Source organism: Coffea arabica, chromosome 10c (genome assembly GCF_036785885.1).
Source record: "Coffea arabica cultivar ET-39 chromosome 10c, Coffea Arabica ET-39 HiFi, whole genome shotgun sequence".
NCBI classification, from domain to species: domain Eukaryota; kingdom Viridiplantae; phylum Streptophyta; class Magnoliopsida; order Gentianales; family Rubiaceae; genus Coffea; species Coffea arabica.
The window spans coordinates 9245151-9387994 of record NC_092329.1 but is presented as its reverse complement, the minus strand read 5'-3'; the positions used below and the strand labels follow the sequence as shown (position 1 = coordinate 9387994).

General features: G+C 35.0%; 11 protein-coding genes, 2 long non-coding RNA genes and 2 pseudogenes across 24 annotated transcripts; 8 read left to right on the top strand and 7 right to left on the bottom strand.

Annotated features, from left to right (window-relative positions):
• Positions 1-2817: 2817 nt before the first annotated feature.
• On the top strand, positions 2818-5718 carry LOC113714719 (probable protein phosphatase 2C 2). 2 transcript variants are annotated; one of them, XM_072068337.1, is made up of 6 exons: positions 2818-2995; positions 3118-3688; positions 3938-4111; positions 4694-4864; positions 4983-5162; positions 5296-5718. In XM_072068337.1, exons 2-6 carry the CDS (start codon positions 3131-3133, stop codon positions 5440-5442), a joined length of 1230 nt encoding a protein of 409 aa, XP_071924438.1. In that variant the 5' UTR covers positions 2818-2995; positions 3118-3130; the 3' UTR covers positions 5443-5718. The 2 variants fall into 2 exon arrangements, with proteins under 2 accessions (XP_071924438.1, XP_027094540.1); XM_027238739.2 differs by having other exon boundaries at positions 2819-3688.
• A 12414-nt stretch (positions 5719-18132) lies between these two features.
• Positions 18133-22437, top strand: LOC113714717 (uncharacterized). Its single transcript, XM_027238737.2, has 2 exons — positions 18133-19328; positions 22079-22437. The coding sequence occupies exons 1-2, from the start codon at positions 18450-18452 to the stop codon at positions 22208-22210; spliced, it is 1011 nt and encodes a 336-aa protein (XP_027094538.1). The 5' UTR covers positions 18133-18449; the 3' UTR covers positions 22211-22437.
• Positions 22438-24456: 2019 nt separating this feature from the next.
• LOC113713878 (aldehyde oxidase GLOX-like) lies at positions 24457-25561 on the bottom strand (annotated as a pseudogene).
• Positions 25562-36893: 11332 nt separating this feature from the next.
• LOC113714716 (protein RDM1-like) lies at positions 36894-41112 on the bottom strand. Of its 4 annotated transcripts, none has more exons than XM_027238735.2 (4): positions 40982-41112; positions 40757-40810; positions 38075-38224; positions 36894-37429 (listed from the first exon to the last, which is right to left on the bottom strand). In XM_027238735.2, the coding sequence occupies exons 3-4, from the start codon at positions 38214-38216 to the stop codon at positions 37047-37049; spliced, it is 525 nt and encodes a 174-aa protein (XP_027094536.1). In that variant the 5' UTR covers positions 38217-38224; positions 40757-40810; positions 40982-41112; the 3' UTR covers positions 36894-37046. The 4 variants fall into 4 exon arrangements, with proteins under 4 accessions (XP_027094536.1, XP_027094537.1, XP_071924329.1 ...); XM_027238736.2 differs by having other exon boundaries at positions 40757-40817; positions 40982-41100; XM_072068228.1 differs by lacking the exon at positions 40757-40810 and having other exon boundaries at positions 40982-41100.
• An 8449-nt stretch (positions 41113-49561) lies between these two features.
• Positions 49562-51970, bottom strand: LOC113714715 (uncharacterized). Its single transcript, XM_027238734.2, has 5 exons — positions 51799-51970; positions 50824-50895; positions 50521-50598; positions 50230-50420; positions 49562-49865 (listed from the first exon to the last, which is right to left on the bottom strand). The coding sequence occupies exons 1-5, from the start codon at positions 51833-51835 to the stop codon at positions 49767-49769; spliced, it is 477 nt and encodes a 158-aa protein (XP_027094535.1). The 5' UTR covers positions 51836-51970; the 3' UTR covers positions 49562-49766.
• Positions 51971-54653: 2683 nt separating this feature from the next.
• LOC113714713 (protein CLT2, chloroplastic) lies at positions 54654-60987 on the top strand. The gene is made up of 10 exons (XM_027238733.2): positions 54654-55223; positions 55626-55771; positions 56216-56253; positions 56566-56681; positions 57522-57621; positions 57699-57734; positions 57827-57877; positions 58648-58771; positions 60308-60433; positions 60538-60987. Exons 1-10 carry the CDS (start codon positions 54766-54768, stop codon positions 60693-60695), a joined length of 1353 nt encoding a protein of 450 aa, XP_027094534.1. The 5' UTR covers positions 54654-54765; the 3' UTR covers positions 60696-60987.
• Positions 60988-69206: 8219 nt separating this feature from the next.
• LOC113714712 (calcineurin B-like protein 4) lies at positions 69207-72420 on the top strand (annotated as a pseudogene).
• A 4811-nt stretch (positions 72421-77231) lies between these two features.
• On the bottom strand, positions 77232-80457 carry LOC113714711 (uncharacterized). Its single transcript, XM_027238732.2, has 8 exons — positions 80236-80457; positions 80034-80121; positions 79595-79774; positions 79232-79417; positions 78829-78999; positions 78588-78742; positions 78339-78465; positions 77232-77553 (listed from the first exon to the last, which is right to left on the bottom strand). Exons 1-8 carry the CDS (start codon positions 80280-80282, stop codon positions 77542-77544), a joined length of 966 nt encoding a protein of 321 aa, XP_027094533.1. The 5' UTR covers positions 80283-80457; the 3' UTR covers positions 77232-77541.
• A 1289-nt stretch (positions 80458-81746) lies between these two features.
• On the top strand, positions 81747-108653 carry LOC113714710 (protein SABRE). Its single transcript, XM_072069667.1, has 23 exons — positions 81747-82321; positions 84607-84718; positions 86091-86351; positions 87505-87755; positions 88937-89156; positions 90131-90301; positions 90408-90485; positions 93217-93465; positions 94294-96399; positions 96865-98728; positions 99132-99226; positions 100082-100438; positions 100583-100701; positions 101108-101354; positions 102006-102230; positions 103500-103639; positions 105566-105638; positions 105931-106032; positions 106121-106303; positions 106502-106843; positions 106924-107091; positions 107307-107688; positions 108048-108653. The coding sequence occupies exons 1-23, from the start codon at positions 82251-82253 to the stop codon at positions 108155-108157; spliced, it is 7926 nt and encodes a 2641-aa protein (XP_071925768.1). The 5' UTR covers positions 81747-82250; the 3' UTR covers positions 108158-108653.
• A 1491-nt stretch (positions 108654-110144) lies between these two features.
• LOC140015706 (GATA transcription factor 19-like) lies at positions 110145-115545 on the bottom strand. 6 transcript variants are annotated; one of them, XM_072068482.1, is made up of 11 exons: positions 115405-115545; positions 114982-115310; positions 113818-113904; positions 113599-113732; positions 112863-112976; positions 112629-112743; positions 111525-111584; positions 111188-111256; positions 111045-111107; positions 110620-110700; positions 110145-110541 (listed from the first exon to the last, which is right to left on the bottom strand). In XM_072068482.1, the coding sequence occupies exons 2-11, from the start codon at positions 115306-115308 to the stop codon at positions 110473-110475; spliced, it is 1119 nt and encodes a 372-aa protein (XP_071924583.1). In that variant the 5' UTR covers positions 115309-115310; positions 115405-115545; the 3' UTR covers positions 110145-110472. The 6 variants fall into 6 exon arrangements, 5 of the variants coding, with proteins under 5 accessions (XP_071924583.1, XP_071924584.1, XP_071924586.1 ...); XM_072068483.1 differs by having other exon boundaries at positions 114982-115321; positions 115405-115542; XR_011822327.1 differs by lacking the exon at positions 115405-115545 and having other exon boundaries at positions 111220-111256; positions 114982-115398.
• A 1300-nt stretch (positions 115546-116845) lies between these two features.
• Positions 116846-121054, bottom strand: LOC113714708 (GATA transcription factor 25). Its single transcript, XM_027238725.2, has 7 exons — positions 120350-121054; positions 119704-119787; positions 119490-119623; positions 118390-118494; positions 118068-118173; positions 117515-117562; positions 116846-117390 (listed from the first exon to the last, which is right to left on the bottom strand). Exons 1-7 carry the CDS (start codon positions 120686-120688, stop codon positions 117286-117288), a joined length of 921 nt encoding a protein of 306 aa, XP_027094526.2. The 5' UTR covers positions 120689-121054; the 3' UTR covers positions 116846-117285.
• A 2454-nt stretch (positions 121055-123508) lies between these two features.
• Positions 123509-125498, top strand: LOC140015612 (UDP-glycosyltransferase 91C1-like). The gene has a single exon (XM_072068307.1). The coding sequence runs from the start codon at positions 123626-123628 to the stop codon at positions 125072-125074; it is 1449 nt and encodes a 482-aa protein (XP_071924408.1). The 5' UTR covers positions 123509-123625; the 3' UTR covers positions 125075-125498.
• Positions 125499-129788: 4290 nt separating this feature from the next.
• On the bottom strand, positions 129789-132026 carry LOC140016240 (uncharacterized). Of its 2 annotated transcripts, none has more exons than XR_011822579.1 (4): positions 131826-132026; positions 130846-131597; positions 130246-130753; positions 129789-130186 (listed from the first exon to the last, which is right to left on the bottom strand). It is a non-coding gene; the product is annotated as an uncharacterized lncRNA (long non-coding RNA). The 2 variants fall into 2 exon arrangements; XR_011822580.1 differs by having other exon boundaries at positions 129789-130169.
• Positions 132027-132790: 764 nt separating this feature from the next.
• LOC140015588 (UDP-glycosyltransferase 91C1-like) lies at positions 132791-134690 on the top strand. Its single transcript, XM_072068280.1, has one exon. It carries the CDS (start codon positions 133099-133101, stop codon positions 134539-134541), a length of 1443 nt encoding a protein of 480 aa, XP_071924381.1. The 5' UTR covers positions 132791-133098; the 3' UTR covers positions 134542-134690.
• A 1222-nt stretch (positions 134691-135912) lies between these two features.
• Positions 135913-141048, top strand: LOC140016039 (uncharacterized). Of its 2 annotated transcripts, XR_011822367.1 has the most exons (3): positions 135913-136436; positions 136562-136629; positions 138504-141048. It is a non-coding gene; the product is annotated as an uncharacterized lncRNA (long non-coding RNA). The 2 variants fall into 2 exon arrangements; XR_011822366.1 differs by lacking the exon at positions 135913-136436 and having other exon boundaries at positions 136447-136629.
• The last annotated feature ends 1796 nt before the right edge of the window (positions 141049-142844 follow it).

Here is a 142844-nt window from a genome sequence, read left to right as displayed (position 1 = left end):
ATATATCATGAGTCCAAGATTTACTCCGGAAAGAAAGAAAGAGTTGGACGGCTTCAGTCTTCAGATAATAATTTGAGGCAAGCAAGCAATTTTGACCGAAACCATGACTATCTTTCTTTTTTGTTTAAGTTAAGGCACACAATTTGACACGTTAGCTTGAACCGTAAAGTGGCTCCCGCGATTTGACGCAATATATTTGTACGTCGCGTCTAGATGTTTTCGGCTCGCCTCGTGCGCTGGCAAGATTGACGTGTCATTTATATTTATCTGCTGCCCCTTCTAGAGTTTCTGAGTTCTGTTCATGGTTTCAGACATAACAATTTTCTTGAAATTATGCATACAATTCGAATTCCTGAGTTCTAGAACCTATTTTCTACAAAAAAACTGCTGCTGGCAAACCTTAATAAGACAAATGGAGGTCGTAACCATCTTGCTTATTCAGTACTATAAGGATTTCTTTTTTGAGGCTGGCTAAGCTAATTAAATAAAGATTAAGTAGCTAGCTTCTATGAATAGACATGCATGTAATCAAGGTTTTTGTTTTTGTTTTTGGTAAAATATGCTTTACCTCCTGTTGTATAGCAATTTTTCACATAATCCTCTATAATTTTAAATATTATATATAACCCTATTGTAATTTAAATTAAAGTATCAAAATGACGAAATGACCACTCGTAACGAAATCTATGAAAATGTCGAAATTACCCTTGTTTAAAAACTAAAATGGTTGAAGTAATCAAAATATATAAACATAATATGCATGACAGTTTAACTCCATATGATTTTATGTTTTACCATATAACTTCCTTATGATTTAGTGTTTTATCATATAACTCCCTTATAAATTTCAAAATATATACATAACTCTCATGTGGTTAATAAATAATTTTCAACTTTACATAGGGTTATTTTTTATATTTTTGTTATCTCCGTCACAGAATGCAAATTCCGTCACTGTGACACTTTAATTTAAATCATGAGAGAGTTATGTATAGTTTTTAAAATTATAGAGGGTCGTGTGCAAAAGCACTAAATCACAAAGGAGCAAAGTGTAATTTGCCTTTTTTTTTTTAAGACCAAAAGGTTTTACCACTTAAGATGATTTCTTTGGTTCAAAATAGTCACCCTAATTAGCTTTTATAATAGGTTAAATAAACCTTCCTTAAGTTAGCAAATTAAAGAAAAGGAGCTTGTACTTCTGAAACCACCCTCCATAAAATGATAAATCACCCTTTTTGGAATTTAGTAAATGAATTTCAAGGGCAATGATAGATTGCATATCTTTTTTTCTTTTTGGGGTAGGAAGAGTACATGTGTAAAATTAAACCTTGGGGATTATTAAAATGTCATTTATTTACCAAAGAATTAAGGAAGAATCCACTTGAAATTTTCAATGTTTCTCTATTGGTCAAAGTTGGACTTATATAGTGCCACTTGATCTATTGATCTCAATTCTGCAAAATGTTTGTTTAACAACAGCCAAAAAGAACTTTCGTTTTGCAAGATTTTGCTTAGATGCACAAGAAACAGATCAGAAGTAAATCCAACTTTGCAAAGTTTTATATCTCTCTCGAAAATATATAAAGCTGGACATGACTTAATATGGCCATCTAGAGAACACAATTCCAAATACTAGAGTGTTTAATTGTGCAACGGATCTTCTGTCCCATACCCCTTGCTACTCTCTGTCCCATTTTTTATAATATTGCTATTTTTCCTTCATAAACATCATGTTTTAATTCTTTTTTGTGCCCTTAAGATCCAATAACTATCAATGAAGTAAAAAAATAAATACAACAGTTTCAAAAAAGTAATATATAATAGAAAATTAAAAATATAACAGAAAATTCATAAAAAATCTGATTTTGCATGCATTTTGATTTTTTGAATTTGTTAAATTTTATATATTACTTAATTAATAGTTATTGGATCTTAAGAATACAAAAAAGAATTAAAACATCCTATTTATGAAGGTAAAATAGCAATATAATAAAAAATAGGACAGAGAGTGACACAGAGTGTGGGACAGAAGATCGGTTGCGGTTTAATTGTGCTAGCACAAATTATTTATGTTGGTTTTCATTCCCCACCACAAGTTGCACGCAACAAACCTGTCAACCTTGAGCTGTAAATTAACCATTTTCATCATGTACTTTACTTTATGATCAGGTCTCAATTCCAATCTAATCTAGTGATTAAGATTGAGACCTCAAACTGTAGAGTTTTTAGATTTTAATTCTCATCCCTTCTTCACTTTTTAGATTCCACTCTTCCCTGCCAAAAAAAAAAAATTCCCAATTTCCATTATCCTCTATTGACAAATTAATAGCTTGTTTTGATCTGAAACAGCAGCGGGCCGTCAAAAATGTGCTTGATCAAAAAAAAGACTCTTGTTATAAACGGCCAATCCAAGCTATAAACTTCCCAAGATTGCGAAATAAAAAAAAAAAAAAGGACTCATTCTCAAGCATTTATGATAAAATCAATGTTCCAGAGAGTAAAGACATTTTCAAGGCAGGTTATTTCTCTCTGGAAATCAAATATACTTGCTTGGCTTTTACCAAAGGTATCTGCACAATTAAGAAGTGCAAAAAATAGTAGTAGAAAGGACCATTTCCCTGGCGTTGAAGGTTTCCCAAAACAATACTACAATAATAAGACATTGCGTATGCTTACGTTGAACTCATCAACAACCATAGAATATTTCACCTCCAATTTATCCACCCTTTGACTCGTTAACCAGAAGGTTGCTGAGGGCATAAGATCTTGTCTCTTTCATATTTGACCCGTTAAAACCATATCATTAGTTCATTACCATAAATCAAATCATTGTTCTTTGCCGCCTTCCTATATAACACGTCTCCCTGGCCAATTCCCACATTCATTTTCGTTCTTGCATTATTTCTTTCATTCATTCATCATCAACGACAAAAACAAGGAAAACTACCACGTCTGCTGATTAATCATTTCATCGATCGACTTCATCAATTTTGTGGTACGAGTTTTGCAAAGATTGTATGAATAGCAAAATCCCAATTGGAAAATGATAGAATTATGTGAATTTGTTCTACGAGTTTCAGTAATCTCTCTAGGTTTAATCTTCCTCCGACGCCTCAGGAAAAGCATTTGCATGGCCATGGCCATAACCTCGGCTGCAGCATCAAAACAATCTTCTTCTGGCACTCCTCCAGCAACATGGCTCAGCTCATTCTTCGTCGAAAAAGGGGCATCTTTCAAGCAATTTGGAGGCTCAAAGAGACAGAAGATCATCGGTAACAATATTAAGGATCAAGAACTTGATCGAAAAAAGAAATCTAGCGATCATGGTCCGCATCAATTGGCTGTACCAGAAATCAATAAGCCAATTCATGAAGCATGCGAAGAGTATCTCTCCCCCAGTGAAAATCATGGTTCGGTGACCTTGGAAGATCCAGCTGTTGTGAAAAGTAGTGCTATTAAGAACCCCTTCGAGAAAAAGCAATCTACAATATTAAAGAAGAGGCCTGCACAGCTCATTGTACCGGCATATTGCCCGGCTTCAGATTTCGGTCAAGTAGGGAAAATTTTGGAGAGGAAGGAATTTCAGACGGAAGGAAAAGGTTTTGCCATGGCTAGTAAGAAAGGAAGGAGAGAAATAATGGAAGATGGGCATGGTGTCATGCTAGATATTTCAGGCAACCCTAAACAAGTAAGTTCATGATCCATTTTCGTTAACATATTGAATATCTTCTACTGCATACAAATGTGCAGTACTTTTACGCTACCCAAAAAAAATGCATTTTTTTTTTCTGCTTAAAAAAGACACTTTTCTTTAACATTTTCTCAGGCAAAGTTAGATTCAATTTTTCAATAAGGATTGTTTTTATAATAATATAACCGAGATATGATGTTCTTATAGCTCACAATTTTTTAATGAGATGATCTTTTCTTGTTTTAGGCATTTTTTGTGGTGATTGATGGGCATGGAGGCCGAGCTGCTGCTGATTTTGTAGCTGAAAATCTCGGAAGGAACATAATGAATGAGATACAGTTGTTGGGAAATGATGGAAACAGGATTGAAGCAGCAGTACGCAAAGGTTACTCGGTCACGGATGAGCAATTCCTTAATCGGGTAGACTACCATTACTTCTAAACAAAGGCATTTAAACTTGATCAACCTTATATAATTGGTTTGACTTTTTGTCTACACGTATTCTCACATGCAAGTGCCTGCAGACTTCAATTATTTTACTTTCCCATGCATCTTTATGAAGGAGAAAACAGGAATGTGGTACTGATAGCAACTCGTTGCCACGTTTCTTTTCCAAATTAACTTTGCAGATTTATGACTCTTTGACTATTTCCTTCTCCCTCTTTCTTTTATCTTCTACTGTTAGAAGTTAGAACTACCAATTTTGTTTTCTTCGATGTCAAGTTGCCTTATGCTATACAATGCAAGTATTTTGGCTGCTGGCCAGACTATTTAAATCAAGATTACCAACAAATTTTTTATTTTACTGAATTTAATACAAGGGTTCAACATAATATTGTACATTAGTTTGTTGTGCTCGACACTCATCCTTAACTAATGTTTTTGTTATATACTATCACCAAATTACATTGTGCGAATTGGTCTTACCAAATAATTTAGTAATTTCTTATTGGATTTAAATAAAGTTGCTCAATCAGACATTATTGCTTGAATTGGTTGCAGAAGGTGAATGGTGGAGCTTGTGCAGCTAGCGTCCTGGTCAAGGATGGAGAACTGCACGTAGCAAATGTAGGCGATTGTAAAGTAATCCTTAGTAGAAAAGGAGTAGCTACTGCATTGACTAAAGATCATCGCCTCACCAGGGAGGATGAGCGTATTCGCATCGAAAAATCGGTAAGTAAATTAACTATATTGACCAATTTCTTGTTTCCAATTAGCTTGATTCAAACCCAAATCCCATCGTATAAGTTAACTTGATGTTAAGCATGTATCCCATTGGTCAAATTTGCAGGGTGGTCTTTTGCATTGTCGAAATGGTGTTTGGAGAGTGAATGGAACCCTTGCAGTTTCCAGGGCATTTGGTGACCTTTACTTGAAAGATCATGTCATTTCTGAACCGGATATTTTGCAACTTCCTTTAACTTATGACTGTGATTTTCTGATCGTGGCTTCTGATGGATTGTGGGATAAGGTATACACCTGATCAAGCCCCTGTTGCACTGGTTTTCTGTCATTTTTCTTTCAACTTTTCCCATATTTAATTAGCCATTATTATTAGTAATGATCATAAACTGAACGATTATTCTTTTTAATTGAAACTTCAGGTAGGTGATCAGGAGGCAGTTGATGTAGTATCAAGTAAGAAGGATTCATTGGAGTCCTGCAAGGAGCTTATAGCTATGTCTACCAGCCGAGGTGGTGTGGATGATATAACAGTGATGGTGATTAACCTTCAAAAGTTTGTAAATTAGTGGCAGGAAACTCTAGTTAATCTCAAGCGCAGTATGCAGTAGGCCATATGTAGAAACAGAAATTTTATTCATCATCCCCATGTAATTAATTTTGTCCTTCTTGATGCCATCCTAAAGAAGGCGAGGATGATAAGTAAAAACTTCATCTTGTCATGTTTCCGTCATGAATAGAGGGTAAATGTATAGCCATGGCAAAAAAGGTTGCAAATTGCAGCCTTTAAATTAGCTTGTAGTATCTTTTGATCCTTATGAAGAATTCATGTTCTTTAGACAGCAGTCAAACTTCAAATTCCAGTCTTTCTTGTGGAAATAGTAAGCCCTTTTGGTTTTACCATTGGCTTTGCAACAAATCTTGTTCTTCCTGATATGTCAAAAACATGTAGGGGTAGCATGCTCTAGAAAATAACCAAGTTTGAAGGATAAGGGTCTTAATGGTTGCCTTTCCAACCTTTCTCATCCAAATAATAGTAATCATTCCACTAATAGCCTGCAAATAGGGTCTCGTGCATGTCTGTTTTGTAGATTAAAATGTAGGTTACCACTTGAATCTACGATTTGTATATTAACATTGTACCTGTTTGAAAAGAAAATGTTATATACAATATTAAAAAATATGTTGAAATTAAAAGTACAAGAAATTAATTAATTGACAATAGTTTTGACCATATCATTACAATGCATATGCAATGTTTTTGCAAAATGACCTTCACATGACAATTTTTGCATAGCTCATAGAACATATTTTCTATATTAATGCTCTGAATGTAAGCAAATATTTGAAAATATTTAACCTAGTAAGAATGAAAGAAAATATAGGTTATAATTATGAATTGAAAATTTTGTTCAGTAATTATTTAAAGTGGAATAAATTTACCGTAGGCATGATTTTGAATTTAGGTGCCATCGAAGTTTTTGTAGGTGGGATTCATCCATGGTGAAACTATGATGGGTAGTGTTTTTTTTTCTTGCTGGATTTGGTTTTTGTGGATGACAAATGAAAATAAAATGGGTTAGCAATCTTCAATTTTTGCGAATAATTATGAAAGTAAGATATGTCATATAAGTAGAATTGTGGGAATTATGAAAATTGTAATTCAATTGGGCTCCTCAATTTTCAATATATGATTTTCGTTGTGGTGAATTTCTTATTACTATTAGTTGTGTGATCAAGTGTCAGACATGATTTGTAATTTGCAAAGATTTGTAGGGGACGTGATATGTAGGGATGGTTATTACCCGTTAGTTAAGGGATAAAGATTATTAAATTAAAAAAAAATCTAAAATGTAGTAAAAATAAAGTATAAGACGTGGTTTGTGATTTGCAAACGTGATTTGTAGTTGTGTTTATTACCCGTTAATTAAAATATAAAGATTACTAAATTAAAAAAATATATAAAATTGTCATTAAAAAGGATTTGAATTTCTAATGCTTTTGGAAGCTCCTCATCAAAAACCTGCCCTCTAATACATATAGATATAGATATATATTGCAACCATATAGATACAAATAGATTTGAAGAATAAGATATTATAGATTTGAATAGTCAAGAAAATAATACACTGTGAAACTCAAAAAATATTTAAAAGATAAAGCATTTATAGTCCCATGATAATTTATGTATACTTCTAACTACACCACTTGCTTTCTTCTATATTTGCTAATGAATTGGTTTAAACTCAAATGTTAATATGAGATCTGACGAGATAAATTTAAAGAATCTTGATCTGATAATCTTAAAAAACTTAGATCAATAAAAAAAAATATAAAACTAACAAAACTCTCACTAAAAATGTCTACGACAGAATAAGAGAAAACGTTTACCAAAATTCTTAAGGCAGAAGAAACTCTGACTAGAGAATTCTAAGAGAAACTTTATCATAAGTGAAACTTATGCAGAGAGAGAATTTATTATAAATCCAAAAACTACAGAAAGAAGACATGGGAGGGAGGGAAGAAGATGCTTTGTTTGCAAGGCAAGAAAAAGTCAAGGAGCAAGAGAAGAATTTAGGTTTAGAGAGTTTCAAAAAATAATTAAAGAGATAATCAAGAAATAGAGACAATTGAGGATTAGATAATGATTAGGAGGCTTGATTGGATTAGGTAATCAGCAAGACAATCAAGGGACTTGATTAGGATTGATTTCAAACACTCCCCTCAAGTTGAAGATTTCAAATATCCAACCTGCTCACTAAATATTGAAATGCATTATAACCAATCTCCTTCATAAACAGATCGATTGATTGTAAATTGCAACTTGATTGTAAAATGTAAACAGCAAAGGCTTAGTATTATTTTAGAGCTATTGTCAGGCTGCAGCCTTTAATGAGGTGTGCCATTTTGGAAAGTGGTACTAGTTCATGCTGTAGACTTAAATGTGGCGTGCCATTTTGGAAAAATGATACTTGATGTGAATGATTCATTTGGACCAACATGGCCGATTGACCTGGAAATGCTTTAAAAGACTAATTTCACCCCTATCTTCAATCAATATTCCCTTCATCTCTAAATTCTTCAGTCTCAACACGCAGGCCCTATCTCATGATAGTCACCCTCGCTTGCTCTACTTATTTGGCCATTGCACCACCTGCAAATGAATCCCTTCCCTTAATCTTAGGGATGTAAATGAGATGATTTGAGTTGAGCTTTTGACTTATAACTTTGACTCGTTAAATTTTCGAATTTAACTCCAGCTCGACTCATTTATTTAATTAGTTGAGAATTGTATTTGAATTCAATTCGCTAAAATTATCTTGAGTTTGAACCTGAGGTTGAGCTAAAACTCGACTCACATTCGTTAAAATTATTCTGAATTTGAACTTCAAAACTTTTACTGGCTCTAGCCCCTTCACCTTCCTCTTCATAGTTCCTACTCCAAGACAAGCCAGTCTCAAACCGCCTTTCTTTCCTCCATCATTAACATATAGCTCCACCAACCTTTTTTTTCACCTTCGGATTTACCCACCTTTTACATCAAGTTATTTTATATCAAAAAAAAAACTAGAAACTTATTTGGTTTGGACTTCCCTTCAAAAATAAGTTTGTGATTCAAGGCTTTTAATTAAGAATAATGTTAAAACTAGCGGCTAAAGGTAAGGAATGAGAGGGTTGTTTAGTTTCAAGTGCTCAGCCGTGTTTTTTGAATTTTGACCACAATAGAGTGATTGAGGACAGAGGAATGACTTGAAGATCGAGATACCGTGTACTCCATAAATTGGTCTGAATGCCGACATCTGTTGGATGTTGTTCGATATTGGCCTATCTATCAGCATTCGTGCAATTTTTGTCGTTCGCTTGCGTAACGAAGCAGCTTATTCGGTGGCAGTAACTAGTGTTTTGAAAATAGGATCAAATTGGTCGGTTCAACAAATTGAACTGACAGTAACTTCCCCTTACAATTAGTGTTTTGAAAACAGGATCAAACTATTTTTATACCTGTTCGTTGAACGGGAATTGTCGAAAAAAAATAAACTATTTAGTTAATTTTATAAAAATATCGATATAAAATACAAATTTAATGTATAATTTATTATAACTTGTCTTAAGTATATTACTATGTGCGCATTGTAATATAAAGTATTCTTATAATATAAATTTGAAAATCTAATTCAGTGAATAATAATTCAAAAATGGAAAAAATAGCATTCAAAAACCTGAAAATAAATAAAAGGTGCAGTAAATAGTATAAAATAATATTCTACTCTTCATAAACTTATTTTGTTTTTCTTCTGTTTGAACATTCTCCTCGATTTGTCCGTGCAACTCAGCATTTATTCATTTTCCATTATCACTGTATGATAGCAAAGCAGGATTTAATTAGCCACACTATTTATGGTATTTGATGTATTAAAGTGGGTAATAATTTTATAGTAAATTGTATTTGTAGACTTAATTGACTATATATTATGCCCACGACAATCTTGTTGCGTTGACCCTTGAACACCAACATACATAAATTTCGCAAAAGAAACCAAAATTAATTTTCCCCTTTGAGTTCATGATCACTCAAAAGGCATAGGCCAAATGCTTATAATATGAATATTTAACAGCGGTATCAGACATAGCAAAAAAAATTCAACTAAAGAACTAACAGTAATAATAGCTAAAGACACAAATTTCGTGAAGAAATATCTTAGTCAATTGATTATTAAAAATTTAAGAACAACATGGGACGTAATCAACAATAGCATTTACTTCCATAAAATTCTTACATTTGAAGATGAACATTTAAAAAAAAAAAAAGAATCTTTTGGCTCACTGAAAACAATTTCATTACAAAAATTCTGGACAACAAAACCCATGAAAAAAATGGCACTTGATTAAAAAATATTTACGAAAAACAAACGTAATTTTTGAAAAAAAAATGGCAATCCATGCAAAACCTCGTTAGTCAAGGAAGTTGTTCGTCTACCGAAACAACAACTATTTATTTAGTTTTTACTTAGCATAGTTGCATCCTTTTTAAACTTTTCATTCATCTTGTAAACTTGAATCTTTCAGCAATTGTTTGTTCTCATTTTTTTGACATGTTTATAAAATGAAAATTATAATGCATTCGAAACGGCCCAATAGGATTCCGTTTTAGTTAATGTCATAAGATTGATCTTCGCATTAATCAGTCAAAAGAAAGACTCCAAAGCTATCCACAGAACGGGTGCACCCATTGCAATGTACTGACGCGTGCATGACTGTAATTCGATGCATGTGACCAATTAAAGAAATTCAATGGAAATTCCATTTGACAATTTTTCAATGGATCTTGCTCGTTTTGTCATGTTCTACTTACAAAGAGCAAGTGGCATAATTTTATCACTCAATTATTTAGAGTTATCTACTTGGGACAGTAAAAAAATTATTTTACCCAAAGTGGTCTTTGAACCAATTAAAATATATAACATTAAATCAATTACATTTTGGGACTGAAAACGTGCATGTTAAATCAATTTCTATGTCTTCATACAAAACAAACAGAAAATAAAACAAAAATAAAATTCAAGATACGTTACTAAACTCTTACAATTGAAGATCAATATGCCTTTTATTAAAAAAATATGTATTGAAAGAAGATGTACCTGATAATCAAGAGGAGTGGAAACTCAAAATCGATACTTTAATGTACCAACCGTTTGCACTGAAAATACCTAACCATGAATTTGATGCTTGAAATCAATATATTAGAGGTTATATGTAGTGTAGGTATAAGAAATAAGAATTGATAAGGATATAAAGAGATATTGATAAGAACATTAAAAGTAAGTTTATCTTGATTTAAGCTGCTTAAAGTACATAACTTTGGGTAGAAAATAAGAATCATATAATATTAAGAATTCTTATAGGAAATAAAACCACAATCGTCCAAATAACTTTTTTTTTTTTGAAGAAAAGATGATTTATTAATTGAAATTAGTTACTTTTCTATTTCTTGTAGTTGTAACAATTCTTATCGAACTAAGAATTGATATATCTTAGTATGATTGATATATCTTATCGGACTAACAATTCTTATCGGACAAACAGTTCTTATCGGACTAAGAATTCATATATCTTATCGGACCAATCATATAATATAGGAAATAAGAATTGATATAAATCCAAACAAAAAGGAGCAAGCCACGTAGGAAACTACTTGCCGTCTCGTTAAACCACGTAGGAAAGAAAAAACATGAAACGATAAGAATGAGGATACGATTTTATATATATATATATATATATATATATATATATATATATATATATATATGATTGGTCAGTTGGACTAATTGAACTGTAAATCGAGCAGGATTCTAATCCAGTTCTATGTTTAATCTAAGAAGTCAAATGGACCTGTGAGACTTGATCAAAAACAAGTTGAACCGATCAAAATCGATGAAAAATCGACCTTTCCTTTTTCATATATTAATTTTATCCAAATAATTTAATATTAAAAATTTGACAATCATTGAACTAGGTTTGAACCAGACAAATTGATTAAACCGTGAATCTGTAGTTCATCTGATTCACTTGCCGGTCAAGGTTTCCCAACATCGCTTAGGGTTGTAGATGAAACTAAGAGGGAGAGTTAACAGTAAAATTTTAAATTCCTTACAATAGTTTGTTTAAAGAGAGCTGGCCAAATCCCACAATATGTATGTATGTATGCATCTTCTGATGTGCAGAAATCAGTAATCCAGCTTCCATACAAGAAGTCGTGTATTTGTCGCAGTAGTTTAATTTAGGCATGTTAAGCCTTGAAAGAAGTTCACTCTTCTTTGTTTTGATACTTGTCCAATTGTCAAAATCTAACAACGGCCCAAACCCTAATAAATGAACTTTTTCGAGCTCCTAACCTGCTTTGCGTTTGATTGGGCCTTCCCTCTTATCTTGACCAAATTGCCACTCACTTTCCTGTTTGATCCTCTCTTCCCTCTTTTTTCTTGGCAAAAAATTCCTTCTCCCTCTTTCTCCTCAAAACAAGAGTTACCTATCCCATTCAATTAGCGCTTTCCACGCATAAACAGAGAGATCTGATGATTCTGGTCTGGAACATAGAGTTGCCACATGCAGTGTCTTGGTCGCCACCAAGAAATTACACATCGATGAGTTTTTTGGGTCCCAAAAAATACGGATCAGTCGTCATTGCACCACTAAAATGTGTTAAACGATATGGGGCAATTTGCATGTTGTCAACATTTGCGGTGATAAGTTTCGTTACCCTTAAAAACCTACAAATACAAAATTATAGATTAATCTTATATACACTGATACTGACACTACTGACAGTGTATAGATTTTCATTATTAAAGGCACGATACATAATTCAAATTTGAATTTAAAATTCAAATTTTACGTATAGATGATGCGCGTTCACTCGTAATAGAATATACCCCCTCCCTTTTTTTATAACTGACGTTTAAGGTTTTGCACACCAATTAAGAAAAGTTTTTCATTGCTTAAAATCTGTACACTACTTTCCTTTTGTACCCTCATTAATTACTAGGGTTGTTACAAAGAGAGAAGCAATAATTACTAGGAGCAGTAATTAAGAACCCTGTATCGGAAAAGAGAGATAAAAGGGTAAAATTGTGAAAAAATAATTAATACTGTATGGGGATAATAAAACGACAGATAAAAGTATACTAGAACAAATTTCTTAAACGTCAGTTATAAAAAAAAGGGAGGGAGTATATTTCAGTATATATAAGATTTAGTCATTTTATATAAGACTTTATCACAACCGTGCCCTAAAAAAAAAAAAGACTGTATTACTGGGGTAAAGTGCAATTAACCTCGATATGGGTTACAAGTTGCAGGACTAAAGATATATGGTGCAATCACCTAATCGAATTAATTTTGGTACATTTAAGTCTTACCTACTTCAGACATTCTCTTTAAACAGCACAACTGATTTCATGGTTGACAATAACTAATAGACTTTCCTGCCACTAAATCTAGATAGGATTAGGCAGCTTAATTTGCATTTAATTAGGTCATTTATTAAGAGGCACGGTAGTGAGATTCTGACCAAGCTGCCTGGGACAGAAATTTATTAATGTAACGTAAAAGTTAGACTAAAACTAAAAAAGTAGACGAGCTACTTTTAGATCTAAAATAGCAGGCATCCGACGCCACTGAAACTCTAAAACTGAGGCTATCCGAAATTTTTTACGTCTTAATTAATGGTAGTCAGGTAATGAAGCCCACTTAATTTCCACTTAATTTGTTTTCTTTTTTCTTTTCTCGTAATAGATTAATTAATTGTGTCACTTTTACTTAAATAAATAAATATATGTGTTCCTCATTTGATCATCACCCTTGAGCAAGTCAAGTTTGGAATAGAGCATCTTGGTTTGCCTTGTACTACTAATGACATTGGCTATTGTCCATAGCACAACTTAGGTTTGTGTTCTGCAGCGAATCACTATAAACTGCTGTCTGGTCTGATCAGATGGTGGTTCAGTTTCTCAACTGTTATAAACTGTCGTCTGATCTGATCAGATGGTGATTCAGTCTCCCAACTGTTAGAAAATGTATTCGAGTGTCCAATTTGGATTTTGAAATTAGATAATCTTTCCTTCCTCATAAAAATCTACAAAAAGAGAAAGGAATCTGTGCTAACTTGTAAGTTCTTGGTAAAAGCTTGATAAATGAACCGTAGCACCTAGATTATAACTAACCTCTTGAATGTTGTTGCTAAAGAACTTGAGCAAGGGCCCTGAACCCCAAGTCAGGCTCGAGGGATAAATTTTTAGCAGATAAATCTTTCAAACAAAGTATATAAAATGAAATGCACAGTTGGATGTTGAAACAAATGTGAGAGATAGTTTTAGTGAGAGATCTACAATTGCAACTTTTGGATACCATTCCTTCAATATATCCTTCAAAAGGGATCATCGAATTTTTTTTTTTTTTTTTATAATTGTCCCCATTACTTTCACTAAAATCTCCATAGATATGTAGGGGGGGGGGGGGGACTCTACACTTGAAGGAAATTATCCGAACATTGAATTACATTTTTACTAACAAAATGGGGATGAATATATTGTTTTTTCCACATTATTGATGTAAAAACAAAAAAAAAATGCGATAAAGTTTTAACTTTTCTAATGTCTTAAACACAAAATTAGATTTTTTTTTTTTTGGATTGGGAATTATACAACAATAACAGTTGAAATTGATATATTTAGAATAACATTTGAACATTGTTAAAAACTCACCATTATTCCTCTTCAAATTTTGTACACGTAAATTTACTGTTATAATATCACTTCACCTCAAATAACATCTCCCTCCATTGGTGTCCTTCATTGACTAACTATGCTAGGAAACTACACATGATAAGAGAAAAACATGCCCGAACTCATCAATGGCATAGTATCCATCAATCAAGCCGAAACAGAAGTGAGGACTTTTTGGCAGAAATTCGAACACTTAGCCTACAATGAAGACGCAGCAGCCTTGGGGGAGTTGCTTTGCTCCATTTTGGTTTAACACACTAATTTCCTTCTAAGCTATGTGTTATCCTTTTCTGCCCACTTCATCTACTACTCATCCCAGACAAGCTAGCTTCTCTGCCTCTGAACCTGTAACATTTTCCTGTGGGCCAAGAAATGGATATGTCTTTTTCCTTGGTTGCCTGCCTTGCGCAAATTCAAAGACGGCAACTAAATTTGGGTGGGTGGAGTAGGAAATGGGGATACCATTTTTGCGCTTTGCAAGTTTCACGTATTCAGTAGATAAACCATTGGAATGTGGAAGTCAAAACATTGGTGAGAATTACAATCACCCCAAGAAAGTGAGAGACAAAAATAATAGCTGAAAGAAGCAAGTGGTGAGGCTAAATCCACGCCTTTTATAATCAAATTGACCAAAAAGCCCGTTGCATCTATCGGGTTTGGTAGAAAATTTTTCAATAAAAATTAGCCTTTTTTTTTTTTGGTGAAAATAGATGATGCTAATTTAGATTTAAAATTTACATAATTATGAGTGGTCTTAAAATTTCAAACATTTATTTTCATTCACTTTGATGGCATTTATTTTTTCCTCTTATTTCGTGGAGTGAATGTTTCTATCTCTTTTTATCATGTAAGAGGAGATGAGAGATTTTTTTTTTTAAGAAAAAAATATTGTGTTAAGAAAATATTTTTACCTTTTTGGTATGTTGCACTTCAAAATTGATTGAAATATAATTTTAGAAAACGCTAGCGGATCAATAATTAGGATGCTGGTATCAAAAAATTTCAATTAATTAAAATTTATAACTAATTTTTTAAACATCTTTAAATTGTTGTACGAAAGACAAGAAGGTTTTGTATTGAAAAAGGTTCCTATCAAATTCCTATGGACCTTATTATGATTTTAACGTTAGGAGTGTGGATTTAAACTGAAGGGGTGTAGATTTAACTGCATCCAAAAAGGAAACCGCCATTAGATTTTGTGGACTTTATTTTATTAATTGTTCGTGGAATTTCTGCAGATTACTTTGTGCTTTTGTAGGTTCTACATTTTCAATGGACAAACCATTGGAATCTGAAAGTCACAATATTGGTGGGAATTGCAGTCCCTCCAAGAAAGTGAGAGACAAAAATAGTTGGACGTTATATCCACGGACTCTTTTTCATACTCCCTCCGTCCTACTTTGATAGTCATGTTTTCCTTTTTTGCTGTGACATGTAATTGTGGAAGTGGACTCACTTCTAAAAATAAACCAGGCTATATTAAGACAATTAAATTTAGTTATATATATGTATATATTTGAAAATATATATATATATATATATATATATATATTGTGTAAACCCTCCTCATGACTGCATTGGGCGTTGGCTAATTCGGGGTCAAGCACTATCAGATCCTTTCAAAGTTGGGTTCCGCAACATTATTTTCTTCGTTCACAAGACTCGAATTATGGAGCTTGTATAAAAGGTATCAAACTTCTTGCCGCTTGACCATACACTTGTTAGTAATTTAATTATATTATAAATTACAGTATTGTTATAATACGTACGAATAAATTATAGACATGCAGAACATGAGAAAGAAAAACCAAAAAAAAAAGAAAAAAATGGAAGCAAAACAATCAGAAAAACTAAATAACTTTGACTAAATATTATATATATTGATAATGCATACGTTGTCATCGTTAGATTCATGACAAATATGCAAAAGTCGAATTTCAAATCCAAATTTTGTATAATTATTATTCATCCGGCGCTGACGGTAGAAAAGATATGCTTTGTTCACAGAAAGTAAAAATGCTTGTGATGTGAAAATATGGTCTATTGCAATACATCACGAAATACAACAATCAAACAATATAAGTTCACATACTGCTATACAATTAAATTGAACATGAGAATTTTACTGCTCACATATTTTTTGAATGAACTAAAGTGAGTAACATACATGTTTTTTCATTCTACTTTTCAGTTATAGTAGAGGAAAAAAAAAATAATCTGCATGTAATAAGAATGAAAATCATCTATAGAGCATGATGCATAATAACATTGTGTAATCTTTTACAACTTAGAAATTTTGCTTTTGAACTATTCCTAATCATATTAATTTAGTTCTATACATTTTAATTCGAAGGTCTAACATAAATTGCTTTACATGACATTCCAAATTTGAACCTTACCAATTACAATCCATGATTGTCTTCACCAATTATAGAATGGCATCCAATGCTTTATTCTGCTCACTCATAATTTATTCATCTCTTCTTCGTTGCTTTATTTTCCTTCATATCTATCTAGTAAGCAAAGTAATTCACATAAAATTTGAAAATCTAATACGTAACAGATTTAATATTTAGAAATTATGTTATGTTTATTTTTGTGCTTCAAACACACAATAGTTAAATGATTAGAAAGAAGACCAATGTGATTATCTTTAACATGAAGTGAAATTTTTACAAGTATTTACACAGTTTAAATATCTAATAATTTTTACTTATTTATATGATATCAAGGCTAATTATCCTCAACGGTTGCACCAATAACTCTTGGACTAGGTGCCCGTGCTGGTGTATTTTGTGCGATTTGGTCTTCTTGTTGTATTTGTTTACATCATACTATTCTATTGGATGTATGTTAAATATTTCGTTTCTTTTAATCACTTTTGTCATGAGCGTAACAATGTAATATAATTGTACACTAAATAATATAACAAGTATACTAATTGGACCGAACCGCAGTGACTCTCTGTAACCCTTAATCAAATAATTTTTTCGAATATGATTGAATGATTTGGATTTCAAAACCGTGATAAAATTTTGTGTAATTCACCATTTTTGTTCCTAAACTTTTTCTTTTTCTTTTTTTTTTTTCACTAGTGCCAATTTAGTTCCTATCTAATATTCTTAGCCAATTTGATACTTGAACTTATTTTGTGGTTCCAATTTAGGACTTTTGTGGCCATGCCACCACCTAAAATCGATCCGACTCTTAATTAACTAGCTAAACAGGAGTATTTTAGTAATGTCATTCATGAAACTGTAATAAATTAAGTAAATCATTTAAAAAATCACAAAATTAAACTTTTAAAAAAATTTATCTAGTGATTTTTTATATGATTTGAAAGTTTTATCTGGTATTTTTTTTACACTATTTAATTCTTTTATTACAGTGTCATGAGTGACATTCCTATAATATCTCTATTTAGTTAGGCCCTTTTTGAATAATTCAATTAAACACTTAAACTTAATGGATTCAGATGTTAATATGTTCAGACGCATTTGATAAAAAAAAATTGAACAACTGAATTACTTAAATGGCATTGAATTTTATTAAAAAAACTTATTCCCAAAAATAAGTGATAAACTATTCACTAATTAGTGAATGTAATATATATTCAAATGTATTTGATTTAATATTTAACAATTTAATAACTTAATAGATTTCCGACTTCAGATTTCAGATTTCAAACTTCAACTTTATCAAACGCGCCCTTAATCAATTAGAAAGCAGATTGGCTTTAGATAATGATGCCACCGTGAAGGCCCTTAATTAAAAGTGTAAAATAAATTCAAGTATCAAATTGATCAGAAATAAAAGTTAGAGACTAAATCAATATCAACACAAATATTTAGGGACGAAATTCGTCATTTCCAGATGGAATATGGAAGTGGGCTCACCGTGGGTGGGCGGGATGACATCCTGTCAAACCTACAGCATACTAGGAGTATTACAAGTTTAGAACTTTAGATAAGAATCTGGGACAAACCAAGGCCAGGGCCGAAAAGGGGCGAAGGGTTACATTTCTGAATTGCGTCGTCATCCTTTCGCCCTTTATTACAACTATACCAGTTGCTAGTTGTTACAATTTGCAGCTTTACCAGCATAAACGACAACCCCACAAAGCCTGTCCTCTTCTCCCCTTCTCTTTTTCTCGTCATCATTATCTCAAATAGCTGACTAATTTCAATAATAATACCACTTAATGAACTGAGTCTTGGGAGTATTTTTTCTGTTGTTTTTTTGTTTTTGTGTTTTGGATAGGAGGAAGTGTTGATTTTTGTGACTGATTCATCATCATGGATGCTGAGGGAGGTGCAGAATTTCAAGACTGGGAGGTTCTCCAGTCTGAGTCGGGTTTGGAATCTGCTTACCCACTTCAGAATTCCAGTGATTTCCAAGAAATTGATGCTCAATCGGAAGGTATGATTCAGACTGATTACTTCTCCATGGACCCTTTACGGAATAGTTTTAGTACTAGGACTGTTTCTGTTGTTTCTGATGCTAACGAGGTGGGTTCCGAGAATTCGGATAATCCCAGTTGGATTGACCCCAATTCGGATACCCGGTACCCCAGGAAGGATGCTGGGGGCGAGTTTTGGTCCGATTCGAGCAGTGACCGGTCCGATGAGCGGAAATTTAGCGAATTGGAGGGGAATAATGAGAAAATACAAGTGGGTTTCGATGGAAATGAGAAGATGCAAGTGGGGTCTGGAGGGATTGAGGAAATAGGTGGAGGTGTAAATGGGAAAAGTTTGGAGAATTTTGAGAAGCTTTTGTCTGTTTCGGGTGGGGTTGAATTGGATTCTGTGAAAGTTGGGGAGGAGGTCGTTGAGGTGGATGGCGAATCGAGTTGTGAGGAAAACGCTAATTCAGTGGCTTTAGTGGAGGAAAAGAATGAAAAGGGGTCGACTGATGCTGGTGTGAAAAATGAAGGTGCTGAGGGTTTTGAAATTGAAGCTAGGACAGAGGTGGAAGCCGAGGAGGAGAAGAAAAAGGCTGTTGTGTGGTGGAAGGTTCCAATTGAGTTCTTGAAGTACTGGGTTTTTAGAGCCAGTCCTGTTTGGACTTTCTCCGTAGCTGCTGCTGTGATGGGGTTTGTTATTTTAGGAAGAAGGTTGTATAAGATGAAGAAGAAGAACCGCGGCTTAGAAATGAAGGTCACCATGGATGACAAGGTGTGTTCTTTTTGCCTCTTCTTTTAGTTTCTTGTGTTATTCAATTGCATTCGATTTTGGTCTGTTTCTGTTATGTGGTTATGAAGTTTTATTTACTAGGCTTTGTTAATTCTTAGTTCTCGTTGTGGAATATGGGATTTTGGTGGTTTGTTGACATAGAAGAGGTGGAAATTTCAGATTGGATTAGCTTGAAATAAGGTTTTCTAGGGATCAAGTAATTAGGCTTGAAGATGATAGATCTTTTTGTTCTTGTTGCCCTGTTTGCTATGTGAAATGATCATGATATGATGGCTTCATTGTGTAGAGATTTCAAACAAGCATAAGCACATGAGGCAGTGTTTTGTTACCTGCTACTAATCCTTTCCCGCATATTATGTTCGTGCACTTATCGTAGCTTGATGATATGTCATCTTTTGTCTTTTCACATTTTAACTCTTCATTCTTTAATCAAATGATTTGGTTGCTAACCATTCGCAGTGGTATGGTACTTCATCCTCCAAAAAAGTGTTTGGCATTGTAATACCAATTTTTTGCTAACAGAGAGATGATTTTAGTTTTTAAGTGCTAATTTCTATCTTTACCCCTACTAAAGTCATTATACAGCCTTGCATTTCAGCACATCTCTTAATGAACCTTTCAAAATGGTTTGTATCTAGAATACAAGCCTTTGTGCATTATGACATGGGGAAAATCAGATGAGGAACAGTTAGCTGATCTGATATGCCGAAGGAATAACCTTTCTTGGCATTGAGAGTTATAATTTACTAAAATGGAATCAGATGAGTTATTCTTCCCCATGAAATGGTATTGCTATTAAGTATCATTCTGAATTGTCATGACATCTGTGTCAAATGTGATGCAGATAGCAACTTTTCTGTCCCTGAACTTGTGCTTTTGGTGTTTGTTACATCAGTCCTCTTTTTATTTATGATGAGCTGTTAGATCGGTCCTTGATGTTATGTTACCTGTTGGTAAGATTCAGTAGGTTGTCAATGATCTCAAAATTTAAGTGAATTATCTATTTCTTCTTAATGGCCAATGATTAATGTCCATTTTGGTGAGATGCACTCTGTAATGCTTTATCTCCTCCAAAATTAGAGTATTTTTCTTTGTGGGATTAGTAGTTGTAATGTCTTAAAGCAATTACACCAAGTCTTTGATGGTTTTTTCTTTTTCTGAAGTTTTTTCAGAAATGCAAGCACCTATTGGTGCTGACTTTTTCTGATGTGTATTTGTTCAGTTCCTTCTCTTAAGATCTGGAACATCATTCTTTCTTCCTTATGAAGTTTTTTTGCTTAAGGGTTCTGCTATAAAGCATAAGCTCATTTTCTTGTTATAGTTGTTGGTTTTGGATGATTTATGCTAAAGGAATTTGTATCATGCAGCAACAAATATAGTAATTTTTACTTATATCTGATATATACTTTATTCATGAAAACCATTTTAAAGTTTGAGTGGTTTCAGCCTTTCTCTCATCCTGTTTACTAAGGAGTCTTTGCCTCTGTTTCGTGCATTCTCTTCCTTGATTTCTCTCTGAATTTCTGTATTTATACTTTTGATATTTTTAATTTATGTGCTGTTCTATGATAAGAGCTGCTCCTGTTTGATGTTTTTTAGACTACATCTTCGTATTGGCATTTAAAAGGGGGGAAAAAACTTTGGTAGATTATGAAATGGCTGTAGCCTACAATTTAACTTAACCAGTAGAAAAGAGGGCATCCCTTTAACACGAACCGGTAAAATTTGACTAATACAAATTGCAAATATCTTCACATATCTACAAAAAGGAAAGAATGAGAGATATTCACCAAGTTCTGCATAGCTCACAGTCAGTGGTTGTCTTCTCATGTCCCTCGCTTGAAGCCTTACTTACTCAAATGCATGTTAAACCTTTGGGCTATAGCTTTGCTATGGCATTTACACATCCTCGAACTCCTGCCATTGCTGTACAATACAAGCAGCTATGAAAGCCTACTTGAACATCATTTCTTCCTACATGTTCTCTATACTAGATGAATAATTTCTGCATGTCTCCTTAACATTGGATGTTTAGCCAAAAAATAATAGTCAATGAACATTTGCAAGAGCATTGTCACTTTTGCTAGGAGTTATTGAGTACTGATGGAGATTGGAAGATATTTGGTTGATTTAATGGATATATCAATGTAGGGATGATGCTAAATGTTTCTCGTTAGCATATGTATGATGCATTATTTGTTTAGATATATTTTTTTTAGTGGTCTTTATCTCAAGAGTTTGGCATTTGTGGTATCCCCAAAATATTCATGTCCAACAGATAATAATACAGCTATCCTCTGCATGTGATCTCTAGTTGATTGTTTTATTGTTTTTCGTACTATTATGATCGCCACCGAGTTTGAAGCTTCTTCCGCTCCTGGATTCCTCCTTTGTTTGCTTCTTTTTTCTCAATTGTTCATCTCCATAAATATTCCATCTTCTCCAACCCCCTCGCCACCTCCCACCCCCTTCCAAACACGAAAAAAAAAGTTATAAAGGGTAGACTGTCACCATGCTTGACTGTTTGGTTGAGAAATTTCGACCAAGCTCTCAATTGATGCTTGTTGTCATTGTGATACGTAAAATTGTGATAAAATCTTAACCAAGTATGATTCATGTATGGGAAGGTCTGCAGTTCGGTCCTCGGAATGCTTGTTTTCTGCATATGCTCTGCCTGCAATGCTCAAGAACTTGCTTAACCGACTACTTTGATTTATGTTCTGTATCTGCAGAAGATCTCTCAGTTTATGAGCCGGGCTGCACGCCTTAATGAAGCTTTCTCAGTAGTGAAGCGTGTCCCCGTGGTTCGGCCATCACTTCCAGCTGTTGGGGTCACACCATGGCCTGTTATGAGTCTGAGATGAGATAGCTGTGTGTGTATATGTAGAATGAGATGAGGAGCAGTGTCTGCATGCCAAGTCTATTTTCATGTTTTGGTTTGTAAAAGCTGTCTTTAAGCATCATATGTGTGAAGGAACATTTGACACGCTGAGCAGTCTTTTAAGGTTTCTGTATCATTTAATGATCTGTATAAACTTTCTCATGTTAGCTGTCTCTCAAACATAAATTTGTATCTACTCTATCTTTTGTATCTCGTAATGGTGATTCCAATGCCCTGCACCCCCCCCCCCCCTCCCCCGACCCCAATAAAACCCAAAAAATACGTGATCCCCCTTTTCCTATGATGGTGGCTTCCAATAAATAAAAAAAAAAAGGAATTTAAAAACCCTTCTTCATCGGTAGGTCTGGGTGTTAAAGCACTCCTTTAGTCTAATATAAATGTTGTTGATTGATTTTATATATATATATAGAGAGAGAGAGAGAGAGAACTTGATAAGGGCTTGTTTTCCTTCAAACCTCTTAGGCCTGTTTTCTCTCTAATCCACTGAAGCAAGCAGTGCCTCTTGAGCTTTTAAAGTCGTTGTCTAGACTAATTCTATATATATTCTTTCCTTTTAGCAGAAGTTGGTTATGCTGAAGTTGTACTTTTGAAGGACACGCATCGAACTTCAGGAGGTTCCTGCTCTCAAGTAATCTGATTACTGAGGATCATGTCAGTTGCCAATATCCAACAACCAAAAACTTGATAATCATCGATCTCACCGCAAAAAGAGCACAAAGATATACCTCAAAAATCCTCTCAGCCTTCAGAGATCATACTGATCGTTAATTCTGTCACCAACGAACAACGGCTTTGCTTAGGCCAAACTTACCCAACCAATATGTTGCAAAGTTCAATTCTCTTAGTCTTAGCCGAAAACAAAACGTTCTTATGTGTCTAGAAAATCTGGATGTTTTTTACTTAAGTTGGAATGCTAGCATGATGAAACAGCAAGATAAACAACAGAACCTTTTGTGCTTTCACCTAAACAAGACATCTACGGAACATCGGTGTGTGAACTTTTTCAATAAGCCAGATGCTGGCTTCAGCTTTAGGAGGCGGGATATCTAATGATATCCAGTGGACTGTCTTCGATCGTCTTCTGCTTCAAGTCTCAAATCACTGGAACAGAGCTCTTCGATACGATACTGGACTGAGATGATTTCACCTAAACAAGATATCTACAAAACATCGATCAAGACTTTTTTTTTGGTGTGTTGGGATTTTTTTTTTTTTTTGGTGGGGGGGGGGGGGAATGTTGGCAAACAACACAAAACTGGTTGCACTGCTTGCTTTGTTGAGGTAGGTAGGGGAAACAGTGGAGATGGAGTGATGGAGGGAACATAGGATGGGGCAAGAAGTGAATGAAGTAAGACTGCACAGATGTGTCTCTTCCTGCCTAGAGTGGATGCATCTTGTGGGCTAGAGGGACCTAATTATTCAAATTGGCATAAAAAGAGAGGTAAAAACCAGCTGAAATCTTGAATGTCCGGCCAAGTGGTGATACATTTTCATCGGAATCGGAACGTATTAGCACCATCCATGGTGTTGGTTCTATGACCAAATCTTACTGGAAAAATGGTAGAATAACAGCAATAAAACCATCCAAGTTCATGAGCTGATGCATTACCCACTTATTATTTTACCTACAAGATTTTATGGCTCCCAAGCATCTATCTTGGATAAAGGTCAGCTGTCCAGTGCAACATATAGTTAACCCAAGTCAGGACTAGAAAAAATTATTATTTAATAAAAACTAGTATTAATTTGTCAAGCATTTGATCTAAATAAAAAGATTATTAATTTGTCTCAAGATACTAAACGAACACATTCTGTCTCAATTCGTCTAACTAACGCCATTATACGTATCTATAATGTTCTCCAGCCAACCAAATCGTTTGTGAACGAGAACTTATTATTGCTATTTTCTGAATTATCTTGAAAAGAAAGGAATGTGTGCTTCAGGTATGCCACACATTTTAACTCTTTTTTTCTTTTATGGAAGTTGGCACAAGTAGCATTTCGTACTCTGAACTATCGTCAGTCGGTTTTAGCAGTCTAGCACGATAGGCTTCTTGATATATTCCATTAGTAGCCCCTCTTGACAAGCTAATTGGCTTTCCCCTTGGGAGGAAAGAAAAGTCTGTTATTTCATTCTTTTCTTCAAGGACAATCAAGCGGCTTTTTGAGCAGAACTATTTTAATAAATTGCAGTCGATGCACAAACAATTAATTTGATCTCTTGCACTTCTCTTTTCGGGCAGTATACTTATAGAGAGACATCAAGGAAAATGGATGATTCATTTGACTTAGGATTTCATAAGAATTACGTGCATTGGCAAAAGCATCTTTCGGTGCACCTCCGCACACCAAAACTTTGGCTTTTGTGGCCGACCCCTGAAGTTTTTTTAGTGGTAAAAGTACTGCAGAACCCGAACTAGGATAGCACCTGGGATTACCGTCAGGCAATTGTGGATAGTTTTTCACCACAATGTTTTTCTTGTAATCGAGCAAAATAGCTCGATTATTCGCGAAAATGAACAAATTTCCATCCACATTTAGGAAAACGAATGGATACAGATTGTTCTCAACGTTAGGATCATTCGTCTGGGCAAGAAACGGCAACTTAAAGACCCGATTAGTTGCTGCTGTCTTGGCGCCGGCCGCCGATGACGATCTGGCGGGAGTCGGGCAAAATATGATTTGTGGCATACCATCTTCTCTGCAGTAGTCCGTTACTAACTTCTTGCCAGTCACAATCAATACTACCAGAACTGCATGGCTTGTAAACTCGAACGTTGCGGTCCCCAACATTGAAGCCGCCGGTTTGGACTAAGGTGCCGTCGGGCATGACGGAGCCGGAGGAGCACAAGACATCAGTGAGGACTGTGAGCGGGCGAACGGAGTTGGTGGCGACGTCGTATTCGACAGAATGTGCAGTGCCGTCAACTTTTAAGGCTAGCTCTTGGGGGTCATTGCTGCATTTGCCATTGGCCAAGGAAATATTGGAGGGGCCAAAATCAGTCCTGTCAAAAATGACCACCTTGTCATTGTTGAGGAGTTGCATGTGCATGGCTGATATACCAATGCTTGATTGGAGTAGAGCCCACCGGCCTCTGGTGGTTGTGGCGGCAGCTGCAGCCGGCTGCTGCCCAAGACTCCGGTGACATGAGTGCAGAAGTACTATTAGAAGTAGGTGCTGCCAGGGAAGAAGGGAAAGTTTCAGATGAGTTCGAGTCATGAGAGTGTTCCTGTGGAAGTTTTCTGTACACCTTTGAGGTTTGAGAGAAGTGGCGTGATGTTCCTTTGGCTGGATTGGTGCCACTGCATGCATTACGCCAGTGCTATATATACATAATTTGATAGTAAAATGGAATTCTTCAAATTTTTTTATAGAGTAGGAAATACATTTACTAGGAGCACTACTTGTTTATGTTTGAGAATAATGGAATTCTTGGCCTTTTGCATTGTAAAGTTGGGTGGAGACAAATCAAGTTATGGCACCCCCAACCAAGCAACGAATTAGCCGCCTTATAAGTCGAGCTTACCGAATTCAAAAAACTTGACTTAATTTTTACAATGTTTGGTGTAAGTTCATGCAATTAGATTGTAAATTTGAATTCATCAACTCATACAATTAAATTGATGATTATATTAAAATTGTATAAATTTACAACAAATATAGTAAAAATTACATCAATCAGTTTAAATTAGACAAAACTCAACTTGTGAGACCTAATCTGCAGGTAAAACGCGTACAAGAAGGAGGAGAAAAAAAAAATGCTTGTGCATGTTTGTTAATTTAGTGTTCAAGAAAACTAAAAACATGAATGTAATAGTAATTATCACCTAGCAGATTAAGGTGACAAGTTAGCTGGATCTACAGAGACCATTCGGAGATTCTAACATCAAAATTCCACTATTTCTGTTGCCTTGGTAGAAAGGTTGAACAGTTCCCACGTAAAATTCCACCTGTTTTCGGTAGTTGAAGAAACTCCTCGAAAAGACACCAGCTAAGGATTCTTCTTAAAAAAGAACACTTTCCCTCTCTCTTGACAGTTGTTTTGAGAAATTAAAAAAGAAAATGTCGAATTGAGAAATAAACACTTGCTAGAATAAAGAATGCGTAGGGCTGTCCTTGCTGAATCAGGTTTAAAGGTTTATTAGGAAGTTGCAGGGAGTGCCAGTTACTAGATGCATGTTACTGATAATTTTTGCGGTTGCTATTGTGCATAATCACAGTTTCGAGACATAGACAGCAAAATAGTAAGGATACCAGAAAAAGAAAAACGTTCGAAGCCTCATTATTTGTAGTGCTAAGCATATATTAATGTCAGATGCCGGGTATAATATGGGCAAGCTTTGGCTGTCTCTTGACAAGGTTAGCTACATATCTCTAATTCTCTACCGAAGAAGGAATGGTGAAAGCGCAGAATTTGAACACAATTTTTTTGTTTTTTATGCGGTAGAGGGTAGACAGGAATTGTTACAAGAACCATTTCTAAAAATAACTCGAGCGAAATATACAATCGACCCTCTGAGAAGATCAATCATTAAGAATTAATAATAAGATGAGAATTTGATCACATCACATTTACATTCAATTAGGGGTGTAAATGAATCTAATCAAGTCGAACACCCTAGTGTTTAGACTTGTTTGATTATTTTAATGAATTTGAAATTTTGTTCAAATTTGATTTGTTTATTTGCGAACTGAATTTGAATAAGTTTTTTTTTTAAATCGAATTTGAATGTTATCGAACATAAAACAATGTTTAAATTTGACTTGACTAGTTGATGAATCAAGTTCGAACGAGTTTTTACCAAATCGAACTCGATTCGAGCGTCGAATAACTTGATTCATTTTCCAACCTTGCATTCAATTCAAGTCCCACATGACAAATCTCGTTCATTAATATTGTAACCATCCAATCCTCAATGATTGTTTTGTTTCTTGAATCACTGGGTTTTTTTTTTTTTTTTTTTTTTTTTTGGTTCTATATGTTAATCCCATGAACAGAATTAATGTTGATAGCTCAAGGTTGGAGGGTTTCTTTTGTTGGTGGTACTGGGTACCCATGGTTGGACGTACAAACCGTGCTCTCCTTGTTTGGAATGGTTAATAATGATTTGATTAGAACCTTTATATCCCTTCCTGCTGGTCAAATGTTTCTTCAAGAAAAACCTTGATGGACACGGGTTATACTATATATAGAAATCCCAGGGCCCTCCTCAAGAAAACATTACATTAATTCCCTTAGGATCATTGTTCATCTGCAGTCAGCTCTATAATTTGCTCAAAGTCATCGCTTGTTTGCTGGTGTTTACCATTTCTACTTGATTCCAGGATACCAACCAGAACACCCAATCAGGGTTTTTTATGGGTTTTTTTTTATATCTCATCCAAAAGGATAACCCTTAGAGTTCCAATGGACGATTAATTTAACCCCACTATCTTATCTTTGTTTTAGTACTCAAGTATTGTACGAAAATTTTAGTGCACATTTTCTACTCTGAACGTCCATGGATACAGTCAAGATTCCTAGAGTGGAACTTCTTGATTTTGTCAAGTTCTACTTCTCCTTTATCTACAAAATGTGAAGATCCAAATTTATTTCATCATGTTTTGAAGTGAGTATTAGCCTGATAAGTGATAATGAACAAACTATTTGTAACACGTAGCTATTAAACATGCATTTTGGTCTTTCACTCTTGAAGAGTTTTTTTTTTTTTTTTTGGGGGGGTTTATATGTTTAAAAATAATAATAAAGAAAAACAATGAGAAACATTTTATATAGGTTGGGGGCTTAGGTTTTTTAGATCTTGTGTGACAATTCGATTTCCCAAATTTTTGCTAAAAATGTCATAAAGCAAGCATAGTACTATAACAGAAACAACTTGAATTCAAGTGCGTAATAACATACTTATATAGAAGAAAATTGGAAAAGCATTTTTATGCGTCTCCACTTCTTGAAGACATCAACTCTCAAAATGATTTTGCTCCTTCCAAAGCTGTGTCCTCTTTAGCTACTAACGTGAACAATTAATAAGTTAAACGCCATCAAGAAGACCTTGATCTAGTGACTAACGTTGAGATCACATGAATTAGAGGTAATCGGTTCAAATGTCAAAATCATCTTGACCTAGTGATTAAGATCGAGATCTCATGAATTAGAAATCATCAATTCAAATCTCTGTCCCTTCTCACATTTTAAATTCCATCCTTCTTTCTTTAAAAGAAAAAAAAAACCACAAAAAAAAGAATAAATTAAACACTTGGCAATTGGACGGATTGGTTTTGTGTATAGATACAATAGAAATCAAATTAAACGATAGGGAACAAGATCTTTGTCCTTAGTCTTTAGTCGTTGCCGTCAAAGGATATTATCTGCTACCAAAAAGAAGATTATAGTGCTCAATATTTTGTCCTTCCATGGCTCAAAACTAACGCCAATCTGGAATGGGGTCATATAACCGTAAATTAGAAGAAGTTGAAAATGTAAGATGAACTAGTAGCATAGCATCCCCATGATCAGAAAAATCAACCACCATTACCGTCACCTCACATAGTCAATTCACAGGTCGCACTCATTTTTTTTCCTCAACACCATATGTTTTTATGTTGATTGGCTTAACTGCTTGCTCCTGTAATCATGCCAATCAACTACTTGTTGACTCATCATTCCGTGGCTCTCCTGTGCATCGTTGTGCTTGCGTTAACAGGAAGAAGTGGTGAGGTAAAATAGGATTTTTGACTTATGAGAGTAGGGAAAAATGCACTTTTCATCCTCAAAGTTTGGGGGGTTGACCAATTTCATCCTCAATGTTTAACCCCAAACACATTTCATCCTCAATGTTCCGTAATTTTGACCAATTAAGGACAATTGACGGGAATTGGAGGACAAATCAAAAATTGGGACGGAACTTTGCACGTGAGAAGCACAATTCGTTAGATCGAACTTTATACCCAATATAACCGGGTCAAACCGAATGGACCCATTTATTCTAACGGACAAAAATGCACAAAATAGCAAAACGAAAGGAAAAAAGCTTCTGTCTTCTCCTTCTTTCTTCTCCGTTGTCAGCCCTAAAAATTTTTGTGCCAATCTTTCCATCCACTTTTCGAGCATCTGCTAGCAAGAAGGAGGGCATAGACGGCATCCGTGGAGCATTTTAGGTGAAGAAAAATATGGCATTGCGGAAGAAAGAGCTCCACATTTGTCCACCCCCAAATTACGGTATTTATACCCAAAATCAACAACTACATTGCATAAAGATATGTGTTTTTTTGGAGAAGGAAACCTGATATGTGGTCCCTTGTGTTTGTACTGTTTCCCCACTACAATGTACGGCTATTTTTTTCCCAGATTTGGCCATTTGCATGAGGTATAAATAAAGCAAAAAATTTGTCTTGGTTTGATTATTATAGTGTGAATGTGGTCCCTTATGTCTGATGATAGTTGCCGATTGACTATAAATTTGTGGTGAGAGTGATTAATAAACAATAATACTTGGTAGATTTTGCCGGCCATGTGTATCTGGCCATGTGTATGGAAAAAGTGAAAGTGGTCCTTGTTTGGTAGTTTTTGTGTGGGTCAACTACTTGTTGTGCTGAAATGATGAAGCATTTTTTTTTCCTGAAGAGTCTGATCTATATTATTTTCTTTAACCAGAAACGGGCAGCACATTTATTACATTAAGATGTCACCATGGAGGCCTCATTTCATATGCTCCTGATCCCCATTACGAAGGTGGAGATTTGTGTATGTTTGACTATGTTGAGAGTATAGGTCTAAGTGTTTTCGAAATGGATAGATTAACTGAGAGTGCTGGTGTATATGGTCATAAGGTGTACTATGGTTGGGAAAATAACACCTTTAGGAGGATAGACAGCAGTAGGGAGTTAAATGGTTATGTTAAGGGGGAGGTTGGACCAACTAAGGAAGTTAACTTATATCTTGAAGTATCTTTTCATGAAATTCTAGTGCAACAACTTGGTTATGATCCGTATGAGGTAGATGAGACAGAAAATGAACTCCAAAATGGTGATGGTAACAATAAGAATAGGGATGAAGGTCAAGGAAGGTGTGCTGCTAATAATTGTGATAATGATTCTGACGCAAGTGATGAGACTTTTTTTTCAGCTATTGATTCAGATTATGAAATAGGTGATGATGCTGATGATGGTATATTTCATGATAATGTTGACAAAAATGCTGAATGGTTGGGAGTAGATAATCACAGGAAAGAAAATGTGGTTCCTGATCCTTTGAATGAAGCAGAGGTGGTTCCTGATTCTGATGAAACAGAACAGGTTCCTGATTCTGAATCTGATTTTGAAAGCATTCATGAGTCTGATGATGAAGAGTCTAAATTGAGGTCTCGTAGTTTTGATCCTAAGCATATTGACAATCCAAAATTAGAGCTGTATATGTCCTTTACAAGTCTGAAACTTTTCAAGACTGCTGTACATAATTATAGTGTGAAACAAGGCAGGCCTTGTAAGTTTGTGAAACAAGATAGAGTGAGGGTGAGGGCTAGATGCAGAAATAGTGAATGTAATTGGGTTATATATGCTAGAAAATTAAGTGGGGATGGAACTATTCAAATAAGAACATTTGAAGATAATCACACATGTGGTTTTACATATGATAACCCTCTTGTGCATTCTGGATGGGTAGCTAAGAAGTACTGTGAAGAGTTTAGGTGTAATCCTAAATTAGATTTGGAGCATTTTAGGAAGACAGTAATGAAAGAAAATAGGTGCTCCTTCACAAAAAATCAAACATATAGGACAAGGAGAAAAGCAATGAAAATTGTTCAGGGCAGTGAAAAGGACCAGTACAGCAAATTAGGAGTTTATATGCATGAAATTCTAAGATCCAACCCTGGTAGCACTGTTATAATGAAAACTGTTGATGGCTTTAGAGACTCAAAAACAGGGAAAGGCAGATTTGAGAGGCTGTACATTTGTTTTGCTGGAGTGAAGCATGGTTTCCTAACTGGATGTAGGCAATTTATTGGAGTAGATGGTACTTTTTTGAAAGGATCAGTAGGAGGAGTTTTGCTAGCAGCTGTTGGAGTTGATGCTAATAATGGCATTTTTCCAATAGCATATGCTGCAGCAGAGGGTGAAAGTAAGGACTCATGGTGCTGGTTCTTCAAACTATTGAAAGAAGATTTGAAAATTGAAAAGGATTATGAGTGGACAATAATGAGTGACAAACAAAAAGGTCTAATTGAAGCATGTGATATGATTTTTCCAAATGCAGCCCACAGATTTTGTGTGAAACACTTGCACAATAACTTTTCATCTGCTGGTTTCAAAGGAGAAGGTTTGAGGAGAGCGTTATGGACTGTTGCCAAAGCAACAACACCAGCTCAATTCATTAGCAGAATGGAAGCAATGGCTCAAATTGATATAGAGGCAGCCAGGTGGTTTGATGGCAAACCACCAAGTCAATGGAGCAGAGCTTATTTTAGCACTCATCCTAAATGTGCTATGTTATTGAATAATATCTGTGAGTGCTTCAACAGCAAAATTCTTGATGCTAGGGAGAAGCCAATAATTGAAATGTTTGAAGCAATACGGTTGTACATGATGCAGAGAATGCAAAAAAATAGGGATATGGCCAAAGAGAAGTGGCAGACTTATCCTTATTGCCCCAGAATTCTTCACATTATGCAGAAAAATGTAGATAGAGCACCTGACTGTTTTCCATTCAAGTCAAATGATGATCTTTATGAAGTCAGTTGCCCATATGGTGACCAATTTGCAGTGAACATCAAGGAGCAAACATGCTCTTGCAGAAAATGGGAATTAACAGGTATTCCCTGTCCCCATGCCATTGCTGCATTGTGGATGGCTAAAAAGGATCCTCTGCTATATGTTTCAAAATGGTATACAGTGGAGACATATATGAAGTGCTATGAAGGATCAGTGTGTCCCATGAATGGAGAAAGTGAATGGGGGCTTACTGATGTTGGTGAAGGTCCTTTACCACCCTTATATGGGAGAGCACCTGGAAGGCCTAAGAAGCTGAGAAGGAGAAGTGCAGAGGAGGTTCAACAAGCCAAGGAAAAAACTAAGAAGAAGGTGACAAGAGTGGGACAGATTAACAAGTGTAGATACTGTCATCAAAGGGGACATAATATGAGGTCCTGCAAGCTTCTCAAAGATGCTCAAGTTCCTGCAGTTGCAGAAACTGATATTAGTTCAAGCCAAGTTGCTGCTTCTACCAACAATCCAGCTAGCCAAGATGGAAAAAAAGTTGTAAGTTGTTTTGATGACTTGTTACAGCTATCTTTGATATTTGTTATATAAATGACATGTTTTCCTTTTAAACTGTAGGGAACAAAGAAAACCAAGAAGGCTGCTGCTGAGTCTTCAAATAAAAGGGTAAAAAAACCTGCTACATCTTTTGATTTTTCTGTCTTTATGCAATTTGATTTTTGCTACCTCACTGTTTTGTGCAGAAGAGACATAGACATACAAGAAGAGTTGCAGCTGCAGTTTGTAATGATGATTCAAACATTGAACATCAACAGGATGCTGAGCCACTAGTTGAGATTGACATAACATCCTCTGCCCCAGATCAAGTAGACCAGGATATGTTCGAAGTGTTTGGGCTGTCAAGGTCTCAAGTGAAATATAGCACCAAGGAACCCAGAACACAAACTAAAGAACAAGTACATGTGGGATTCAGGATTAGAGATGTTCATATGCATGTTGCTGCTGCTGGCAAGGCAGATTTAAGTGTTCCTAGTTCATCTAGATCGAAGGGAAAGGAGAAACTACTGTGATAGGAGAAACAACATACTGAATTTTCTTCAAGCCAAGCTGCTTTTGTTCAAGCCAAGTTGCTGCTTTTGTAATTAGTGAATGACTTTTGTTGTTTCAACTTTTGCTTTGCCTAGTAATTATGGAAGTGCAAGCTGTAATGTGATAGCTGGCTTTATTTCATTTATGGACCCATGTTCAACAACAGTCTTGTAGTTTGCTTTATTTCATTGAGAATGCACTTTAATTGTATTGAAGTTATGATATGGCAGCTGTTTATATGTTCCAACTTGGTTTATCAGTACATGTGGGACAATCTTGGTTTATCAGCTTAGTTGCCAGTTTGGTTTATTTGCATTTGTTTTCCAGCGTGGTTTATTTGCATCTGTTTGTGTTATCAATACATGTGGGACATCAGTTCATGGCCATTTTATATTTATGATATGAACAACACTTTGACAAGGACCATTTTCTTACACTTAACGCATAGCTTTACAAATAAAATAAATTACAGAGTTCATAAATTGCATTGTTGCCAGATACATTTCCCTTCCTAAATCCCACCTTTTACATAAATTGCAGAGTTCATTTGGAACCTTTGTACAAACAAAATAAGTCCCTTTCTATACCCTGCAATTGGATATTACTTCATAGGAAAAAATGCAACTCTCGTTCCAACAAAGAAACACAGCCAGCTTCAAAATGTTCTTTCTTCTGCAATTTTACCAAAATCACTCCAGTGTTAGCAGCAACTTGCCTCCCTTTACTTTTTCCTCGCCTTTACTGCTCCAACTCAGTACTAGCAAAACCACCAAAAGCACAATTATTATAATAAAAAATTTCTCCCTCTTACGCATTCTTTCAACTTGTTCTTCCATTTTGTTAGTCTTTTTCAGCAAACCAGGAATGAGAACTCTCCCTCTTGGACAAATTGGCTCATCAACCCATTCAAAGTACCTGCATCTCTCGGGTCTCTACCATAACAATAATGACATTTCTCAGAAATTAGTTAGCTAAATTAACACATTGAAGGACCAACATTTTTAGACAAATATTTCTTACCGGCCACAGAGAGCAACCAAGGAATCTTCTTCCCGAATTCTCGCCGCGCCAACAGGTGCTCATTTTTGTTCTTAACCCACACTTGCAGAATGGAGTTGATGAACCACTGGAGACTTCAGAACTTCTGCTCCTCATTTAGCCAAAAATGAGAGCACAGGGAGCTCCACTGCCAGATGCTCTGAGGATGAATATTTAAAGCTGCAAAGATTGGCAAGAAAATTTTGGGGTTGAAGGGCAGAGGGAAAAAGGACAACAATGGAGCTTTTCGTCCGTCCGTTGCATTTTGTTCCTTTAAAGTTAGCTCCATTCGGTTTTACCCATTTTTTGTTGGGTAAAACCGTTGGTTGTAACGGTCAATTGGATATTTCCCGTCAATTGTCCTTAATTGGTCAAAATTACGGAACATTGAGGATGAAATGTGTTTGGGGTTAAACATTGAGGATGAAATTGGTCAACCCCCCAAACTTTGAGGATGAAAAGTGCATTTTTCCCTATGAGAGTATTACTAAAATCATATGGCAAAGGGATTAAAAACACTGATTGACTGACAGTATGTATACTTTCACCGTTAGATATATGGTACATAATTTAAATATGAATTTGAAAGTCAAATTTTGCATGTGTGTCGTGCATCCAATCATGATAGCAGGCACGGATTTAAGGGGGGGCTGGTGGGGGCTTAAGCCCCCCCCAAGCCGCCGGAAAACCCCCTGTATAGTAACAAACATTCACGTTCTACATATAAACAAAAGGAGACAAAGAAAAACAATTATCAATTCTTCTGTAAATTTTGAATGTAGAGTCAGTTAATAATTAACATAGAGGTGAATGTGATGATGTCTTGAGCCACGAATTCCAGATCCTGTTGCTCTGATTTTGGTGACCCCACTGACCCGCAAATTTTGAATGTTGCCCACAGGCTTGCATATGGACAGATAGTAGTATAGTACATGGAATGAATATATTCTTGTTTTGTATTTCTATTCTAGTACACGTCCCGTGAAACCGAAATTGTTATAGACCTCTTGTTTCTAGTCCTGTCCATTTCAGGCATTAAACTAAATTATTTTTTACTGCTTCGTTCAGATTCAGGGATTTGACGAAAAATTTAAAGTTTTTTTAAATTGTATCAATAAATTGGGACGTAATTGAATTTTTTAAATGTGCAGAAACTACTCCGTCTTGCTGATTTATATCCTGAAGACTTCTCAAGTAACGATTATTTATATCTTGAGTCTCAACTTCGAAATTATATTTATAATGTGCAACACGATCCTCAATTTTCAGAAGTTGGAGATTTGGGAAGTCTTGCTCAACAAATGGTTAAAACTGGTAAAAATACAGTTTTTCCATTGGTTTATTGTTTGATCCAGTTGGCATTAGTTCTACCAGTTGCGACTGCTTCTGTTGAAAGAGTATTTTCTGCAATGAATATTGTCAAGACTGATTTGCGCAATAAAATGGGAGACGAGTGGATGAATGACTGTCTGGTTGTATACATCGAGAAGGATATTTTTGCAACAATTGAAAATGAGCAAATATTGCAGCGTTTTCAACGGATGAAGACTCGCAGAATGCAATTGCCTCCTCTTCGTTATTCGAGTGCAACAACTACCAATACTTCAAGTGTTAATCAATAACAAATTTTTGGGTATGTATAATTATATGTTTTTATTATTTTTATAATTATTGATTCTAAATTTTACTTATTAAATATATTTATTTCGTCACAAAAAAATTTTTTAATACACTTCAGCCCCCCCAAAAATAAATTTCTGGCTCCGTCCCTGCATGATAGTGTATATACATTGTCAGTATATATATATATAAAATTAACTTTTAAAAAATCCCTAATAAAATCATAGTTTTATTTTTTTATTAAGAGTTAATTTTATATACACTGACAGTATACTATTGCAGTTGGATGCTTGACAATTATATAAAATTTGAATTTCAATTTAAAATTTAGATTAGTTGCATGAAAAAAAAAGAATTCAACGGTGATATTGTATACAGTATCAGTGTATATAAAATTAATCATTTTCTTACTCCATTGCTCAAAGTAATTAATTCTCATTTGAGTTTAATTTTGGAAAAAAAATTAGAGTAGAAAAAATACCAATCACTTCTAATGGCCAGTGCGACTACTGTTTATATAGCTACTGAGCTAAAAGTTCAACACTTGGTTGTTTCATAACCTAGTTAGGTATGTGCATGGATTGTCCATTGACGATTCGGCTGAAATTACACTAATCCAACAATATTATTAGTAATCGTAACGAATCCTGATACTTAGCTGACCAATTAGTACTTGGTGGAATAGGGTCGACTGTATTGGTTAACCAAACAAAACAAGCATAATCTACATTTAGCCGAAAATATTCTTAGCAAATGGTACTTAGCTAACCAATTGCTTGGTTTTCGGGTCTTTTCAAAGTCAAACAATGAGTATAACATTGGAAAGCAAGACTACATTTTAGAATGGATGTGTTTCCCTTAGGACTGCTGGCAATAATGAAATTGTGCAGATCAGGCAGCAAGATAAACAGGAGAAATTTTGTGCTTTCACCTAAACAAGAGATCTAGAGTACATTAGGATAAGGGGTAAAAAGACCCGTGAAACTAACACAAATTCTTAACGTGACAACGCAACAAAAAGGGGTAACGAATTTCCTTTTCCTTTCCACAGCTACAGCTGGAAATGCTCTAAAAGGGAGTTCAAATTTTCCTATGCAAAAGAAATGTGGTTGCAAAGGCTAAAAGTATTTCAAATTCACTTCGTAGGCAAAAAGAAAAACATGGTAAAGGAGACGAGATTCGCCGATTTCAAACTGACAAATTTGCCTCAACGCTGTAGCAATTAAAACTGGTCTACAGATATACACAGAGTATTTCAAACTGTCTAAGGGCATTCATCTCCAGTAAACTACAGGAATGTACAACTTTCAATCTACAATACATGTTGCACCATAGGAGCTCAACGAGATGGCTTCTGCAGTTCTATAAAAATGGGATCAATAAAAATATGATGCAAAGGATCATTATGCCAAAGTTTAGCCAGATGATGATGTGAAGAGGACAGCCGGTGAACTTCTTCAATAAGCCAGATGCTGGCTTCGGCTTTAGGAGGCGGAATTATGGTATCCAGTGGCCTGTCTTCATCTTCTGCTCCAATTCTCAATATGTCCAATTGTCTCAGATGCACATTGGTGAGGTAATGCAGGGGTTGCCCATACAGTTGCTTAAGGGATGTGCCCAATCCAGTCCAAGAAGTAAATGGAACAACAGAGCCACGTAACAAGGGGATAGGAATCTGTCTCATGTATTCTTGGTACGTTTGAGCCTTTCCTAGCATCACATCTGCTTGGCAATGGAATGATTACGTTCTATTTAATCAGAAAAACAACTTATTACACAGATAGAATTCACTAATGAAAGCAGCACAGAATGCACAAGATCACAAGGTGACAGAATACTACCATATCCAGTGTCAAAATTATGATATATCAAGCATAAAAAGCCCACATGTAAAGGTATCCGCTGCTATCTCTAGTATCATAAAGGTCTCCAGTCACAACATCTCTCTAGCTTCAACATAGAGTTAAATGTAAATAAACAACACATTAAAACAAGAGGCCAGCTAAACAAGGTCAGTGAAAGCCACGGTCAGTGAACCATCTGCATATTTCCATATTATGGAATGTAAAACCCAAGGCTACTTTAAATGTTATATTGGTGCCAATGTACTGTAGATCAAGGACCACAAGAGTTCTAACCTTATCAAATTGACCACCAAATTTGTGGTAAAGAAAAGGTGAAACAAGAGACTATGCCAATATAAGTAGCAAATTAGCATGCATCTTAAAGGGGAAGTCGAGGTGGTGGAGGGAACATAGGGTGGGGCATGGGTGGGAGCGCGAAGTGAAGAGAGACTGCATAGATATGTCTCTTCCTGTCTAGAATACAAGCATCTTGGGAGCGAAAGGCACCTAATTATTTAAATACCTTCAGGTATTATCTGTAAAGCTCGTTGAGGGATCTCTGCAGCAGTTCGTAGCCGTTTACTTTCTGGTCCAGCACCGTCATCAGAAGATGAATCATCAGATAATATGTTGACTTGCTCAGGAGAGGATCTTGGCCTCTCCATATTTGTAACTGCAAACCATAACACAAACGAGCCATAAAATTTATGCATGCTTTCACATCAAGCTGATATTACAAATAGGAGCCAATTTGAAATCAGGTCTAAGAAAATCTAAATAAATTCAGTGTTGATACATCAAGACTTTGGTTAAAAATAAACTACAACAAAATTTAAAGAAACCATCAATGAATCAAAGCAGCCAGTATGGCTTTCAAACTACAGGCAATATTTAGATGAAGTTCTAATATTCCAATTCAGCAAGACAATTAATAAGAAGGTAGATCCCAAATTGGCACTAAAGCGATGTAAAAGCCAGCCGTGGTGATACATTTTCACCAGATACAGTACATATTAGCATCTTACAAACTGTTCGGTTTCTACTAGATCATGGCAATGACAATCACTATCAAAGACCCCTACAATGATAATGGATTTTTTCAAGATTCCTGCATCCCTTTACTGATGTTTGGTACTCGCTTATCCCATACTTTTATTTAATTATTTATTTCTTTTTCTGTCCTTCTTCCCGTCTTCTCCATGTTAATTTGGAAGAAGAACCCTGATTTGACATGCAAAGTTGCCATCAACCCACTCCCTTCGCCATATGAATCTCAATCAAAGCTCACAAAGTGCGAAAGCACTTAAATCAGATCCCCACACTAACAAAATCTTTGTTAGTTTCCAAACATTTCATCAAAAATCAAGAACCTAATTTCTTAACATCCAAAGCCATTGTTTTTCCTTGAACTATTTCTGACCAAATCATCTCTTAGGAGCACAACAATTTCTTTGATAAAGATCCAAATTTCATGGGCAGATCCATGAGTCATCGACTGCCAAAGAGATCCACTATCAATACAGATCGCACTTTTTTGGGGTTATTTTTATCATTTGCTAGTAAAGCTATTAACTTGCATAAAAATTGTAAAGGATGGGTAACCTGGAAACCATCTCGGGACCATCTGAAGAAGGTGAGAATGGAATCTGCAGGGAAGTTGTGGTCAAATAATTGTTGGAGAGGGCAGAGCTGATTCATATGGTGAGTTGAAAAGTGAAAGAAACCAAAGAGATCCACTATCAATTATGTGGATGAATTGGCCATCTCAATCTCTTTCGGCTCCAACTTATTATCATATCTATAAGCATGGGAAGAAAAGAGAGAGTGGAAGAGCTTGGGAAGGATGGCCAGCAAGGGGCAGAAAGAAGACACAAAGAGAGAGGGAAGAAGATGGCATACGCTTTTTCTCCCCTTCTTGGGTTTAATTCGATGGAATATTTTATTTATTTTTACTTTAAAATGCGCTAAGCAGAGGATGAGGTTGATGGTCCCCAATTTACTCTATAATCAATCTATGGGATTGGAAGACCCAAAAGCGAGTAATGACCAATCCCATAGAGGTGTTCCAAACATAATGCATGGGTTTTATTACCCTTTCATTCCCATTGAGGAGGGCAAAACCCTCCAACCAAACGGGTGGTTAGTGCTGGTTCTATAACCAAATATTACTAGAAAAATGTATAATTACAACAATAAAAGCATCCAAATGCATGAGCTGGTGCATTAACTTATTGCCACCAAGCATCTCGGATAAACGTCAACTACTCAGTGCAACATATTTTTCCCTAAACAGTTCATGATATTAACGTTCTGCCTCTAATCGTAAAAGTGTAAATCCAGTCCATGAGTTTGAGAGTGACAATTCAGTTGTGACCAAATTTTGAAAAGTGCCATAACTATGTGAACTACAAGATGGAAAAAAGTTACATCAAAGACTCGCATTTCATATATGAGAGATTATGTATCTAATAAACTGTACATGACCAAACCAGGACAAAGAAATGCAGAGGAAACTCCCATTCACAAACTTCAAAACACGAGCATTAATCATTGCTTATAACCATAGATATATAATGCTAATTTTAGAAAAATCAAAATCTCAAACCTAGTATCAAAGATCTGTCACAGCTCAACACATTCCCACTTTTCCACAAGCGACTTCAATAAATGTGTCACAACTTAAAACATATATTCAGCAATTCCTTCCCAAAACAAAGAACTCTCACACGATCTCAAATTGGTGATAGCCGCAACAATTTCTTGTAAGTTTAGTGTCCTCAATTAATTATTCATACACTTACATTCCTAGCACTCAATTGTACTTAAAACAATGTGCAAAGCAAAAGTGTAGTTAAACGAATGGGATCCCTCCACTGTTGCGAAATGCACAGAATTTTGAGCATATCAACAAAAACAACTAGAAACAAGACGCTCATGTATAGATTCAGACAAAATTTGTCACTCAAGTGTCCTCAGAAAACTGCCACTTTTGCCCCCAAATGTAATGAAAAACATCTTTAAAACCTATTTATCGATTCCAATTAAGTACTAATCTCCGATTATCCATAGCAAACCTTCCAGTTTCATTTTAATTTGTGTCATAATTACAAAGACCTATCACGTTAACTATCAAACTATTGAAATTGAAGTGCATAGAAGAATTTTGAAGTTATTATGCACAATAGTTGCAATCCAAAGTACTTACCAAATTAATAACCAGATCAATTCAAAGCCAGCAACCTTGCAAAAAATACTGCAGCTGGCAACTCAAAAAAGAAAATTTCAAACACCAACAAACGTCAAATGTCAAAAATAGGGGAAAAACCATACAAGTAAAAACGAAGAGAGAGTAAGAAAAAATAGGCCATGCACCAAATCTTTGCGAAGTTTTACAGATTTAAATTGCATGCAGGATAAAATAATAAGCTACCTGAGAAATATACATCGGAGGCAGAGTCGGAAACGGAGGGAATCATAAACCAGAGAACTCCGGCGGGCTACTCCGATATATCATTCCGGAGCCGGTGAAGAGGAACAATTTAAGTGACTGGACAACTGAGGTTTGGGCGGAAGAAACCAAATATAAATGAAGGGTTAATTTCAGAAACCTTCCTTGAGGTTTATCCTAATATCACCTAGCTCCTCTAAAATTTCAAAAATATCACATAGCTCCCCTGAAATGACAATTTATGTAACATTATCACCTCTTATGTATAAAAGTAATATTAAAGAATGCATTGGAGTAAAGAGATTATATTATATTTCCATTTTTGCCCTTTTGCAGTTTGATACATGAATTTTGAAATATGAAAACAAAGACAAATAAGGTGGAATATTAAATTTGAAATATGAGAAGATGTGAGTGCAATAAATGATAAATTTATTCGTTTCGTAACTAGAAAACAATGCATACAAGGGTAGCTTATAGGGGGGAGGGTTGGGTTGGGTGGTACGGGGGGAGGGAGTGTAAGCAAGAGATCTTGGGTTCGAGTCCTCCAAAAAAAAAAAAAAAATACAAGGGTAGCTTATAAAACTACTTGAACATTATAAAAAGGCAAAAATTTTAAGAGCAAAGATTTTGTGGTAAAGAGAGAAAAAAATTTTGCAGCAAAGAAAGAAATTAGAGTGAAAATTTCAAGAGATCGGGGCTAATTACTTAGAATATCGATGAAAAAAAGAAAAGTCGGACATGTATGAATCTGACAATGGATACGTATAAAACTATGGCTGCCGGGCTGTGTCAGTCCGGTTTACTGCAGGGCTAACATAGACTGGCAGCCAGCAAATTTTTTTTTTTAAAAATTTTGTTTTGTGCTGCCAGGCTGACAAGGCCCGACAGCGTTTAAAAAAAAAAATTTTACTGCTGACGGATAGAAGTAAGTATATCCATCTGCTTTGTCCACAAAGGCCTCATAGTTCTTTGGGATCCCTGCAGACAGAGCATATATCCCCTTTGAGCAATAACTACCAAGAGCCTATGAAGCATATAGTCAAAAGTTTGACTTCATATTTTTTGGTCCCTTATGTTTTAAATAATTATATTTCAAATGAAATAAAATGTGAATTAGATTAAATGCAAAAAAAATGTGTTCTAAATCTCATTAAAATCCTTAAAAGTAATCCACATTGTCAAAACATATTAGCCTAAAGAGCATCTTTTCTTTGAATTAATTACCAACAAATGATAACACATAAATTATATATAAAAGAAAATTTTAATTTGAGTATATAGTAACTTTAGTTGTAAATAGTATAACACAAATCGTTATACGAGTTTCAATTGGTATAAACAATAGAATATTTAATTAACTGTTTTAATTTATCAAATATAATTAACTGTTTATATAATCAAATATAATTAATAGAATATTTAATTAATTGTTTTAATTTATCAAATATAATTAATTGTTTATATAATCAAATATAATCAAACAACTATATGTCATTGAGTTGATTGAATAATATTTTCTTTTTCTTTTTTTGGCATTTCAACTACTTGTCAATTAAGTTTCAATTGAAATAAAGATTTTATAATTATTTAAATTATTCAATAAAATTATCAATTTAAGATGAACATAAATATAAATACATTAAATTGTATTATTAAAATATTTGATTTAATATGAAGGAAAGACAAGAAGAAATGGCAAGAAATCTTTTAAAAATTCATGTGAGTCCTTTATATTGGTAATCACCTTTATTTTTTATTATAATCATAATGCCTGATCATAACCGATTGAAACTCATATCCACAAGTCGTATAACGATTTGTGTTATACTATTTACAACTAAAATTACTATATACTCAAATTAAAATTTTCTTTTTCCACTAAATTTTCTTTTATATATGATTTATGTGTTATCATTTGTTGGTAATTAATTTAACGAAAAGATGCTCTTTAGGCTAATATGTTTTGACATTGTGGATTACTTTTAAGGATTTTAATGAGATTTAGAACACATTTTTTATGCATTTAATCTAATTCACATTTTATTTCATTTGAAATATAATTATTTAAAACATAAGGGATAAAAAAATATGAAGTCAAACTTTTGGCTATATGCTTCATAGGCTCTTGGTAGTTATTGCTCAAAGTGGATATATGCTCTGTCTGCAGGGATCCCAAAGAACTATGAAGCCTTTGTGGACAAAGCAGATGGATATACTTACTTCTATCCGGCAGCAGTAAATTTTTTTTTTAAATGCTGTCGGGCCTTATCAACCTGGTAGCACAAAACAATTTAAAAAAAAAAAATTAGCTGGCTGCCAGTCTATGTCAGCCCCGCAGCAAATCGGGCTGACACAGCCCGGCAGCCATAGTTTTATATATACCCATTGTCAGATCCATACATGTCCGACTTTTTTCTTTTATCGATATTCTAAGTAATTAACCAGAGATCGGTCATAGTAAATACGAACATTAAAAGCAAAAAATTTTGTGACAAAGAGGGAGAAAAATATTTTAGATAGCATTCTTGTTATTTGTTTAAGATATTTTAGCTTGTAGGATTTTTTTTGTTACCAACCTTTTGCTACTTAAAAATGTTGGGGGTAATATTGTCATTTCAATGACTCTAATTGAGACATCCAGTCACATTATGCTATAAGATTTTTAAAAATTTGAGAGTGCTAAATAATATTAGGATGAACTTTTGGGGAGGTTTCTCAAATTAACCCATAAATGAATGGGCAATTTTGACGTTGGGACTATTTGGTGTATTGGCAAGCTACGTAAATCAATTGTTGGGCTTGACAGAGGAAATTTGATTCTATTTAGAAAGGGCCCGCTTAATTGTTAATACCTATGTGTCTTGACTGTCTCGGGATATGCCAATTTAAATCAATAAATAAATACAAATAACTTAACAAAATTAAGGTTGAAAAATAAATCAAACTATTCAATGCTTAATAAAACTCAGCTTGATAAGAACTTGTATGAAATTAATTCGCTAACAAATCAAATCAAGTTTTAACAATATGTTATATTCGATAAATTTGCAAACTTGACTCGAGTTTGGTTCGATTAGTATAAAATTGGCTATATAAAAATTTCAAATTACTCGAACTCGACTTGAATTCGACTCGACAAAAACTTGTTTGATCTCGGTTCAGCATATAAATAACCTAAATTTGAACAAAATTTTAATCTCATTAAAATAATCAAATAAATTTAAACAGTATAGTGTTCAACTTGATTAGACTTGTTCACGTCCCTAGGCAAAAGTGCAAAAGCTAAATATCAACATTATGGGGAATTTGACGTTAGAGCAAGCTTATGAATAGTGCTCTCATTTTAATCATGTTTGAAAAATTTGTGATTTTTTAAGTAGCATTGTGCAATACCCCGTTTGTACCGAGGATATGCACAAATGTTACTATATTTGGGAAGTATTTCCTCTTATACCAGGTTTTTTTAAAAAAAATTCGATTTGTCTAACGGGCACTCGTTAAAATATATTTCAGATGTTATATTTTTGAAATAACAAGATTAAATAGAAAAAATATATAAATATAATAAAGAATAATAATTATTAATATATATATATATATATATAATAGGCCAGGTCAATAGCAAACGTATTAATAGATTAAAATTTCATACTGCATATGACTTTCCTCTGGAGAATCAATAGTGGCTCTCACAGGGAATCGGTGGCGTTCCACCAACAACCATAAATAATACACACACACACACTATTTAAAGGAAACCCACAATCCAACCCAAAAGACATGCTGACTTTCAGGCTATACTGAAGACCTTAAATAGTACACACACACCACTCACAATCGATGTGGGATAGAGGGAAAGGAGGAGGGGAAACACCAAAACTATAGTCAAAGGCTCACCAATGACTTTTGACCACTCCATAATTTTCCTTATCCACCAACAACCATAAATAACACGCACACACACACAGTTGCGTTCCCACTTGCTCCCTTACTTTACTTACCATACTTACTGCATATGACTTGAATAACTTATGAATGGACATATTTTGGAGACAGATTTTGGATTTCTTTCCATATACTGAGGCGTGAATAACTGGGGAATGGAAATATTTTGGAGGCGGATTTTGGATTTCTTTCAATATATATTATCGACATTAATGAATTCTGATGGACCAAATGGGTTGAAAATTTTAAAGCATTCATTAGAATCGCATTTTGCTCAATTTTCATAAATATTCATAAAAACACCGAAGCAAGAAACATCAAGATTATATCTTTTCCTTGTATACAACAGCTAATTTCATAAACATGAAAATCTACATTCATAACATGACATTTTAAGATTACAGGTTGCTGAATATAAATATGAGAGCTAATAGACCAAAAAAAAAAAAAATTTCAGTTCTATTCAGATTTGGAAATGGCAAAACTGTTTACTATCACCTTTTTGTTTGCTGTCGCCTTTATGTTTCTTGCCCCAGGTACATCTTTTTTTTTTAATCTTAATAACTCTTTTGATTATCTTTACCTGCGAAAGAAGTGATGAATTTCTCTTTTTAGTTTTCCTTTTCTTTAGTGATTTATTTTTGTTTATGTTAAATCCAAAAGATATCTTTTTTTTTTTTTTTGAAAATGCAGTTGGGAGATCAATTCCTTTTGCTTTTGCGGATGACCAAAAATGCGTAATTCGGTTTAATGATGACTGCGCAACCATTGGTGGCAGTATTGGCCAAGCTCAGTGTCGAACTTTGTGTATAAACTTCCATGGAGACAGCTTTCTTGATTCTTTATGTTACAAAGAAGGCCGGAATAGTTGCTGCAGATGCTATTACCATTCTTATATATGCAACTGAACTGATGCACAATTACACTTGGATGTATTATTTGTTTCCTGAATTCAGGCAGAAACACAAAATATAAAGGTTTTTTTTTGTTTTCTTTAATGAGTGCACAAACTCACATTTCTTATTCATTTGTAGCTAGACACTGTTCTTTTTTATTCAGCGCCATTTTGAGGCCTTTCAACAAGTGTCGATTGAACATCCATTCCATCAACGTCGAGATTAGACGTGTCAAAATAGGTGATTTGGACGAGCGTCAATGGGTCATGATTGAATAATGAGTATAATTAGATCAATCTATTTATGTCCATTTAATAAATAGGTATGGATATACTCAATTACCCATTTATGAGCCACTTAAAATTCTATTTATTTTTTTGCATGTTATTTGATAGACAATAACAGTATTTTATTGTTATTAAATTGATAAAAAAAATTCAAAATTATTTGCTTAACACTCACTAAAAGTTGAGTTTATATGTATAATTATTTTTAAATAGTTGAGTCAAATCAACCCACTATCCTCCAATTAAATGGGTTTAATTGGGTGCTCATTTAGACCCATTCAAAATAAATGGATGGATTTGGACGAGTTATTAGTGGGCGGATTCGGACGAATCAACATAATTGAACTGTGATTGACACCTCTATTCAAGATGAACAGAAAGTACTAAGATTAAAACAACATGAATTTTCTTGCATTTATTTTTGGCCGAGAAATATCAATGTTTACAAGAAGGTACACGAATTGCATATCTTCATAGTATCATTATTGTAATTTGTTGGATCATCCTTAACATCAAGGTGAAGTTACAAGAGTATGGCTTGTATTAGTCCATATGCTTGAGCAGGATCCTCTCCTCCATGCAAAACATAGTGACAGCACAGGCGAAAGAAAGTGGAAAATGGTTGAACAGGGAAAGCAGCTCGCTCAGTCCTTACAGTTCCCAGAGGCGCACGGGTATCCCATTTTTAGTAGCATAGATAGAAGCAGCAAAAAATGTTGCTTTTGTTGAAGAAATTAGCCCATAATCCATTCAATTAAATAAAAATTCTTTCCCTTAGATGTTGTCAGGTTTCTGTTGCGATGACAAAGCTATAATCCAAGCAATCAAATCCCCCAATCCCGTCCCTCCCCCGCTGAAGAAAAAAAAAAGTAAAAAGGCACACTAAAATGCCCAAAACACAAGCAAAAATGTTATAGAAATCTTGAATTTCAGCAAAAGATTGAAAAAAAAATGAAATTTAAGCACTATAAATTATAGAAATCTTGAATTACAAACTATACATAGATGTTCACACATAATCAGTTATTATCAACTTTGAATGATCAAAGGTAATACCGAGAATTTAAAGGAAAAGGCTAACAAGTTTTTACCTCAGAAAAAAATTCCCCAATTGCTTGTTTCTCTTTTGCTGAACAGCAGTCGTTGGTGTTAGGGAGAAACACCTCGAGAGAGTCTACCAAAGAGCCCAATATATAAATTAGGAACCCAACTCTGATCCAAAACCTTAAGCTATTAGGTCTTGAGCCCTTACTTACATATTAACCGCTCTTTCTTCATTTCTCGGACCGATGTGAGACACAACACCTTACTCATGAACCTAACAGTTGGAAGCTTTTTTATAGAGTAGAGGCCTGATAAACTTGTTAGAACAGCAGTCGTTTACTCATGGCTCGCTAGCCTCAGCAAAATAAAATGGTTGTTTACCTGACAAACCCCCATGGTTCATCTACAATACTATTAGGCCACCGAAAATTACAAACTACAGCGGATTTTGAGTCTCAATTTTTCTTTTTGAGCTATCTAGGAATAAGATTACAAACGAATCAAGCCACTCGTGTATATGCTCGTGAGCCGATTCTGCCAAAACTTGACTCAAACTCTAGTTACATATATATATATATATATATATATACACACACACACACACACATATATATACATACATGTACATATATACACACACATACACACATATATATTTAATAATGAAATTACATATATAATTCTAATATTTTATTATTTGTTAAGAAAAAATTGCCATTTTATTCATTTTTTTAAAAAGCAAAATAATTATTTTTTTAAACTTAAATAGGCTCGACATTGAGCTCAATTCAGTTCAAATTTAAGGTCGAATTCAAACTCGAATTTTACTTTAAAAACTCGTTGAAATTGGGGTCGAGCTTGAGATTAATAAAATTGAATCGAGACTGGATTTGATTAGACCAAAACTCGACTAATTTGCAATCTATACAAAAGATTGTGACCGGAACATAGGTCAAAGGAACTTGGAGTGAGAAACCAAAGAGTTGTACATTGGGCTAATCTTGGTCATTGTGACGGCAATCATCTCGACTTGACCCCCACCTTATGCATCAACGTCTTCAACATTTAGTCAAGGTCCTGATCAACCGAGGTTTAACCTTAATGCGCTAATGATTTGATTGATAGGGCGGCAGGCAATGCCCAGCACCCTAAGGTTTAGGTCTAAGTCTGACACCGTCGATATATCATGGAAATGGGGCAGAGACAACCGTTCCTGACAATTGTCGGCCATGATTTGATTAAAAAATTTTGTGCGGCTCAGATCACGTCTTGTAACTCGATTTTCACGTCATGTGTGGGGCCCATAAAAAAGTGTTGTAAAATTACGTCGTGTGCAAAAAAAGTTACACCGTATGCCATGAAAGTTATGCACAGTGAAAAATGAATACAACCGGCAGAAACGATTGCACCGCAGCCATGAAAAAATTGACCTGCAGCCATGAAATACCTGCAGCCTGTTTGTGCCCCTTGTCCATATATCACAGGCTAATTTATCACAGGTTATCCTTCTGGCCCTCATTACTCCTCTCTCACGTTCTCTAGCATAAATACCCCTTATTTGCTCTTTTGGAGATATGCTATCCCATCCTTCTAAGCTCACGTTCACTTACTAAACCCGTCTCTGACTTGAGCATAAAAATACAGAAATGAAATTTGAGTATCAAAATTGGGTTGGGAAAGTTCAATAAGGAATAGTTAAAATAAACTTATTCGAGCCTCTCTCTCCGACGTAAATGACATAATTGGGTTTGGAGATAATAATGTTTTAGAAAAATTCTATCACGACTTTTTGATATAATATGTATGTGAAACAAAAAAATAATAAAAAATCATGTAGACGATGTAAGCAAATAAATTTTTGCAAATAAGGGAGATTCACGCACTTGTCCGCCAAATGACCTGCAGCCATGAAAAAATTGCCAGAATTCCGTTCCTACAGTCAATAATTCATCTAAGGAGGCAAAAATATGCATCTTTTTTAGTACAAATATAATGGTTGGTGAAACAAATCGTAACATCTCGAGTTTGGAGTTTGGACAGATTACAAGCGCTCTGTTAGTCGTTAGCGGCATAAAAATTCTATCGTTGTGACAAAAAAAATTTTTTTTTTCTAACGCTATTCGTACATGTTAGACCGCAATTACGTCCTCAGCTGTGTGAAAATTTTCAGAACAAGACATCTGTGGAATGTGGTGTGCTAAGTTTGACATTGTCCAGCACAATTGATGTCTTGCAACTCCAGACCGCACGCCTAATCAAAGCGTTGAATCACAAGGAAAAACAGATAAAAAAGAGGAGGGTATAATCTTCAAGTTCAAAATCGCCTCCGCCTCCTCAAAATCTACCTTGACATCAAAGATTAAATATAATGAAAAGAACAATAACAATGAAGGTCAAAGCGACGTCATTTTATGATGGATAACATCACACGTCCAACAACCATATCAAGCATTGGCTGCGCATCAAAAGACTACGTTACTACCAGTGATATCTCCCAAATACACACTATTATTATCATCTAGAAGCAGAACCATAAAAGACTTAGTTTGGGCCACCAGTTAGAACAAATGAAGTAAAATACCAGGGATGGCATCAAGCAGTCAGACCAGCGCCAGAGTTCTTGCGGCAATCAGACAGCATATCCATGTAGAACTGGCACTTGCTGATATCACTCCCATAGGTGTTCAAACACTGCAAAAGATAAATAACAATTTGGAATTTTTATTAACATAGTCCCACACAGAAACTCAGCCATAAAAAGATAAATTTTTCAGCCCAATTTGCAGCAAAACAGTTAGATTAATCCTAAAGCAGCCAAAAAGACTCAACAAGTGCCTGTGCTACAAGAACAAGCAACCACAGGTGCACCAGCCTTATATGCACTAACAGACAGGACAATACCTAGACCAGTAGGAGAACAGAAAATGGTCTCAAGAGTATAAGCACAGGCCAAGAAATAGACATGAACAATTCGCAAACCCAAGGAAAAAACTCAATAGGCACAAGGATTTAAACAAACTCAGTTCACTGCAAAAGCTGTGAAAGCAGTACGCACATCTTGGAAGGCCTTCATATGAATGCCACATGCATCAGAAACTCCAAGACTGCTGCCTGTTGCCATGGTTGCTGAGTCAGGGGCAGGGGCAGAGGCTGGGGAGGCCACTGTCTCGTGTCTTATGGTCCGAGGACCCGCAACAGCATCTACAGCCCTATGTGCAATGGCACTGCCACCACCAAATGCCAAGCCTGCAAGTCAACAAACAATTCAATATAGCTCAGTTTATAACTCCTCCTATAACTCCTGGAGTATACTAGAAGCTGCCCAACTATGCAACTAGGCACTGACCTTCAGCAACTGCAGCACCAATTCCTCCTCCCATAGGAGATCCAGCTTGCATAGGAGCAGGTGGAGGTGCAGAAGCAACTTCATAAGAAAAAGATAACACATCAAAACACAATGAAAAATGCACTCACATTAACTTTCATAACTGTAGCTCTACAAATGTATGGGCTACCAACCATCCATAATTGACACGTCTACCTAAATGCGGCATCTCTTCTATAAGCATTCCTTACTATAAGTTAATCAAATAACCTAGAATTCCAAGTTCTACGTCATTACCCCAAAAAAAAAAAAAAGGAGCAGTACCTGGTGCAGGTGCAGAAGACTTCCGCGATGTAGTAGCGGCAGCAGGGCGAGAAGAGAACAAGGATGACCTTCCTATAAAAGGATAACACTAAAGTTAAAAAGCATGATGCAGAAATGATACAAGCACATGTAGCTGGCAGAACCACCAAGAACTGGATTTCCTTAATTACTCACTCACACGTAACGACATGTCCAAAGCATTCCAAATGTTGCCATTCTCACAAGCCAACACATAGGCCAGTAAATATTCCTTTTATTCCAATTAACTCACGTTAGCAAACACCCCCTATCGACATCTAAAGCACTCACAATTTAGATAGCAAATGCTAAAATGGAAATTATTCCAGAATATCCAAGAAGTTGAATGAACTTCCCTTCAACAATAAGCAGACCAAAAAAAAATGAGAAAATTTTACCTATAATTTAATGGTGAACAGGTCCGACAGAAAGTATAACCCGAAACTGAACTTTTGTCTAGACACTTCCAGTCCCGGATAATTACACGTCCATAAACAATAATCTTAAACCTCCCCTTCACAATTAAACAACTTTAATCTCCAGAAATTATTACAGTTTTATCGACAAAAATTCCATTATTTTAATAAATAGAACAAGACTCCAAAACATAACCACAAAAAGTTTTCAAAAGGCAAAGAAAAACAAAACCCTCATCGCGCTCCGAACCTTGCAACAAAGCACAAAAATCCACAGATCTACAAGAGCGAACCTTCAAAACGCTTTTCTTTTTTAAAATCCACAAACTAAATTAAACAAAACTAACACCGTCTTATCTCTCGCTGCCAATTCCAACATTATTGAAAAAAACAAAAGCCTTTGCCAGAAAACGGAAGAAAAAAAAACACATGATCAAACGCGGAAAAGACAATACCCTACCATAAATATGCACTTAAAAAAAGAAAGGCTTTATCCGTAAACATCGAAAGAGACTTAAGAGTAGAGATAAGCGTAGGTTACCTCCAGAGCGGCGGCCACCGGAGCTACGGCGAGGCATGGTTGATTTCCGGCGAAAAAGTGCTTGGTCAAATGCAAAAAACACGGACGAGGAGAGCTGTTAAGGAGAGAAAACTGAAAGATTTGTGTGGCGAGACTGGCTGATTTGAAAGTATTTATAGGTAAGTGTGCTGGTGGGGTCCAGTTTTTGCCTTGGAGAACAAGATGGTTGATCCGCATCGTGATTCTTTCTCATTTTTTTAACTTTTAAGTAGTACTCCTAATTTTCATTTTTGGGCCGAAGGTGTTTCTGGAATTTTCAAGACGTAAAATCGCTATTTTGTCGTGATTTGGATAATAAAATATTTGACTTTTCCCAGATCCGGGGGGGTTTGGATTTAGCTAAACTAGCTAAGATAAGGGTTGCGTTAAATATTTTTTTCGATAATTTCTATTTGGTCCTCACAAGATTTTGGGAGCTTACAATGTTGTCCACTTCGACAAAAATAGTTTTCTACAATTAATCCTTATTGCCGAAATTGGCTAACCAAAATTTGGCATTTGGGTTGATCTTACCATAATTAATCAAAAGAAAAGGGAGAGTATTGCAGAATGTGAATCCCATATTACAATATGCGCGTTGTAATATAAAGAATTCTTATAATATAAATTTGAACATCTAATTCTGTAAATAATAATTCAAAAATAAAAAAAATAATATTCGACAATACCATAATATTCAAAAACTTGAAAATAAATAAAAAAATACAGTAAATAGTATCAAATAATATTCTACTCTTCAGAAACTTATTTTTGTTTTTCTTCTGTTTGAACATTCTCCTCGATTTGTCCGTGTAAATCAGCATTTATTGATTTTCCATTATCACTGCATGATAGCAAAGCATGATAACTAAGTATAAAAAAAAAATAAATGATTTATCGCATTCAAGGTTGTATATAACAATACGTAAAGATTATAATTTAAGAAAGTAAAATAGTATATTATATCTACCTTCTCATGCAAATCTTTTTATGAATATTCTCTTCCTCTGTGGTTTTTGTTGAACCCTCTGATGAATGATTCATATGAAGTGTATTGAAATGTTGTTGATTAGAATAATCTGTTATATTAATTGAGATCTGGGAAGAAGATGTTTCAGATTGGTATTGGTTGTCGGTTCCACCAATCTGATAATGATTTATCAAAATTAAAGACAAAAATATTATGTAAGATATAATATGTGAAATGTAAAAGAAATTTATTACTAATTCAAGATATATTACTAATCCTATGTGTTCATAAAAAAACAAACAGAAAATAAAAACAAAAAAAACAAAATTCAAGATATGTTACTAAACTTTTACAATTGAAGATCAACATGCCTTTTTTAAAAAAAATATGTATTGAAAGAAGATGTACTTAATAATCAAGAAGAGTGGAAATCCAAAATCGATACTTTAATATGTCAACCGCTTGCATTGAAAATACCTAACCATAAATTTGATGCTTGAAATTAATATATTAGAGATTATATGTAGTGTAGGCATAAAAAATAAGAATTGATAAGAACATTAAAAGTAGGTTTATCTTGATTTAAGTTGTTTAAAGTATGTAATTTTGGGTAGGAAATAAGAATCCTATAATATTAAGAATTCTTATAGGAAATAAAAGTGCGTTCTTAAAACATATTTTACCTATCTTGAAAGACCACCTCAACTATATCGAGTCCTTTAAGTGCATGGACTCCTATGTTGTGGGTCCACACACTAAATACTCCTCACCATCTGAGCAGAGATTTATTGTGAATCTTATAATCTATCAATGAGTATAACCTGCATATCTTGATTAACAACGAATTGGTTTATAGGAATTTACAAACCCGTGCTCAAATAGGAATTTATATTTGATCATATGGGTCATATACACATAGTTAATTGGATTCAATTAACTTTTTATTTTCCATAAATTTCGTGCTATGCACTATGTCTTGATAATGCACTTAATAATAAAATTTATTAAGAATCCTATTTCCAACATCAGATATTGACTTCTGTTATTAATAGTTCTTTTTGAAATTAGTTACTTTTCTACTTCTTGTAGTGATAACAATTCTTATTTACTTCGATTCCCCATGCAGTACACAAATTATTGGCATGAATTTGAAGATATATCTAATAGAGATATTTATGTTTCTTTTATTTATATCGCATTACTTTCCAGTTACTTTTTTGGGTAGAAAATAAGAATCATATACTGTTAAAAATTCTTATAGAAAATAAGAATTGATATATATATATATATATATATCTAAACAAAAAAGGAGCAATTCACGTAAGAAACTATTTGCCGTCTTGTTAAACTACATAGGAAAGAGAAAATATGAAGGGATAAGAACGAGAATACGACTTTATTATATGTATATATGATTCTATATTATACTTTTAATGCTATATATTTTCTATGTCAATAAAATCTTAATAAAAATTTTGTAAGTCAATTATTTTTTAAAGAAAGATTGGGTTGAATAGTCAAGTAAAAGAGATTGTAAACGGTAGATCTTGAATTCAAAACTTCACAGTTATAAAAGAAAATAAAATTGTGAATTTTTTAATGACGTAAATTACCCATACAATACAAAATGACAAAACCACCGTGCTAAACATTACCTCATTTATTATCTCTATATTAAACATTAAAGAAAGTGTTGTTGTTTTATAATTAATTCGTTAATCCAATGCTATACATCATTTATCATCTCTCCATTAAACATTTAATATAGAAAGTAGTATTGTGTGATAAAAATACTTGATAATCCAATCTTATTGACGTAAAAATCAACAGAGCACGCCTTTATCAGAACAAATCGCGTTGCATACAGCGTCTTCACCTGCTCGGTCAGTTGGTGAAAGGCTGCTGAACCCGCCTTTTCTGGTCCCCTTCCCCTTGCCACTCCTCACTCTGCAATCGTCTTCTTTCTTCTTCTCCCTCCCATGGAGCTTCTATTCCCAGCAGTATCATCATCATCATCCCAAATCTTTGCCACACCCAAATTCAAACTCCCAATAGTCTCCCTTTTCCACCATTTTCACCCCTCCAATTCACTTCTCCTCAATGGCTCAATACCTTCGCCTTCCTCCCTTGCTTTCACCTCGGTCCGCCCTCTTCGGAACCCAACATTTTCTGCCTCTCAACATCTCAAGACTCATCGGCGAAAGCCACCTAAACTCATCCAAGATTCAGCACAAAGGTTAAATTACAAGTTCAGGATTCGAGCTTTGGGAAAAGATTCCGATGGCCCTTCTCGGAACATCGATAATAATGTTACATTAGTGATTCTTAGCTCTGTAGTTACAGTAGTATTGGCTATAGCGAATCGGGTTTTTTACAAGCTTGCCCTTGTTCCGATGAAGGAGTACCCCTTCTTTCTTGCTCAGCTCACCACTTTCGGGTAAATATGTTTTGGGATTTATTGTACAATTTAATTTGTTCTCTGATATCACTTTCTTTCTTCATTAATGGTAATTATGTTAATGTCTCAATTTAGTAAGTCTGGAAATCTAGGATATTAGGATGCATCTAGAGCAGTGACAAATAGTGAGTACCTGGTTGTTATTGAATTTACTGTGAAGAATAAATTGCAGTGAACGTCGATTGTTTTTTTTTTTTAAAGAACGTCAAAGAAATAAACTATGCATTGATAGCTTCTATAAATGATTCTATCAAATTTGTTACATTCAACATTTGTGCTTTTATCTTTTGAGATTCATTTGCTTCCATAGTCAGTGAAAGACTGCTAGAAAATTATGTTTCATTTGATAAAATGATGACTTGTTGGCTGTTTTGCACACAGGTATGTTGCTATCTATTTCTTCATACTGTATACGAGATACAAAGCTGGTATTGTCACTGATGAGATGATCGGCCTTCCCAAATCACGTTTCATGATTATTGGTTTCCTAGAAGCGCTTGGAGTTGTTTCTGGAATGTATTCTGGAGGTACAATAAATCAAGTCTTTGTTGGCATTTATTGCCTGCCAGTTGTGTTTGAGATTCTGTATGGGTGTTCTAGTAGTTAAACTGTTAGATATTTATGTATTTTAAGTTATGAATATATCAATATTACTTTTATATAGGTGCCAAGGATTCGATATTTTAAAGCTTTTGAATTTCAGGAATCACTCCAATCTATGAATGATTAGTCAGCATAAGAATGTATTGGTGAGAAGATTGTATTAACTGCAGCAAAGCAAGTCCATTCTGTTTCTTCTTAATTTCTAGTTTGAGAGGAGAAATTGCATAACGTTCTAATGTAAGGTTGAATGAGCAAATTACACTGAGAGATGCAGACTGAATAAAGTACGAAACTTTTGTTTTGGATAGACAAATTTGGGAAATAATTAAATATGACTTGATATGCTGAAAGTTGTGTATACTTTGCAGCAATGCTTCCTGGGCCAGCTATTCCCGTGCTGAGTCAGGTAATATCTGTAGTGTTAAGTATTTGAATTTTGAAACTGACATTTTTTCTTGCTTTCCGATTGAATTTGTAAAGAGGAGCAAGATGACTTTTGTTTTAGCAGTAAAATTGCATAACATCAGTCCCTTCTTTTTGCTGATCAAATTGACTTTACATAAACGTGGACATACCTCAAATATTGTTGATTGCTTATGAAAATTGGTGATATCTACTGAGCAAGAAAATGGAAACATTAGATCAGCAGCAAACTGATTATCAATTTGGAAAGCGTAGGTCTATTTAAATTCCTCATTTTGTGGACCTTCTACTGCAGACATTTTTGGTGTGGCAATTAGCTTTCTCTACCCTTCTCCTTGGCAGAAGTTACTCACTGAATAAAATCATTGGATGCTTTCTTGTAGCAGCTGGTGTTATTTTTGCAGTTATGAGGTTCAGCAATCTTCTCCTCCTTATTGTTAGATTGTATCACTCATTCTGTTAATGACTAGTGCTATTGAATTTGCGTTCCTAAAATGGTGAAAATCCTGTATTTACACTATGATTAGAGACACAAAATGTTTTTTATTCGGATAATCGTCATGGATATGCCTCGGAGTCGCATTTTTATTATTTGAACCTAGCATTTTTGTTCTTTCCACTTTTCTTTGGCATAAGCGAGATCAGATAAATGATAGGCTAGAAAAAGAGTGTTTTCGATAGATGCACATCATCAGAAACTTCTTTAAGTTGATTTCTTGTGCTCATAATTGAGATGCAGCACTACCCAAACAAACTTGATAAGGCTGATGGATTTTATAAGTGTTTGTTAAAGCTGATGAATTGGATGAGAAACCAGAAATGATGTCCTTAAATATGGTATTCATATTAAATTCGTCCTTTGTGTAATATTATCACTCAAATCCCTGTTTAATTTCACAATCAGGTCTAGTCTAGGATTGAACTGATATGCAAGTACAATATCTATAGTGGGCATTTGATGTGAGGTAGTTCTCATTGTTAGCAGCATTTCTGGGTTCTTTTGGGACAATATATGATTTTAGTTTCTCAAAGAGATCTGCTTGTATTGTAATAACATATCTTGCTTCCCATTACTAACAATGAAAAGGAGGATATACTGATATTGGGCTCTATTGTGTTATTGGCCCAAGATTTTGAATTCACTTCAATGTGAAAGTTCTATAATAATTTCAGTCGACACATCTGCATGGTGCATCTTATTCTACTTCTGATCTTCCAGTTGTTTCTTTTTGCATCTCTATTGGACTACAGTGGATCGGACAATGGTCAGATGTTATCTGGAATTGGGCTCATTTGGCCGTCACTGATGATAGTTTCGAGCGCCTTTCAAGCTGGTGCATCTATTATCAAAGTAACCCAAAAATTGTCATTGATTGTTAGCTTTTCCTGTTAGAGGCAATGTTTTGAACTTTGTATGGATGTATTCAGGAATCTGTTTTCCTTGATGCTCGGAGTCATCTCAAGGTATGAGCAGAAATTTTGTGGGTATCTTATACCTTATTTCGCTGTTGACTTTTGAAATCACTTTATGTACTAAAGCGTGATAATCCATACAGGGAAGGTCTCTGGATATCTTTGTTGTCAATTCTTTTGGATCTGGATTCCAGGTACTCTATACAGTTTAATGAATTAGGTTGTGCGTGCATATATTTCATGAATAAATATGATGCAAACTGTTTCTGCCTTTACTTTCTGCATTAACCGACATACTTATATGCACTCCAGTAGTAAGTTATGTTGACTGTAGACTATGACATAATGTAAATGATAATTCGGCTTTGACAGCTCAGATCTCTTCTTTCATCAAGTTCATCTTATGGTGATTGATCTAGAAGCTTAAGATCTCCATTAGGAATATCTACAGCATCTGCTGCATTTAGATACCATTATTTTGCTAGAAGAAGTAACATCGTAGAGAGGAAATAAATTTTATTCATGTAAATTTGTGATTGCTTTGACCTGAAAACATATTGCATTTGATTGAATCACTATGATCTGCCGTGCATAATGCAGAGAACATCTATTTTATAAATGAGAGCGGGCACCTCAGAGTGTTAACCTTGCATAACACCGATCATATGTGTGAGGGTATCACCTAGTCTGTTTGACCAATAACTAGCTGGAAAGAAGTTTGTTTGTTTCTGAATCTTTGGTATAGGTCGTATAGCTATTATCTCTTTACATTTTGAGCTTCATTTCATGCAAAAACTGGAACGACAATCCTCATTTTCTAGATGTTCCATTGAGCTATTTCTTGAATATGCAGCTTCATTTGGTGTATGGGTTGCATTGAATGGCATTCACAAAATACTATATCCTGAGCTGGTATTCAGTCATACATGTGGATGTTGATCTACATAAAAATTTTGACTTGCAGGCTCTTTTTGTGTTTCTCCTTCTTCCTTTTCTTTCGAACTTGAAAGGTATACCATTCTCCCAGCTCCCTTCATACCTAAAGAGTGGGGCTGGTTGCCTCTTGAATGCTGGATCGACCGGATCAGGTACAGCCTTTCAGGCCTTGGTTGTATATTTGTGAAGTAAACTGGAATGTGATGAAAAGGCCTTGGTTGTACGTTTGTGAAGTAAACTGGAATGTGATGAATTATAAGTTGTATGCACTCTGATAGTACTTGTGCTGTAGCTTTGCATGTTCTGTATTCTCACCTTCCCAGGGTATGCAGATTCCCCATGGTTGATTTGTTTGTGTGCTGAAAGTGATTACTTCCTTCAGTACATCTTGGACGTATACATTTCGCATTTCTATGGCATCTTGGCATATAATGATTATACAATGATTATCTTGGCATAGTCACTACCTACAATTTGCCTTGAACCCATGCAGTCCAACATTGTCAACTGATATATTCCTGGAAACCAAGGGAAATAAGTTCTTTAAAGATTTTGCTCCTTCCCTTGTTTCCATATATACCTCTGACTACTTGTGATTCTTAAAGTAAAAGCTGGATATGATACTATCTGGATCTTTTGCTTAATTATTAACAAATGATAAATGAAGTTACCTGTTCTGTTTGTGCAGATGGCTTCACTTTAAGACAGTTGTTTTTGAACTTTTCTTAGCTTTGTCTCGAGAGGACAATTTACCTGAATATTAATATTATTTATTTCTAATTAAATAATATTATTGGAAAATGAACTTGAAGAGCTGTCACAAAACCACACCACATCCCACACCTCAACATCTTTCATCCCAATAATTTCCTGTGTACCACTACTGTCAATAGCAAACTACCAACAGAAAGTGCCTTCTTTCAATTGCTGCATAGGCCAAACCCTGACAGCACGGAAATCACGATCAGAAAGATTTTAAAGTAGATTGCAGGCAGAATAATATTAGTGTTGTGGGTCAGGGCTGTCAGGCAATCCTCACAGGCTAAAGATCAAAGATGCAGTACCAATATAAACAGAAGCTACACCCTCCTTCTCGTCCTCATCGCTATCATCAGAGTACGACCTACTAGTACTAAGAAACAAATGCAACAACAACAGCAAAGTGCAGGGCAAGAATAGAGGGGGGCTTAGATGTGGATGATTGGAAAACCAGATCTAGTACTACTAACGTTTGGGCCTTGGTGGGAGTGCATACAAAGTGAGTGGGTTGTTTATTTGGAAGATCCGGAGAGAAGAGACTAGAGGAGGAAAAGAGGAGTGAAGAAAGTTTGGGAAGAAAAGGAAACTGTTGCAGAGAACAAATAAGAAAGAAGAAGTAGAAATCAACTTTAAAGCTGATTCAATTTCTTACTTTGGAAACACCAGTAACGAGTGATATATCTCTATTTCCAGTAAAGATGTCAACATTTTGATAAACTAGTGAATCCAGATTTATATACTTTTCATAGTACATTTTGTAAATAAATGACGAATTTACCTTTATTCTCCTAAAATGCAACTTGCTAGACAAATTACTGCAATTAAAATGCCATCCTATAGAAAATGTTCTTATGAATTTTCATTTCTATTGTGTATTTTGGTGCTTTCCTTGATTGTGTTTCTGGTTGCTCCACTGACCACTTTACCAGGCTGTGAAGGAGCTCCATTACTACCCCTATTGTACGTATTCGTCAACATTTGTTTCAACATATCGGTGCTCCATCTTGTAAAGATTTCATCAGCAGTTGTTTCTTCCCTCGCTGCAATGTCATCAGGTTCTCTCTTAATGAAAACCTTTAGACTGGTTGATCCTCTTAAATGATCAGCTTTTCATTTTGGTTCATTTTTTTTTTCACTTGGTTTTTCTCTTTTTTGGCAGTTCCAATTTCAATATGCATACTTTCTCTTCCGCTGCCATATCTTCCAGAAGGTGTGAGCTTGAGCCCCTTTTTTCATGTGGGCAGTATCATTCTGGTGATGGGTCTGATCCTATACAACATACCTCAACCCCTCAATGAGAGATCGAATATTGAGTAACATTCATCTTCTAAGCTTACTTTCTGACTGGAAAAGTTCTAACCATGTCATTATAGTCCAAAGAGATGGAGGACAATATGTCTGCCATTTCTTTTCAAATTGTATTTTCAATGTAGAAGCTCCTATACTGATTTCTATGCGTTCAACCTTGAGGTTGAACGCTTTGTATGGTGCTTTTGGTTTGCCAGTGAACTGGGTTTTGCTCAACTGATGTAGGAATAGTTATAAATGTAAGTAAGAATATATATTACAGTTGCTATAATTCAAACAATTCTGCATTCACAGCACTAAAGGCGAAATCTCCTTCTGGGTAAATAACAGCCCCAATGCTCCGGAGTCGAGTGGATTCTCGATTCAATGTAAGTTAGGTTCTTTCATTCTTGAATGCCTTTGGCCTCATTGGAGTTTCAAAAGCATTCTCTTACTCTTATTGGAGAAATCGTATGGACTTTCAAGGCAGCATTTTTGGGGAGAAAAATGCTGCTCCCATGGGATCAGTTTTTCTGATGGACGAATCTTTGTTGATGAACTTTTGGGTGAATTGTATCCACCAAGTCACCAACAGGGTATCATGCAATCATCGGTACTTTCATTCAACAGTTGTATTGCTCCATCAGGTGTAGATATGCTTACCTTTTTTTGGTTAATTTCTTGCGTTAGTATCTGATTTGTGAAGGTTATGTTGTTTGCCCGGGGAACCTGTTTAGTTGTGAAACTATTGCGAACAACATTTTTTGGTGGAATGTTAAACAACAGCCATTTTGGTTTGGACTATTTTTCTCCTGAACTGAAACATCTAATGCGCTGGACCCATTTAAACTGACAAAAAATGATCAATTTCGTCCCTAAACTTTTTCGCTAGAGTCAGATTTAGTCTTTAGTCTTTAATTTCTGTTTTTGATCAATTTCATACATGAACTTAACTTTTATATTAAATTAAAATTTTTGTGACGGCGTCACCACCTAAAAGCCATTGACTCCTAATTGAACACTAAATAGGAGTATTTTGGGAGTTTTGGCACTCTCTTCCCTCCACTACCAAACTCCACTCTTGCCACTCTCCAATCCTTAATTGCCCATCTCTGAAAATTTGATTTAGCGAATATCCCTTCTCAGGGGAAAAAAAAAATGTCATTTCCCTCTAGAAGAGATCAGACTCCCCTGTCGAAATTTGTCTGGGTATTTTAACTTTAGAATACATACTCTTGCCATAATTTTAACTTTAATTTGTCTGGGATTTTGATTCACTGCTGCAACTTTGGAATACATTCTCTTGCCATTTTCCCTTGTTTGTTTCCTCACGAATGATTTACAAGACAGAAGCTACTGTTTCTGGAAATTGCGCATTTTTTGAAGACGGAAAAAGATGACAGGAGTTGGATAATTTCTAAAATAACATGGTAATTATCTTTAGCTAATGATCATGGGACATCTTTATCCATTTCTAATCCTGCATACGAGTCATTGTGCTGGCCGTGGAGGAATTTGCAAGAACAAACTCTTTTGTTTCCTCGGATCAGAATGCCCAATATCATAAGTGTGTTTTCTAATTATCACTTAAAAACTTATAATCTCCAGCTTACTTTCATTTTTTCTTTTGGAAAACACCTCATTCTAGATTGATTTATACTTTTTTTTTATTTTCTGATTATCCAACGTAATTGTGGGAATCCTTCCGTTATATTTATCAAGAACTGGCGCTGATCCATCATGGGACGTGAAGAAGGGCTACTAGTAACAGGATTAGAGAAGGGAGTGAGGAAAGAAAGGTGAAAAGAGGAGAGAAAGTAAAGTAAACGGGTTGTAGAGTTGGTGGTGGGGGGTAGGGGTGTCGAGGAAGGGAGAATGGGGGGTCGATGGGGAAGGGAGTGGCGAAAGAGAGTTGCTAGGAGAGAGAAAAGGGGAGGCGAGGGCGTGGTGGCAGCGGCGCGTAAAGGTGAGTTAGGGGGAAGGAGGAAGAAGTTAAATTAAAAATTTTTAAAAAGTTTTAAATTTTAAAAGTACCTCAAAAAATACTTGATTTCTTTCTAATTTATTTAGTTTTATTACAACTCATATCCAAAGTTCCTAAATACTTCTATATAACTGTTATATAAGAAGATCATTGCTTTTAGGTGATGGTGTTTAGGTGGTGGCGTTGGTGCGAAGGGACTTAATTTGATTACGAAATTAAGTTTAAGAAGCAAATTAGTCAGGAGTCAAAGTTAGGAACTAAATCAACTTTAGTGAAAAAGTTTAAATATGAAATTGGCAATTTTCCCCATAATTAATTCACCAAAAGTTCTATAAGAGTGTTCGGCTTGAATTAAAAAGTATTACTACTGAAGTAGTCACCAACCGCTTTGGTCCAATAACTAGTGGTTAGAAGAAATCTCTTAGAATTCTTCTATGGATCATGTCTGGAGTTTATATCTCACCTAGTACAATAATAGAGTTTAAATCTTACTTGGTGCTGTAAGGGGAAGCATGGTACTCCCTTTCTTCGATAAATTTAGAGAGTGTAGTAGTGTATAACTTAGGGTCTGTTTGTCATCCTAGTTTTTTACCAAGTTTTTTAGCTACTAGTTTTTTAACAACTTTTGCTACAAGAATCCCAAAAAACTTTTCAAAGTTTTTTATCTACACACTTCAAAAATCTATACACAAAAAATTTCTCAAAAACTTTTCTTCCTCCCTCACCCAACCCACCACACCAGACACCGCCTCCACCACCACACCAGACACCGCCTCCACCACCTCTCCCGGCGCCGGTCACCTATTCCGGCGCCGCCGGTAAACTTTTCTTCCTCTCTCACCCTCAAAAATTTATTATATATATTATATATTTATAATATTATATATTTAAATATTTATTTAAACACATTATAAATATTTTATTTTATTTAAGATATATTTTTATATATTTATATAAATAATATATACCATATAAATTAATATTAATATAAATATGTAATTATACATTTATATAAATATTATATATTTAATATATATAATACATATTACATATATTGCACATTTATGTATATATATTTATGTATATTTATATACAATTATATTATGTATTATGTATAACATAATACATTTATACATAATATTAACACACAATATTAATTATACATTTATACATAATACTAATACATTTATATTAATACATTTATACATAATATTATATATTTATATATTTATAATATATTAATTTATATATTTATATAATATTCATTTATAATAATATACAATTATTACATTTGTAAATATATTTATCTTATGTATTATGTATAACATAATACATTTATATATTTTTATATAACTATATAAATATATTTATTTATAAATGTATTATCAATATATTATAAATGCATAAATGCATATAAATATTTAAACAATAAGAATTATAAATTATAAAAAATATTAATTATACATTTATACATTTATATTAATTATATTAATACAGTTATACATAATCATCATATATATTTATAAATTATCATTTATACATTTATATAATATTCATTTATAATATATACATTTATATTAATTATACATTTATACATTTATAAATATATGTATATTATGTATTATATATAATATAATACATTTATATATTTATATATTTTTATATAACTATATAAATATATTTATTTATAAATATTTATAAATATATTATAAATGTATAAATGCATATAAATATTTAAACAATAAGAATTATAAATTATAAAAAATATTAATTATACATTTATACATTTATATTAATTATATTAATACAGTTATACATAATCATCATATATATTTATAAATTATAATTATACATTTATATAATATTCATTTATAATATATACATTTATATTAATTATACATTTATACATTTATAAATATATTTATATTATGTATTATATATAATATAATACATTTATATATTTATATATAAATATATAAATATATTTATTTATAAATGTATTATAAATGCATAAATGCATATAAATATTTAAACAATAAAAATTATAAATTATAAACAATATTAATTATACATTTATACATAATATTAATACATTTATACATTTATATTAATACATTTATACATTTATACATAATCATCATATACATTTATCAATTATAATTTATACATTTATATAATATTCATTTATAATTTATACATTTATATTAATTATACACTTACAAATATATGTATATTACGTATTATATATAATATAATACATTTATATAAAAATATATAAATGTATAAATATATTTATTTCTAAATATTTATAAATGTATTATAAATGCATAAATGTTTAAAAATATAAAAATATAAAAATTATAAATTATAAAATACTCAAAAATATGTTTTAAAAATACCTCTAAAAATAATCCAAAAAACGTCTACAGTAACATTTCAAAAACTTCTACAAAAAAGTTTTTCACCTTACAAAAACTTCTACAAAATTTTTTCAAAAACTTCTACAGTGCACTACAGTAAAGTTTTAGACAAACTCCCAAAAAACTCAGATTCCAAACAGGCCCTTAGTGTGAAGATCGGTTAAAAAAGAAAACAAAAAAAGAGAGGGTGGAGAAGAGTTAAAAAAAAAAAGGAGAAAAGAAAAAAGAGTAAAGTAGTTCTCATTCCTCACGGACCTAAAAGTTAGGCAGTTTATCAATATTGTTCATTTTTTCTTTCATGACCAACATCCTCCATGCAAAGTGCAAACAAAGCACTAGCATATGAGAATGTGTGTAAACAAGAATATATGCTAATAAAGGTTGAAAGATTATCTCATCCAGATGCTTAAGCTAATATGGAGAGTTTGAACATTGAACCTGTCCATTTTTGTGTGCGCTCAATAGTTAAAGTTGTAGTATTTGGTGAGATTGTACACATAAACTCTTGTTTAAGGTGAATGATTTGTTCATTTCATAAGTTTAACAGCAGAAATGCTTGACTTTTTCAATAAATTTTGCAGGATTACTCTCAGTGACGGAATTAGGATTTTTTTTCTTGGGGGGGGGGGAATTTTTCCTAACAAAATTATCTTAATATGTTATATTCGAAATAATTTCCATCTATTTAAATATATGCATCTAAAAACATCAAATATTAACTTTAATTATAAAGGTATGTCTATTTCATAATATATGCAGCATAATCATAATGAAAATTAATACAAGAAATAAATTTTGAATAAATTTTTTGTAATATCACAAACCACCCAAACTGCACATTATGTATGTGTAGTATATATGTGTGTATGTGGGGGTGTGTATATATAAGTAAATCTTATATATATTGACAGTGTATACACTACCATTGTTGAATACATGATACATAAATTTGAAATTCAAATTTAAATTCAGATAATTTGTCATGCATCAAATGGTGATGGTGTATATACTGTAGTGTATAAAAAATTAATCATATATACACACACACACACATACATATACATATACATGTACATATACATATATATATGTAATTATTTTCAATTAAAAAAGATAAAAATTATGTTAACATACTTTGAAATTTCAACCTCTTTTTTTAAAAATAAATTGAGTTTTACATTCTTTCATAGAACTAAATTCATTTATGAATGAATTAGTGCTAAATTTTCTAACAACTTTCTTTTCTATATACACAGTTAGGCAATCATTCAAGAAATTATCTTCCATCTTATTTCGGGAACTTGTCATGATTATCTCCATAATTGAAAATACTCGTTCTATAATTGCAGTTGATATAGGAAGAGTGAGAACAAATTTAATCAATTGTGTTAGATTGTATATTTGTATATGAACCAATAAAGTAATTATTTTTATTTTAGCCTATTGATAATTATGAATTGGGGTCTTTTTATTATATTATATCAAATTGGGTTAATTTATTGCGAATCATTAAATTATAAGTTTACTTTTTTGAAAGTCAAATAACTAGCACAATAAAAAAATAAATAATTTTTTTGAAGAATAATTCAAATGTGGCTAATTCATATAGATAAACTCTCATAATATAAACTAAAATTGTAAAAAAATTAAGGGCCAACTTTGTTTTACACGTATATTTACACACTGTGGATTAAAATTTTCAAGACTCAGAGGCCTCCTTGGCTCGGCGAATTTCTAGGAATATTGTCAAAATTGAAAAAGGTCAGAAAATTGGTGTTCTATTGGGATGGGTTTCGAAATAAGGGGTCGCCACAATTGAGACGTGAGGCTTCTAATAAAAATACTTTTAATTTTCATTTATTTTGGTTCGCTTTAATTTTGTTTTTTTTTTATTTTCTTAAAAGCTTCGCTGCTCATTTCGATCACTGTTGTTTTGTCTTTTATGTTCATTCTACCTTTTTTTTACTAACTTTTATTATTTAATATTTAATATTTAATAAAAGGCAGCGCGACCAAGTTTTTTTTCCCCCGTAAAACGTAACCTTAATTAGGCGTAATTAGGGTTTTACGTTTTACATGAATCCTAATTTCCAAATCACAGTGTAACCCTTTAACCCTAATTTTAAAATCAAAATTCTTAAATCGTATTACTACAATTCTATTATAAACCAAAATTATCAAAAATTTAATATATGATATTAGAATAATGTTAAATTTATAAATTAAGATGATAATCAAGTATGCTATTAAATTACTAATAAAATTTGTCTAAGTCATATTTTTAAAATTTTTTAATATTAATATTAATGTTAATTTAAATAATGATAAATAATGCAGTATTGATCAATATTTATAGAATGTAATAATTAGTATATAAACTTAAATAATAATAAATTAGGCTTAATTAGAGTTTAGGGTTTAAATAATTAGTATGCTATTAAAAACACACTAAAATTTACCTAAGTCATATTTTTAAAATTTTTAATGTTAATGCTAATTTGAATAATGATAAATAATGCAACAGTAAACAATATTTATAAAATGTAATAATTAGCATATAAACTTAATTGATAATAAAATGAGAGTTTCGATAAGAAAAATTCGAAAAATCTAAATATCACCCATCAACGCGCCTCTTGCTCTTATATCGCGGCGTGGTAGAACAGTCACATTTCCAATGAATTATTCCGTGTGGTATATCTCGTCCTAATTGTAATCGTTCATACCTCCGAGGTGGTGTATGAACTTGTTCAGGTATTTGATAATCGTCATCATCAACGGAGGGATTGAATATCGGAGTTTGACCACATCTAGGACAAGAACCACGTATAGGCGCTTCGAAAGGAGCACTAATGGGAACATTGTCGTCATCCATATGCAAAACAGGTGAGAAACCAGTCGAGATTTCTAGGAAATGGTACATTTGATCAAGATTATCCTGAAATTTAATTTTTGGACACATTGTTGTAGCAAGCATTGAAGACGACGGTGTAACAACAGACGTATAGCCAAATACGGGTATGGGAGTAGATGTGTCACTGAAATGACCTCCGAAAGCTGGCACAGTGGGAGGTGTGAAGAAAGCTTCATTATGAGAAAAGAGTGTGCCAATAGGTGGATCGTAACCGAATAGTGATGAAGTCTGCGTTATATCTTCATCTGACATATTAACAGCATGCGTGGAGATACTCTCTCTGCGACATCTAATTGCTTATTTCCTACCACGGACTTCCCTAAGTGGATGCTCGACAGGCATCTGAAAAGGAGTAGCAGAAGAGGCAGAATGGCCAATATCTTGACGGTCGAATGGACCACACCAGAAAGAGAAAATGAAGAAAAAAATGAGGATCACACCAAAAAAAGAAAAATCTAAGAGAAATATGTAGAGAAAATGAAGAGGAAGATGAGGACCACACTAGAAAGAGAAAGGTTGTGAGGGAGTTAGGTTTTCTCAAGTGAATATACAAAATAGAGAGAAAAATTGAGATTGTCCGTGAAAATGAGGCATGAGTAGTTATTGTCGGCAATATAACAAATAATTGTAGCACTGTTACTTTGACTACAAATTATTTTTTGACTAAATCCTAAACTTTGATTTGTAGATCTAGACGGATGGATGGTGGAAAAACTAACGCCAAAAATTCAAATTGCGGCATTAGTTTAAAAAAAATAGTACATGGCCGTTAGCCTTTTTTTATAAAGAAATAATAAGAGGGTCAATGATAATCGTTGGTTACTTAGGTTAGGTGGATGAATGGTGGCAAAACTATCGACGCAATCAAGATTTGCGGTTTTACTTTAAAAAAATTGCTTTTTCAGTTAAAAAAATTAATTTTAGCCGCAATCAATAATTGCCTTTTCATTTTAAAAGAAAATATTTTGGCCGACAATCTGAGTCCGTTGATTACTCCGTTGATCACACGTGGAAAAAATAAAAAAAATTTTGACGCCGCAAAACTGTTTTGCGGCGTCAATAAAAATAAAATAAAATATGATAAATTTGCGGTGTCGAGGAAAAGTCAAAAAGCTGACACCACAAATGACGCAAGGTAAAAAAAAAAAAAAAAACTGAATGCCACCAAGCGAAGATCGAAGAAATTTGTCTGTATTAGCCGTAGCTGTTAGTCCATCCTGCCGTCCTGTCAAGTCCTTGTCGGTGTTGGCAGAGATTTTCACCGCTTATCTGATGAGCGGCAAAAGCTTATGGAAAAAAAAACTGGAGAAATTATACAAAACTAAAGCAACAAAAAATAAATACAAATTAATTCTAATTTTATTGATAGCCTCATACCTAAAATGCGGCGACCGTACAATCAGAACGCCCTCTCAAATGCTCCCAATTTTATGATAGTTTTTTATTTTAGCAATATTCTTAGAAATTTGCCCCTTGGCTCCGTCATTATTTACTCCGGAAAAGTTTCTATTGCATGAAATGTGAAGCAGTTCTCCGAAGCTTGCATCTTGATGGGGTGCCTGTGCTCGAAAAAGAAAAACACCAGGAAAATCCCTGGTTATGAAGAACCTACTATTCTTGTTGTTGAGACACCTCGTAAGTGTGCTTCTTTTACTTTCATATTCTTCCTAGTTTCATATTTGAAATAATTGTGTTGATGTTCTTGGAATAGTCCCATTTAGGCACATAATCACCACTTTTTTTTAGCACGTTATTGTTGAATTGAATTGTAGAAACGTGTGATAACATCTTATTTTGAGCTTAACATAGTTTCATTTTGATATATACCTATCTCCATTAATGTTGAAAATTCAATCAATTTCAGTAGTAGTTTTTTTTAAAAAAAAAATGTAAATTGACATGCATTTCTCTTGTAGTTACAGTGAATGAAATAGAGGCAATATATGAGCTATTTAAGAAAATTAGCAGCTCCATTATTGATGACGGGCTTATCAACAAGGTATTCTCTCCAACTAGGATATGAAACTGCAAGATATTTCTCTGCTGTCAGTTGTTTCTCTATGTTTTATCTTTATCATCTTAGATACTGAGTTTGTATTAGCAGTGAGGCAAGAATGTCTCCTTCTAACAAAATCCTATTACGTGCAATTTTATTATCAGGAAGAGTTTCAGCTTGCATTGTTCAGGCACCAAAACAGGAGGAATGTTTTTTGCAGATAGGGTATGTCTCTAGACTTCTTTTTCAGTAGTTACTGCTGAATTTGATGCAAGCTAATGATGTCTTTGGTTTGAACACACATTTTCTACTGCTGGTATTGCATTGCAGTATAGTTCAACCATCCTGCTGCTTGGTTATGCGTAGAGCTAAATTTGCAGTTAGTGACATCCTTACTGATCCTCCGGCATATTGTCATGTAGATATTCGATCTGTTTGATATTAAGCGCAATGGAGTAACTGAATATGGTGAATTTGTCCAATCTTTGGGCGTATTTCACCCAAGTGCACCTATGGCTGACAAAACTACATGTAAGAATCAATTTTGGAGTGCACGCAATAACCCAATAAGCTTCAACCTGAAATTTAGTCCACATTTATGCTTCTGGTTTAAGCTTTTCACTGACTTGGCTCATTTATCTTGTGCAAAACCTCTTCTCTTTTGGCAGTTGCTTTTAGATTGTATGATCTAAGGCACACAGGTTTTATTGAGAGAGAAGAGGTAAGAGTAACCATTGTTCTTGACTCTTTGTACTTTCAAGTTGCTATTTCGAGCTTCTAAAGACAAATGTATTCGTGTGTTCAGAAATCGTTGCTAAATTCGTGTGAGCTTCACTTAGAAGTATATATTTCCACCGACCAACTATGCTGCCATATTTTGTTTATTAAGCTAATATTACTGTCTTCACTTCAACAGCTTAGTCATTCAGTTTCTTTAGATTTTGCATCTTGAATCATATTCTCATGAAAGGAATGTTCAAGTTAAAAAATCACTTAATCCTTTGAATCCTTGTTGTGAAGTCAATAAATTATGCGTCCTCTGGTTGAATCATAACAACTTACTTCAATTTTGACTCTATCTCCTGATTCTCCTCCTATTTTTGTGACTCCTTTCAACGATTTCTATATGGAAGCCTTTCAAATCTCATTATCTAAAACAAGGTGATTGTGAAGGTAGCCTAACATACTGATTGTCCCTTGAAGAAGGAAATAGATGCAAACAAATTTTTTTTGAGCCTTATGCCTATATTGTTAACTAACAGTTGAAAGAGATGGTACTGGCGTTTTTACACAAATCAGATATTGTGCTTTCGGATGATGTTGTCCAAATGATCGTGAATAAGGTGAAAATTTTCTACGTTGACTCCTAGCTATTGTGATTTCTTCATCATCGGATTGAAAATTCTTTAACTTATGCTGCTGTAGACATTCAGAGATGCAGATACAAAAGGTGATGGCAGGATTGATCAAGAAGAGTGGAAGAAGTTTGTATCAAAGTTTCCATCTCTTATGAAGAACATGACGCTTCCGTATCTTAAGTAAGTTTTATAAGTGAATCACATGCTTATTTAACCTCTTAAGTGAAATCTGCACATAGTGCTATCATCTGCAGTTTAAGCACACCTTGTTCCATTGAGAATTTCCTTCTTCAGTTTTATAGCAACTACTTAAATCTAGCAAATCTCTGCTTTGAACTTTTCCAATCTGCTTCTGAATATGCTATGAACATCTTGCTTGTTTGGACTTCGATGTTCTACATGTTGAGCAAGTAGTCCATATAACCGCGGTCAAAATATAGGCGATATTTGAGTTACCTTATCATAGTTCTGGATTCATTTGAACTTGTATAATGTCCTTGAGAATGCAAGGTTTGAAAAGTTATCCTGAGAATTTTGAATAGAAACAAAACAACTTCACAAAACATATCAAATCGTTAAAAAAAAAAGAAGACATTGTCATAAACGTTTTGTCTATTCCAAGGTTGAGAAGAATGCTTCTATAGGAGGAGGTACAAATCCTCCATGTTTAGATTAATTGAGGAATCTGTTGGTTATATCTTCTGAGTCAATTGGTTTGATCAGGGATATTTCGGTAGCGTTTCCCAGCTTGGTGATAAGCTCTGAAGTTGAAGAACCTGAAATGCTGGTTGACGTTTGTTGCAAGAATGCAACTTCTTGTTCAAGCAGTACAACATAGCTTCTGGTTGTGCCTACGATCTTCACTTTCAGAGGGTAGTGGGTATTTCCTTGGGTACAACATTAACTGTGTAGAAAGAAGCTATGCATGAGTATAGCTAGATGCTGCTAAACAGTCCAGAAGTAGGCCAGATCCCAGTATCAGAACCCTCCATTGTTATCATTGATATTATTACTGTCTACTCTTTATTGTAAGTTAAAATGTGCTATAGATTAATGCAAGTATCAGAACCCTCTTTTTGTTTTTTTTTTTCCTTTACCTTTTAGGCTAGAAAATTAAAAGCATGTACAGAAGAGAAGAAAATCTGCTGTTCCAGCTTTTAAAGAGTTTTCAGAATAGTCGAAAACAAACTTGAAAATCTTTAAACTCTAAGAAGGTGCTTGTTTCACATATTGGAATCGAAAATGGAAATGGAATCATAGACTCTGATTTTGGAATTAAACTTTTCATTCCAACATCTAGTTTGATTCATTCATTGGAATTAGCACCATTCCAATTCCTGATGTTTGGTTTGATGAGTGTTTCAGAATTAAATGTAATTAAATTCCATATTTACCCCTGATATAACAATTCTTATAAAACATTTAAAGTACCGGCTCTTTATGGATATTTTACTTTCAAACATTTAATTTATGATAAATATATCAATATTTGTAAGTAAAATTGAAAAAGTGTTATAGTAATATGCTTATAAAAAGGAAATTGATAGGTTATCTATTTAAAATAAATTAAATATTTTTAAAAAAAGAAATGGCTCATAAAGTATCACTTTCCCATAAAAAACCAACTCTTTATGGTTTTCTTTTATTATAAGAACAGAATACCCATTTTTTCATAAATAAATTTATTTATCGGATAAAATAAAAATAAATTCGTTTTTCAATAAAACACCAACTCTTTATGGCTTTTCTCCATTATAAGAATAGAGTACCCATTTTTCCATAAATAAATTTATTTATCGAATAAAATAAAAATAAACTCGTTTTCTAATAAAACACCAGTTCTTTATGGCTTTCCTCCTTAAATTATCCATTTTTTCATTTTTTCATAAGCTAATTTATTGGTTGGATAAAATCATAAGAATGTTAAATCACAAAGATTACAAAGTCTTGGATTTGGGTTTTCAATTTGTAATTGCAGATTTTGTGCCAAAAAATTGTTACGAAAAAATACCAGCTTGTTCTGTTCTATCCTTCCAAAACCAGCGAAAGGAGAGATTAGGACGGCTCTAAGAAACAAAACAATGACAACCAAAGCCACACAATTGCATCCCAGAGAATTCAAATGCAGTCCAAAAAATCTCAAACGCTTACAATGCCATAAGTCCATTTGAGATTCAATCTTTAATCCCGACTATCTCGTCATCGTAATCAATACAAAAAACCAACCAATCAGAACTGATTCCTTTTCACTCCAATTCTAGGAATTCATCCATAATTTCAGAGCCACGATAGTTCAAATCAACACATCACCGATGCTAAGATTGAAGGTTTTCTTCAATATTTCTTAGAGATCTTTCTTGTAGAAATCTTGTTGAACAATTTGCCCATTGAAAATATTTGCCCACTATTAATCCATTTAGATCTACTTTAGATCTGTTTTTTTCAAGAGATTTTGAATTACAGATGAAGACTATACGATGAAGAAGAAGAGATAGTAAAACTGATGAAAAAAAAGAACAGAAAGAGCGGCGTGTGATGGAAAGAAAGAGAGGGTAGAGGAGTTTTGTATGTGATGAGTATGTCCGTAAAAAATGTTGTACGAGGGAATGAGTTGAGGGTTTTGTTCAAAACCTGCCAATTTGTTCGGGAATGGGATAAGTCCCATTTTTAGAAATGATTCCAAAAATTGCATTCCAATAGACTTAACCCAAACAACAAATAAGGATTTATTCCATTCTGTGATTCTCAAACCTTTTAACCAAGCAGCCCCTAAATCTCATTATTCTTTACTTTATGTGTTTGATGATCAATGAAAACCAATCCAACAAGACTTTGAAATTTTTTTTTCAATTCTCTATTACACTAGGGTAACATGCTTATAAATTTATAATACCAAGTTCAAGTATGTTTTTTCTTGTTGATTTACAAATTTTAAATCTATTCAAAATCATACAAAATCAAATTCTGTTTAATTTTGGTTCGACATGGGACAAAAAAAAAAAAAAGATATGCAGGGGTAAGAAATATTAGAGTCACGTCACTTGTCAAGTTATTAGAAAGCCACGTGGCAAGAAATGAAGCAAGAAACTAAATCCCCCTTTCTTCTTATCTTATATACTAGAGGTACCTCGGCTATGCAACGCACAGCCAGGGCCCTCTAGAACATTAGTTAAATACATAGTAACAAATGTTTTAGTACATAATGAATAGAAATATAAGAAAAAAATTAAGTATAAAAATAATTAAAATTTGCTGTGAAAAGAAATTTCATATATAAAGTTAACCCCAATTTATTGTGATCTGGAAAAAAGAATTTTAACTAATATTATGTGTATGTAATGATACCAAAAAAGAAAAGAAAGCAAATCCATTATGAGTGCATTATCGGTTTAATAGCAGCATAATCTTAGTTGTAATTAAATAAAGAGTAGTCATAATGTTTCTAACATTCTAATAATTAGAAAAAATATAGAAAACCACAAAAACCTGTCACTATCTTCAACATCAATAAAAAAAAAAAATACAAACTTGCATACTTTTCTTTCTTTTTTGAGAGAAAGAGCTAGTTAATCTATCCATTTAAATAATGTTTAATAGCATTACAAATAGATGAAAACATTATCTAACCAAATAGTTATAGAATACATATAGAAAATTTAAATAAAAACATGAATTGCCATATTTGTAAATCTACATATACAAATTCAAATCCAACAATTTGTTTGATTGCAAATATGTCTTCTTAATCAAAATAGAATTTTCTAATAATATATTTGTAGAGTGACACTCTAAGCTAAAAGCCTCAATACTAATTTCCCACCAAATGCATTCCTTTGAAAAACTGCAATTGTTTTATCTATTCAAATCGACAAAATATTATTAACTTCTTTAGCCAAATAGTAATGATATGTCAAGTTCTATGCCTAACGGTCATCTCAAACTTTAATTACATTATCTATCATTATGGGCAATAGAAAGGGATAAGAGTACAAAGTCATATAGAACCAGTTTAAGTAGAAATCTAATTTTGCACTTCTTTTATTTCCAAGCTATCATTTGCTAAAATTAAAACCATGAAAATAAACTACCTATTATGGATACAAGCTAGTCATTCAAAATGTTGAATGAAGAGATATAAAATATTATCTTCACATTCTAAATTGCTAGCCCCAACAATTATTTTACCCGTCATCCATCTTATCCAGTTTATAAGCACTTTTCATAATTAATAAACTTTATATAAATTAAAATATAATTACCTATCCATAAATTAAGAGATTCTGGTTAATTTTAATTTAATAGGCATCATTTTTTTCTTCCTGATCATCGTTTACCTTTGATTCTCATTAATTAGATTTTTTTCTCCTCTACTGTAGTACTATTACCTTATTATCAAATAACAATTTTAATAAGTAAAAAATTAGAATTAGAATGAATCTGCATAATGGTGCTATTTATTTTATGAGGGAAAAATAGTTACAATTCTTTCATTGTTAGCCTAAAAATTCTTCATGTAATCACCACCTGTCTTGTTGTCAACCTTTTCCAAAAATAAAAAGATCAAAAAGTAGTTTCAGAATAAATAAAATATAAAAAAGTAAAAAAAAATGTTTCTTTAGATTTGGGGAAAAATATTCACTGCATCACATACCTATTTTAGGCAGAAAAGAAAGTCAGATGAAGAAGAAATATGTGAGAAAAGCAATAAGCAAAGGTTGCTGATCAAGAAGCAAAAAATGACACAAAAAAAAAATCAAATAGTATATACCAAAAAGAGATATTAAAAGTAGAAGATCATGAATCATAATTATTGGACTATGGAAGAAAGGAAATATCAAACCCATTCTTGATCTCCGATAATGAAATCATTCATTTAGTTAATTATGGACAAAAATGAAAGAAAATGCATCAACTAATCCAATAGAAAAAAAATAGAATAAATGATGAATTAGGATGATAGGGGAAAACATGGAGTACAAAGTGGAAACTAAATAACAAACCTGCAGTGTACATGAGGATTTGTTTAATTATCTTTAATCAAAAAGGAGAAAGGAAATAAAATGAACAAAAGAAAAAACAAAGCAAAATGAAGAAAAGAAAAGGAATGGGCCACGTGTCAAAATAAGAGGGATCCACTTGGCAATTATTGGAGTTGCTATAGTAACTCTACTTTCTTCTTATATAATAGGTAGATATATATACAAGATTTACAAATTTTAAATCTATTCAAAATCATACAAAATCAAATTCTATTTAATTTTGGTTCGACATGAGACAAAAAAAAAAAGAAGATATGCAGGGGTAAGAAATATTAGAGTCACGTCACTTGTCAAGTTATTAGGAAGCCACGTGGCAAGAAATGAAGCAAGAAACTAAATCCCCCTTTCTTCTTATCTTATATATATATAAAGTAGATAGAAGTTCAAGTTTGTTTTCTTGGATGATTTACAAATTTTAAATCCATTCAAAATCATACAAAATCAAATTTTGTGTTTTTTTTTTCCCAAAAAGCTCAACGGTACTAATCTCCTCTCACCTTAGAATCAAGACAATGTGACAAAATGGGTAAATGGTCATTGCAATCTGGTCAAATGTATTATTAGAAAGGTTTGAAATTAGCATCTGCACTTGTAAATTGTAATCCACCGATTGCTATTCTTTTGAAATCAATTAAGATCAAAATCCATAATATTTAGAATCAAATTAATTGCTACATGTGTAAAACTTTTCAAAAAGTTTGAGCCAGTATTCCTCCAAATTCAACCAAAATTTCGAGTTCACTGAAATATTACAACCAACTAATTTAAGAGGAGTTGATCTTTCTCCTGCGTCCCCTTTTTCATTAATTCCCTGAGCACAATCGAGAAGTGTGGTGCACATAAGAACACAAGAAATTTAAGACTCTTGCCGTATCACGTGGACAAGAAAATTGAATCACGATAACCTTCTAAATGTCAAGCACCTCTATTAAGTAATCTTACAACTGAAAACAACCACAGAACAAAACAACAATAAAAAAAACTGCCCCAAAAAGGAAAAATCAACGATACAAAGCCATCTGAATTGAGATGAATCTTCTACAATCTACACCATCTAGTGACCTTCAACTTTCAATCTCGTAGTTAACAGCTGAAATGTCCAGAGCCCAGCAGTTCCTCCAATCAATTTTGCTATCTACTCAGAGAACCGAAACCTGGCTGTTTCTTAATGCCTCCTCTGCATAATTGCCACACAGTTCAATGATTAGCTTTTACAACAAGTACACTGTGTGAATAAATGAGGACAAAGTATTCGAAACAAGTCTTAAAACCAATTTCCATGAATCTCTCTCTCTCTCTCTCAGAGACACACACACACACACACACATGTCGGATGTAGATCAAAAGAAACATTAATTTCCATTAATGCATGGTAGAATTACCTTCAACTGACTTTTCTACAATTTGTGACAACGTTAAACCTCCTACAAAGTCTAAATGTCAAAGAGCACTAGCTTCACCATATCCACTAATTAGGGGACAAGCTATGGGTATAGTGCTATTGAAACATGACTGGCACAAAGACGTATAGCATCAGCGTACATTTTACATAAAAAAAAAGGAAGCATGCAAGGGCACTCCTCAACCAACGTCAATAGGCAGCCTGGCAAATTGGCATCCAGGAATATTATTTCATGTTGACAAATCAAGCACCCTGTTAATGTTGAATACAAAAGTTCAGCAGAACAAGTTATCTGCCAACAAGATTGTACATGTTGCAGTGTTAAGGCATAACGCCACTCAACATGTTGCAATACACATTGAATACATTTAAAAAATTTCTCTACTAGGAAAACAAAAAGAGAAAAATCATTTCATCACATTTGATTTACCGTCAGGAAATCAAAACAATGGCAACTTGTAGTTCTTATTGGTTTCAGTTAAAATGAAGATATATTCTGAGGCAAAACAGCTCTATAATGACGAAAGGCATATACGAAGTCACTCTCGAGAGCAACTCACCTTTTGCTTCTTGAATTTTCTCTCACTACTGTTGCCATTGCCAATAACTGCTGATTGCTCAGGTCCATTATCCTCGAAAGGCAGAGTCTTTATCTCATCATAGAAGCTCTCTGTCAGATCAAGCAACCTAGCAAAAAAGGAGAAATCAAATCAGACAAGTAGTAAATGGATGTCGGTCTATTCATTCCTTAAGAAGGGTCCAACAGACAGCAAAAATCCATGTCCATTCAATTTTTCTACTGAACTTACCCATTCCTTGGTTTCTTCAGACGCCTCATTTTCTTCTTCTCAGCTTTTGTCAGAGGAGCACGTATAAAGAGCTCTTCTTCTTGCTGTGCACGTTGTTCCATCTTTTCCATGTACTTAGTTACTTCTGCACTTTCAGTTCCAATATCTTCTCTAACCTTCATTTTCAGATTGGTCTAAAAATTAGTACACCAAGCAAAACTTTTAAAGAAATAGAAACCAAAAACCGCATCCTTTAACTTACCTCTTCAGGTTTTCCCTCCAGGTCATTCATCAATTCTCTCACATAAGCACTCCGTCTAGCCTGGCGTAAGGTTTCTTTCTCTTTTCTCATGGCATTTCTCTCCTGTCGAGACATTTTATCTTCGTCCATAGTAGCAGGCACAAGTTTTGGCGGGCGGTATACTCCATCCTTCTGCAATTTTAGACGAACTTTAGAAAGTGGAACACACAAATATATTCACATTTTGATACATCACAAGTCCCATGAAAGTAAATCTCACTTGATGTCACAACTTTTACAAGTTTCCAAACAGGGAAATTCTCCATTAGTTTTTTTTCCTATTCAAGAAAATAAGGTACTGTTCTCAATACTTAAAAAGTAATATTGTTCCTCTTAATTAAACATTTAAACATCATTAACCCACCTCCAGAGTTGCATCTGTTTTGCTAATAAGCATATCTGGATTTGGTCGGTACTTTATCCATTTCTCTTCTTCTTTAGCTGTTTCAGTCTCCTCCACAGTCATATCTCGATTCTCCGCTACATTTCTGGGGGTCACTCCAGCAAGCTTCCCTATCTGATACTGAAGTTTTTTATCAATCGGGCGAACCTGTAGAAACCAGAACATGAACAGAAAACTAAGTCAAACATAAACCCAAATCAGTATCTACAAAGGCTTCCCACCCTGACCATAACCACACAATCACTTCCCCAGCAATCCAATAAAAATCTCGAAAACAATATGTAGAAAATGAAATTGATATCCCAAAGGAACGTGCAAAATTACCTTCTCCAAAAACAATCTGATCTCCACAAGGCTCCTTACAACAGGATGTCCTTCAATAGATAAACCTTTCGCCTTGCGAAGCAAATAGTACACAAGTGACTGACAATAATTCAGAAGCAGTAAATATTTCGCGTCTAGATAGCTTATTCCGTCTGTTGTGGGGAAATTATCTGCTTTCACCTAATATCCAAAACATACATCAATTCAGACCAGCACAAACTAGAACAATAAGAATGAGCCCAGTTCAATATTTCAACCAAGTAGAGCCATAGTCCCAATTTCAGTCCCATTTCAACACCTAAACTTCCGGATAAACTACAAACATATGATTTTGGATTTCCTATCACCGTTCCGCTAAGGTAAAAATCTTGAAGACCAAATTATCAATTTGAGCAGCTCTTTCGCATTTAAAAATACAAATTTAACGAAGCCCTCTCACCTTTGCAGCAAGAGCTTCAATCTTCGCCCTGACTGTATCCAAACCATACTTCATCTCTCTCAAGACCGCAACCAGCTGCGGCGCTTCTCTGAACCATCAATTCAGGAAAAATAACAAAAAATGAACAAATTTTCTGAACCTGGTCGATTATTACTCTATCTATTATTCATAATAAACTAGAAATCATTGCCAAATTGCTCACTTGCTTATTCTGGCGTTGTTATCCACTGATGCATCTGCCTCCTCCATGCTTTACAATTACTTCTGTGAAACGAACAAATTTAGCAGCTTTTGAAGCTTTTCTACTCTTAATTTTGAATTGGGGCTTTTCCCTTTCCTATGAATTTGAAGGTCGGTAACGACCAACGAGCTTTCTCCTCCTTTCTCCTGTAAACCCTTCTATAAACCCTACAATTCTATTTCTCAATTTTTGCGACCGCCCCTCAATTTTTGTTATATTATGAGATGTGCCCAAAACAGTTACTGTTTATTACGCCTGTGGCCGCGTTGACATTTGGATATGGATCCCATGGGACCACTGGGATGTAGATTTTTAGCTATCAATTTGACAAATCACTTTTTAACACCTCTTTTCGTAGAAAATAAAAAATAAAAGATAGAGATCAAGTTGATTGAGTTGTGGTCAACCAAAAGGACATACACATAAGTACATATTTTCTGACAGTAACAAAGAGTAATATAATTTATGAATGATTATTTTTTGAATTTGACCTATATATTTGACTTAATACTACTACGGGGTTATTGTTGTTTTTATAGAAAACTTAAAAGCAAAAGGAAGTAATTACTGTGAAATCTACTTTTCTATAAGCGATTTTGATCGATCTTTTATGTTTAAGGAAAGAATAAAGATACTTTAAAATGTCGATAAAGTATTGCATATAAATGTAATATGAAAAAAATATTTGAAAATAGTTCGTTCTGAATTAGTAAAACACTAACAATAAAATACTTACTTGAATATGAAAATAATTATTTGTGTAATCCTAAATGTTCAGAATCTAATCTAGAGATGACTCGAGGAAAATAACTTTTGTAGTATTATTATGTAAAGTATCATATGTGTCAAGTTTTAATATATTTGAATTATTTAATTCATTTAAATCAAGAATTATATTTATGAAAAGATGAAAAGATATTAATCCATTTATCAACCAAATCAAATTAACTCATGAATAAAATGTTGTTCTTTCATTTTTTTTAGGAATACGATTTGAAATTTAATTCCTAAATCAGGTCTAAATTGTGTTTATTTTAATATTTCTTGACTTGATATTTATTCTAAATGATGATTTGGGATTGTGCACACTCCATAAGACACAAATACTAATTATAGTAACTAGAAGAATTAGTAAAAAATTACATAACTCATTTAGATCGAAGATTAGTCAAAGAAATATTTTATAAAAAAAAACACCTTAGCACTTTTTTTGTTATAGTGTATATGAGATAAAAAAAGTGATTAGTAAAATTTAACAAGTTATTAAAAAAGTATTTATAAAATCATCTATTAAAGGGATTTATTGAGGCTTATATACGTACCGTGAAACAATAAACTTTGAAATAAAATTTTAAAAAAAACTTTGAAATAGAAATTTAAGGAAAAATACAAAAGCAAAAGGAAAAAAAAAAAGCTCAAATCCCAAAAGGAAAGGACAAGTTCGCCACTTAACACCCTACAGTCAAAACAGAGACATGTCATGCACGTCGTCCCAGAAGAAACCCAACACCTTCCGCACCGGATCCAATACCCCTCCACCCTGACCCGCTTCTCTCGTCGAGGAGACCCATTTCCGGTCCAGATCCAACCCGACGCTACTTTCTCTCTCTGCTGGTTTCCTTCCATTCTCTCTTTCTCTTTCCCCATTGATTTTTTGATCAATTGAATAGTCGATGCTGAAACAGAGTACACATATCTCGGATCGCACTTCCCACCCCCCAAATACCCATTCTTTCTTCACTTGTTTCTCCTACATTCACTCTCTTTTCTCCATTTCCCTACAATTCTCTCTTCACCTTCACCAATTTATTTATTTTTTATTTACTAATTTTGTAGAGTTTTTCGGCTAAGGATTCCGTTTTATTTCTGTTCACATGAAGATATGCGCAGAGGAGATTATGACTACTGTTTGAGTCAATGCATTGCATTTTTGAGTCTAGAAATTTCGAAGATCGAACCGTTTTTTGACGACCACAATGGGCGCCTCACCTGCCAAATTCTTGTTCGGATTCCTCTTCATCTCCATCATACTATGGCTTATTTTCACGTAAGTTTACTCTGTTTATCATATATTTTATACCTTTACTTTTTCTAGTAATGGAATTTATCGTTTGCATTTGTTGCACCAGGTGGATCATGGTGAGACAGTTTTTTTTTTTTTTTGTGTGCAATGTGTGGATTATTGTCTTCTTTTTTCTGTTGAATTTTGTGAATTGTGATTCTTTTTAGTAGTTATGAAGTGTTCTTGTGGTTAAATCAAGGTCATGTTTTGGTGTAAGTTCATCAAAGGATCGTGAAAATGACTGGTTATAGTATTAGAATGTTGCTTTATAAAGACAGATTGGTATTATTTGGGAATTTTTTTTGTGTGAAAGTCCTTCAATTTTGAGTTTTTGTAGTTAGAGGTGTTCATTAGGACGTGCTAAGGTTGAGGGCTATGTTTTTTGGCGGTGGAGATTGATAAAATGATCATCAAAGCAAGTGGTTAAAGTTGTCGTGTGTATAGTTGTTATTCATTCAAGTGTTGCTTTTAATTGTGGTAGTTTAGTTATCAGGGGGAGTGCATATATTACCATTATTGTCTTTGATGTTGTCTTTCTGAAGATTATTTTCTTATAAAGGCTGTGCCTTTTTTAAATTTTTATTGGATTCAGCTTGTTTCTGCTGGACTTTCATGCTCGTGGAACATTGAGCGCTGAAATTTTGATTCTCGGTCGACTCTTTTCTGGCATCATTTGTTCTGAACTTCCTTAGCTTAACTTGCGGAATCATTGACTCAACAATGGAAAATTTTGAGTGCATTAAGGAAGAATTGGATTTATTGAGGAAATCAAACTATTTCACTTCTTTGCTATTCCTCTGTTGTCTAACACTATTATGTTGGTTTTGTATTGTAATCTTTACAGGTTTTATCCCAGTGGAAATCTAATAAATTGTTATAGAAATATTCTTCATTTCTACATCTGTCTTTTTGGCTTCTAAGTGATCTTGAAGTGCACTCATGTGCTGTAATCTTTACAGGTTTTACCCCAGTGGAAATCTAATAAATCGTTATAGAAATATTCTTCATTTCTACATCTGTCTTTTTGGCTTCTAAGGGATCTTGAAGTGCACTCATGTGCTGTATTCCATCATTTTTTAACATACAAAAAAAAGTTATTATAATATGTTTGTAGTCATCCTTCAATACAATGTGCTGCAGATTTGCAGATTCTGATAGACCAATAGAACAGAATTCTTAAGTTTTGATATGTTCGTTTTTTCTTTATGCTGTGGAATCTGCTTGGTGCTCAATGCATCTAACTATTTCTTCTAGGAATTTTGTCTACCATTAGACAAATCCAATGAATAAAGACTTGCGGATGAAGTGACCCTAAACTTTTAGTGTGATACTTCAATAAATTAGTTGTTGTGTCAAGGCTGAATATGTGCCTTCCATATGGTGGTAAACTAACTGTAGTTTTGGATGCACATTGATGAGAGAGAGAAATCTCTGTAAGTTAATGCCATTTAACTTAATATGCGTTTTTATCTTTTTGGGCAGTTTTTTCTTTTCTACTTCTCATTTTTTTCCAAAATAAAAGTTAAACAATTCATTTAGGGGAAAGAAATATCAGAAGAAGACTAGAAAAAGAAAGATAGTGAAGTTAGGCTGGACAAAACTGGAGAAAATACACAATGCAAAGTAGAGGAGTTAAAGGAGTATGTTAAGTAGCATTTGGATGCGTCTATCAGTATGCAGGAGACAGTTAAGGTGTGCTTTAGGCATCAAGGTTGTCAATGAAGAGCTATAAGCTTAAGATTGATTCTTTAAATTGAAGGTGCAGTCCCGGAAAGAAGAGATTATGGCTTCTACAGTGTAATACCCTGAGGAAGAGACTGGCTTTTTCTTGGTGCAAATTAGTGCAGCTAGGCTGCCAAATCAGCCTGGAGTTTCAAAATTTTTATTTTCTGCCTTAGCCAATATGCTTGATTCATCAATTTGAGAGTATTCTTTTACTCTTTTTGATATTGATGGAGTGGTTACTCGTTATGGTTTCAGAGCAGGCTCCAGGGACTTTTAGATCGTTTTGTGGTGCAACCTATTATAACTTGTTCATGTGCTTAGCCAATACATTTTTTATTGCCAACGTGCTCTCTTGTAAATGAGATCCATCTCCAGCTTTTCTTTAACTGATGTTGCTTATATGATGGAATTATATAGAATAGCTTGCTGCTTGACGGCCTTTTATTTTGTGACTGTGAGGTGACGGTGTTATGCTATTTACTTTGAAGCCAAAATAATTTAGTTGCAACTTGATTTTAGATTGCTGATCGTGCCTCTTGTTTCAGATTTGCTTCCAGGTTGTTGACTGGGATTCTAAGCCGAGTTCTGGGAGCATCAGTTCAGTTCCGTGTTGGTGGATGGAAATGCTTGAGAGATATTGTTGTGAAGTTCAAAAAGGTTGTTTTCTTTTCTTTTTATTTCTTTTTGCTTTTTCCTTTTTCAGTTTGATATTTGCAGCTGAACTTTAATATGTTATTGTAATTTTAACGCGACATGATTTGTTATCTCTCAATAACTGAAAGACTGTCTTTTTGAGCAAGCACTCAATATGTCTCATGATAATTTTCTTAAAAATTGTATTTTTCATTCTTTTTCCTGTCTGTTTCTGCATGAGCCTTTTTTGTTTAATTTTTTTTATTGTTGTACTATACGGGTTAAAAACTTGATTCTGCTGTCCTTATACAGGGATTGACTTAGAAGAGTTGGGTTTTGAACTTTGTTTTAGATACAGACAAAAATGGGTTGCCACCCTTTTTCTTTTATTGGACCTGGAAGTCTATATGTATCACCTTCTTATGGATTAAGGTTATGTGGTGGTTGGGAAACCTTTGAACCTGTAAAACTTAGCTTTGTTTGGGCAGTCAATATGGACCACTGAAGATTTCTTCAAAATCAAAACATTAGAGCTGGGATTTCTTCATGTACAGGTGTCAAAACCTTCTTGGAAGGGCAGCTGACAAATACAATTTTGAGTTTTCATATCTGCAAGTAGCCACATTTTGTTTCCTTGACAGTCAATATAAAAAGCAATATCACCCATAGTATTCCTTGTTGAATTACTTTTACTCTTCTTGACTTGAGTTACTATAAATTAAGCCATCTGGGTGCACTTTTGAGGGTTATTCTGTAATGATAGTTGTACCAATTTGACCATTCCTTGATTTTAGTTTGGTTCAAGATCATAAATTAACGAATAATTGCATAAATTCCTGGAGAGTGCCATGGTGCATTTTTTTAGAAGCAGCTTTGTTATCAGGAATACAGATTTGGAGGTGCCTTTGCTTGTGTCATTCTCTTGCATGCTTTTGCGTGCAATTTGTTTTTAGTGTCCACCTCTGAGTAGTGAAGCAACCTTTTGTTTTCCAGAGTTTTTGGTTGACATTCATTAGTTCTATGTTTGCCTTAACATCATTAAGATATGTTATTAGGCTTTCTAAACAAGGTTGCTGGATTGAATGACAGTTTTGTGGTTGCCCCTAAAACTTTTAGTTTTGTTGACAGAAGAGTTACCTTGACTTGGAGATTTTGTGGATCTTTTTTATTGAAAATACTTTAGTGATAATCCTGGTTTAGACCTAATTTTGGCACCATCCAGACAAAGTTGCTGGTTTTATTTCCATTTAACAAGCTTCTACTGAATTAAGTATTGACTTCATGGAGTTTGAATAGATAGGCCTTCATCTCTTTTTTGGATATTTTTTTAGCAGATCTTATTACAATAATGTACATTGAGCCATGTTTTTCTTGATCCTGACAATCAAATTTTCAGGGCGCTGTTGAATCTGTATCTGTTGGTGAAATCAGACTCAGTGTAAGGCAGTCCTTGGTCAAACTTGGTGTTGGTATTTTTTCTAGGGATCCGAAGTTGCAGATTTTAATATACGACTTAGAAGTTGTGATGAGAGCCCCCACCAAAAGTACTCAGAAAAGGAAGTCCAGGAAATCGCGTGCTTCTGGTAGAGGAAAGTGGATGGTTGTGGCTAATATGGCACGGTTTTTGTCTGTTGCTGTGACTGAACTGGTTGTAAAGGTATATGTAAGGAATAATTTTGCCTTTATCTATCATCTACAATGGGTTCCTTTAGCTTATTATGTTACTTAAATATTCACGTAAGAAAGGGAATGGGGACGAGTATGTGTGAACATTATTTATTTCTGGGATTCATGCTGTTTAATTGGTGTGCTAGGTAGGAAATGGATGAGTAATACTCTGTTTCTGGAGGATTAAACAGTCGGTTTTGTTCATGAGTTTAACCTCACATTTGTTTCACATCTCTGATTTTTTCTTGACTGAAGAAAGAAAATTGTCCTCTGTGGTTATGCTCAAGTCTGATGTGCTTATATGAGTATTTTTTTCAACATAATGTTAGGATTATTGTTTTAGTTGTTTAGCCACTTCAAAGGACCCAAATTGGAAGAAAGAAAAGAAAGCATCTCTGTGTTTGCATTTAGGCAGTTTATGTTTGTAATACAAGTATCGCAGGTCATTTGGTACTATTGACAGGTTTTCCTATTCACATTGTGTGCTGGGCAATCATCAAAAGTGTTCTATGTGCTTTCGATTGAGGGTTGAATGAAGAGACTTTTCCTTTTGAGCTTTAAATTATTCTGACAGGAAGGTGAGGTTGCATCCTTTGGGTGGGAAACTGTGTCTGCTTGATGATGATTGATTCATAGCCACTGTATGGCTTGAAGGCATATGTGTTATATGAAGGAGGTGAATATGAAATAAACTCTGCATAAATAAATTTCTATGAGGAGATTGCAATTTGCATCCAATGTGTAGATCTTGACACCATATGGATCATAAAATTTTCTTCATTTTTGTGCTAGTTCCATTTAGAGACAGGCTTTAAACTTGGTCTTTCTTGAGCAAAACTAAAGTTAATCAAAATTTTGCAATACCTGTCAAGGGATGATAAAAATCCTTTGGTAGTGGATATCTACCAAGGTGTAGCAAATAATTTCAAATTTCTGTTTAGTTGTTGCATGACGATGAGATTTGGAAGTTAAGACTAGGTAGGCAGGAAGCTGCTCACGGTATCTCAGGGTGAACGTGATCAATTAATTATAAATTGTTTAGTTGTTTTTCTATATAATATCTGCTTCACTCTTTCACTATCCATGGAGATTATGGCAGGAAGATTTGCTCATAGTTTCACTCTTTTTTACAATTAATTCAGACACCAAAAGCTACAGTGGAGGTTAAAGAACTCAGACTGGAAATATCCAAGGATGGTGCAGCCCAGCCAACCCTCTTTGTGAAGCTGCATCTAGTTCCTGTTTGGGTTTATTTAGGTGAATCACGTGTTACTTCTGATATCCCTGGGGGATCTCTTCCTTCTGGCGAAGCATTTTCTGGTTTGACAGAACGAACCTCTGCTCCTTTCAACTGTGAAGATTTTGCACTTTTGTGTGAATTTGGTCATGATAGGTAGGTTTTATATCTGCTTACGTAGTTCCATGATTATTCTGCAACTTTTCTCTCTTTACTTGATTAGATGTGCTTCAGTTTCTTTAATCATAGAAAGCACTTGCTCAGATGCTTGTATAAGCTATTCTAGACAGCTAGACTGTACAAGCTATTGGCTTGTCCCTTCATCCTGTCACTCTTTTTGTAAACTGTATTTGATTGCTTATGATCTCTGTCCTTGAAGATCCTTTTTTGAGTAGAAAAGTTGCATGTGCTAATAGTGCTTTAAGAGTCTAACGATCGTCTTCTTTTGAGGATTTCATCTTGAGGGTCTAAAAAATCTCCCCAGTTAACCAATTGATGCCTTTGACCAGTACAACCTCTAGTAGAGATAATTAATTGCTGCTTAGTTAGTTCTTATTCTTTTACTGCTTTAATTTGGAGAAAGTTGGAGCACTGTATTCCTTTAGCTCCAGACCATGCATTTCTTTGTTATGACATATTCAGAAGTTTGTTGACCGATGTAGTGCATACAAAAAGAATAATAACAAAAGCTCCCTTTATCATGACTGTTAACCAAAAAAAAAAAAAGAAGAAGTAAAATGAGAACAACTAAGGATCTACAGTGGATGGATGCCTACTCCAACAAGTAATGAGATGAAATCTAGAACTTCAGCTGTTTAAATAATATTTTCAATACTCTCAGCAGCATCTGAGTTTCTCATGCTCCAAAAACCCGCATGGAAGCTAAGGGGGCAACTTTCTTTCCCTTTTTGGCTCCTACAACAGCTCTCTCAGTTCTCTGTCATAGTCCAGTCGGTTTAAAGAAAATTAAATAAAAATTCCGGCAGTGCCATTCCATAGCAAAACTTAATCAAATGGGATACACATACTTGGACTGATTGAGTACTAGTAAATGGTTCACTATTTATTTTTTGGGTCTAAGAAAATGTCTGACAATGTTTAAACATAAAACAATTTTAGTTATGCATATAGTATACTTATGGCTCTGGTCATTACTTGATATATCAGCAGATTTTGTTATTAGACACAAATCCTGAAAAGGGCAAAATGGCATAGGAAAATTAGAAGCCTAAAGAGTCAAAATAAATATTTTTATTTGTTAGTTGTATGCTTTAATCAAATGTATTGTTGGATGTGCTCCGTAGTAGTGATTTCTCTCAAAATCCATATTTTCTCAGGGAAGCAGGTATAGTGGTTAAGAATGTAGATATTACCAGTGGAGAAGTTTCTATGATCTTAAGTGAAGAGCTTTTGGTTAAGAAGAAAAGTTCAATTGGCACAAGCGCTCAGGCTGGTCAAGTTGTAACAGAGGCTAATGAAGCAAGTGCCACTAAAAAGCCAGACAAAAAACCTGCAGCTTTGGCTATTACTAAGTTCACTTCTATATTCCCGGAAAAGGTTGGTGGGTTTTGATCGTTATGACATGAAATTTTTTTGTGATTGGTATTTTTTCTTAGCTCTGTGATGTGTTGACACTTTTAAATATTCTGCATAACTTGATGTGAAATGATATGCATGGGATCCACCTAGCTGTGCTAGGTCATTATAGAGGATGTGCATTTCATATCTTATTATATCAAGTATGAAGCATATATAGTTACTATATGAAAATCTGAAGAATGTCTAGGCTTGCTTGATGTGATTTTGACACTGAATGAACAAATTGAACAAATATTGATTAGCTGCAATCAGTTTAATTCATGTAGCACAGCAGGTCATTGTTACATGATTATATTTGACATGATTTAACAGATCCTTGGAATGCCATGTCTGAAACTCATCTGTGAATAAATGAATTGGTGCTTCTGGTGTATGCATGGGTTTATGATTGTTTTGCCTCTTATATAGATGTAGACCTTCAGGAAGCAATTCATGCATATTATCTCCCATTAGCACACTCTTCCTTCTCGTGCACACACCCACATACACCCATGCATATGTACATACACATAGAACAGTTTTGCATACTGGAGCTGCATTTTTATGTTATTAAACAAGTCGATTGTTGTTTCATGTATCGCTTTACACATTTGCCCTGAGATGCTAAGGCTATAAAAGGTGCTCATATTGTGCGGTTATGAGGTTTGCTGTCCTGGGACCGGTGCAAACTGAGATTCCTCACTGTGCTTTGACTCAAATGTAGTCAATTTTCCTTTTCAGAATTTTGTATTTATCAATTATATTAAATTGACTCACTTTTTTATCCATAACTGTCTGCCTGAGTATTTTCTCTGTTCTTTATCACAATGCTTGTATCATAATCAAGTGACTGTATATATTGCTTGGTCACTTACTATACTTTTGTGGAAAATGCCTAGAATAGTATCGGGCTTTCTTGTATTCATTGCATAATTTGAAGCTGCATTTTGTAGATTGGCTTCACATTGCCCAAATTGGATGTGAAGTATGTGCATCGGGGACAAGGTCTTGTAATGGATAGTAACATCATGGGCATTCAACTGAAGAGCACAAAATCTCGAACTGTTGAAGATCTCAGTGAAAGTACCAGGCTTGATATTCAGTTGGAATTTAGTGAGATTCATGTACGAGTAAAATGTTAAAACAGTTAAAGAAGTTGTCTAGACAGTATTTTTCAGAGGTTCTTTTATCAATCCTCATCTAACGATGATTTCTCTGATAAAACTGTAGCTGCTGAGGGATGCTGGCATTTCCATTGTTGAGATACTGAAACTTGACGTTATTTCTTCAGCTTATATTCCCCTACAGGTACATGTATCGAATACTTAAAACTGCTGAAATTTGAACTTAATCACATTCTGTTAAGTTGCAATTCTGCCTGTCCTTTATATTTCACATTATACTGTTTGTCAGCACATGTTGTGAACTGCCCTATTGCGGAAACCATTTTTACTCTAAAAGATGAAAATGAGGGTAGTTGGCCTACTTGTTGCCATTTGTCCTCTGACCTTTAGTTTTCGGATTAATGTTGGGACTGTGGGTTCAGATAGCAAACTTGATTCTCTTCTTTGGGGTTGTGTAATAGGCCCTTTGTGTTGACTGTTTCTTCCCTTTGCTTTTTTGGTTTGCTGTAGTTTTTCCTATATTACATGGACTTGCCTTTTGATCATGAAGCACCTGTGTTGACACAATATGACATTGGCGGGGATGCGGTATATCTACCAGATCTGGTCAAAGTTAGATGGGTCCTTTGAATTTGAAAAGAGAAAGATGAGGAAATTGGTCTTTGTTAGGTTGGTTGTGGTCCTTGGTAACTGGGTTTTGAAAGTGGATGTGATTTCATGAATGATTGAATGCTCGCCTATTGCTGGCAAAGAGTTTCATTCAGCCAGCACTCTTTGTCAGTGGTCTGGATTGCGTTTCAACCACCCAAAAAGAAAAAAAATGGAAGAAGAAGAAGAAAAAGAAGAGGGACAGTAACTAATGAAAGAGACGACAAACTGCAGCTTAGCGAATGATGAGAAACAAATGTCAAGATGCACAATTTGGGGAAATAAAAAGATGGTAGTAATAATCAACAGCTTGAAAAGCATGTGTTAAGAGAGATATAAGGAAGGTGGGGTAATCTGGTTAGATCATCTGTTTGTGATGTTTAAAGCATCACAAGCAATGCTGGTGGTTTCACAAGCTTTACAAAATTTTTGGTTCTATTAGTTAGTTGTTTGTCATACAAAGCTCATTGCTCCTGTTCAATTTACACTTTTTTTTTTCTGATAAGAGCTAAATATCTGCTGTCAAAGCCTTTACTTCAGAAAACTTTACCTGTTTCTGAACACTATAAGCTTATTAATTTTTTCATGACCGCTTTAGCCTATGAAATGTCACCAGAAAACCTATGATCTGTAGGATTTTTATCTTTTTCATATGGTAAAATAGTATAAAAAATCATATTAACCGGCACATCCCCATAGCCATATCCGACTCTTTGGCTGTCTCCCTATATCTAGCTTTTAATAAAGTAATGAATCTGATACTTAGACACATAACCTTATCTGACAGCTCTATCTGAGTCCATGTAACAGTCTATTCTCCAACTGATATAGCACAATCAATACGCCATCAATTAATCTCTGCTATATTGTGTCTCCTTGTTTTTGCTGTCATGATGTTGTGTAGTGTGCTGTTTATCTTGTCTTGAGCAGTATGAATTATTCCCTCACAATTGACTCATTCCACTACTAGACATGATGTCTAGCTCAGTTTTAAAGCTTCATGTGTAGAAGAGGCAGGTGATCGATGCACAAGACCAAAACTCAAAGGGGAGGGATATACTTGTTTATTTATATCTTTTTGTGTCAACAAACTAATATAGGAAGCATTAGCAAAATTTTTGTCACTTGTACCATAAAATTGTTAAGAGATCATCAACTCTAAGATGAAATTACAAGATGATGGATTGGGAGAAACATGATAACAATTTATTTTCCTAACTAGATGAAAACTATTTGCAAATTTCTTATTCATCATTAGACTAAGCATACTTTAAGAGGAAATATGCTACCATATTAAGGGAATTAGTGAATTTTTGTCCCAGAGGAAAAAGTCTGGTGTTTTCAATCTCTGTAAGATAATGTCAGAAGGGTACAGAATCAAGAAGGCTGACCATACTTCTCTAGTTAAATTCTTCAGGATTAATCTGTATGGGAATTTCTAAAAGAGTACAAATTTGCACTTCTTTAGAAGTTTCGTTTTGTTGGAAAGAACTTCCAAAACTTACTTGTGATAGTGTACAGATAGCGTGTTATTGAACGTATAAAGGATTTAGAATGGAGTTCTACCACAAGGATGAAGCTACCAAGTATAGCTTGTACATAGAACAGAAAACAAAAGAAACTGTGTAATGTGTGTGTGTATACAGGCAAAAGAAATGGTACCAGAACTTTTCCTGGAAGTTGCTTTTTACTGGTTGGCACTTGAGATTGAAAATATAGTCTAACCCCATAGAGCTGCTGATTTAACCCTCATTCAAGTACTGTTGGCATCAGCTTTTGGGTGTGGGGTTGGGAGTCCATAATCGCCTGTTTTGTTTAGATTGATATTTTTTCATACACTTTTTTTCACTCTACCAACAGACATAGATAATGGTAAATTGGACTTTGTATTAAAGGATCTTGTTGTGTCTCAGTGGAGTCTAATGCCAATCTGTAAGTAGACACTTTCAAAGAATAAGGAAGTCTGTGGTGAATAGAAAAGTTTGCTTATGAATATCTATGATACTCTTTTTGAAATATGCTAGCTAACATGTTTAAATTATCGGTCTTTGCACAGGTTTTTTGTGCTTACGTCGTAGCTCTTTTATCTGAAATAAATTCTTTCCTGCAGACTGTTTCTTTTGTTTCCTTTACTAGATTCATACATGATTAGTACATCTTTATCCCTTGCTAATCCTTATCATGCTTTACTACCCTTTGAGTAAGTCTTCTATTTTGATGTTCTGTTTGTCATTTCATTTACTTGTTTAGGATGCTTTGCTTTACAGCCTTCCTCACCTATCAGATGTGAAGTTGATATTAAGCTTGGTGGTACTCAATGCAACTTGATGGTTAGTAGGTTTGTTCCATGGATGCAAATGCATTTTTCAAAACCAAAGAGAATGGTGCTTCGAGAGGAAAGTTCTCTTGAAAAGCAACGGTCATCTGGACAAAGTGCAATTATGTGGACATGCACTGCTTCTGCCCCAGAGATGACCATTGTGCTTTACAATTTGAGTGGCTCTCCAGTCTACCATGTAAGAATATTCTTTAGAGTTATTTCCTCTCCACATGCTGTTGCATTAGAACATGAAATTACTGTTGACATACGTTTAAAAGATGCATTTGTTTGAATAAAGCTAGTTTAAATTCATAGATTGAACAATACAAATTCTCAAGAATGATTTCTATCATAATTAGTAGTATTAACTACTAAGGGTTGTATTCAGTCTGTCGGGATTGGAGGTGTTGGTATTTACCTTTGCCTCTTTGTGATATCATAAGAGATGGTAAATTGCCTGCAGTTTGAATAGGAACTTTAACGAATTAGGAATGGTGAAGATGAAAGAGGATAGTTACATGTTCACATGGATATTTCCAAGATCAATGCATCGGATCTTCCGAAAATTGCAATTAGCCTTTGAGGTTTCTCTGTTTGTTGACGGGATTTGAAATGGCAGTACTGCATTGTTTCTTTTTTTTTTTTTTTTCCTTATGCTTCACATCAGTGTCTATAAAACAGCTATAGCATAGAGAGAGAGACGTATGGTGTCTTTCAAATTGAACATGGCAGGTTCATGGTGTCCTGAATAGGTACTAGGAAGGGATGTGATCAACTAGTGGGTGAAGTTAGAATCCTTTAGAGAAAAAGCTGATTCTCAAAGGTGCACATATAAGTTAGTTGGAACTGAAGATCAATTAATCTAAGAATCCTGCTAATTAAGAAATACTGGAGATTTCCATGCCTCTTTAAAAAATCCTTTTGGTTTTTTATACTGCACTAGGTTGTGTTAGCTTTTTGCGTGGATCTTTGGAACTTGATCTTAAACTACATTGGAATCTCAACTTTTACTTCTTTAATGCAGGGTTGCTCTCAATCATCACATGTGTATGCTAACAACATATCAACTATGGGCACTGCAGTTCATATGGAACTTGGTGAGCTTAATTTGCACACATCTGATGAATATCAAGAGTGCTTGAAAGAAAGCCTTTTTGGTGTGGAGACAAACACGGGTTCCTTGCTGCACATAGCAAAGGTTAGCCTGGACTTGGGCAAAAAGGATATGGATTCACCTGAAGATGGTCGCAAGTGTAAAATGGTTCTCTCCACTGATGTAACTGGTATGGGTGTCTACTTGACCTTTAGGCGCCTGGAATCTTTGGTATCAACTGCTTTTTCCTTCCAAGCTCTATTTAAAAGTTTATCTGGTTCTGGCAAGAAGGCAGCTCATAACCGGGGTTCAAAATCAGTCAGTTCATCAGGGAAGGGGATTCAACTTGTAAACTTTAATCTTGAAAGGTGTTCTCTGAATTTCTTTGGAGAAGTGGGATTGGAGAACGCAATTGTTGAGGATCCCAAACGTGTAAATTATGGATCACAAGGCGGTCGATTTGTAATAAGTGTCTCAGCTGATGGTACTCCTCGCACAGCAGATATTATGTCTACTCTTTCAGACAAGTTCAATAAGTTGAAGTACTCTGTAACACTTGAGATTTTCCACCTAGGTTTTTGCATGAATAAGGAGAAACGATCAATGCAGATGGATCTTGAAAGAGCTAGATCTATCTATCAGGAGTTTTTGGAAGACAGCACTCCTAGAACAAATGTTCTATTGCTTGACATGCAAAATGCAAAAGTTGTCAGGCGATCTGGTGGCCTTAAAGAGATTGCTGTCTGTTCTCTCTTCAGTGCTACAGATATATCAGTCAGATGGGAGCCTGATGTACATATTGCTTTATCTGAACTTGGGCTGCAATTGAAGTTACTGGTCCAGAATCATAGACTTCAAGTAGAAAAAAACAAAGAAAACATATCAAGCATGACCAATAATGAGCAGGAGAAAGACACTCCTGTGGAACCTTTGCAAATCGATAAACAGCAGAAAAAAAGAGAGTCCATTTTTGCCATTGATGTGGAAACACTCTGTATATCTGCTGAGGCTGGAGATGGAGTTGAAACAACAGTCAAGGTTCAGTCCATATTTTCTGAGAATGCTCGAATTGGTGTGCTTCTTGAAGGACTAATGCTCGATTTTAATGAAGCAAGAGTATTTCAAAGCAGCAGGATGCAAATTTCTCGTGTTCCCAACACCTCTGCTACTGCATCGAATGGTAAAATAGAGACAGTCACTGTGTGGGATTGGGTAATCCAGGCGCTTGATGTTCATGTGTGCATGCCATACCGGTTGCAGTTGCGTGCAATTGATGATTCTGTTGAGGAAATGCTGCGGGCGCTGAAGCTTATCAATGCTGCTAAAGCTAAAATGCTCTTTCCAGTTAAAAAAGAGAGTTCAAAGCCTAAGAAGCCAAGTTCAACCAAAATCGGACGTGTAAAGTTTTGCATCCGCAAACTAACTGCTGATATTGAGGAAGAGCCGATACAGGGTTGGCTTGATGAACATTATCAGCTGTTGAAAAATGAGGCCTGTGAATTAGCTGTTAGGTTGAACTTTCTTGATGAACTAATTTCAAAAGCTGGCCAAATTTCTGGAGGTACGGAAAGAAATGATCCAATTATTGAGAGCAAGGTTCAATTTGATGGAGAAGAGATTAATATGCAAGATCCTGAATCAATTAAGAAATTGCGAGATGAGATTTATAAGCAGTCATTCCGATCATATTATCAAGCATGTCAGAAACTTGCACCATCACCAGGATCTGGAGCCTGTAAGGAGGATTTTCAAGCTGGCTTCAAGTTTAGCACAACTAGAACTTCTGTCTTCTCTATTATTGCGACAGAGTTTGACTTGAGCCTGACAAGGATTGATGGTGGTGATGCTGGGATGATTGAAGTCCTGCAAAAACTTGATCCAGTCTGTCGTGCAAATAATATTCCGTTTTCACGCCTATATGGAACCAACCTTATCTTGCATACTGGGTCCCTTGTTGCTCAGTTAAGAAACTACACTTGTCCCTTGTTTGCTGGAACTTCTGGTAGGTGTGAAGGCCGTCTGGTGTTGGCTCAACAGGTTTGTCCTATGACTTCTCTGATTCTTTTAATTTTGTAGTCTGAATTGTAGATCTTTTTAAATAGAATAAAACAATACAAACTCAATCTTCTATTTTTCTTCTGAAGCTTTAGGCACAATATTATGGGTTTATTGAATAAGCTGTTAATTTTGTGGCTGATGGGACTTCAATGTTGGTTCTCCATATAAATGCAAATTTTGTTTGCCTTGTCACTTGATTTTGCGGTTAATGTGTCCTTTAGGTGATTTAAATGTTTTGCTCTGACATCTATTGTTACCTTTAGCTGTCATGTATCTGTATTATGCATGATCTGGTTGACATTATCAATTAAGCTATTTGAGCTGTTTCTAAGACTTTATTGTGGAGGATTTGATAATTGCTACTTTGACCCAATAGAAGAATTTTTAGCTAATGATCCTCCCCCGCGCGCGGCGGCCAAAAATATATGTTCCCTTTGATTGCAGGCAACAAGTTTTCAGCCCCAAATCCGTCAAAATGTTTATGTTGGGAGATGGAGGAAAGTTTGCATGCTTCGTTCAGCCAGTGGTACAACACCACCAATGAAAACATATTGTGATTTGCCCATTCATTTTCAGAAAGCAGAAGTGTCATTTGGTGTCGGTTTTGAACCAGTTTTTGCTGATGTCAGCTATGCTTTTACCGTGGCACTTCGTAGGGCCAATTTAAGCCTCAGGAACCCTAATCCAGAAGTTCAGCCCCCCAAAAAGGAGAAAAGCTTACCGTGGTGGGATGAAATGAGAAACTATATTCATGGAAATACTACTTTATACTTGTCTGAGACTAAATGGAATGTCCTTGCAACCACTGATCCATATGAAAATTCTGACAAGCTTCAGATTTTTTCTGGTTATATGGAAATCCAGCAGTCAGATGGTCGTGTTTATATGACCGCTAAGAATTTCAAGATTGTTTTGAGCAGCTTAGAAAGTTTGCTGAAAAATTCCTGCTCAAAGCATCCTACTGGCTTTTCTGGTGCTTTTATTGAGGCACCCATCTTTACTATTGAAGTCACAATGGATTGGGATTGTGAATCTGGGAATCCACTGAATCATTATCTATTTGCGCTTCCTATAGAAGGTGTACCTCGTGAAAAAGTTTATGATCCCTTTAGGTCTACTTCTCTGTCCTTGTGCTGGAATCTGTCACTCAGACCCTCTCTTCCCTCTTCTAATCACGAGTCACAGTCATTGGCAATGAGCGATCATGCCTTGCTGAATGGAGCTTCACATAATCCATTTGCAACAGCAAATGCCTCTACTGATTCACCAGTTGTCAATCTTGGTCCACACGATTTAGCATGGCTATTAAAGTTTTGGAACTTGAACTACCTTCCTCCTCATAAATTGCGGACTTTTTCAAGATGGCCTCGTTTTGGTGTCCCTAGAATTGCTAGATCAGGCAATCTGTCCATGGACAAGGTAATGACAGAGTTTATGTTTCGGGTTGATGCAACTCCAACGTGTATAAGACATATGCCTTTAGAAGATGATGATCCAGCGAAGGGACTTATCTTTAAGATGACAAAAGTAAAATATGAACTTTGTTTTGGTCGGGGTAAGCAAAAGTATACATTTGAAAGCAAACGGGACACCCTTGATCTTGTCTACCAAGGTCTTGACCTTCACATGCCAAAGGCTTATTTAGATAAGGAAGCCAGGACAAGTATTGCAAAAGTAGTTGAATTGACTAGGAAAACGTCACAATCTGCATCAATGGACAGAGTTCCAAATGATAAGACGAATAGTTTGAGTGCAAGCACAGAGAGGCACCGGGATGATGGATTTTTATTATCATCTGATTACTTTACGATTAGAAGGCAAACTCCAAAAGCTGACCCAGAAAGGTTATTGGCTTGGCAAGAAGCTGGCAGAAGAAATCTTGAGATGACATATGTCAGGTCTGAGTTTGAAAATGGGAGTGAAAGTGATGAGCATACAAGATCTGATCCTAGTGATGATGATGGGTATAATGTTGTGATTGCTGACAATTGTCAGAGGATTTTTGTATACGGTCTTAAGCTTTTGTGGACTCTTGAGAATAGAGATGCTGTTTGGTCCTGGGTAGGTGGAATATCGAAGGCATTTGAAACTCCAAAACCTTCTCCTTCTCGTCAATATGCCCAGAGGAAGCTGCTTGAGGAGAATAAGGCAGTTGGTGGCCCAGAAATGCCTCAAGATGATATAAACAAGTCCACATCTGTGAGTCCTGTTGGGAGTTCCTCATCACGACAGCATTCAGAGTCTTCAAAATCACAGTCATCCCCATCCAATTCTTTCAAAGGGGAAAATCCTTTGCCAGGTGCAAGTGGTAAGTTCTAGAGCCATCAGAGGTACTTGATTTGAGGATTTTCTGGGTTCCCTTACATCGTCTTTATGTCAAAGCTATAAGCAATGCTTATTCACATTTTAGAGGCAGGCAACTTGGCCTTCTTGTCTGAGAAGTTGCCTTGAGTATACTATTGGCTGCATTGGCCACATGCTACATTACGCAGTTTAGTTTTATGTTGCACTATGGATCTCATTGATGATGAAACAAGACTGGCATTTTTGTTGTGCTACTGTCATGTTTTGGCCTCACACTTAGCACTATTTTTGTTTTTTTGACTAGCACTATTTGCTGAAGCAATATATCGTAATTCTATAATATATTTTTGATATTGCAAAACCTTGAAAACTGGAATTTTGACTGCCTGTTTTATGTTTTATAACAGTGAAGCAATCTGATGAATCTGAGGACGATGGAACCCGTCATTTCATGGTTAATGTCATTGAGCCACAATTCAACCTTCACTCAGAAGAAGCCAATGTATGTTATTTGCGTAGCTTATTTCTGTTGGGATGAACTTTGCAATATCGAATTTTACAAATTTGTGTACACTTGGACTTGCTATATCTGCGATCATCTTTTTATTCCTTGACTGATAGTGATACCAGCTACCACATGAGTTCTGCCTTTTATATCTCTAGTTTCTGTGGGCTTGTTAAGCTTGTATCTACCTTTCTTATCATCAGAATAGTAGCTTTGACCATTTTTTCCCTCTTTGAAGTACCAGTTCCTTAATGGGATCACCTTGCTATATTCTCAACTTAGCTGACATGCAACTTATATTTATCAGGAAATAATGCATGATTAAATTTCTCTTCCCTTCAGTGAAGTATAGATTAATAGTGCTTTGTGTATGAGCTTATACCACTAACATGGTCCCACCTCTCCAATGGCGAGCATCTCTGAATTTGCTAATGGTGCATACGATTTTACTTTGCTATAGTTCCATCTTCTGGACCACTGAACATGAAAGATTGAAGTTTATCACGAAATGTAGGTCCACTTAAGTGGCATTTCTTAATTCTCATCCATTTTCCTTCATTGGCAAAAGGAAATTAAAGATGAATAATACTCTATTTGTGACCCAGCTCTTCATGCCATTCTAAATCTTTTTCACCTTGGTAAGCATTTAACTGCAGTTGTCAATCCGCTTTGGTAGATGTATTTCATTTTGGTGATCTTGTAGAATTTCTTGTTATGTCCCTCTTAGGTTTATCGCAAAAGGAGAAAAGGATTTTTTGCTAAAATTTGGAAACAATGATTTCGATGCATGTAACACCAAAGTCTTTCAAGCTTGGAACTACCTTCACTCTCTCCTGGATTTCGTTCTGACAGGGTAGGTTTCTGCTAGCTGCTGTTAGTGGGCGTGTTTTAGCTCGTTCGTTCCATTCTGTTCTTCACATTGGGTATGACATGATTGAACAAGCACTTGGTGGAAGGAATACTCAGATTCCTGAGTCTGAACCTGAAATGACGTGGAACCGTATGGAGTTCTCTGTGATGTTGGAGCATGTGCAAGCTCATGTTGCTCCAACTGATGTAGATCCTGGGGCTGGACTTCAGTGGCTTCCAAAAATTCGAAGAAGCTCACCCAAAGTAAAGCGAACTGGAGCTTTACTTGAAAGAGTTTTTATGCCTTGTGATATGTACTTCCGCTATACAAGGCACAAAGGTGGAACAGCAGATTTGAAGGTGTAGCATTAAGTTTTGTTTAAAAATTTGTTCTTCAGTACTAGTCCTGAACCGTTAATACTAGCTCAGATGATGCACCAAATCTATGCTGTTTTGTTAGTTTACTTTCATTAATATCCTATGCTATTTATTTTGTTTCTGCAGGTGAAGCCATTGAAAGAGCTTACTTTCAACTCTCGTAATATAACTGCAACTATGACATCTCGGCAGTTCCAGGTTATGCTTGATGTGTTGACTAATCTTCTATTTGCCAGACTTCCAAAGTAAGGATAACTGATCTCTCTCTCTCTCTCTCTCTCTCTCAGTTACTGCTTTGGCATTCTGTTTGTTCATTTTGTTTCAATTTTTCTGTGTTTAGTCAGTTCATAAATTGAGTAAAACTAGTTGTTATAGAACATTTAAATAATTTGGTGAGCTCTCAAAACAACGTTGAAATTATTTGGTCTCTCAAAACAGCGTTGAAATTATTTGGTCTCTCAAAACAGCGTTGAAACTATTTGGTCTGTCCTAAATGTAAAAAGTAGTTATGCACATTCACTTGGACTGGCATTACACCACTCTATCCTTGTTCTTAGATAGTTGTATTTTGAAGTTTTGATACCATTTAGCTATAGGTCACTTTCTTGGAGTTCTGCTCTTCTGAGTCTTGTATTGGCATTTGTCATTCAGGCCTAGAAAAAGTAGCCTTTCATATGCAGCGGAGGATGATGATGTCGAAGAGGAGGCAGATGAAGTTGTTCCTGATGGGGTAGAAGAGGTAGAACTGGCAAGAATTGACCTTGAACATAAAGAGCAAGTACAGAAACTGATCCTTGATGACATCAGGAAACTCTCTCTTTATGGTGATACTTCTGGAGATGTGCACCCAGAAAAGGAAGATAATTTGTGGATGATAGTTGGTGGAAGGACCATACTAGTGAGTAACTTTGTGCTGTATCTTCAGCTCCAGTCTTGGTTTTTGGGCTGCTGCTATATTTTTAATGTGATTAAAGTTCAATCTTTGGCAAGTAGCACTACTATGGAGTCAAATGTTTTCACAGTGGTGCATTGCAACTGTATATTCCATAGAACAGATAAATAGGTGATAGTAACCTGATGTCTACTTGATTTGTTTGAAGGAATAAATTTGTCCTCCCTACATGGATGGCAACTATACATTGAAGCTACAACATTCAACTTTTACCTTTGAAGTTTTTATTCTCAAATGAAAGCAACCTTAATTATTAGCTTCAAGTTTCTGTTTCCAAGTGATCTCTATTCTTCTATTGTGAGACTGAGAATTTCATGCCCAAGTTGTGGTGGCCTCCTTGGCTGTTCATACTTCTGTCACTTTTAATGGTCAATCATGTGCAATTTTGTAATATTCACCTGTTTGTATCAATGACTATTATCCATGAGCCTGTTCTGCAGAGACTGGAGTATTTTGTCAATAGTCCTGTAATCAGACAGTGGTAGTGTAACCTGTTTACATGGATAACTTATGTTTGACTGAACTTTTATTTGATGCATGCCCTCTCTGTAGACATTTTATGTTTTATAGGTAATTGAGAAACCTTCTTTTTTACAGGTACATAGACTAAAGAAAGAACTATTAAATGCACAAAAATCAAGAAAGGCAGCCTCTTCCTCTCTAAGGATGGCTCTGCAAAAAGCTGCGCAATTGCGCCTAATGGAAAAAGAGAAGAACAAAAGTCCATCTTGTGCCATGCGCATCTCTCTGCAAATTAATAAAGTGGTGTGGAGCATGCTTGTTGATGGCAAATCTTTTGCTGAAGCTGAAATAAATGACATGGTGAGTCTTCATAAACAGTAAATGTTTTTTTTCAATATTTGCTTTACCAAAGTGCACATACTTAGAATTTCCATCTTGTATGTTAACAATATAAAAACACAACTAATGTAAGTAGGTTTTTTTCCCAGCACATATTTGAGATGGCAACATCTGACAGACTCATTCACTTCGCGTTGCTGTATTCATTTTGTTTTTCTGAGCTCATTTATTCTGTTGAAGTTGCACATGACTACCTCTTCCTCAGTTATTGCATCTGCTCTTTTCCATTTGGACAACATACTAAAGTGACATTTTTCGTCATCTATCAGATATAAAAAAAACTCACATGCACTATGAAACACAGAAAAAAGGTGCCAAGACTAGGTGAGCCTTGTAGCCAAACAAATTTTTATGATTAAACACCATTGGTTGTTTTTTTTGGGCCCGTTTGTTTGGTTGGGGGGGGGGGGTTGTGTGTGTATTTAATTGGTTGGAAATATTGCAAGCCAAAATTAAATGGATCCAGCATAAACCAAACTGAAACTGTTTTGTGATTTAATTTGCTCATCTTTGATCTGCACAAGATTTTAGGTGAAAGTACTTGAACTGTTCAAGTTAATAAATATTACATAGAAGTACTTGTAGCAAACATAGGATGCCCCTTATTGGATGCTGTCAGTGGGTACTACTTACTTATCTGTTGAGTCCTTATTGTCCTCATGCAAAATAAATTGGTCAGTGGTAAATGGAAGGCCTAAAAGTCTATTAATTGATCTAATCTGAACTATAAATTTGACAACGAAATGGCTATAGATAATTTGGATTAGTACTATCTTAGGCATGATAGCATCTGCCTTTTTATGGCAGAGATTTATCTCGTTAATTAATGAGCTTCAAAATTGACTATGTTTTTGTTTAGTGAATTACAAGTAGGTACCTTCTGTTTCTGCACCTAACTTCAAGTTCCAAACTCTTTCCAGTTGACCGCTAAGTTGTGCAGCTATTGACATTTCTAGCCAGATTGTTTAGCACCTTCTTGCAAGTGACATGGGCAGGAATTAGTTTTAATCTTTCTTGCTGTTTTGTGTTCAATATGGCCTTTTTCCCAATAGTAGATGTTGCTCTTTTTTTTTTTGTCAATTATTGTGGCATTATTCTTCCTTTTTTAAAGATTTTTTTATCCTGTTTGATTCCTCTTAAAATGTAATAGTTTATTGCGTTGCACGAATTTGCTCCTTTCTAGAATCTCCGAACTTAGTTGAAATCTTTTGGATTGAATTTCTTGTGCAGATTTATGATTTTGACAGGGATTACAAAGATGTTGGTGTTGCTCAGTTTACAACAAAGTATTTTGTTGTGAGGAACTGCCTGCCTAATGCCAAGTCAGACATGCTTCTGTCAGCATGGAATCCTCCTCCTGAGTGGGGAAAGTATGCCTCTTCCCTTACAGCAAAGTCATTTAGAAAACATATATAATTTGTCATAATTTTAGAGTTGGCAGATACTATTTTAGGTCTTTGCATCTTTTTTTCTTGCTAAACGGTGCATTTTGTTTTATTTGTGGAGGGTTTTCTTATCATTTCCCAGACTTTTTATGTATATGTTGCTGGTTCTATCTGTTTGGATTTGGAGTTTTTTCAGGTACTTTTGGAAAACATTACTGTGCGTGTTTTTCTAAAAACTTTTTGGATGAGGTGTTTTGGGGTTTTTTTTTTTGGGGGGGGGGGGGGGGGGGGGGGGGGGGGTTTATTTTAAGGAAGCACCACACTCCTCTCATCTCCACCACTTCTTCCTGCGTCCACCAGCTCTCCCTTCCCTCACCCATCCTCCACTTTTGCCACCTCTGTTTACCAACACTACAGCCCGGGGGAGGGGGCTGCAGGGGTGGTGGGGAAGGAGGCGGGGCTGCCCAGGGGTTAAGGGAGAAGACAGAGGGGGCAGATGGGTGACAGGGAGGGGGTGGGGGGCTGCAGGGAGCGAGATGGATGGTGGGAACGAAGAGGGCGGCACTAGGGGGTTAGGGGGAGAAGCGAGGGTGGCAGGATTGTAGGAGATGGGGGTGATAGTGTGCCTGTTTGTGTTTTTGGGTTTTTCGATCAGTGTTCTTACTGTAGATGTATTTTTAAGAACTTCAAAATAAACCACACACACACAGATAGTTCTCATCTGGGCAATCAACAACGATTACGAGCAGGGAGGTTATGGTTTGGTGAAATGGGAAAGCATTTGATTTGGGATCTCTGGCAAAAGAATATTCGGGGTCACACTTTAACCTTCATATTTGGTGTGTTTTATTGGATCTACTTTTGTCGTGTGTGCATCAATTGTTGATTGGGACTGAGTTGAGTTGGTCAACCAATGTATTCACTAATGAGGTCAACAGGTTTTTTCCATTGCTATTCAGCAGTGGTGTGGATTCAGATCACTTGGCATCTGGTTTCAATTGAGCTTTGCTGCATCAAAATCGTCCTGTGATTTATTGAGCAGCAGAACTGAAAAAACTCAGCTGATTGACCCAATTCAAAGTCCCTCTTTCTCAAACTTAGAAGTTTAAGCTTTGGAAATAAATTTACTAGTATGCTGTGTACTTGCTAGTCCTTAGATGTCCACAACCCGAGGGGTGCCTCTATATCCATTCTTTTCCAGAGATCTTAACATTTGAATACCTGGTTTTAAATCTAGGAGATCAAGATGTCAACCTGTTCCTAGAATCTTTGTTGTGTATTTGCACTGGAGATAGTAATTCGTGTTACAGACTTGTGGCCTGATTTCTTTGGGATTGTGGTGCTTGTGTATCCTTTGTGAACAGACCTTACTTGCAGATATTTGTCCTTGGTACATTTTAGTCATCAAACGCACATTAAAGTAATGCTAGACAGAAAGGAAGAGAGTTGAATTGAATTCCGTTAGAAAGCTTGGTGTTGGTAAATGTTATGTTCTTCTAATCTTTTAGGATGTTTTTCAAAATCAATTGATTAACTTTCATGAAAGAGCTAGCTGCATAAATATTATAACATGATTGGAAAGCCCAGCCTGTTCTTATGGTAGATGATCCAAAATTTGAACCAAAGCTTGCCTTCAATTCTTTGATGGATCCTATTTGGGGGCTTACTGATTTTTATATATCAAGAGGGAGAGGAAGGAGAGATAAAGGGTCAATGAGATGCCTTGTTGCTCTTCACATGTGATGTGCCAATTCACAATTGACCAAATTGCATGAAGATGTTTAGTTGCTTTAGCAGACTTCTATTTGCAAATTGATGTCTCATACTGTGTCACATGTCTCCATTTTGCAATTCAAGCCGTAGAACAACCTGGAGTTTGTGATTTACATTGTTAATCTTATTTGCCTCCAGAAAAGCGATGCTTCGAGTAGATGCAAAGCAAGGAGCTCCAAAGGATGGAAATTCTCCTCTAGAACTATTCCAGGTAATTGATGCCTTCTGCACTTCCCAACTTTTAACGTGAGGTGCAAAGCACGATGTTTCGTGGATGTAAAACAGTGCTTGAATGGACCTTCTTGAGAGATGATTGAAGAGCCAAAGTACCGTGTCACTGTAGCTACTGATGCCAATATTATTGGGACATAATCTAGTTAAAATCTTAGCATTTCCCAGATGCCAGATGTTTGGTAGGAAATTAGTAGTTCCATTCTCTTGCATGTTTATTAAATTATTGTTAGTGGTTTGATTGTAGACAGAGGTGCTTTTCTTTTCTGTAGGTGGAGATCTACCCCTTAAAGATTCACTTAACTGAGACAATGTACAGAATGATGTGGGAGTATTTATTCCCTGAAGAAGAACAAGACTCACAGAGGCGGCAGGTAAGTTGTAACATCCATTGGCTTGGCAGTGCTTTACTTACAGTAGCTATCATCTGAAGATGATATTGCAATTTCTTGGTTATCATAGGAAGTTTGGAAGGTTTCTACTACTGCTGGTGCTAGACGAGCCAAGAAAGGCTTATTATCACAAGAGGCATGGACATCAAACAGCCACTTAACAAAAGACACCGAAGTCTTCTCAAAATCGAATGCCTCACAACCGGCCACATCTGCAACCAGCCAGTCATCTGTTAATGCTGATTCTTCACAAGTGAGATTCTGGTTCTAACATGTTTGACTATCTTTTTCTAGTTGATATGTGTAGACTAGAGCTTTCAAGGATGTCCAATTGAGATACGTGGAATTTGATCATGCTTTTAATCTTTTATGTGGTTTTAGTTTTGTCCAGTATTATGTTTTTCTTACTTAATTTTCTATCGCATGTGGTGTGGATTCCAAATATGCACAGTCATCGAAGTTGCAGAACCTGAAACCAAATATTGTCTGTGGTTCAACTCCAGAGCTTAGACGAACATCTTCCTTCGATAGAACATGGGAGGAATCTGTGGCAGAATCTGTGGCTAATGAACTTGTATTGCAGGCTCATTCTCCAAGTGTCTCGTCTTTCAAAACAGGTTCCTTTGCTTATGATGAACCTCCAGATGAACCGAACAAGAGCAAACCCCGGGACTCCAAGAATGTAAAACCTGGCCGTTCCTCTCATGAAGAGAAAAAGGTTGGAAAAGCACAGGATGATAAAAGATCTAGACCTCGGCGAATGAGAGAGTTCCATAACATCAAAATAAGTCAGGTATGTGTGTTCTCATGAACAAGTCATTTGTCCTTTCAGAGTCATGTTTGTACTCAAAATGCTCAAACTTTTTGTTGTAGGTTGAGCTGCTGGTTACTTATGAAGGATCAAGATTTGCTGTCAGTGATTTAAGGTTGCTGATGGATACTTTCCATCAAGGTGAATATACTGGAACGTGGAGGCGGCTATTCTCGCGGGTCAAGAAACATATTATTTGGGGAGTCTTGAAGTCTGTCACTGGAATGCAGGTAAACATGGTTCTATCCTGTACTTGTTAAAACACTAAGTAGTAGGTTTCTTTTTGCTAGTGGAGGATGGATTAGTCCTCCACCATTACGCAATAAAAGAGAAAAAGAAGTCTATTAATTCCTTTCTGGTGTGATTTTCCCATCACAAGGACTGGTTACAGGACTGGTGGTTGTTTCTTCCCTTGGCCAATTTTCTTACAATTGTTTGTGTACAGGGTAAGAAGTTTAAAGATAAAGCACAGAATCAGAAAGAAGCCACTGGTACTAGTGTTCCTGATATTGATCTGAATTTTAGCGACAGTGATGGAGGTTCAGCTGGCAAATCCAATCCCTATCCATTATCCTGGCCTAAACGTCCCAGTGATGGAGCAGGTGATGGATTTGTCACCTCCATTAGGGGGCTTTTCAATACTCAGCGCCGCAAGGCCAAGGCCTTTGTTCTCCGAACGATGAGGGGTGAAGCAGATGATGAGTTGCATGCAGATTGGAGTGAAAGTGAAGCTGAGTTCTCTCCATTCGCAAGACAACTAACCATAACTAAAGCAAAGAGGTTAATCAGAAGACATACCAAAAAGTTCCGGTCCAGGGGACAGAAAGGTCTGTATCCTGTCTTAATTTCGGCGGCTGCTTTCAGTGAAATTCTTGAAGATATATCATTATGGGGTCTTCCACCACCTTTTGTCTGGCATCTAGACTTTAATCTCATAGAGATGATACCCAGGGCGAATCCTTTTTTCCCCTTAATAATCTACAGCCAAATCCTTTTCTTCCTTGATTTGTGCATCTACTCTGTTGTTTTTGCCTGTTCTAACATTTTCATCTTTTCACAGTAAATAGTTTGGAAAATTTTTATGTTTTGTGCGTCTTTGAGTTCTTGCAGAAAGAGTCCCAAGTCACTTTACTTTCTAGCTTACTTCACAGGATAGCTTTCATATAATACATCCTTGTTCCAACAGGTTTACCTTCCCAGCTGAGAGACTCACTTCCCTCGTCACCAAGAGAAATGACAGCATATGAAAGTGATTCTTCAAGTGGATCCTCACCTTATGAGGATTTTAATGAGTAGCAGAGATTATTTGGCTGGAACCGTTCTCCTGATAGCTTTTGGATGATGGGAAAATATGGTTCGACGTCATTTTTCCCATTCAAACAAAAGACGATGACAATTTTGACCTTTCTGACTTGCTAACGACCTTCAATAAAATATTAGGCAGATTTCATGTTCCTTGTGCCAATTATGGCTGCTTCTAATGTGATTCTGGAGGAGCAACCCAAAGCACTCATCGACGAGCAATATGCCGGCCGTCCATCATTTCTTTTGCAAGAGATGCTTTTTTTTTCTTTTTCCTTGAAGGGGAATCACCCTTTAGCTGGTCACCTATTAACAAGCATTCATTGTAAATTCAACGGTAGAATGACTCTGTCGTCCGACTCTCTTGAGTCGATAGATTGCGACTGCCTTTCTAATCGTCAAGTATTAGACTGGAAAGGTGGGTTGTGAAGATGTACATAATACGAAAGCAAAAGAAATAAAATGAAGCCCTCATTGTTGTCCGCTTCCAGTATGTGCACTTCGGGGATGGAATGAAAGGGAGTTCTCTGCGTGAGTATTCTGACAGGCGATTGAAGAAACCTGTTTTCTGAGGCATAGAAAATCTGTAACTATATCAGGCAGGTAAGTTGTGTTTTACTTCTCGTCACTCAATACAGCACCCAGAACAGAGATGGTGAAGCTGGCATTTCATGTTCCTATATAATTAGGCCTTTCTGGGAATCAGATTTTGTTTGGTCTTTGCAAATGGATTTTAATTTTGCACCAAAATTCATGCACTTTTTTCCCAGCAAATTTACGGGGTTGATGAACAATTTGTACCAATTGTTTGATTCCAGTCTTGCGTCAAAACCTTGATAGGGGAAGTAAATGGCAGCGGGTTCAAATATACAAAAACAAGTTGGGCCAAGAACAACAATATAAAGCTCACCCAAACTCGATGAATCAGCTGATTTTTTTTTTTTTTCAAAAAGGATTTGTTGTAATGATTGTTTCTGTATTTGCCGCATGTTTTGAGATATATTCTACCATTAGTGTAGACCTTATGAAATGAAATAATTATTTTTGTAAAAAAAAATAAATCTAAAATTCAGCTGAAAGAAAATGACCCCTGAACCTCTAAGCTGAGTTAGTTTTCTAAATCAACTAAAAGAAATTTTTAAGTACGCTATAGCTTTGACAGTATGTAACTTTACTTGCCTTCAATCTCTCCGTCTAAATATGATTCTGAACATGTAAAATCTACTGTTTTCAAGCTCTGCTTGGGATCAGCCCAAAGCCGAAGCTAGGATAGCATAATTAGCAGAGCTCATCGAAGAATTCATTGGTAGAATGACGATTTGATTGTGTTTCACTGGCTTCAGTTATTGTTATTTGATAGTAAACAAGTACATATGGAACATTACATTAAAGATTGCTAAGCATTAGATTTAGGATTCAATGCAACTTGACTCAAATCAGCGGACGCAACATACATGTTTTGTGCGTTCAGAATATTTCTAATGCAGGCTCTATATTTAATGGCTTGAGCATTTTCATTTTGCTTCCTCTCTAACAGAGCTTTGTGAAAAAGAAGGCCCTTCAACTCCTTTCCGCCTAAGATCATAGCTAAGGTCCAGAAGGAAGCGACTGTGTCCTTTCATGAAGTGCTTCTTTCGGAGTTAAAATTCCTTTTGTCCATCAACTTCTTTCAGTCAAGAGAAAGGAATTAGGTTATTCTTTCTTGTTTCAAGGAAGAGGGCAAGTTACATGCTTGGGTTAAGGCAGCTGTTGAGAACGAGATCTTTGTTTCCCCATTTGTCAACATTCCCTTCTTGACTAGTCTTTTTCTCCTTTCTCCCATTCGGGTTGGGATTTGGTAAGGAATAGCAGGTATCACCCAAACCAAGCGCACACGGTGCAGATCAAAAGTTAGGTCAGAAATCATAAGCTCAAGAAAGAAAGTCTAAAACTATGCAATCGACCTCACCGGTTCAAACATCAATGTTGTCAAACGGAGAGCTGCCCAACGAAACAATGATGTTTTAAACTGATAGCTTATCCACAATACACATCAATAATTACACTCTCATACACTAACATTGTCTTCAAATGCTTGTTTTAACAACACCAACTCCTATGAACAACCGCAATTACACTACACTAACTGTTAGTTTTCTCACAGAGCACCTCATTCAAGAATTTGAGCATCATCACAACAGTGGTGATGGTGCACCCATTCAACGGGGTCGTCATTATGAAGGTACAAATAAATCTAATGCTACATAACAGAATACAAGAGGAACGAATTTACAGGGAACTCGATGCACCCACGAGTGGAACGAGTGAAACTACTCACCAAAGTTGGTGGGGATATCTACTTCTGTCTCGGATGTACTTGTAAAATCAAGAAGACCTTCCTGTGGTGGAGAGTTTCCAAATAAGAAAATCGTCGACTGCACAAAATCCAAAGAGCTGTAGAAAGTCACATGCATTACCTGCTCGTTAAGGTCGCCAGAAGAGGCTGGAATGCCCACAGGCACATGATTTGTAAGATCTTCACCAGATCCACCAAGATGCTGCAGAAGGGGAAGGCATGACCATTTTAGGCCACAGACAAAACCAAGATGAAAGGTTCATGAGTTCACAAAGATATAATGTTCACAAATGAGGTGATTTGGTGAATTATTTGACTGAAAAAAATACCACTTTAAAAATACGCACAAAAAATAATACGAGCTAATGATTGGACCGCTTAAATCAGAATGCTTCAAAAGCAACATATTCATGCAGAAATAATGGGATTGCCAATTTTAACCAAATTTGACACTTTCGAGAAAATCAAGACTGTAATTCATCCATGAGACTTCAACTGCTCAGAGCATTGACAGATTGCAACGTCATGTTAAACATGAGGGCATACCCCTTCATCTGGATTGGCAGAATACTTGTCAGTTCCATCTGTTAAAGCCTTTGAAGGAGTTGCCTGCATATAGTGCAAATATCATCAGGACTACTATAACTATACTAATCAAACGCCTCCTTAACAAGTCACACATGACATACATGTTCATACTGGTTGCCAGAAGAATTTTCACCTTTAAGGACTAAAGGCTTGATGTCACAAGGGGTCCCCTGTACACACAATGAATATTGTGATGCAATTATAAAATGACATTTGGTCACTGGAATGGCTTATAATGTATATGATGGATATCTGGTGATGATTCAAAGAAAGGTAGCAAGTTTTAGTAACAAATGTCAAACTAAGTGACTAAGTGGCCATTGAAAAAAAAAACAGTCAGCTGTGAAGATGGAACTAAAAAAATTCAGTCAGCTGTGAGGATGGAACTCAGTTGCCATGCACCAAATAAATTTTTAGCCATGCTAGTCAAAGCAATACCAGTTCCACAGGGTGTAAAGAACTAGTCCTCCCTCCCTTGCTCAGATCTCTTAGTGTTCCCTGCTCAACCAAGGATATAACATGAATGGCATAAACTACGGAAAAAAAAAATCAAAACATTACAAATTCCGAAATTAAGATGATGATTTTTTTTTTAATAGAACAGAAAGCAACAACCAGGAATCATAGGGAAACTAAGTAAACTAAACATACAAGCAATCAACTTCAGAAAAAAAAAAGGTGATAGAAACTACAATAGCTTGTAATGGCTTGAGAGAGAAAGAGTGATAACAAGTAAATATTAAGCAAAAAACTCGATGAGAAAATTTTTTGTTAGCTTCCCTGATACCTAAATATCTCTGCACAGAGACGAAAGAAGTAAAACACGAGAAACAACCTTGTTAGCAAATTCAAACATCTATTTATCTGTTGCAACCAGACATTGAAAATTTACCATGCACCTCTCTACAAATTAAACAACTCCTTGAAGTTTAGGACTTCCAGATGTCTATCTGTCTCTCTTAAGCCAAGGTCTCTAAAAAATGGAAGCAGGAAAAGGAGAAATCACTTCTCACAACTAACAGGATAAGGAATTAATATACTGCTTTTGTACCCATGGCTTCAAATTTGTGCTCACCCTTAAACAAATAAAAATAGAAAACGCTAGTAGTTCCCTCTCAATGATTTCTCACTTAATTAGATTCAAAGAGATCTACCTAGTGTATGACATATAAAAAGCACAATTTCCTTAAAAAAGCCAACTTCATCACAAATAAAACCAAGCAAAAATAACCAAATAGCCAAAATCGGGATTTGATTGACTAAGCCATCTTTTACATGATACATTACTTTTTGTGTCATTTACATCCATCTTGAAGTTTGAAAACAATGTCTAAGCTAAAGAGTGAATAACTTCAGCACATAGAAGAAGAAAAGAATGAACAAATCAAGTTGTTCAGCTGCCTAACAAAGAGGCACACAGGATAAAAAGTAACTGCAAGAAACTGGAATGTTACAGGAAATCTCAATTTCCCCAAAAAACATATTTAAGAACATGTGACCTTGAAATTAAACCAGTAAAATCTTTATGAAGATGTTATGCACCTTGTTTGCCCACATAAGCCCACATGCATTGCATAGAGTTCTTGGTCCTGTGGGACCACGGCGCATTGCAGGAGTAGAATTCTCACCAACACCACAATGGTGACATCTGCGAAGACTGTAAATTTTGCAAAAAAGTAGAAGGAAAACTAACTTTCGCATACTGTTTTAAGAGGGAAGAAAAACCAAAACTCGCAATGGCTGGAGCAACAAATTCAAATAGAAGAGGTAACTCACACAGTTTCTGGATGAGATTTATCATCTCCTTGAAGGTTATTCTTTGATGAAACCCAATTAGAAGAACCAGAACCATCTTTCACTGATGCAAACTGACCGTTCTTGCGGTGCATTCTGGTAGAGGACAATACACAATAAAGTTATATCATGGTAAAAGTCAGGATCATAGATATCTCTCTGCTGGAGCAAATATTACCATGGAAATGTGGAAGAAAAGTGCAATTGGCAATTTTGAATGATTTTAGGGGTTAATTTTGTAATACTTTAGTTCAGGTTGATCTTTATTCTAACAGAAACTGTCCTGGTACCCCAATCACTAGAGCTTTTGGCTGAATTGTGAGACAACTCCTCCTTTAGGTTGTTTTCCTTAAATAGTGCTGACCTAGTTAAAATGGATGCCCTGGTTCTGTTCATTGCCCGTTGTTTTAAGCAAGAAGCCCTTAATAAATCTGCAAACTCCTTTCTAAGCAGAGAAGCGTAAGAGGGAAGCAGGCAGCAGAAAGAAATCTACAAGTTTGCAGAGTCTTCAGTCTTTCAAAAATTAAAATGTCAGAATCTTGAATTGCAGGAGTGTCACATAAACCGCCAAAAAAGATTAAAGACCATCAATACTCTATACTTAAAGCAAATTAATGTATAATACAAGGATGAACATATATCAGGGTAACAGATAGAAGTTAAGAGATGAAATAAGCTTCTATGAGCAAAATACGCAAATAACCACATAATTATACACCTTTGAGCGACTTCTTTGCGAATGCTGTAGCGAATTTTCTTGTCAAAGCATCTCTCCTTCCGTTTCTCACGGAATCTAACCAAAGAAGCTATTCTTTTTGAGACATTGGACCGCTTCAGTGTATCATCCACACCCTAAAAGAGTTATTCAGAGCAGTGCATGAAACAACAATCTAATAACTATTAGGAATTGCTTTGATGCTGTCAACTGAAGAAATACCTTTCTATTTGAATCAAAGATGACATCATTAGCAGGAACAGAAGTAGGTACATCACGTCCACCTAAAAGCAAGAGAACTGCTTGCACCTGCTTGTGAGGCATGTAGCAACAAATTACTCTCTGATGACAATATTATCCCATAAAGATGAATATTCGCAGTGCTCCAAGTTGCTTACACAGAAAGTAGCTGCTTTCACTGCAGAATGCCTGCCTACTCTCTATTTTAATCACTGTTTTAAGTCAAAACTTGGATTCCAAAAATCTTGGACTATAACATACCATATCATTCCCTCATTGAAGATTCTTGGACATACATGACGCTACAAGCCAATAGCCAACAGACAAATATAAATAAAAAAGTTAAAACAAAAAAGAATAAAAACCAAAAATCCTCACAATGACTCTACACCAATGCCCATTTCTTTTGTTACTTCTGTAAGTTAACTTAAAATCAAAGACTAGCAGGGAGCTTGTTTAAAAATCAGGTCATGCCAATGAAGGCCACAACAAATATCAAGGTAAAAGGCTCAAAAGAACTGGGGAAAATTCATAAAGATGCTTTACCCTTTGGGAGGATTAAGAACTTGGATTTACTAAGTGAGGAGTCATAAACGGAGCAAAAGTCATAAAATGATTAGCATCATAACACATATTCCTTAGAAAGGGAAAAAGACTAAAAACACACATAAAAGTCCGGAACAGAAGCTGAGAAAATAGTAACACATTCTTTCCGAAAGAACACAAGTTTTCCCACTTTATCAAAAGATAAAAGCAGAAAACATCGTTAATGAAGATATGATCACGAACATCATATTCAAAGACATTAATAATAAATACTCATTCCTCTGAAAATTAGAGTTTTCCTACTGCTTAGCAGTTTCTTCTTAGAGATCAAAATATTTCTAAAGAAATAAACGATGTTGACGAGGAAAGCATGCGCATGGACTATTTAAAAACACGCACAAACGCACACAGTGTAGGTATCTCACCAAATAAAGAAACACGCCAATAAAAGTTCACCACCATCAACTTTCCATTAACAGCAATACACGGACAACACCAAAAACACATATTCATACCAAAAAAAAAAAAAAAATTAAGATCAACCTTATCATGTAAATTACTGATTACCATTTACTACCAAAAAAGAAAAAAAAAAGTTACCTTTTGAGGAGTGACAGCTGGGAAAACATAGACTTCACCTTCAAAAGCAAGAGTGAGCTCACTCGTCCTCGTCGCCACCACCTGACCACCACCTCCTGCGCGGTGGCTGTGGTGCTGCTGCTTGTGGCGGTGATTATGATTACCTACAGAGTTCAAATGAACCTCGTTGACGTCACCCATGACGTCATCTCCTCCTCCGTCCTCGTCCTCGTCCTCGTCCTCGTCCTCGTCTTCCTCTTCCTCCTCCTCCTCCTCGTCGTCGTCCACTCGGTCGTCGCCGCCGTCATCGTAGTGACGCGCCTTCATTGCCTTAGGAATCCCCGCCATAACTAAAAAATTCCTAATCAATTAATCATTATTTCACCATTAAATCGAACCCAAAAAAAAAAAAAAAAGAAAGAAGAGGCTCTTCATGATCATCACCTTTCGTTGGCGTTTTATTTATCTTTCCATTTTCTCCCTGATTTCTCTCTCACACAGACACGCACTGGTATACGTACGTATACATATACGAAAAGATTAAATGTATTCCGTACAGTAGAATATATTTATTAAGAAGACCATAAAAAGGTAAAAATTTGCAGGATATGCCCCGGGGTCTGTTTCATTGAATTGAAGACGCTTTGATTTGGTAAAATCGTTGGCTTAATTTTATAAGAAAATCATTATGCATGGAGGAGGAACGATACGGAGCGACGCGGATGCATTGCTTATGGTGCTCCCGAGAGAGTTTGTGCGGTTGTTTCTTGGGTTTTGTAGCGGGACCCAGCGATGGCTTGGGAGAATGGATAATGTGGCATTGTATGTATGATGAAGAAGACGAGCATTTTGGCTTAGATTTGGGAGTGGTCCTTATTTTATATGCGAAAAATAGCAAAAAAAAAATATATATATACATATATACATAAAAGGAAGGGACGAGTGGTTCGTGGAAGAATTGTTGAGGAATACTTTAATTGGTGGGTGGGTCCGGATATGAAAATGCCACATGGCGGTTGAGTTTGTTTGGATTACTATTTTATCAAAATTTTGTAAAAAAAAAAAAAATTCACAATAATGTTTTAATATATGTAAGATAAAAAAAAAACTGAAAAATGCGTACATAAAAAATATAAATTTGTTAATGTAGTTTCTTATATCTTCGAAATTTTTTTTTTATTCCTAACATTTAAAATCAGTCGAAATAGTCCATCCGATAGCCAAAAGTGTGCGCCTCTCTCGTGTGCTTATAATTTCAAAAGCTAAATTGAAAATAATGCTTCATCTCTAATTTAAAAGGGAGAAAAAAAAAAAAGGCCTTACCATTTCTTCCTTCCTTTCTCACACTTTCCTCTTCTCCCTCGACACTCTTTTCTTTATTTTTTTTTAAGTAGGAAGCAAAGTGTGCTTCCCTTTTAGCCATTGAAATTATAGACATGTGAGAGAAGCGTGCACTTTTTGATCAGAAAAATAAGAAAAAAAAATTCAATTTTAGGATCAAACAGGCGAACATTTTTATATCTGAGGACCTATTTTGGTTGATTTCAAATGTTTAAGGGCCAAAAAAGTTTTTATCGAATATGTGAGAGAACAAATTGGCAAATCTTTCGATTTTTATGAGAAAAAAATGACGATCCAAATAAGACCTAAGCATTACGATATTCTATATTTTTTCTTCCCCTAAGAAATGGCTTAACTGCTAACAATTACTAGAACAGTGCAAGGAACAGAGGTCACTCAAAATTTCCCTCAGTAATTGGGTACCAAGGGCTGGGCTCCTACATCTGGAATACCAACGGCAAACAGGTCATCGGAATAATAAGAAAGAGAACACCAGAATAGCAAAAGAAGCCAAAGGAACAGATAAATAAGGAAAGTTGCCACATAAATTCATAACAAAGATGATAATTGCATGTGAAAGCCGAAAGCTACTGGATAAGTTAGAGATTTACAATTTGTATTCTCGTCTATAAACTAGGCAATTTGTGCAGCAGCAGAAGTATTGAAGTAAAACATGATCCTGTTTAACCACAATAAGTTCAGCAGCAGTGCATTAAGTGCATCAAACTTTGAAAATTATATCTAGTAATTGACCTGCAAGTGCAGCGCCAACATGCTTCACTTAAAAGTATATCTCTCTGGCTTCCAAGCAGGATATCCTAAATTTCTAAACCATCATAGCTAGTATTTAAGAATATATGTCATCTAATATAAACCAAGACTGTACAGTTGGGGAACAGGCTGACATTGATTAGTTAAAACCTTCTATCAGCCCAGGCAACAGAAGGTCAATAATGTGCCTGCTAACCCTGCCAATGCTTTAATTTATTGCTCCGCTGCTACAGCTGAGCTGGTACTGGTGGAGAATGAAACAAGATTACCACGTGCACTGATGGGAGTTCCGTAGTCAGAGTCACTATCAGCCTCGTCCTACATACATGGCAAAGAGGGTAATCAGAGGTGACAAGGGAATATGTGCATTATGTCAGAGGTGACTGCAAGTAAATGCAACAAGAGCTAGCTGCTCTGATAAAACCCCTCCAAAAGTAATTACCTCTTCAGTCACAGCATGGGTTTTCTTGGAAAGATCCCTCAATGCTCCCTGCAGATCGGCACAAAAGTAGGTAAGCTATAAAATGATAGACAATCCAGCATATTCAAAAAGCCTATACAAATGTACAGTATCCAGTATAATAAATTAATGAACTTTGAACATGTTACAGATTGATTACAGGATGTGATAGAGTGATCAAAAGATCCAGGTAATATCTAAAACATGGCATCCCAGTCCATCCCACGAAGGGAAACAGGTGTTCATTTGGTCACAGTCCAGGCCATAATTTATGATTGAGCAAAACGTCAGCCAAATATCTGTGGAATCATATCAGTACCTCAAATGACAACTCTGACAATTTAACCCACCTAAGTGTTGGAAGATGAATACTGGGTTCAATGGAATCCAGGTATGAAGCAAACTACTACCTCACCAATTAGTGGATTATTTAATATAAACTACGTCAACAAAAAGTACTACATACTCAATATCTTAATTTCCAATGAAGCAGAATAAAATTAACTGAGATGCAATGTTTTAGAGGTACACCAACCTTGTTTGCCCAAAAAAGCCCACATGCATTGCAAAGAGTTCTAGGACCAGCTGGACCGCGCCGCATCATTGGAGTTGACTTCGAACTTGTACCACAATGTGTGCATCTAAAAGAAGACAAATGATTGAAATGGATAAGAAATCAATGCATAGCACTGAGGCGAAAATACAAAAAATGTATAAAAAAAGTCATGTGCCAAAAATTATAACGTGTTATAAGTTTGTGGCATTACCAAATCAAAGGCAAGATGCAAGCCCAAAATTTTGTTGCATACTTCAGAATGAAACAGAATGTAAACTCTTTTAAGTAAGATAGAACTCACGAGGTTTCTGGTGGGTTATCAATCTGTCCAGACTCTTCGGCAACATCACAAGCAACAGAATCCTCAGAACTCCTCGGGGCGAATTGGCCCTTCTTTCGCTGCATCCTAATGGAATTGATAAGAGGCATACTAGTCAGGAAGAGCAACTGACAACAGAAGTTGTATACCATTTGTAGAACTGAAGATGTTAGAATCTCTGTCATCAGTAGTTATAGGCGTATAAGGGTTGATTAAACAATTTCTTAATCTTTTGGAGGATGCATGATTGAATCATACTAATTCACTGGCACATTTAAGTTTAAAAGGCCGGATTTTTTTCCCTCTTATACCACAGATTATTAACTAATATAAATAATTTACCTTGCTGCTCAATCCAATATCGCATTAGAAGCATTTTCAGAAAGATAGAAAAACATACTCAAAATGCTTTAAGTGACATGCTTAAAATAAGCATATCCATCAGCATAGAAAGTGTTACAAGGTGTTGGTATCTCTGAGTAACCTTAAATACATTCGATGCTTATCAGAACATTCCTTGGAGAATTTGATGTGTACATAGCTTGATTAAGTGTAGAAGTGGAAACTAAGCTCCATCTATCAAAGTCATATTACTGTTTCATAGAGAAATAATTCCATAAGTGCAGTTATTAATTTGGAATCCAGGAAGTAAACCTTTCTGCATTACAAAGCAGCAAGCAAAGTGATGAGGGATACAAATATACTCAATGCTAAATACATATTCCCAAGAAAGTACAAGGAAAACCCATCTGTATGACCACTATGTTAGCCTTAATCTCTATGCCGAACTAACATCAGATTCTGTCAAAGATTCTTAATGAATTCAAACCTAGCCCTACCAGAATCTTCTGTGACACGTTGCAACACGAAATTACAGAGATTACAAACTTCTAAACCTTAAAATGAAAGTTCAAATGCATAAAAGAGCAGTTTTTCCGTGCTGAGATATGCCCATCATAATGTTAAAGCGAAAACAATCATTTCAACCAAAACGACGCTGCTAAAGAACACAATTATGGAAGCAAGTTACTCTGTTCTACAAAAACTATTTAACTCGAAGAGAATAACAAAAGCCAGCTTACTTCATTGCAACTTCTTGACGGACATTGTACCGGATTTTCTTATCAAAGCAACGTTCCTTCCTTTTCTGTCGAAATCTATTCAAAGATTCTACCCGCTTTGGATCATTGCACCGCCCACTATAGTCCATCAAACTCTGAAGCAAGAAGTCAGACATTCAGGCTTGGTATCGAACAACTCAAAAGAGGTGAATGAACTGGCACAGCTCATCTATACCTTTGAAGTCTGATATGGCAAGTCTACTGCTTGAGTACCCGGAGTATATTCACATCCACCCAAAAGTGAGAGTACTGCTTGGACCTGCAGTCAAATGATACCAAAACAATTCCAAATCAATCACCCAAGGTATCCTCCAATCAATTTGCTTTATCAAAGTTTTACTTAAATTGGGTAAGCACATTAAGACAAAATTTTCTACGTTGGACAATAAAAAATAGTTCTCGTTTAGCTATCAATATTAGAAATGATGTCTGGAATTTTGCAATCGCTTTCATTTGATCAAACCAAAAGCCAAATTCTCGCCTATTAAGCGATGCAGAACAAATGCTGTCGTTTATGCCACAATGAGGAATGATGAGTGACCAAAAAGATTTTCCCCTTTTCAGGAAAAAAGAACAAAATTCTACTTATTACTTAAAATCATTTCCCATAAGATCATAAGAAGCCACATAACAGCCTATAATCGCCTTACTTTTCCACTGCTTAAGTAGACAGAATGCTCTAAATTCAACATTAGCCCGTCAAAATCAGTAGACACGTGGATTAGAAATCCTCAAGACTTCATATTTCCCATAACAAATGGAGCTATAAGAATGCAAAAGGACAAAAAAAATCCCACATGATTAAACCACAAAGTGCTCACCTTTTCAGCGGTAACAGCATCAAACACGTAAACCTGGCCACGAAACGAAAGCGTAAGCTGGTTCGCAACATCACCGCCGTGCGGCATTGCCACTGCCACCCCTTCACCACCACCACCACCACCGTACAAGGTGGTATTTTGTGGAAGCGAGACTTCGATTCCATCCAAACCCCCAATTGTGCCACCATCCTCAAAGCCCACAATCTCAGCGTCTTCAATCGATTCCCTTCCTCCACCTCCGCCTCCAAATACGGCGGCCTTGACATCATCTCCACCACCATGGCTGGAGTATTGACCGTGGCCGTTCGTCGGCCCCACCAACTGCACTGGAGTATACATTCCTCGTTTCTTCGATTAATTTTCGAAATTGAATTCAATTTAAAGCATTACCCCTACAGATTATTCCTCCTTTTTGCTATGAAACAAGAAAAAAAAAACCCTAACCCTATAAAATATACATATGCAGAGAGTCTTAGGTAGTGCGTGAGTGTGTGTGAGAGTAAAAGTACCGGCGTCGGGAGAAAAAATGGCGTGGGGAGGGGTAAAAAAGGAAATGTAATGACTTTTTGGGGATATTTACGATATGGGAAGAGAAAAATAGCAGGGGCGTAGGGGTAGTTTTGGTAATGGCAGTGCTGAGTAGAGTGTGGAGAAGAGCCTGCGTTGTACCGGACACGGGAGGAAGGACAGCGGTCAGGGGCTCAGGGGAGAGGACGCTTTTATCTGCGTATTTTGTTAATTCTTTTTTGGAATTAATTGCACTCAAGTCCTGCAAGTTGTGCAAAATATCATTAGCTTGGCCCACAAATATTACAAGATTGCACAATGCTATACTCTACAAAATCTCCAACTTTTACTGTGATTTTGGTCCCCCGCCGGGGCGGGAGGTGAATGGTAAATTTAAAAGTTTAATGGGTTAAAATGACGTGATTTTGTAGCTTTTGGCCCCTAGTTGGTTTTAAAAAAGTAAAATCTTCAAGGGTTTGATTGCTATTATGTTGTAATGGATGAGCTTGTTTAGAAAAAGTAATATTCTATTCATAGTACACACGATAATCTTGATGTACTTTTCAAACTTTTGATTGAGTTCAAGAGAATTTGGAAGAATAAAGGGATAATTTAAGAAACCTCCTCCGAGATTTTTGACAATTTCACTGGCCTCCTATGATGTCTGTAAAATTACACTTACCTCCATTAATAAAATTATGTCTTATTAGAAACTAGTATCTAATGATTGAATAACTAATGATTGAATAATTAAAGCGCTAATTAACTATTAGTAACTAATTAATGAAAATAACTATTGAGAATCTCTTTAATGACGAATGGTGATTTGCAATTACAAAATAATGCCAATTGATATACCAAATAGCAACTATTTTGTGATTGATAGAATTTGATCGTGATCAAAAATCAGTTGTACACAATGTGAGAAAGAAGGATTTTGGTAGGAAAAAAAACACAGAGCAAAAAGAAGGTTTGTTCATGAGAAAATTTTCTTTTAAAACTCTTAAAACTGTGATAGTTGTAAAGTAATTTCGTGAAAATAAAAGAGAAATGAAGGAAAAGAAAGACAAAATTTGAATTTTTTTCCTTTTCAAAATCACAAAAATCATAGTAAATCACATGTTAAGAGAGATGATTGGCTTGTTTTGTTGAATATTCTGATCATTAGTGTAATTTTGTTGCTTATTTGTATTTTTTAATGTATTGAATGTAATTATTTTGAGTAGTGAAATATATGTGTTAATTATTTCTATCTTTTAATTATTTACATTTTTTAATGAAAGTACCTTTTTAATGTTAATTTTTTTTTATTTGGACTAATTTTGTTATAAAAAATTTAACCTCAAAGAAGGTTAGTGTAATTTTAGGGGAAGCTAGTGAAATTGTTAAAAATCTCACGAGAGGTTTCCGAAACTGAAATTATCCCATAAAAGATATTGGAAGATAGCTTAAACAATGGTGCAAGACGAGTGGGAGCAAATAAGACTTTGCAGAAGTTTTAGAAATTTGTGTCATTGGGCAAGGGATTCTCTGTATATTACTCTAGAGGTGGGTAAATTCCACACCTCTACCACCTAAATCCACACCCCTAATGCATTAATAATTTGTTCCACGAGCATTGATGACTTGTACTATATTAATATTAAAAGTTATAATGGACGTGAATTTAGGTGATAGAAGTGTCGACTTTGAAGCATCATCTATTACTTTATTAGGAAACTTTTAGCGTCAAAAATACAAAAGTTAAACTATTTTAAGTCTCAGGAAAATGCAAAATTATCTAATTAAAAAGGATATTGTTTTTATACGCTGTCCGTGTATAACATTTTTTACACTAGTAGGTTTAGATCATGGCAAATAACACGAATTCAAAATTAAAATTCAAATCATGCATTTATAGCATACATCCAAAACTGCTAGTGTAAAAAATTTATTATACTGTCAGTGTATAAAAAGTTAATCCGTAAAATAAACATGATTCAAGGTGAAACTATAGTGTTACGTATGATTCTTTGCTTAAAACCAATAACTAGGATTCTTATTCATTATTTTTGGAGAATTTTACGGTGTTGATGGCAAAATATACAATATCTTTTTCATGGAACTATAATGTGAAACGATTGGAAAATGATCCTATACCATCATTTTCACAGTTCTCCGCAAATCCCTGAATCAAGTCCAGTCCATGATATCATGTCTGAATGAAGTTCTTTGGAAATCAATTAATTCAAATTAGCCATCGTTCCATATTAATTCATTCATGAAAATCTTGATTTCATTCACTTTGGCCATGCAAAGTTGTTCAGAAGAACATGGAAACCTTGTATGCACTCATAAACAATAGAGACTAACTCGACCACTAATTGGCGCAAGTTTCTTAGCAGAGGTGGTAGGACGAGACAGCCAAAAAAAGTATTCTTCTTTCTGTCTACTTATGGGTGAGTTTAACCATTGAATATAGCTGCTTGGATGAAAGACAAGTTAGATGATAATGGTTAAAAGGACGTTTGCCGGATTCAAGATAGTAGTGATATAATACTTTGAACGGATACAAATGGTCCTTTTCTTTGCTGCTTTAGATGTGGACATTCAATTTAATTTTAGTACTCGCGGCACCGAATTATTGACTCTACTATCAGACGGACGAATCGAAACCGGCAATTGTGCCTATGAGCCTATCCCTTCTCTGCTTGTTTTACTTTTACTAGGCCTCAGAACTACAGCAAAGCTGAAGACACATTGTGTAGCTTTATTTGTCGTCTCTTTTCCATGGAAAACAGCAAGTTTCTTCATGTAGTTATGTTCCCATGGCTAGCCATGGGCCATCTGATACCGTTTCTAAGGCTGTCTAAATGCTTAGCTCAAAAAGGGCACAAAATTTCGTTCATCTCCACTCCAAGAAACCTTCAAAGAATTCCCAAGGTTCCCCACGATTTAGCTTCTCTGATTGAGATGGTTAGCATCCCCCTGCCAGAAGGTGACAACCTGCCAAAGCAGGGAGAGTCTTCAATGGACGTACCCCACGAAAAAGAACAGTTCTTGAAGATAGCCTTTGACTTGCTTCAATCACCAATAGCCACCTTTCTTGAAAACACAACGCCAAAACCAGATTGGATTCTCTATGACTATGCTTCTCATTGGTTACCGGAAATTGCGGCCAAAAATGGTATCGCAAGAGCCTATTTTAGTCTCTTTACTGCAGCAACTATGGCTTATATTGGACCTCCATCGATCTTGTTGAATGAAGTAGATGGTAGGTCAACAGCTGAGGCCTTCACAAGGGTGCCCAAATGGATACCGTTTCCATTGAATATTGCTTATCGTCTTCACGAAGTGGCTAAGCACATAGAGGATTCATCTGGCAATGAATCTGGAACTTCAGATGTCATCAGATTTGCTGCTGCTATCGAGGGAAGTGACCTAGTAGTCTTTAGAACCTGTGTTGAATTTGAGCCAGAATGGTTTGATCTTGTTTGTGAACTGTACAAGAAACCAGTTATTTCATTAGGGGTTTTGCCTCCATCCCTGGATGAAGATGATGAACTGGAAACTGATGAAACATGGCTTAGCATTAAAGATTGGTTAGATAAACAAAGTGTAAGCAGAGTGGTTTATGTAGCACTGGGAACTGAAGTAGCGTTAGGCCAAACAGAAGTCCATGAACTGGCTCTTGGATTAGAGCAATCTGAATTGCCATTCTTCTGGGTGCTAAGGAAGTCACCAGGATCAACAAAAGATGTTTCACAGATGCTCCCTGAAGGGTTCACTGAGAGAATCAATGCCAACGGCCGTGGAGTGATTTACATGGAATGGGTTCCTCAGGTGAAAATATTGAGTCATCCAGCAATTGGAGGGTACCTAACTCACTGCGGCTGGAATTCAGTGATAGAGGCACTTGGTTTCGGCCGAGTTCTGATACTATTTCCAGTGATGAATGATCAAGGGCTGAATGCTAGGCTACTGGAAGGCAAGAAAGTTGGAGTGGAGATACCAAGAGAGGCAGAAGATGGCTCGTTCACAAGCACTGCAGTGGCCGAAACGCTGAGATTGGCAGTGGTGAGTGAAGACGGAGAGTCAATGAGGGCTAATGCCCTGAAAATGAAAAATTTGTTCGGCGATGGGAATGCTAATCAAAGTTATCTTGACAGTTTCGTTCGTTCGTTGGAAGAGAAAAAACACATCTTGTTCCCTGGCCCGGCTGTTGAGAAAGGTACATGAGTTGTTCATGATGATCCAGATAAAATGAACTGCTTGATGGAGTCCTCAAAAGTCTTCAGTTTGTCTTAACATCATGGTTCATGGACATTGTGTTGAAGGTAACAATTTAGTGGATCTTCAGTTTGCCTATTGAAGGAGTGGTGAGGACTGATCGAGGAGTTGTTTAGTCGATGGAAAACTGCGTAGGATTGTCACTGGAGGCTTGCGTAATGCACTGAAAGGTTCATTTAGATCAGCAAAACAAACTCTACCAGAAACATGTTGCTAGAAAAAGCAGAATCTGGAGCTAGCAGAGAATAAGATAAAAGATTTTAAGAAAGAACTTATTACAGAATTGACAGGGTTGTGTTGCTGTTGAGATCCATCGATGTAACAGTTCCAGAATATTGTCAAAGAATTTTCCATTACATCAGTTTAGAACTGACACGAGTTTCCCTGAAAATGAACTGATTAACAAAATGATTCACAGTAACTTCTGCTTACTGCCTGAGTTCCAGCTCAATCATGACAAATTGACAAAATGATGAGCGCTCTTAGCATATCGACTGAATTTTGAAACTATTAGTTTGACAAATTGATTACAGTCCTCTGCGATGATGCCGATACAAATGATGTTGAAATTCAGCCATGCTTGTGTATGCTTTATCAAAGTATTGTCTTCCAAATGATCTTAAATCACTGTCAGGATGTCATTTTTTGGACACAACAGTTACCCTAGGCATAAACTCGGGTAAAATTGAAGTCTGAAACCTGAAATCCGAATCCATTAAATTATTGAATTGTTAAGTATTAAATCTAATACACTCGAGTGCATATTATATTCAGTGATAAGTGAATAGTTTATCACTTAATGTTTGGAACAAGTTTTACCTAGAAAATTCAGTGTCACTTAATTAATTTAGAAATTCAATTTTTGATTATCAAACGGTCTGAATATATTAAGATCTGAATCTATTAAATTTAAGTGCTGAATTGAATTATCAAATAAGCCCTTAGTTTTTGGAAAATTTAGGGTGTCCTTGACAATGCATGTGAGAAGGATCATAAACTCATAATCAAATTAAGTCCAAGTCAGATGACGACTTTCGAGACTTCTCAGCAGGTGATGGTACCTCTGCGACAGTGGCGGAGCTAAGACCCCATTCAAAATTTTAGTACACTAAGGGGCTGCTTGGTTAGAGGGTTTGGAAATCACGGAAAGGAATGAATCCCTTATTTGTTGCTTGGATTAAGTGTATTGGAATACAAATTTTGGAATCATTCCTAAAAAATTGGACTTCTCCCATTCCTGACCAAGTTGGGAGGTTTTGTGGAATCCCACGTTTGATTCCAAATCTAATTTTTTTTTTTATTTTATCTCACTTATTGCTTCACCATCTCTCTTCTATTTTCATCACATTCTCCTATTTGCTTCCTTCTCCATATCAAACCGGCCTTTCCCTTTCCTCTCCAATCTTCTAATTTCTCTCCTACCGGTGTAGCAGGCCTCTTTTTTTCCAATCTTCCACAGTTGACGACGGCTCTGTGCTGCAAATGTGATAGTAATTTTTGTTGGCCAAAGAATCTCATCTTGATTGGTTGCCGACGGCTCTGTGCTCTGTGCTCTATGCTGCAAATCTGAGTCTTTTTTGGGGGTTGTATGGCTGCAATGAAGGAGGAGTTAAAGTGGTGGAGTATGGCTGCAATCTGACGACGGCTCTCATCTTTTTTGGGGGTTGTATGGCTGCAAATCTGAGTCTTTCTTTCTTTCTTTCTTTCTTTTTTAAAGTTATTTAGAAACTAGATCTAATGATCTTCAAGTTACAAGTGGGGTTTACGTAAACAGATTTTGTGATCTTGAAGTCCAAGAAAAATACCGGTTGATCCATTAATGGTCACTATAAAGTTCTGCAATTCAGTTAAGAAGGATGTTCAGCAATTGGATTAAGAACAAAAAGGAGAGAACAAAAATAAATTTACAAATGATAAAATATTCAAATTTTAATGTAATATCCATTCCTGACAAATATCTACCAAGCGCTTGTTATTGTATTGATACCTTGACCACAACCCAATCAAAACCCATACTAATTTTTTGTAAATGATTCCAATTACAATTTCGATTCCTAAACATGAACCAAGCGGCCCCTAAAACTTATTTTTTTAAAACATAAAAATAAAAACTACTAACGTTACATATATGTTAAAATTGTATCATATGAGTATTCATTTTTTTAAAACGCTGCAAAATCAATTTATCATCAATTTTGTTAAATACATCTTTTTCAATGTAACCAAATGAATATCTTGATTTTTTAAAAAATAATTTGTGAATCACCATCAACTTGATCTTCTACGAGTTTCTTTTAAAAAATCTATCTTTACCGTATTATAAAAAAATTATATTAACTTAATTTCATGTTATAAATAAAAAAAAAATTTCCATCTACTAGAAAAATTCTTGTTTTTGAAAACTTTGCAGTTTGAAGAATTGATTTTTTTACTCCACTCAAGAAAGTACACCCCTTGTTTTTGAAAACTTTGAATGAATTTATTCTTGAACTAACTTCCATAAATAACTTGAAATAAATTCAAAATTATTGTGGTGGCGAGAAACACGAAATTTCAATTGTTTGGGGTCAATGTATATAGAAAAGAGAATTTGTTAAAATTTAGTGGGGTCAAATAAGATGCAACTTTAAAATTTTCTAAATTACTAAAGCCTAAAAATTAATTTTCCAAAATTAAGTGGTGTCAATTGACCCCACTTGGTTGCATGTGGCTGTGCTATTGCTCTACGGCGATTTTGCAATCAGCGGCAAAGTCATGATTTTATATTTTCTACTAGCTCATTCTTACACTCTGATGGGAAAAATATATTTAAATATTTTATAGCATCAAATTTTGAAACGCAATCATAGCCGAAGACCAAAATGCTTATATAATATTGCTAATTAAATGCAATGCTGATTTTTTATGTTTAAGAAGAGAAATTTTGAAAATATACAAATGTATTAGTTTCAACTTAACATATAAAATCACAAGTATATAGAATCAATTACCTAAATTTGAAAGTCAGTATGCCAAAGGGAAAACTAAAAGAAAATAGTTAAGTGAAAGGTATACCCAAATTACTTCAAACAAAAGTTTTTTCTACATAATATACAAAGTTTTAAACGAGTAACGTATAATGCCAAAGCAGTTAAAAAAAAAAACTGAACTTTGTAGATCAATTAATGAAATAATAAGATCTGTAGAACCCAAATCTTAGGGTTCTAGTAATAATCAATGTGTGCACGGTTACAAAATTGAAGAGATACAATAGACGCTCAAAATAAATGTGGGAGAGAAGAAAATAATAAACTCAGATCAGAATATTATTGAAATCTCAAACAATGAAGATAGTCACACCATAATAGAAAACTTGACAAATTCTTCTAGACTCTTTCAAGAAAATAGTCTAAACTAATATCCTATTTATAACCTACCGGACTTGTTGGAAAAGAAACCACTTGCATAAGAAATTACCAAGTAAAATACAAATTCTTAAATCATACAACTACTAAAAAACTGACTCTAATAAAACTAATAAATAAATGGTTCTAGACTTAGTTTAGTTTGCTAATATTGCTTCTCTTAAACCAAGCTCGCCATTGAGGCAGAAGGTCCAACACCATCTCGAGCAACAATCTCTATGCAAATCTGTATCACTGTATAGTTGACATACAACTCCATCTTGTTGTCGGTTATTAACTCCATTTTTATATGTGACAGTGGACGCACTTTGTATTTTGCAAACAATTTCTCAGCAATTTCTTCTTGATTAAAGTATTCATTCATACAAATCCATTCATCATCAGAGTCACCATATTTACCACCAATGTAAGTGTCCAAAAATACAAAATTATAGATTGTTGCTCTCTTGCCAAAATTATCATCACCAAATAATTCAGAATAGCCACTAGCACCACAATCATCCAAAAATTTCATATTGTCAATCAACTCTTTTGGAGCTTTGAATTCCGATGAAATCCATATCTATCAAATCAAAATATCTTTTCATCACCTTGAGGAGAGTCCGAACCAATAAAATTTTCAACAATTATATTTTCTTCATATGCCAAATCAAACTTTTCTTCTTCCTTTATCAATATGAGGGGGAGGCAATTGGAGGAGTATTTATTTCAAAAAAAAAAGTGAAAGTTCAAATTTTCCATAAAGCAAATACTAGGAGGAGGTGGGGCAATAGAATTTTGTCAAATTATTGGAGGGGTAAGAAAAAGACTTCCAAACTTATAAAACTTCCTAGGAGTTAAAAGAATTTTTTTTTTTTAATTTTCAAGGGGCTAAAAGAAGAATCTCAAAACCTGGGGACGGCTGCCCTCTCAGCCCGAGTTCCCAGCCGGCCCCTCATTGTTTATAATAAAATGTCGTCGTCTTCGAAATGAACTTAATCACTACTAGGAGATGATCACCGTGCTTGCACACGGTGGGAAATTGTTTATATGCCCAGGATCAAAAGCTAGACAGCATTTGTTGTCATGCAATCAGTGTTTAAAATTGAGCTATGAATTTTTTAATCGGATTAATTGAAGAGATTATGTTAATGATTCATGGTATAGGAAAGAGCGTAAAGGGTGCTATATAAAGTGCATTCATGAATAAGGAATATATTTGTAAGGATAGGTGTAAAATACGTAACTTTTATTTAAAGGGAAATGCATGATGTGCACCACAAACATACACGGAGAAAATGGACAACAAAGGAATACATGGTGATTTCAAACTACACGTTCATTAGAAAAGTCATTAGGATAAAACTAAGTTGTCGCATCTCCCATGATAGAATACACATAAAAGCTGTCATACCATGGGAAATGTTTTTCTGCACCGTGTCTATCAAAGATTAAAAAAGTGTAGGTAGTAACGGATTCAGGAACAAAGACCAAAACTTCTCGAAACTGTAGTTGGTGCTCTGCCACAAAGATGTTCCAGTTGTCCGTAAATTGCCTCCCACGCATTGAAACAGTTATTGTTTTGTTTCCAGTCCTCAGAGTAATCGAAGGAGTCTTTGTGCTATGGACGAACTGAGCAACAAACCTTGGGACTTTCTAGCCTTGCATGGACCAAAAGCTAAGAGTGTTGTGGGATATAGATGTAAAAAATTGAATAAATCTATATATTAAACTTACAAAATTATGACGATTCAGTTTGTCAATGAATTGATAGAAATACACGTCTTCGGTTAAGGTTTGTACGAAATCAGGCCTCATGGATGATGACACTCGCTGGTGTAGCATTTTCTGCTTCTTATCACCTGGAAGTAAAGGACACTCGCATGAGAGAAACAAATTTATAAAAAAAAAAAATGGCTGATACAGAACAAAAATGTTCAGCCCTCAACTTCCGAACTCGAGGGATAGCTGGGGATGCAGCATATTAGGCAGAGGATCTGTCCATGGCATGTATACTTGTTTTTTGTCCTCACAAAAATGGATGACATCGAAGATTAGGTGACCAGAATGTCAAAGCAAGAAAAAGTAATTTTCCTTGATGATGTTGCTGTGGAAAAAACTCTTGCCATCCTTCAGTGAATGACTGCCGCTGAAGCTTGATAATCCAAGTTCTGTACCCTTCTCTTATAGTTAGCTGGCTACATCGGTGTTTGATTAGAAGGGCTTGAAATGGAATAGGCAATATCTGCAGTGTATATGTAAATATAAGCTGCATGAGAAGCGATATGAGATGGCACGGTATGCTAATAGCAGCAAAATGCTAAATCTTCTTAGTACCTGTTCAGGCTCAGTAAATCTAAATAAGAACCAGCATCCCTTTGCAGCTCTATCTTTGGCTAACAAACTGGAAGAGCCAAAAAAAAAATGGAAAGACAGTTTTGAACTTGTGGTTGTAAGGCTCATATTTTAGCATTTAAAGGAAAACTGGTCAAATGATCCCATTTCGATAGATTCTGTGGCCAAAGAAAGTAACAACTACGTATATTTCATGGTGGCTATTCGCAGTAACAAACAAGGCACGATGAGGGAAAAATACCAAATTTGCTTCCAGAGCATAATGCATTTCAGTACTCAGTTTGACGAGCATAATTGTAAAAGAACATGTCTAGTTAATTAATACAGGCCGCAATACTATCAAAAACCTGCTGACAAAATGAGTTTGGATAACTCTGGTGGCAACCATCCAGCAGAGAGTCAAAATGTGAGCAAAAGCCTTAGCTATACCAGCTATTTTTTTCCCTAATTTTGCCTGGCTTTTTTGTTTTTGCTGGCTTCAGAATTCAATGAGGTGGTTTCCTGTGCATCATCACAATTGTTGAATCTGTCAATGAGAGAAAGCTTAGTTTTTGGAAAAGAGCTTTCTTCTTCCACGGTTGGGACTGAATGAGTTCCATCAGAGATTTCTTCATAGTGCTGCATTGTATAGCGGCGCTTTCCATTTGCTAGAGGAGTCTGCACAGGCTTGACATGGGCTAAGAATTTTTTAGTTTTCAGCTGTGGTGCAACTTTCCCAACGGAAGTTCGATATTCTGCATTTCCAAGGCAAAGTTAGGTCTTGACTGGAAAACAAGTTATACTGGCAAAAAGAAGACAAATAAGATGCCGAAGAGGTACTAAAAAGAAAGACAGAAGGGGGGGATAATAAGGACACGGATACAGGGAAGAGAATCTATGAAAAGTAGAGAAGAGGAACACGAGAAGCTGGCAAGAAATGTGTTGGAAATCAAAGGAATTAGTAGGTTGAAGGTAGAGTAAACCTCCGCGACCAATGGAGAGCATGCCAGCGGAGATGAAAAGGCAGGGTTCCATCGGCGGTAACAAAAAGTCGGGAAGAGAAACTATGAAAAGCAGGGAAGAGGATGCACGAGAAGCTGTGAAGAGGACTGTTGGAAACCAAAGAAATTACTAGCTTGCAGGCACAGCAAACCACTGTTACAAACACAGAGCATGCCAGCAGAATTTATTTGTAATAAATAATAAATGATAGCAATGATGACAGTGTAGCCGCCTTTCAAACAAAATCTGTTGGTTATGAGGTAATGAGATGAGGAATCTGCCGTTTGCACACATATAAATAAAAAGCGTAATGATGCGCGCTCAATTCCAAAGCAGAGGGACCCTTCTTTAGCCCAAGGAGAAAAAAAAAACAGCAAAAACAACTAAATAACACGTGAAACGCACGTGGAGGACGACCACAGTCTAAAACCATCCGGCCGGTTTATACTACATTTCCAAATAAATTAATAAGAATGTCATTTTGGACGGGGCTTCTTGTGAGAAAGTTTCAGGCTTTCAATTTTAACATCAATTCCGCCGGTCTCATGAGACATGGTCAATACCATGATTAGAGTAAGGGTAGTCAACAAAGAGTTGTGGTTAAATTAGGAGTCAATATCAACTACTACTATATATCTTGTCGTACAAATATTTCTCAATTAGACTTTTGCAGAGTTTTGCAAATTAACTTGTAACTGAACAAAGAAGGGATTATCTAAGGTCAGAAAAATGTTGGTCACCAGCCTTTGGATATGTGATGACTCCTCACTTTCTTGAAACTAAGTTCAAACTGGCATCTCAAATCTTCAAGTGGTCTTAATGGCCTAAAATTTTCTCAAAAGCTTGATGCATGTCTTGTCTCCGACTCCTGTGAAACTATCCATATGATATGAGCAGACAGAAGTAGGGAATTTGAAGCGGGAAGAAGGTTACCATTTGTTCTGCGAGAATGCGTTGTTCTTACTTGGAACTTGAAAACAGAAACTTCCATGAAATGTATACGTTTGCGCTAACGATTTAAATGACGTTTTCACTTATGCAAAATGCCAGTCAATCTGGGTTCAAACTTCAATATAATATTGTCAAAAATTTCAGAAAGTCCTGCCTCATACACCAGTCCAGGTACGGCGAATTTGCCTCGCAATTTTCTTATATAATGGCCGATTCGTGCTTGCTACCTTAGAGCCTTCACAAAGCAGGAAATACTGTCTTGTCTCTACTCTAGAGTCTAGCCTCGTTATACATCTCTTCTCCATGGAAAGCAGCAATGTTCTCCATGTTGTGATGTTCCCATGGCTAGCCATGGGTCATCTGATACCCTTTTTTAGGCTATCTAAACTGTTAGCTGGAAAAGGGCATAAAATTTCGTTCATTTCCACTCCAAGAAACCTCCAAAGACTCCCTAAAATCCCCCAAGAATTAGCTTCTCAGATTGAGCTTGTTAGCATTCCCCTGCCAGAAGTTGACAACTTACCAAAGCAGGGAGAGACTTCAACTGACATACCCCATGAAAAAGATCAGTTCTTGAAGATAGCCTTTGACTTGCTTCGATCACCAATAGCCTCCTTTCTTGAAAACACAAGGCCAAAACCAGATTGGATTATACATGACTATGCTTCCCACTGGCTACCCGAAATTGCTGCTCAAAATGGTGTCTCAGCTGCCTTCTTTAGTCTCTTCACTGCAGCAGCTTTGTCCTTTTTGGGACGTCCCTCTGCCTTGTTGAGTGGAGAGGATGGTAGATCAACGGCTGAGGACTTCACAGTTGTGCCCAAATGGATACCCTTTCCATCTAACTGTGCTTATCGCTTGCACGAGGTGCGGAAGAACATCGAGGATGCATCTGGCAATGAATCTGGAGCTTCAGATTTTGTCAGGTTTGCTGCTTCTATTGATAGAAGCGACCTGGTCATATTTAGGACAAGCGTTGAATTTGAACCAGAATGGTTCAATCTTGTTCGTGAACTTTACCAGAAACCAGTTGTTTCCTTGGGTGTTTTACCTCCATCCCTTGACGATGATGACGAATTGGAAACTGATGAAAAGTGGCAAAAGATTCAAAACTGGTTAGATAAACAAACTGCAAGCAAAGTTGTTTATGTGGCACTTGGGACTGAAGCAACAATAAGCCAAAAAGAAGTCCAAGACTTGGCTATTGGTTTAGAGCAATCTGAATTGCCATTCTTTTGGGTACTACGAAAGCCACCCGGATCAAAAAAAGATGTTACAGATATGCTTCCTGAAGGGTTCAGAGAGAGGATCAATGCCAATGGCCAAGGAGTGGTTTACACTGAATGGGTTCCTCAGGTGAAGATATTAAGTCATCCAGCAATTGGAGGGTACCTAACTCACTGCGGCTGGAATTCAGTGATAGAGGCACTTGGTTTCGGCCGAGTTCTGATACTATTTCCAGTGATGAATGATCAAGGGCTGAATGCTAGGCTATTGGAAGGCAAGAAAGTTGGAGTGGAGATACCAAGAGCTGCAGAAGATGGCTTGTTCACAAGCACTGCTGTAGCCGAGACATTGAGATATGCAGTAGTGAGTGAGGAGGGAGAGCCAATGAGGGCTAATGCCAGGCAAATGACCAGTTTGTTTGGCAATGGGAAGAGGAATCAAGATTATATAGACACATTTGTTCGATGTTTAGAAGAGAGAAAAATATCTAATTTCCTGGCCTCAACATCTACTTCCTGAAGTATGAGAATTGTGCTGGATGATCCTCGAGTGTTCTGTTGTAGCATTTAATGCCTGTTCAGTCATAGTACACAGGACGGAGATCGATTAAGAGTCACTGCCACAGTCAAATCTATATATGATCACAAATTTAACTCTTTTACGTTTAATATTTCCTCTTTTCCTTTTTAGGTAGATTTTCTCATAGGGCGAATACTTTGGTAGCAAAGGTCCAATTTGAGTGGTATATCCCCCTCAACACACAGCCCCCCCCCCCCCCCCCCCCCCCCCACAACAAACCAAAAAAAAAAAAAAAAAAAAAGAATGCGATACTACAATACACTTGGATTGTTCATATAAAGTACCTATTGCCAATAACTATCACGAATGATATCTTCAAGCAACAATTCAGGGTGCAAATAATTCAATTTTAAACGAGTTACTCAAAAATCAATCATGATTTCGAGTTGGCCAAAAGCTCGGGCCAAATTGAAATAGTTCTAATAGATTGATGAATCGGGTTTTAGTATACACATTGGAGACTCTAAAAGCTTGTCAATTTTAATTGAGTATCTATGTAAATGTATCCAAGTGTTTGTGTGTATTTTTTATCTTACTTTATATATATATATATATATATATATATATATGTAGTATGGGAATATGTCCATTGCACTTGTCTTGTGTTTCTCATTGTAATATTTTTTGTATAAAATTTTTCTCACAATTAATAATAAAAGAGAGGAAAATTTAACAATTTAATACAGTTTTAAGTATATTTAGATGCTTGTTAATAGTTTCAAGTTATGTATGACTATCTCGTTATGATGGATAAAACCTACGTGCATAGTTATATTAAATACCATATATGTGTGTGTAAGGATTGCATAACAAATTCACAAAATTGTATGATTATTCATCCAACGGCTAAATATTAAGTCACACAAGTTCAAAAGTCCACAATTTAAACTTTTGATTAATCTTTCCTATTCTGATGTATTTGACTATACATACACACCAAAGTATCAAATTTAATAAAAGAAAGAATGTAGTGAGAGACACTATATATGGTGTGATCAAATGACATTAGACAAAAGCTTAGCAGGTCAGTAATTTACGCCATAAGAAAGTATCAACCCCTTGATTAACACACTCAAATTACAAATGTTTCAAATATGTTCAAGATCAACTGACTTATAATTGGTGTTCATGTTTTCCAAAAGCCAACATAAAAGCGTTAGCCATGCTCAAAATCTCAATTTGCAACAGCCCTTGATTCTTCTTAAATTTCATCTATGGTGTATCTCTTTACATATCTACCTTGTATATAAGAAAGCAGGAAAGTTTAGTGCTTTCCTTTACTTTTGTCAAGTGGCTTCTCATTTATTTGACAAGTGGCAAGGCCAAATATTTCTTGCAAATTGTTGAAGCTTTCTCTTAATATTTCTTTCAAATTGACCGTGGGATTAGTAGCTTTCTTTTGGCATTAAACTGCTTCTTTCTCAGTAGTGCTTTCCTTTTCTTTAGCCATGTGGAAAAGTCAAATATTCCTTCCAAATTGTATGAAACCTGTTCTTTCTTTAGGCATTGAACTCATTCTTTCTCAAATTGCCGGTGAAGCCTTTTCTTCCTTTCTCTCTACCAGATGGCTATTCTGACCAAAAATTCGGCGCACCTATTCTAAGCAAATCCAATTCCAAACGGCTATTCTACCAAACCCAATCCGAAACGTCTATTCTAGCCAAAAGTTGGAATTTTTACGTGATTTGGGAGATGGGTTTTGTGAGTTCCTTCTTTCAAAAATTGCCGTTGAAGCCAATAGCTCAACTGCCACTCCAGACACTTGATTTCATGTTGCAGAAATTGCTACTCACTCACATGGTGTTTGTACTTCAAAGGAGGAAAATTAGGAGCAGGTGAACTGCATTGCCTACACTTGCCGTGGTTTCCTCTTTCCTTAATATCAAATTAACCCATTTCATGTTGCAAGAATTGATTTCATGTTAACCCATTTCTCTTTCTATTGATTTCATGTTGCAAGAATTGTGGGGCAGTCACGTGATAATTGTACTTCAAAGGAGGGAAGTTGGAAACTTTTTGTTAGATTAGGTATGGCATTCTATTCTCATTAGTTTTCCCATTCAGCCGTACGATTATGATGAGGAATATCTTTTCGGATGTGATTTTTCCCTTGTTTCAGTTATAATAAGAAATAGGTTTCCTATTCATTTAGCCTGTAAATTTTCCAGTAAATTACGAAATCAAAAAATAGAATAGAGGTATTTATCAGTGCATGGTGCTGGCTCTTCTGTCTTATGAACTGCAAGAAGAAGCGTCTTGATATTTACACCTTATTTGGAGTCTCTTTGGTGAGAAAAAGTCTTTCCCTTTTTTTTTGTCAAATTTTTCCCGTATGAGTAATAGATGGATTAATAAATTCTAATAAACACATATGCTTCAATTGATAGATTCTTTCTGCTACGGTTCATATCATTAGTCAAGGAATCCTTTAACTTGAAAGTCAGCTTGTTGTTTTTCTTGAATCTATGAGCAACTTTTCTTCATTTATGTGACTATATTTTCAAAAGTGAAATTTCAGCGTTCCCTTTTCTTTTTAGTAGTTTTCCTTCAGTTTCTGCTTCATTTATTTTAAGTTTGCTGGTGCTATTTGTTTTGTGTGATCCTTTATGAAACAAATAGTTTTTATTTTAGTTGGTAATTGTGTTAATATTTTCTCAATCCAATTGTGTTGCTACAACCCATTCACCTGAAAAAACAAGCCAAAAATGAAGATATGAACCCAACTCTCAGTTCAATAATTCTTATTTTGAAATTTGGTGAATTCTTGAATATATATATATTATTAGTGGCATGCCTATAAAAAAGAGAGATCCATTTGCTAATGTGATTATGGCCAACTAAACTGTCCTATTGGTTTGCATATGATCAATGTTCTATCAAACAGCCAAATTGCTATATATACTAGAAAAAAAATTATAACAATGGACAACAATAACATATTTTGTGAGCCAAAATCATTAGTACAATATATTTTATGAGACAAACTTTTGCTTGTGCTGATTTTGGGGTTGTAGCTGCTATGCTAAAGTTATTATTATATGACAAGTTCATTTTTAACTAATTTCAATCTCCTGTTACTGGTGCTTTTGTCTTTAATTACAATATACATATCTAAAATATGTGACCTGTTGTTGTTCTAAATGAGAAATAAGACTGATTATCTATTTTTCAGAGAACTTTAAGGTCAATGCAAAGAGGTTGTTATTGGCAAAGCTTGTTTAGTCATCTAAGTGACTATTGGTTAAACAACTTAAGGCTTTGTACTTCTAGTTTCTAATATATTTAGTGTGTGCCTTGTTTGCTATTTCGTTTAGTCTAGACTTGTCTAGAGCAATCAAAAGCTTGATGGTCACCTCTTAAGGATATTGTATATAGAGCATCCTTCGGCTGTTATTCATTGTAGCCCTTTTAGGCAAAGCTCGTTCACTCTTTTATATGACTATCAGTTAAGCAACTTAGATTATTGTGCCTGTTTTACCTCAAGTTGCATGTAATATGCTTGCTGTTTTGTCTAATCTAGACACAACCTTAGGAGAATGAAAAACCTGATGATTACTTCTTAAGAACGGAGATTTGAATGGTGGTACTTGTTGTAGTTTAGCCAAAAGCTAGGCTTCAAAGGCATCAAATGTAATAAACATTTCTAAAGGAAAATAAAGGTTATTAACTTGGTGTTCAGCTCAGTTGTGGTTTTAGGTGTCCGTTGATATTCTATTAAAATTACTTTATTTTGTTTATAATGCATCATTGCTCTTGCTGTGTTTGCCTCTAAAGTTCGAATTATGTATGCACCTATTTTGCTGTTTTTCTTTGCCCTTTTTTGTCCATGTTCTTCTCCTTCTTCTCCTGATATTTCTTTTTCCTTGTGTTTTGTTACTTGGATAATCTACACTTCATTCTAGACGCAGAGCTTTGTACGTTTCCCTCTCTGATTTATTGTTACTATTGCCAGGTATGTCTAATGCTTCAATTTGACTTTTATATTATATAAATAATTTTTACATTTCTTTTTACAAAAAAAACTCTGTAGTTAGCTATATTGTCTCCTTAGTTCAAGATTTTTTATGCTTTTGTTATTAGAATTTGGTGGCTCTATATGCTTAATTCCTTAAGCTTTAATTAGTCATGTGTCCAGTTGGTTTTACCTTTGTTCTGTCGTTATTTTCTATTCATTTGATTGTTTGATATTGTTAGCATAAAAGTATATAAACAACCTTATAATATAGAACAATTATATGGTTGGCTAAATAGTGATCGAGATGTCTGATAGTCAGCCATTACCTTAGAGAAGTTCTTTTAGCTATTTTATCATGTTTGCCTTGATGGATTAGCATCCTTCTTTTCTTATATATTTTGTCATAAATGAGGATTCTGAGAATGCTACTGGTATTCCTCCATTTGAGATGAATGAAAAATATGGATAAAATTAGTTATAGAAAACAAGCTATTCAAAGATAGAGGCAAAAAATATTAGATAGGTTGTCGCAACTTCGTGGTCTGGGACCCTCAAATGTAATTAATGTGCCTCATTTGCTTCCTATAGGCCTAAATAACAGCTAACTATCTATGAGCAGATCACTTCCATTTCTAGAAAATCAATTTCTTACTATAAGAAATAATGGAAGCCAAAAAATTATGAGATATAGAAGCAAAAAATCCCAAAGAGATGGCTTGCTTCACTCCATATTGTCGATTCTTTTTCCCTTCATCGATTTCTTCATTTTCCCCTTCAACTACCATGAACTTCATGTGCCTATATTTCTACTGCCCATTACAGTTTTCTATATTTCTGCTAACTTGAAAGTTTCCTATATCATGTGGACTATATTTCTGGTGGAATTGCTAGTTTCATTTTTGTTTTCCATTTTTTTGTTGTTTTTGTGTGTGATACTCAGCCAGTTGATTTTTCTGCTAATTTGAACTTTCATGCTTGTAGCCTTTTCTATTAGTTACTGAGGCCACAAACTGTCAAATTCTTACTGTTGTATGAGGATAATTTATTAGAAATTTAGTCGTAAGAAACCCATAAAGCAAAAGAAGGGGTGGTGGTATTCAGGAAAAAATAATGATAGCTATCAATGCGTACATTTTTCTAGATAAGGTTATGAGATTTGAGTCCAATTGAGCTATCCTGTAAACGGGATATCGAGTTACCTCTTCCAGCCCCTTCTTTGGCAGATTTGATTAGTTTTAGGCAAATAAGTAAATAGAAATTTTGTGTGCAATTGGAACTATATATTTGATACTAATAAAGTTTGTGCACGATTGGACAATTAGAGCAGTGGACATTCTTCGCATGACAGATCCAATCTCAATCGAATTGGAACTGCATGTCGAGAATGAGTCAAATAATTTCAACAGACTCAAAATAGTCTGATGAGTAGGCACAAGTAATAACTACCGAATAATCTGATTTTTATGCTTCTTTTCTTGGGTATGAATACTGCTCTCACCATATAAAAGTGTAATGATTGTAGGAAATAAAAGATTATTTGGTTTTGCCATCATTCACAGTAATTCCATAATGTCTTGGGTATAATATGTTTTGTTTCTTTCTATAACTTATGATTGGGATCCAATTCTTTTTACACAACATGAAGTTACTCAGAATTTGAATATCATTGCCCAAGTCAAAATTTACAATAAGAACTTCTACTTCCAAACAAATAGCTAATATTTCAGGATACACTTGCTAATTATTTATACTTTAAAACAAAAAATTGCAAGAGCTCAACTTTTCTACTGAACTAGCATCTGCAATCGGAAAGCATTCGATTGTGTGTTTCATTCGCTACTATGAGGCAGATTATCAAGGCCAGAAGGAAGGCAAGTATAATATTGTCAAGGCATACACTACTGAGGAATCAGTTCACATTCCAATGGCAATCACGACTACAGAAACGAATGAAAAAATTCTAGACATTCATGCTACTGTCCTACGGTCTGCCAAGAAAAATAAATTTTTCAGTCCATTAACCAAAAAATTGCTTGATATCATCGCTAAATCTTCTGCTACTGCAAACAAAGTGCCGTCTCCAGTAACCATAGCAAAAAGGACCTTGGTTTTTAGAACTGTGCCTTCTAAAATTGGTTTGAATTTTGCTGAAACTAATACATCTACCTCGCTGCCCACCAATGCACCTGCAAGTCCCTTAAAGAAGCACCATGATGATGAACTCTGAACTTCCTTGAAGCCTTTTGAATTGCTAATTTTGCTAATGTCGAAGCACTTTACAGTTAAATTACTAATCTTGCATCTTTTGACATAATATTGACATCCATTAAGAAATTGTTCTTTTGTGCACCTTAACAGATCTCAATATGTGATCTTTTGTAATTGCAGCCTATCATTGCACTTTATATTAAGTATTCAGCGAGTCATCTCCTTTCTCTGTAAGACTAACTTGCACTTGAAGATATCAAGCTGTTTGTAAAACTACTTGCCAATCTTTTGTCATCTTCTCTTATCTTTTGCAATGCTAATGCTTTTTTGGTTTTGTTTAGTCTTATATTGTTAGCTGCATACTTGATTGGTAATTTATAATTTTAAGAATGCTATTTCACAAACATTACTGTTAATTTTATCTTATACGAAAATATATGATAACAGATTATAGGGAGTCTAGGCTGTGCTTAGCATAGCCGATTACCTCCTAGTATATCTTACTATAAGATAAACAAAAGTCCATAGTTACTGTAGAAGTCCCTTTTGTTGACATGTGGCACTTTGTATGAATTTTGAGCTTTCTCTTTTGCTTTATTTATGGATTTGACACTGCTTTAAATGTGCCCAACAACCTAAATTAGATTGCATTTATCATTTCTTTATAAGGTTGAATTATTTTTAGTAAACTTTTCAATCTCTACATTTTGAACAGATATAATTCAATTAGAATTTATATTCATTTCTATTTACATTAACATTTCAAGTTATATTTGACACACTAACTTAAGATTTAATTATTTCTATTCGAGTTTTCAACCTTATCATTCAAATTTAAGAAAAAATATTTGTCAGAATAAGTTATCATTTAAAGTTAATGTAACATAAAAGATTATTTAAAATTTATTCTATCCTATAATAAAGAACAAGATTTTCTGCTCAATGCAATGTACATTTCTCTATGTCAATTTTGTTTTGATTTGTTCATGTTCAAATATTTAGTAACATTTGACTTTATGTTTATTCATATTTTTATTGTCTGAATTTTGAGTTTTCTCTTTACTTTCTCTATGGACTTGCATTGCTTTAAATGTGGTCAATGACCCAAATTATATTACATTTACCATTTCTTTATAAGGTTGAATTATTTTGAGTAGACGTTTCAATCTCTATATTTTGAACATATATAATTCAATTAGAATTTATATTTATTATTGTTTACATTAACATTTCAACTTATATTTGACAAATTAACTTAAGATTTAATTATTTCTATTCGAGTTTTCAACCTTATCATTTAAAATTATATTTGTCCAAATAAGTTATCATTTAAAATTGATGTAAAGCAAAAGATTATTTAAAATTTATTCTATCCTATTATAAAGAACAAGATTATTATATTTGCTTAATGCAATGTACATTTTTCTGTGTCAATTTTATTTTGATTTGTGCATGTTCAAATATTTAGTGACATTTGACTTTATGTTTATTCATGTTTTTGTTGTCATTTAAAGTTATACATATACTTTTAAAACAAAAAAGTATATAAGTATATTATTAATTTGTACACTGAATTAAATTTGTTAAATGAAAAATGTGGACAATTATAAATCCAGTGACAATGACAAAAAAATGTATATTTGAAAGCTATCATTAAAAGAGGAAAAAAAAATCTTAATGAAATGTAATAAAGACATATATATTTTTCTCATCAAATTTGCATGGTATACTTGGTGGTAATTTCAGTTAGCATTAATGACTCGTATTTTAACTAAATATTAATGTATTAATGACTCAAAAGAAAATTGACAAAAAAAAATGACAAAGTTCATTTGTTCAAATTTAAATACTGATAATCCAATTTCTCCCCATTTCAGTAATATACATACTTTACGTGTACTTCCACACATGACACTCTACTGATAAACATTCCATCAAATTTTGCTAATCTTAAACGCTTTAAGGCCGGCACTGCTCACAACCAACCCTTACTAGTATATATATATTTATATATATATATATATATATATATATATATATATATATATATATATATATAATTTTAACCATTTTTTCCCTA

Bases quoted from the DNA above. Each gene is read 5' to 3' on its own strand.
- LOC113714719 (XM_027238739.2), top strand. From the start codon at position 3,044: ATGATAGAATTATGTGAATTTGTTCTACGAGTTTCAGTAATCTCTCTA. The intron at 3,689-3,937 runs GTAAGTTCATGA...TTCTTGTTTTAG, and splicing joins TTTCAGGCAACCCTAAACAA to GCATTTTTTGTGGTGATTGA. The intron at 4,112-4,693 runs GTAGACTACCAT...AATTGGTTGCAG, and splicing joins ATGAGCAATTCCTTAATCGG to AAGGTGAATGGTGGAGCTTG.
- LOC113714717 (XM_027238737.2), top strand. From the start codon at position 18,450: ATGGATGCTGAGGGAGGTGCAGAATTTCAAGACTGGGAGGTTCTCCAG. The intron at 19,329-22,078 runs GTGTGTTCTTTT...CTGTATCTGCAG, and splicing joins AGGTCACCATGGATGACAAG to AAGATCTCTCAGTTTATGAG.
- LOC113714716 (XM_072068228.1), bottom strand. From the start codon at position 41,027: ATGATTCCCTCCGTTTCCGACTCTGCCTCCGATGTATATTTCTCAG. The intron at 38,225-40,981 runs GTAGCTTATTAT...TATGGTTTGCAG, and splicing joins CTCCGATGTATATTTCTCAG to TTACAAATATGGAGAGGCCA. The intron at 37,430-38,074 runs GTATTTAAATAA...ATTGCCAAGCAG, and splicing joins TTTACAGATAATACCTGAAG to ATGTGATGCTAGGAAAGGCT.
- LOC113714715 (XM_027238734.2), bottom strand. From the start codon at position 51,835: ATGCCTCGCCGTAGCTCCGGTGGCCGCCGCTCTGGAG. The intron at 50,599-50,823 runs GTACTGCTCCTT...TTTCTTATGAAG, and splicing joins GTCTTCTGCACCTGCACCAG to TTGCTTCTGCACCTCCACCT. The intron at 49,866-50,229 runs GTGCGTACTGCT...TATCTTTTGCAG, and splicing joins ATATGAAGGCCTTCCAAGAT to TGTTTGAACACCTATGGGAG.
- LOC113714713 (XM_027238733.2), top strand. From the start codon at position 54,766: ATGGAGCTTCTATTCCCAGCAGTATCATCATCATCATCCCAAATCTTT. The intron at 57,622-57,698 runs GTAACCCAAAAA...GGATGTATTCAG, and splicing joins CTGGTGCATCTATTATCAAA to GAATCTGTTTTCCTTGATGC. The intron at 57,878-58,647 runs GTACTCTATACA...TTTGACTTGCAG, and splicing joins CTTTTGGATCTGGATTCCAG to GCTCTTTTTGTGTTTCTCCT.
- LOC113714711 (XM_027238732.2), bottom strand. From the start codon at position 80,282: ATGGAGGAGGCAGATGCATCAGTGGATAACAACGCCAGAATAAGCAA. The intron at 79,775-80,033 runs GTGAGAGGGCTT...TTTGGATATTAG, and splicing joins TTGAAGCTCTTGCTGCAAAG to GTGAAAGCAGATAATTTCCC. The intron at 78,743-78,828 runs GTAAGTTAAAGG...CTGAAAATGAAG, and splicing joins TGGAGGGAAAACCTGAAGAG to GTTAGAGAAGATATTGGAAC.
- LOC113714710 (XM_072069667.1), top strand. From the start codon at position 82,251: ATGGGCGCCTCACCTGCCAAATTCTTGTTCGGATTCCTCTTCATCTCC. The intron at 99,227-100,081 runs GTATGTTATTTG...TCGTTCTGACAG, and splicing joins TTCACTCAGAAGAAGCCAAT to GGTAGGTTTCTGCTAGCTGC. The intron at 107,689-108,047 runs GTCTGTATCCTG...TTGTTCCAACAG, and splicing joins CCGGTCCAGGGGACAGAAAG to GTTTACCTTCCCAGCTGAGA.
- LOC140015706 (XM_072068482.1), bottom strand. From the start codon at position 115,308: ATGGCGGGGATTCCTAAGGCAATGAAGGCGCGTCACTACGATGACGGC. The intron at 113,905-114,981 runs GTAACTTTTTTT...CCTCACAAGCAG, and splicing joins CAGCTGTCACTCCTCAAAAG to GTGCAAGCAGTTCTCTTGCT. The intron at 110,542-110,619 runs GTAATGCATGTG...TCTCCACCACAG, and splicing joins CTGGCGACCTTAACGAGCAG to GAAGGTCTTCTTGATTTTAC.
- LOC113714708 (XM_027238725.2), bottom strand. From the start codon at position 120,688: ATGTATACTCCAGTGCAGTTGGTGGGGCCGACGAACGGCCACGGTCAA. The intron at 118,174-118,389 runs GTGAGTTCTATC...GTCTTCTTTTAG, and splicing joins GATAACCCACCAGAAACCTC to ATGCACACATTGTGGTACAA. The intron at 117,391-117,514 runs GTAATTACTTTT...CCATGTATGTAG, and splicing joins CCCATGCTGTGACTGAAGAG to GACGAGGCTGATAGTGACTC.
- LOC140015612 (XM_072068307.1), top strand. From the start codon at position 123,626: ATGGAAAACAGCAAGTTTCTTCATGTAGTTATGTTCCCATGGCTAGCC.
- LOC140015588 (XM_072068280.1), top strand. From the start codon at position 133,099: ATGGAAAGCAGCAATGTTCTCCATGTTGTGATGTTCCCATGGCTAGCC.